This window comes from Microcebus murinus, chromosome 3 (genome assembly GCF_040939455.1).
Source record: "Microcebus murinus isolate Inina chromosome 3, M.murinus_Inina_mat1.0, whole genome shotgun sequence".
Classification (NCBI taxonomy): domain Eukaryota; kingdom Metazoa; phylum Chordata; class Mammalia; order Primates; family Cheirogaleidae; genus Microcebus; species Microcebus murinus.
Genome location: NC_134106.1, coordinates 104,998,847 through 105,143,025, shown reverse-complemented (window position 1 = coordinate 105,143,025; position 144,179 = coordinate 104,998,847).

The following is a 144,179-nucleotide window of genomic DNA, read 5'->3' as shown; positions in this document are numbered from 1 at the left end:
TTTAACTAGTTTGTACAAAGACTTCATTCTGAGCACACTTGTGACCATGCTTCCCACACCCACCAGTCATGATGGGCTAGGTTATGCTACAGTAATAAACATCAATCCTTAGTACAGCAAAAAATTAAAGGTTTTTTATTTCCAATGTTACACGTCCATTGAGGCCATTGCAGATCTTCTGCACATTAATTATCTTTATTTCCTATTTAAAATCTATTTTCTGCATGGTAAAATGATTTGGTTATGGAGAATTGCACCCAGGTACTTAATCTTGCTCATATTATCTTGCTCATATTCTCTTTTAACTATCTTCCTCTGTCTTCTGCACAGCCCATAGGTTTTCCCTAAAGAGTCTAATTTATAGCTATAGACATTACCATCCTCAGCACAATCAGAGCCATGCTTACTGCATACCTACTATGTGTATTAAATACTGTGTTTAGAACTCTAAGTCAAACAGTCTAAGTAGGAGATATGAATTTGACTCAATGGGTGTAAAATTACATTGGAAAATATTGTAAATTTTTGCTGAAGAGGCTGTTTTTCCCTATTAGTTTGAGCCACACTATCGACATTTCAGTCAAGGCTTGTACTGACGGTTTTGTCCCACCCTTGAAGTATCTCTATTATGTTTATAGGATAGTTGGAAACTGTTTACCTTATGTCCTCAATTTTTTGTATGTCATATCTAAGAAATTCTGCCAAATCCTAGTTCATAAAGTTTTTCTCTGATGTTTTCTAAAAGTTCTATGGTTTAGATTTTTGTTTATGACTATCCATTCTGGGTTAATATTTATTTATGTTACAATATATTAATCAAGGTTCTTTTCCTTTTTTGTGTGTATATGAATATCTAATTGTTCGAGCATCACTTGTAGAAAAGACTATCATTTTTCCACTGAATTACCTTTTGCAACTTTGTCAAAAAGCAGTTGTTTGTATACATTTGGGTCTATTTCTGAACTCCATTCTGTTTTTATTAGGCTATCTTTATGCCCAAATCTCAGTTTTATAGATTATAGTTTTATGACAAATATTGAAATCAAGTAATGTTAGGCCTCCAAATTTTTCTTGTTTTTAAAAGATTTTGGGGTCTTTTGGGGACTTTACATTTCCTTGTGAATATTGGAATCAACTTGTCAATTTCTGCAAAAAATTCTGTAATGATTTTGATTGGAATTACATGGGGGAAAATTGATGTTTTTTTAAAAATTTTATTTTAATATTAACTCTTGTGTATTGCATTTTTTTCATTTATCTGGGTCTAATGTTTTATTACATTCAGTTTACTGGTTTTGCTTATCCTTTGCCAGATTTATGCCTAAGTACTTCACAGTTTTTGATTCTAATGTAAGTGACACTTTCAACATGGCCTGTATCAGGAAATCCCAAAACAACAAATGCTGGCAAGGATGTGGAGGAACACTTTTACACTGCTAGTGGGACTGCAAATTAGTGCAACCTTTGTGGAAAAGAATTTGGAGATACCTCAAACAGTTAGAAATAGAAATACCATTCAACCCAGCAATAGATGTTGGGCATCTACCCAAAAGAGCATAAGACATTCTATTACAAAGACATCTGCACCCGAATGTTTATGGTGGCACAATTCACTATTGCAAGGACATAGAAACAACCCAAGTGCCCATCAATTCATGAGTGGATAATCAAAATGTGGTATATGCTCACAACGGAATATTACTCAATTCTAAGAAACGACAGTGAACTAGCACCGTTTATACTATCCTGGATTAAGCTTAAGCCCGTTATCCAAAGTGAGGCGACACAGGATCAAGAAAATGGGCTCCACATGTACTTGCCATCAAATTGGTACTGAATGATTAAAACTATGGTGCTCAAATGGTGGTAGTGCTCACCAGGGATTCGGAGGTGGGGAGCACCACAAGAGATATGGCGAGCACTTGTGGAGGAGGAGGACTTACCTCTAACCTTTCTAAGCGAGAGGCAAGGATATAAAATGCAACCAAAATGTCAAAAAAACATAACAAAACAAAACAACAACAACAAAAACGTTTATCAAAGATATAAAATGCAACCAAAATGTCAAAACAACAACAACAACAAAAAGTTTATCTGGTGGTGGGCAGGTGGGAGGGGGAGGAGGGGATGGGATACTTATGTGATGAGTGCAATGCACCACCTGAGGGATGGACACACTTGAAGCTCTGACTGGTGGGGGAGGGATGGCAAGGGCAATATATGTAACCTTAACAATATTCATACCCCCATAATATGATGAAATAAAAAGAAAATAAAAAACAGCAAAATCCAAACAAACTCTCACTTCTCTGGTACAGTACGCGGTTTTCAGCCAATGAACGCAATTTCAACTTACCTACAGAACTAGAAAAGAATAAATTTGCTTTGTTTTAAGCTACAAAGTTTGTAGTAATTTATTAAAGCAGAAATAGGAAGGAAATACATTTCCCGTTTCATGGATCATTGTCTTTTGTTGGCTAACGTTTAAAAACCATTGTTTTATGTGTTGTGTTTGTTTGCTTTTGGCTATTCCAGTTTGGAGAATAAGTCTGTTATTGCATCTGGACTGAAAGTAAAAGTCCAATTTTTAAAGTTTTATTTCTAGATAATTAAAAAGGAACAATTCTTCAATTTCTTAAAGACCCATACATGGAGTTGCTTGTTTTAGGGATAAGTGTTAGTATTCTGCAGGGTACGAATTTTATGCAGCTGATGACTTGATGGTAGGGAAAGTGAGTGGCATAACGATGGTGACTTCTATTAGTAGAAAAAGAAAGAGAAGAATTCACGCTGGTGTAGTGGAAGTAGCATATATGTTATAAAGAAAAAGCGCTTTGGAGTGAGATCTCAGTTTATTTCCTGATTTTACTTCCTTCTATTTTGTGATTGAGGCAAAGTATTAACTACTCTGAATCTTGATTCTGTTATCTATTTTACAAGATAGGAATAATGTTCTGATGATTGCTGCAAATAAATGTAAGCTTCCTAATTCATAACTCTTCTAATGAAATAGAGAGAACAGGGGATTCTAGAACCAGGCTATCATTTCCTTTTGAAAAATGATTAGGGTCAGGGAAGAAGTGTTTAGAGGCCCTAGTTAGTAGCCAAGGGATCTTGGATGAAAACAGGAATGTTAAGGGAGTAATTGTTAATTTCTAAATGGTAAGTGGTATTTTTTATAGTTAAAGCTGAAACTTGAACTGCCTGTAAGAGTTTTTCAAATTGAGATTATCCTTTCATCTCAAGGGAGAACTAAAATTGAGCCAAAATCGAGAGCCAAAAATGTTTTCCTCCAAATAAAGTACTTAGAATTATTTTGTTAATTAATTTCAAAGTAAATCCCAAACCATTTGGCCTGATTCAGCCCCCTGATGGAGGTACCTTCTCCCTAGTGAGCTCTGGGGCTCACATAAGAGGAAAACAGCACTTACGAATGTCTAGCATGTATTATTTTAGCTCTTGAACCACATGACTTCAGCTTTCATCATGGGTTTCCTTCTCCCACCCTTTGACTCAGCTCTACCTATTTGACGAAGCTCCACTAATTTTTATCTTCCGTTTGTTTCTGTCCTTCCAAACATGTTGTTTCTGTTGAAAACTTCCTGTCTATATCTGGTTCAGAGAGTTCTCCTGTCCTTTAGAACCTTCCCCTTGAACTAAATGGATAAATTACAGAATGAGATAAAATTGAAATTTCATGTAATATCATTTTTGCTAGGGTTTAAAAATTCTTTATGTTATATTTTATATTATGCTGACTTGGAGGTAGGCTCTCTACTTTGAATCCTTGCCCATCTTTTCCTAGCTGTGTCACTTTGGGAAAACTACGTAATTTTTCTTAGCCCTAGCCCTCTTATATGTAAAACAGAGACAATAATGGCACCTTATTCACCTATAAGAATTAAATGACTAATATATATAAAAGTGCTAACAGCTGTGTCTGGTACATGACAAGTGATAAATTTATAATTATCAATATTTCAAAATGTATGCAAATATATTATGATAATAAGTAACCAATTCACTTTTTTGAGTAAAAGTTTATATTTAAAATAGTTATTTAAAATGCACAAAAACCTAAATTTAGGTTTATTTCTTTACTGCTAGCAAAGTCTAGATATTTTACTTATATAATTCCATTTGTTGATACAGCCATCAGAGGCATCAGAATGACAAAGTTAGTGATTTTTATAGAACTGCTTTTGTAAACTCAATATCTTGTATTACAAACAGGTAAGGAATCAGACAACTCAGAGCCTTTGAGGTGTTGTTTTGTATTGTTTAATTTATTAAGACAGAAGTAAGTGGGAAAGGGGAAATGAGGAGTTACTATTCAACAAATATAAACTTTCAGTTATGCAAGATGAATAAGTTCTAGAAATCTGCTGTACAATGATATGCCTACTGTTAATGTCACTATATTATCGTACACTTAAAAATTTGTCAAGAGAGTAGATCTCATGTTAAATGTTCTTACCACAATTAACAAAAAACACAGGAGTAAGTGCACATGGGAATAGCCTATGTGAAAACTATAGGTTACCAATTTGTAAATGAATATTTCAGAGAAGCTCTAGACCTTTTTGTAATTTAATATGTTGGTAAATCATTTAGGGAACTTGTGAAAATGCAGATTCTGAATCCAAAAGTCTTAAAGGAGCCTGAACAATTACAGCAAGGCCCTAGGTGATGCATCTATGCTCCTTATTTTTCATTCACACAGGTAGGAGCAAGGCTGTATGATCTGAGGGATTGCAGCAAGGACAGGCTAAAAACTGAAATTTGTTAGCTATTTTGAAGTCTGCTATTGGTCCCCAAATACATTTTTTGCACAAATTTGAGATGAAACTATTCTGTGCTTTTGACTAAATTGTATTTGTAAAATATGACTCCTAGATAACATTTACTAAGGGAATACATGGGTGATTTCATCCCATTGGCCATTTATTTAACTTCTATGGTGCATTCCATGCTAGAACTTTGCTACCATTATACCTGCTTCCATTGGGAAGTAAGGATAAAGTTAGCAATCTTCTGCTGATTTATGTGTGATCATAACATATACATAGTAAGTTGAAAATTGGATCATTTAAATGATCATTAAAATAATCCCCTATAAAACACCCATAGCTTGTGCCCTACCTCCTGCAGTCCCCCCCAAAAGTTATAATCAACAGATCTATTCACATGAATATTAACATGTTCATATATATATATTACCTAAAAACAACAAAAACAAGATCAAATTTTGCCTAAGGGAATATCTGAATCTAAGACAAATCTCTGAAAACTGAAATTCAATAGCAATGACTAGAGAAGAGCAAATCACTAATATTGGAACCTATGTATTATAAGGCACAAGATTCTGGGAAAGATGAATAATTTTCAATTTAATGTTTCTTTTTTTAATTGAAAAATATGAAAGTATCAAAATAGTCTACAGAAGAAAATAAAATAAATGTTCCTTAGCATTCTAATTCCAAGAATAATTATTTTTGAAAAGTTGAATTCTCTCATCTCTTTAAAGAATAATTTATTATTTACATCATGTGGGCAAGCATTCTGCTTTTAAGAGACCTTGTTTTTATCCTGCTCACATTAGTCTAGGTATCTACTGCTCTTCAGAGTCTATATTATGCTTGAAGGTTAAGATATTGTGTCCTAATGAAACCCTGCCTAAGGTTTGCAGTGCCATGCACTAATAGAAATTTATTTTCAATAGAGGACTTGAACCAAAATAAAATAGTATTAGATAGGTTTGCCTCTTCAAAAAAGCACTTTGCTTTTCCAACAATCTCCTTTAACTTCTTTGTTATTTCTAATTACTAGAGAATTTTACATTTGGGTCCAACTACCTTATCATGCTGTTATCTCTTGAAGTGCTTATGACAAGGTTGGATGTTACCATGGAAATCATTGTGCTTTCCACACATTTTCATTCTGATCTTGATGTAATATTAAGATGATTATGGATTATATTTGTTCAAAATTTAAAAGATTTAATAATAATAAGATGACAAGGAATAAAAGTTTAAACACTTAAAGGTCAATATTAATAGATTTATGTTACAATGTGAACATATCCAGTGTTCTTTTCTCTGTTATGAATATATTCATTAGGGGGAATAATACAGTTTAATAACCTTTAAATATATGAAGTTATTATTTTATTACCAATTAAGTAAAAAATGATTCCTTCAGTGAGAGAAGATTTGTTTTATTATCATTATAAATGGAATTAATTAGGTTCAATAAGTATAAAGTCACTTGCCATCTTATAAAATCCATATTCTTCATTGTACCAAACCAGTGACTTTCCAGATACCTCTAATTCATTTAATGTGAATTCATTTAGCTTCTAACAAGTGCCTGGAGGATGCAAGTGAATACAATGATTTTCTTCATATTTTAATTATTTGAAGGACAGAGATCTGATTACCATGATACAAAGTGGGGGTTGACCTTTGCTTTGCTTAATTTATTTCACTAAAATGATGTATCTTGGCTTCAAAAAGAAAGATACTATTAATATCAGAATAGCAAAATCTCTAGTGAGCTAGGAAAATGCTAGCTCTTGGATAGTAGATTACTTTCCTATATGTTATTTTTGGTGTAATGAGGAGATCTTTAAATATCTTCTTATCGAACTATCATTTTGACTGGCTTCATCATTTCATTTATTATAGCTCTCTGCTAAAATCACATCCTAAGAGAACATCTCCCAAACACCCTATGTAAAATAGTAGTTCCCAATTCTCTGTACTTATTCGACTTTATTTTTACCTCCTACCACCATTTATCACTTGAGATTGTGTATCTTTTTTTAAAAAACTAGGATATAGTTGCAATATTCTAACATACCCACTAGAATGTAATTTCCATTAGAGGAGAGGGCTAATCTACTTTACTTATTGCTGACCCTAGCATCAGGAGCAATACCTGGTATAGTATGTACTCAATAAATATGTGTTCTTTAGTGAATAAATGACTTCACTACCTAGTGTGGACATTACCACAGGGCAAAGCATGCAGATTACATATTTGACACCACCCTTACACCTACTCAGACTGGTCAGTTGTTTTTGAAAAGAACTCAAAATAGGGAAGGGGCAGGTCAAGTGCATGAAATAGTGCATGGGCTCACCTTACCTTGCGGAGGGGTGGGGTCTGTCTTTATATTTTATTTCTCAATTTCTAAGTTTTCCTTGATTTACATATTTTTCTTCCCACACTACTATTTTCTTGGCAATTCAAAATGGATTGATAAATATTTTAATGGATAAAACCAAAATAAATGAATCTTTATTATACAGCTGATAAGGTTTTCACAAATGGGTAAAAGCAAGAAGTGAGAGAAACAGATATAACAACTTGGGCAGGGTGGTTCTGAAAACCTTAAATTTTTATTTCTTTATACAATATGTACTATTTGGGGAACATATTTAGTGGGCTCTCTTCCTGTTTATATTGAAATCATTGTTTGCCACAAGCAGATGAACTCTTCACAGAGTGCTATAGTTTTTCATTAAAAACATTTAGTTTTAAAATATTATTTAATATTTCTTGAAAGAGTTTTTAAATACAATATCCTTGCTGTGCAGATGAAAATGCATAACAATTCTTTTGGGACAAAGGGTAAGTTCTAAAGTAAAAACAAATTTAAGTGGAAAACGATCTTCTTAGATTTGTTTTTCTTTATTTATGCTTCCATCCATACACCATGTCATTGCTCATATGCCTCTGGGCACTGTTAGAAATGATCAAGACAATATTAACAATTGATCTTCCACATCTAGTTCAGGATAAAAGGCAAACTAAATCAATAATTTCACCATTGTACAACACTTTGCTGTAATTTACTTCTAGGGTAATTTATTGTGTATGTGCATGAATGATTGAGAATTTTATCCCCAAGAGCGTCTTCAACTCAGACTTTAAGGCACTGTTGCAAAAATGTCATTCTACTCACTTTTATATTTTATCTGCCCTGGACAGCTATAATTTTGGACCTACTAATGACAATTAATTTCTACACACTTCAGAGAAGAGTATGTGGTTCCACAGGTGTCATTTATATTCTTACACTAACTCATAAGGTTTACAGAGAACTCAGCATGAGAAAATCACTTTAAAATCAGTGGGAGATTCCCAGAGGGTAGATTATCTCCTGGGAATAAATGTGTAGCTGTGTGAGAGAGATAGGACCAGGGCTGAACATTAAGTTGCCCATTTCACTACACCTCAGCTAAATGACTAAGAGGTGTAGTTACATGATGGGCTCATCTGTGCCCTGGAGTTCTGACCTGAATTGGCTATTTGAGGACAGATTTTAATTTTTCTTAGTTATTAGAGTAATAGCAATGGAACTTGATCTCCACCAAACAAAAATAAAAATATAACATTAAAACAAATAATATGAAAACTTTCCAAATCCTAATTTACTACCTAAAAGTAAAGTTTTTATAGAATAAACCCAAATTGTAAAGGTGCATAAGAAATGTAAGTGTTGTTTATGGCTAGGTACAAAGTGGGTTGTCAGAGGCAAGGACCCTCAAAGACCCTCAACTCCCCTATGACTCGTCGTCCTACACACGGACTTCGCCCTGGAAAATTCCAGCTATAGCTCCGAGAAGAATGCAGTCCATGACGTGCTGACCACGGGATGCTCCAGGGTGTGCTGACTGCAATTGTTCCCGACCACCTGCCAGGTTGGAGATGAGTAACCAGTCAAAAACAGGATACTGATAAGACGCTGATTGGGGCTGATTAACCCAGACCCAAGCCTCATCGTCAACACTCTATTTTTTTGCTTCTACTTCCTTGTTTTTGTATGCTTATAAAACCTACTAAGAATCTAAGTAAAGTAGACCTTGACAATCATTCGCTTGGTCTCGTTTCTTTCTCTCGCTCATCTCTTTCAGGCACGGTCCCCTTCGCCCCCGCGAGTAACAGAAGGTCGGGACAGTGGGTGGGGCAGGGGACTGTTAGCCATGAATGGTTATGATTCTGCCTCAGGCTAATTAAGTGACAGTAAGCAAATTCTTTGACCTTCCAGCGTTTCCAGAATTTCCTCATGTATAAAATGAAAATGTTTCCTATCCCAAAACATTGTTAAAGTGCTAAAGTGCTAAAATGAGATTGTGGATACAAATGGACTTAGAAAGGCTATGCCAGCGCTTTGCAAATAAAACCATGAATAAAAATGTCTTTTAATATAGATATATACGTGTATATGTGTATACATGGATTCTCTACATTATTTTCCAGTCTATTAAGAAACTAGGGAATAATGTTAAGATTTGAATAAGTATTTATGATAGATGGAGCATAAAAGAAATGCAGCTAGAAAACGGGTTGATCATAGAATTACTGTTAACCAAGTCAGTTTGGTCATTCACGATTATTGGATGATTTTTGGCGAATACAGATAAATCTCCTATAATTATAGGTGAGTGGAAGCTTAGATTCTTCCCCCACAAACTTACTACTGTTAACTTAAAAAAAAATGAACAAGGTTTACACTTTGGAAAAAAGTTAATTTTATTTCTCATGAAGGACATTCCAACAGACTGGGAAGCAGAGCCCCGGCCAGAAGCCAGTCACACATGCTCCAAAGAAGAGCCGGAAGGAAACAGGACATTATATGAGTGGGGCAGTCAAATATACAAATTCAGCAAGCTGTAGGAGGAGTCATGAATATTTATGAAGGGAAATCATACGCATGTAATTGTGCTTTATGTTTCCCATCCCATTATGGCAGTGAACTCAGTTTTAAGGTGATTCTGGGGTCCCTTGGTGGAGAGGGGTCCATTCAGTTAGCTGAGGTTTAGGATGTTATTTTTAGTTCATGCTACCAAGTAGTAATGAAAGCAAATCTCAAATTCATTATACCGTATACAACACATAATTAGAACACACACACACACACACTTTTATGAAGCCTCAGTTTTCTAGTCTTTTAGGAATTTTTGATAATATCTTTCTTTAAAGCTTCATCAAGGTACATGCAACAATATTCTAGCTAAATTTCATGTATGAATGGGGTCAAAAAATCTACCAGTAATGTGTCTAGACAGAGGATCTATCAGTCCCCTAAACTTTAAATACATACCTTCTTCATACAAGTAAGGAAATACTTATATAATATTTCTTACTACTTCACAGGCTTGATTCTACTCATTTTACAAGGGAAGATAATCTCTATTACCTGGTATGTCAACTGACAAAGTGTCTCTTGGGAGCTTGGTCAGAGACAAAGGTAATTGAAGGAGTAACCATGTCTGAATGTGAATATAGTATTTCAAATGAAACCAATCACCCCTGAAGAGCTATTCCTGACAGATTCTTCAGATTAGTAATTACCAATAGGGTGTAGATGAAAACAAATTTACACAAACTCATCTCTTTACTATGCGGATCAGAGCTATATGTGCAGATTTGTCAGGATATTTCTCTACTTTTCAGTTCTCATCAGAGTATGGCTCAGTCAGACAATTTTAATATGGTCAATTTTAATATGGTCAGTTCTTCTATAATGCTCATTTTGAAAGTGCAAGCTTATTCAACGTGATTAATATTTTAGGGAACAATGTAAGTGTAACATTATTTTTGCACTTATTTATGGACAATTTCATCCATGAGAAACACTAAGTGCATGCAGTAAACTCTCTTCAGATGAACTGAGCCTCGTAGGACACACAAACTACACACAGGCAGCACACACCTTTATACACAGCATGTGTTATGAACCATACTCAGCCACATGTAGAATCATAACTTTCTGTCTGATTTCAGATAACTCTTTTTCTACCACTTTGTGATAAGCAAAATTTCTTTTCAAATAAAATTCCATATTAATTGTAGTGTTTATACATTTCTTAACTATATAATGTGTAAAATTTTGCTACTTTTTTGCAGAAGGAGTTCTTTTTTTTTTTTTTTTTTAAATGTGTCACTGTTGAGGTTTTGACTGTTGTGTCATAACCAAATTTTCCATGGCTGATTTTTCATGGCTTGATTTTGTTAAGCATGGTATTCCTAAGAACATATAGGAGGTTTCATTGCAGACCTGACTATATTTACAATGCAACTACTACGTGGTTGTTTCATGTAGTAGTTTGGAGTCCACTGTAGTAGCATGTCTGCAGTACTGGCCGGAAGCATAAATAGCACATAGACTACCTTAAGCACAGTCTATATAACTCTATAACTTCTCTTCCTTGATCTGTGTAAGGAGTGATCAGTGGGCTAGGTACATCTGGGTTAAAGTGTGCTGCTAGTGCTTAAAGAGATATGAGTGTGCTTCTAGTTAAACTGTGGGGTTATCTGGGAGAAAAAGCAAAAAGCAAGATGAGTTTTCTTTTTAAAATTTTACTTGGAATTTTCCTTGATTGTTGAGTTTATTTTCCCTAAGCCCTCATGTCATAGGGTCTTATATATTATAAACCCTCGATATTAATTGAGTAAATATACAAACATATGAACTGTACAGATACCCTCAAAGAAACCACTGGAAATTATCTCCAATATGCATCAGGGATAGAGCCAGCTTTGTCTAATGAGCAATAATAAACCTGATATGAACCAACCAAAGCCATGACATTCTTTGTTCAATCCGCAGAGGGTTTGATTGGATGGTTTGGCTACTCCTTTGTTGAAAACAAAGATTCACTTTTTAGTCTCATTAAATACCATGTGCTGACCAATAGATATAGCAACAATTTTGTCATCAGGTTATTTAAAATGAAGAAAAATATTTTAAAATAATTTTCTCTTTCTTTCTTGCATATATAGTTACAGAACAAGAAAAGATAATCTGAACCAGTGTAGAACAAATGTGCAGAATATGCTGATTTGTAGCAAGTTTTGATTTACCAAATAACAGCAATATGGCTACAGTTAACTCCCAAATTCAAGAGAACATCCCACATTCACTGGTTTTTGGCACAACAGTTAGACCCAAGTGGAAAAAACAGGGAACTTTGAAAATTTGTTAATCAATTATATTGTTTCAATATATTTTCTTTCGACTATGGATCATTGCTTTAAAGTTTCTATCAATAACCATGGAGCTTTTGTAATGTTCAAAATGAAGTTTATAGTGATATTCATTTCTAGGTAAAGCAGAATCCTGCTAAACAGAATCCACACAATTAGAAAGCTTTGTCAGAATTTTCCTACACATGTGTATGCACCTTAATTATTTCTGTTTAAAAATGAACTCAAGGTTCTATAAAATTCTAAATTGCCTATTGAATTATCAGTATAAATTTGAAGTAATCAGTATATTCATATTCTACTGAATGCAAATAATTTGAAAATATGTGCCACATGGATTATTTACATCAATGCTGAAACAGATCATTCAGTGAAGCAGAGCTCGTTGGAATAGAAACCTTCACTGCTTTGAGTCATTCAGATCTCAGTTATAATACAATCTTGAGTTTGCCACTAGCTATGATTTCTGTCATGTTATTTTACTGCTATAAGCCTCAGGTTATTCATATATATAAAATGGTATCATCATGTCTACATGGTGGCTATAAAAATTAAATGATATAACATTATATCAAATACCTGGCATATCAATTCTCAGTGCAAAATATTGGTTCCCCATCTCTTATTCTTTCAATTCATTCTCTGATGATTAAGTTTTAAGTGGTAATTTATGGCATATGTAATTCAATAATTGATTTCTAAAAGTATTATTTTGTTAGATTTTTGAAAGAATTGATGCTTTTTCTTTTTTTATTTAATTTTAAGGAGCAATTACACATTAACTAGCATATGTGAAAGATATATCAGGAACAAATTTTAGATGCCTCATTTTCCTACAATTGGACATAATGAACCATTATAGTCTCTTTGATTACCTATACAGATTAGATAATTTTACCTTAAAAATGACATGAAGCCAGCTGTCAGAATCCAATGTCTTTGATCTTCAACTTGTTACCTAATGTCTGTATATTTAAAATACTTTACTTGGAGGCATTGCAGAATATGAAATGTGTACCATACTGTAGAGAATTTAAAACATTTCTTGAAAGAATCAAGGTATATCATCTTACATAGTTTCAAATTGATTTTTCAGTCCTGAGATATTCAGAAAATTTCTTTCAGTTTACTTGAAAAATTCAAAGGACTTCATGGACTCACAATTTAGATTCCAGAGATTTCCAAGAAGGGTGGGGTTGGTGAACTACCTAGTCTTTGAATGGAGATTTTCAAAAGGCTAAAACTTTTGTAGTAAAGGAAAACTGGAAATATATGGACTCTCACAGGGATAAACTCAAGTTTGAAACAAATTTCAAATTGACTGGATTAAGGTGTTCTGAGATTGCTGGTGCCCTTAGCACTAGATATGAGTCCTCTTTTAAAATATTTTTTGTGTTTATTGATTTAGGGGGTACAAGTGCAGTTTTGTTATAAAGATATATTGTGTAGTGGTGAAGTCTAGACTTTTAGTGAACCCATCACTTGAATAGTGTACATTGTACCTAATAGGTAATTTTACATCCCTCCCTTCTTTCCCACCCTCCTACATTTTGGAGTCTCCAATATCTATTATTCAACTCTGTATGCCTAAGCAGACTCATTGTTTAGCTCTCACTTATAAGTGACAATATGCAGTATTTGATTTTCCATTCCTGAGTTACTTCATTAGAATAATGGTCTCCAGTTTCATTCAACTTGTTGCAAGAGACATGATTTCATTGTTTGTTTTTTTTATGGACAAATAACATTCCATGGTGTGTGTGTGTGTGTGTGTGTGTGTGTGTGTGTATCATATTTTCTTTATTTAATCATCCATTGATGGACATGTAGGTTGATTCCATATTTTTGTTATTGTGAATAGTGCTGCAAGTGCAGGTATCCTTTGGATATAATGACTTTTTTTCCCTTGGGTAGATACCCAATAGTGGGATTTCAGGATTGAATGATAGATCTATTTTTATTTCTTTGAGAAATCTCCATACTGTTTTCCATATAGGTTGCACTAATTTACATTCACACCGGCAATGTATAAGCATTCCTTTTTCTCCACATCCTTGCCAAGATCTATTGATTTTTGACTTTTCAATAATGGCCATTCTGACTAGAATAAGATTGTATCTAATTATGGTTTTAATTTGCATTTCTCTAGTGATTTTTAAGTATTTTTTTCACATGCTTGTTGGCTATTTGTATATTTTATTTTGTAAATATCTTCTCATATCATTTGCCCACTTTTCAATGGTGTTGTTTTTTTCTTGTTGAATTCTTTGAGTTCCTTATAGACTTTGGATATTTGTTCTCTGTTGGATATGTAATTTGCAAATATTTTCTCCCATTCTGTAGATTGTGTGTTGCTGATTATTTCTTTTTCTGTGCAGAAGCTTTTTAGTTTAATTAATTCATATTTGTTTATTTTTGTTTTTGTTGCATTTCCTTTTGTGGTCTTATAGTCCATAAATTCATTGCCTTGGCCATTGTCCAAAAGAGGTTTACCTAGGTTTTCTTCTAGAAATTTTACAGTTTCTGCTCTTAGATTTAAGCTTTTAATCCATCTTGGGTTAATTTTTATATATGGTGAACGATAGAGATTCAGTATCACTCTTCTGCATATGACTTTCCAATTTTCTTAGTACCATTTGTTGAATAGGGTGTCCTTTCTCTAGTGTGTATTTTTTTCTGCTTTGCCAAAGATCATTTGGTTATAGATACATTGTTTTATTTTGGGGTTCTCTATTCTGTTCCACTAATCTATGTCCATTTTTATACTAATATCATGCCATTTGGGTTATTATATCTTTATAGTACAGTTTGATATCAGGTAATGTGATATCTTGAAATTTGTCCTTTTTGGTTAGGATTGCTTTGGCTATGCAGGCACTATTTTGGTTCCAAACAAATGTTTGGATTGTTTTTTCTAATTCTGTGAAAAATGACATTGGTATTTTGATAGAAATTGCACTGAATCTATAGATTGCTTTGGGTAGTATGGTCATTTTAATAATACTGATTCTTCCAATCCATGTGTGTGTGATATTTTTCCATTTGTTTGTGTCATATATGATTTCTTTCATCAGTGTTCTGTAGCTCTCTTTGCAGAAATCTTTTATCTTCTTGGTTCAATATATTCTAGGATTTTTTTTGTAGTTATTTTACATAAGATTGAGTTGTTTTGTTTTGTTTTTCTTTTTTTTTGAGACAGAGTCTCACTCTGTTGCCTGGGCTAGAGTGCCATGGCATCAGCCTAGCTCAAAGCAACCTCAAACTCCTGTGCTCAAGCAATCCTAATGCTTCAGCCTCCCGAGTAGCTGGGACTTTAGGCATGCACCACCATGCCTAATTAATTTTTTTTCTATATATTTTTAGTTGTCCAGCTAATTTATTTCTATTTTTTTTTTTTTTTTAGCAGAAATAGGGTCTCACTCTTGCTCAGGCTGGTCTTGAACTCTTGAGCTCAAACGATCTGCCCGCCTTGGCATCCCAGAGTGCTAGGATTACAGGCGTGAACCACCGCCCCTGGCCAAGATTGAGTTCTTGATTTGGTGCTCAGCTTGGTCATTGTTAGGGTATAGGAGTGATACTGATTTTTGTACATTGATTTTATAACTTGAGACTTTAATGAATTCATTTATCAAATCTAGGAATCTTTTGGAGGAGTCTTTAGGATTTTCTAGGTGTAAGATCCTATCATCATCAAACAGATGATTTGACTTCCTTTCTTTGAGTTTAGACATCCTTTATTTCTTTCTCATTCTTGATTGGTCTGGCTAGAACTTGCAGTACTATGTTTAATACAGGTGGTGAAAATGGGCATCTTTGTCTTATTCAAGTTCTTAGGGGGAATGTTGTCAATATTTACCCAGTATGACATTGGCCATGAGTTTGTCATATATGACTTTTGTTATTTGGGTGTATGTTTCTTCTATGGCTAGTTTGTTGAGGGCTTTTATCATAAAGGAAAGCTGAATTTTATCAAATGCTTTTTCTGTATCGATTGAAATGCTCTTGTGGTTTTTGTTTTTAATTCTGTTTATATGGTGAATCATATTTGTTGATTTGCATATGTTGAAATAAGTCTTCTTTTACAAAAGAAAACATATTTTAGTGTCTTAAATTATTCTTCTAATTTAGGTACAATGACTAATGTTCAACTAAAAATGACAAAACATCCAGACATTCCAGAGGACAAATCACTGAAAATCAAGAGAAACAATAGACAAAGAGACATATAGTGCATTCCAGTTGGAAATATCCAGAAAAAAATAGTAGAAATGATTACTGACATTAAGATAGAACTGGAAAATACTTTAAGAAATAAAAAGAAATTCTTGATGAATAGAGATAAAAACACTCTAACTTATTTTAAAAACTCAATTTATGTGTTTAACAGTAATTCAAAGAGAGAAAGTTGGTGAACAGGGAAATAAGTCTAAGGAAAGCATCAAGACTAATGTCTGAAGACTTCGAAAGATAGAAAGATAGAAAACACAAAATGTTAACATAAACATGTGGGTAAGATGATAATATATAGGCATATGTCACTTAATGAGAGGAATATACTCTGAGAAATATGTCATTATGAGATTTCATCATTGTGTGAACATCATAGAGTATACTTACACATAACTAGATGGTATAAACTACTACACATCTAGGCTATATGATATAGCCTTTAGCTCATAGGCTATAAAGCTGTACAGAATGTTATTGTACTAAATATTATGAAACTATAATACATAAAATTATAATACTATATATAACTATAATATATAAAATTATATATTATTTTTATATAACTATAATATATAAAATTATAATACTATATATTATAGTATATAGTATTTCGTATATATATACTAAATAGTATTTAGTATACATATACTAATTTACATTCACACCATATATACTATATATAGTATGAGTAAATTAGTATATATATACTAATTTACATTCACACCATATATACTACATATATAGTATTATAATTTTATATATATATACTATATATATAAAATTATAATACTATATACTGTAATATATAGTATTATAATTTTATGGAACCAGTATCATATATGTGATCGGTTGTTGACTAATATGTCATTATGTGGCATAAATTATTTCTAAATTATTATTTTATTTTGAGAGTAAAACTTGGTCACCAAATTAGTCAACAGACATTAATCAACCTCCATAGATATAAATTGGACTAATTGGTGAATTCAAGTATGATGGTCACTGTATATGCAGGGTACAGTTAAAAGGCAAAATATAAATAAAGTATATTTCAAGTCATAGAAAGAGAAAATGAAGAAAATTTATTTATGTTTGCAGAGATAACAGTATAGCATTTTCCAAGATTAACGAAAGACATCAAGTCAAAATTTCAACAAGCCCTATGAAGTCCTTCAAAACCAATCCAAACTTAATTCCACTTTTGGTGTGAAAGATCAAACTTCTAACAAATAAATCATCCAGATATGTAAATATTTTCTCTAAAATACTAAAACAACTATACAAGCGAACAAAAGCAGGCAGATTTTGTTAAAAGTGGCCATCATGGTGTGAGTTTCACATTTTTTCATGACTAAACTCTGAAAGAAGACCTATCATCTTTTAGACTAAAGGAATCAAAGGAAGGGGCCTCGTGCACGGTGCTACAGGGCTGGGCAAAGGGAGCCTTCAGAAAGGAGAAAGCCAGAGAGAGTACATGAAAAGTTAGTGTATGATACTGCTGTTCTTTCTACCTGACTTATGAACTGCTCATATTCAGGGTAGACAAAAAGCATTCTAAACTGAGATCCTAACTGCTGCACACTTCAGACCTAGCAGAGTTTACAGTTTGAGCTTCACTAAGTTAATTGCCAGCCAAAACAAAAATACCCTTTCAAGCTATATAACAGAACAATAAGAGTATTCTGCTCAAGGTCATGAAGAGTGAGTGGCAGCCAGATGGTGATAGAGCTACCCTCTCAAGACACGCCTAGACTGCTGCAATGGTGACACGACTGTGCCTGCCACCTCTACCTGTGCTTCAGGTTCCCAATGACAAAAGGGATGGTCGTGCATTAAAAATATTCACAATGTCTAGGAAAAAATTTCATGTTGTTCAACATTAAAAGAGCCATATTAAAGATAAAAGTAAAAGAAGCTATGATCATTTCCATAGAGGCAGAAAAAGCATTTGAAAGATACTTTTATCCATTAAGAAATTCAACACAATTCATGATTTAAAAAATCAGCAAATGAGGAAGAATAGAATTTCATTAATCTAATAAATGGCATATGTAGAAAAACCTTCAGGTAACATCATAAGCTAAAATTTTAAAAAATCCGAAATGCTTTCTAAGATTGAGGAAAAGGCAAAAGGCAAAAATGCATTTCTCCACAATTCTTAACCAGTATTGTACTGAAAGTGATAACTATTGCAATTGCACAACTTAAATGGGTGCACTTTATTTAAATAAATGATACTCACATAGGAAAATTTAGAAATCTACCCATATGTAATAGTCACCAAAGTCTGCAAGAAATTACAAAAGAACACTGGCTCATTGAACAAACTAGGTAAGTCAGCAAATTTGCTATAAAACGAAGACAAAAAGGAAATGTTAGTTGCAGACTGAGGAAAATATGAAAGCAATGTTTTATTATTATTATTATGCCTGCATTGTTCAACACATGGTATTATTAGACTTGAGTAAGTCAAGAATCTGTGTTGTAATCTCTCAAAGAATCACTATTAAGAATATTGCAAGATTGTATAGGAAAAAGTCAATTGAGGTAAAAATATGGGATGAAAAGAATAATTAATTAAAAATGTCAAGTAATGAAAAACAGGGGCATAGATTAAGTGAACCAAATTAAATGTTAATAGTAAAATGGCATCTTAAAACTCCAATGTATTAGCTCTTACACTGAATATCATAATTAAATGGAAAAGACCATGACAGTAGATTAAAAACAACTCTATGCTGCTTAAAAGAAATAAAAATTAGAATAATGAAAAAATATATGCTATGCAAATGCAAAATAAAAGAAAGTTAATAAAAAGGTTTACATATCAGATAAGCTAAAACATTTGGCTAGCTAATAAATAGCATTTTAAAATAATAAAAATTTTGGTATACCAGGAATTATAGCAATTCTAAATTGTAAAAACCCATTAAAATAACTTTAAGTATATACAACAAAATTGAAAAGAGTAGCAAGGATAAATAGATTCACAATTATGTTTGGGATTTTTCTGTTAATTTTTTGTGAAATAAATTCACAATTATGTGTGGGATTTTTCAAATAATTCTTTCAGTAGCACAACAAGTAGACTGAAAATTAGGAATATACAGAAGAGTTTAACAAAAATTAAGTCAACAAACATGTTCTAATTATCATTTAAACAACATTGCACTCACCGAATGAAGAATAAAGATCTCTTTAAATTACTAAAAGATAATTTACTGAAATTGAGGATATGCTGCTATACAAAGCAAGTATCAACAATTTCAAATGAATGAAATCATAGAAAATATGTTTCAGACCTAGTAAAATTAAGATGGAAATCAGTAACAAATAATTTGAAATTATAAGACACATATTTTATAACTTTTAGATTTAAAGCAAACATCAAAATAGGTATGAATAAATACAGTACATCAGAAGTTGAGGCATGCAGCTGTATCTCACTAAAAGGAAATGAAGGCTCATAATTGCATATGTTAAAAAGCAGAAAAACTGAAATTAAATGATCCAAGACCATACTGAAGGATGTTAGAAAATTAATAGCAAATTATATCCAAAGATAGTAAAAGGTAGAAAGCAATATGGAAACAGGTAGAGAGTTAGGGTAGAAAATAAAGCTAGCAGAAGTGATCAACTAATTGAGATGTTAATTCTTTGCAAAGACCAATACAATTAAAAAATGCCTGAAACATCTAGCAAGATTAATCAAGGAAAAGTAACTATTAAGTAATAAATATCATAATTGGGAAAATATATTACTAAGAATATGTCTAATTTTAGAGAAAAAATCCATAGGTGTTATGAACAAGCTGAGTAAATAATTTAGAACATTTAAATTAAATGTACAAGGTCTAGAAAATTTAACTTATTAAACCCATACAAGAAAAAACAAAGCATTAGAATTTTTGTTATATATTTAACACTAATCATTATTAATTAATTAATTAATTTATTTATTTCAGCATATTACAGGGGTACAATGTTCAGGTTACATATACTGCCTTTGCCTCACCCGAGTCAGAGCTTTAAGCTTGTCCATCCCCCAGATGGTGTGCACCCATCCCTCCACCCCTCCCACCTGCCCGACACACAATGAATCTTACTACTTAAGTGAAGAATCTTGCACTTAAGTGTTGATCGATTAATAACAATTTGATGATGAGCACATGCAGTGCTTGTTTTTCCATCCTTGTGATACTTCACTTAGTAGAACAGGCTACAGCTCTATCCAGGATAACACAAGATGTGCTAGATCACTATTGTTTTTTGTGGCTGAGTAGAACTCTACGGTATACATACACCACATTTTATTAATCCACTCATATATTGATGGGGACTTGGATTATTTCCACACCTTTGCAATTGTGAATTGTGCTGCTATAAACATTCTAGTGCAGATGTCTTTTTTATAGAATGTCTTTTGTTCCTTTGGGTAGATGCTTAGTAATGGGATTGCTGGATTAAATGGTAGTTCTATTTGTAGCTCTTTGAGGTATCTCCATATTGCTTTCTACAGAAGTTGTAGTAGCTTGCAGTCCCACCAGCAGTGTATGAGTATTCCTATCTCTCCATATCCACACCAACATTTATTGTTTTGGGACTTTTTGATAAAGGCCATTCCCCCTGTAGTTAAGTTATATCTCATTGTGGTTTTTATTTTCATTTTCCTGACGATTCGAGATGTTGAGCATTTTTTTCATATATCTATTGGCCAATAGTCTATCTTCTTTTGAAAAGTTTCTGTTCATGTTCTTTTCCCACTTTTTGATAGGGTTGTTTGATTTTTTTCCTGCTGATTTTCCTAAGTTCTATAGAGATTCTAGTTATCAGCCCTTTCTTGGATGTGTAGCGTGTGAATATTTTCTCCTATTCTGTAGATTGTCTGTTTGGTCTTGTGATAGTTTCCTAGCTGTGCAAAAGCTTTTTAATTTAATCAGGTCCCAATTGTTATAGACATTGGCCTAGGAAAAGAATTTATGAAGAAGCCCCCAAAGGCAATCATAATAATCATCTTTTATAACTGTAGAGTCACATTGCTTCTCTAATTCTGCCACATATGTATAAATGAAATTACATCTCTCTTATATAAACTATAACAGTAAATAAGAAGAAAAGAAATATTTCTCAATCCTTTTTATGAAACCAGACTCACCTTGATACTGAATATTGGCAAAGTTATGATAATAAAGAAAGTATACGCCAATCTCATTCCTGAATTCAGAAGCAAAAATCCTAAACAATTATAAACCTACAAACTGCAGTGATATAAAGATACTATTATGCTAGCAGCCAAGCAGGCCATCAGGAATTTCAGAATGGCTTGCTATTCAAAAAATCTGTTTATATAGTTCAATGTGTTAACAGAATAATAATAATAATAATAATAAAATCATATAATTATCTCAAAATATTCATGAAAAATCATTTAGTTCACAATCTATTAACAAGAAATTTTTAGAAACTAGGAGAGAACAGTAATTTATTATTAAGATTATAAAGATACAAAAAGAAGAATTCACAATATATCACAAATGTACATGAATTAAAAAACAACGACAACAACTCTAACTATTCTACATCTCCTTGAGAAGTTTTAAATTCCCTTAGGTTGGGGACCATATAGTGCAATCAGTTTTCTATTTCTCTTTGTCACTGTACTGAGAAAATAATACACACTGAGCTAACTACAAACTAAAGGATTTTATATCCAATTTTATCTCTGCTTGGAATTCTGTTGATCCATAACTTTATATGGCTAGCTTCTTCTCATGATGTTTATCAACTCAAAAACTACCTTTGTAGAGAAAGCTTTGCCAACCATTCTAGCCAAAATGATCTTAGGTGTCTCTGAACCTGTATTCAGCTATGTTACCAGTCAGCTGATGGCATTATGTGTTCATGGATGAATGCCACAATATTTTTGAGTACCTTCTAAGTGTCAAGAGTTCTTCCATATAGCAGAGATAGAATAGTGATGAAAATGTTATTCCTTATCTGTTTCTCTGTGAGAGGAGAGAGACAAAGTAGCAAGTATTAAAATTTCAGAAAATGATAAATACTTATGATGATAAATCACAGTAGCAGATATGAAATAAATTGTTGCCACACTTTTCATCCTTGGGTTCCTCCTGTCATTGCTAACACTTAAGATTGATAATATATGTTCATAATTTAACAAAAATACATTGCAATAATCACTTCTTACTTAACAATATGTGCTTCAAAAAAGTAGTGAAAGGAGATTATTGTTATGATCTTTACAGGAAGATTAAAAACAAAATCTATGTATTTTGATCAACATTTAGAAACAATGTTTTTAGTACCACATATTGGGGACTTTAAAGAATATTTTTCAAAGCAATTTTGATGGATTATTCAGTAGGAGTTATGCATTAATAATGTGACTTTTCCTTTCCTGTAAACTCCAGAATTTATCCTCCAACTTGTGGAGCATATACTTCTTTTTAATAAAGCTCTTGTCATTCTGTAGTGGTGCATTACTAATTAGACAATTATTTCCATACTTGTAAAACATCACTTGAAGTATTTATTATAGCTCTTGGACTGTTAAAGAGTTACCCAGTTATAAATTGCTTACATTACGTCAGGTATCATTTGCCACACACACAGTTCAAAATTGCTTGTCCTTTATCAAAGCAAGTGTTGCATAATTGCTGTAACTGCAATTATAAACCTCTAACTCTCAAGAATGACATTTATTGACTTAATTGAAGTAAATTAGAAATGAAACTTTTATCTACAAACACAAAATTAATAAATATTGCCCTTTATAGAGGACCTCAATTACATAAATTTTATAATCTATACATTGTGTATTCATTTTATTCTTCCATTCAACAAATATTTTAGAGTACCTGGTATATGAAAAGAAATATGCACATGAATATCAAGGGAATCAACAATATAATGTAATGGATGTTAATGAATTCATGCTGAATTCATGTCAATGTGAGTTACCCAGTGGGTTTGACTGCTTAGGCAGAAACTAGTATATGCATGGTGGTTAAACCAAGAGAGGTAACATTTCCATGATAATCCATGTTGATCAGATAACCTATGACATTATACTTCATTTCAATACCACAATTTAGAAGGATATTGCCAAATAAGACTATGTATAGAAGAAAACATTCAGGAAAATGGGATTGGAAACCTTCATATAAGGAAAAGTTGAAGGAATTGGGACTAGCTAGCACTGGCATAAAAAAACAAACAACAACAAAACACTACCACACACACACACAAGAAGATGGAGGGGCCTTAAAGAAAGTGTAATTTGTGCTTAAATTCCTGAAGTGGGAGTACAATATAAGGCTCTAACTTTGATGAAATCATTTATCATATAATGTTGCATCAATAATTAATAAAAACTTTTTTAAGGAGAGACAGAAACACAAGAGTTAAGGAGACAAAAAAGCTAGAGAAGATGCAGATAACATAATTAATTAATAAATCCAATAGACATGTATTAAACTCACATCCTGAAATAAAGAGTGTAATTTTTCAAAAGGGTGAATGGAACTTTAAAAAATTTTAATAAAACAGAAACTTCAGTAACTAAAACTGAAACGGAAAATTACTAAAAACATGGAAAACAAGTACCTCAGAAATCTGAACATGAAAAAACACAAACTGCCCCAAATGATTCTTTCATGTCAAAGAATAAAATCAATTCTAAATTGCCATATACTTTATATATAATAATGATTAATCACTTCATAGCTAAACTTTTGGAAGTTAGCTAAAACAGCAATCAGTGAGATATCCATAGCTTAAATATTTACATTACTGAACAGGAAATAATTCGGATAATTCTACTCATCTAAAAGAGCTAGAAAAATGATCAACCAAACAAACCAAAAGGAATCCGAAGAAAGGGTATAGTAAAGATAAAACACTTTGTAATAAATGAAAAAAAAACATTTTAAAAATTATTGCTTCTTTGAAAATAAAAAACAGATAAGCCTATCAAGAAAAAATGAGAAATGACATCATATTATATATAAAAAGATAATAAGGTAATGTATTACTAAACTTTGTAAAAAATCCAGAGTAAATGAAATATTCTACACAAAACATAAATTGCCTAACAGACTCCAAAATTGCTGGAAAACCAATGACCAAATACATGGAAGAAAATTAGAACACAAAGTGCACCAAGCTCTAGTTCCCCATGTCAATCTTTCCAACTTTCAGAAATACAAAATCTCATTGCTACTTAAACTTATAAAGCTGTAGAGTTGAGAAGGGGGAGAAATTACAAAGTATAATACTCTACCAAATTCCATAATAACATGCAAATGAAAAATACTATATACTAACCTCACTTTTGAAACTTAATGCTTTAAAATATTAGCAAATAGAAATATGCAACACACTGAAAGTAAAAACCAGCATATGAGATAGTTTCCAGTAATAAAATATAAAGCTCACTATTAGAAATCTATTTTGATTTATTGACAAAATTGATCAAATGTGACATAACATTAAAAAATCTCTATAGTTGCTAAAAGGTAGTTAATAAAATTAATATTCATTTCTTTTCTTTTTTTTTATTTCAGCATATTATGGGATTACAAATTTTAAGGTTTCAAATAATGCCCTTTCCTCCTCTCCCCCCACAAGTCTGAGCTTCCAGCGTGACCATCCCCCAGACGGTGCACATCTCACTCATTATGTATGTATATACCCGCCCTCCTTCCCCCTGCCCAATACCCAATTACTGTAGTTCCTATGTGTCCACTTAGGTGCTGCTCAGTTAACACCAGTTTGCTGGTGAGTATATGTGGTGCTTGTTTTTCCATTCTTGGGATATTTCACTCAGTAGTATGGGTTCCAGCTCTAACCAGGAAAATACAAGGTGTGCTATGTCACCATTGCTTCTTAGAGCTGAATAGTACTCCATGGTATACATATACCACATTTTATTAATCCACTTATGGATTGATGGGCACTTGGGTTGTTTCCACAGCTTTGCAATTATGAATTGTGCTGCTATAAACATTGGAGTGCAGGTGTCTTTTTTGTAGAGTGTCATTGGATCTTTGGGTAGATGCCCAGTAATGGGATTTCTGGATCAAATGGTAGATTCACTTGTATGGCTTTAAGGTATCTCCATATTGCTTTCCAAAGAGGTTGAACTAGTTTGCAGTCCCACCAGGAGTGTAGGAGTGTTCCTATCTCTCGGCATCTATGCCAGCATTTATTGCTTGAGGACTTTTTGATAAAGGCCATTCTCACTGGAGTTAAGTGATATTCATTGTGCTTTTGATTTGCATTTCCCTGATGATTAGAGATATTGAGCATATTTTCATATGTTTGTTGGCCATTCTTCTGTCTTCTTTAGAAAAGTTTCTGTTCATGTCCTTTGCCCACTTCTTGATAGGGTTGTTTGATTTTTTTCTTGCTGCTTTTCGTGAGTTCTAAGTAGATTCTAGTTATCAGCCCCTTATCAGATGTGTAGGATGTGAAAATTTTCTCTCATTCTGTAGGTTGTCTGTTTATTTTCATGACTATTTCTTTGGCTGTGCAGAAGCTTTTTAGTTTGATCATGTCCCATTTATTTATTTTTGTTGCTGCTGTGATTGCCTTTGGGGTTTTCTTCATAAATTCTTTGCCTAGGCCAATGTCTAGGAGAGTGCTTCCAACATTTTCCTCTAGAATTCTGATAGTTTTATACCTTAGGTTTAAGTCTATTATCCAGCATGAGTTGATTTTTGTGAGAGGTGAAAGGTTTGGATCCTGCTCTAGCTTTCTACAGGTGGCTATCCAATTTTCCCAGCACCATTTATTGAAAAGGGATTCTTTTCTCCAGTTTATGTTTTTGTCTGCTTTGTCAAAGATTAGATGGCTATATGAGGATGGTTTTATATCAGGATTCTCACATCTGTTCCACTGGTCAATATTCCTATTTTTGTGCCAATACCGGATTGATTTAATTACTACAGCTTTGTAGTATAGTTTTATATCAGGCATATTAATAACTCCCATTTTGTTTTTATTGCCTAGAATTGCTTTTGATATGCAGAGTCTTCTCTGGTTCCAAATGAAGTGTAAAATTATTTTTTCTATCTGTGAAGAATGATGATGGCATTTTAATAGGTATTGCATTGAATCTGTAGATCAATTTGGGTAGTATAGACATTTTAATGATGTTGAGTCTGCCTATCCACGAGCATGGTATGGATCTCCATCTGTTTACATCCTCTGCTATTTCCTTCCTCAGTGTTTCATAGTTCTCCCTGTAGAGGCTTTTTACCTCCTTGGTTAAGTATATTCCTAGGTACTTTATTTTCTTCGTTGCTATTGTGAAGGGAATTTAGCCTTTGATTTGGTTCTCAGTTTGATTGTTGTTGGCATATATGTATGCCTATGATTTCTGTGTATTGATTTTGTATCCTGAGACTTTACCAAATTTATTTATCAGTTCCAGGAGTCTCTTGGTTGAATCTTTGGGTTTTTCTAAATATAATACCATATCATCAGCAAACAGTGAAAGTTTGATCTCTTCTGCCCCTATTTGGATACCTTTAATTCCACTTTCCTGTCTGATTGCTATAGCCAGGACTTCCAGCACTATGTTGAATATAAGTGGAGATAGTGGGCAGCCTTGTCTGGTTCCAGTTCTAAGTGGGAATGCTTTCAATTTTTCCTCATTCAGTATGATGTTGGCTATGGGTCTGTCATATATGGCTTGTATCATTTTTAGGTATGTCCCTTCTATGCCTATTTTCTTAAGTGTTCATATCATCAAAGTGTGCAGAATTTGGTCAAAAGCTTTTTCTGCATCTATTGAAAGAATCATGTGGTCTTTGTTTTTGCTTCTATTTATGTGGTGAATTACATTTATAGACTTATGTATGTTGAACCATCCCTGCATCCCTGGGATGAAGCCCACTTGGTCCTGGTGGATTATTTTTTTGATAAGCATCTGGATTCGGTTAGCTAGGATTTTGTTGAAAATTTTTGCATCTATATTCATAAGGGATATTAGTCTGTAGTTTTCTTTTTTTGTTGCATCCTTTCCTGGTTTTGATATCAGAGTAATATTAGCTTCATAGAAGGTATTGATGAGGTTTCCATTCTTCTCCATGTTGTGGAATAATTTCTGCAAGATAGGGACCAGTTCTTCTTTGTAAGTGTGATAAAATTCAGGTGTGAAACCATCTGGACTGAGACTTTTCTTTTTAGGGATATTTTTAATTGCTGTTTCTATTTTGTCTCTTGATATTGGTCTGTTCTGAGTTCTCTTTCTTCCTGGTTGAGCCTAGGAAGGCTGCATGTTTCTAGAAATTTGCCCAGTTTCCTCTACATTTTCCAGTTTGTGTGCATAAAGGTTTTTGTAGCATTCATAAATTATATCTTGTATCTCCTTGGGACCAGTTGTGATATCTCCCTTTTTGTTCCTGGTGGAGCTTAATAGAGATTTCTCTTTTCTGCTTTTTGTTAGCCTAGCCAAAGGCGTGTCAATTTTGTTTTTATTTTTAAAAAACCAACTTTTTATTTTATTAATCTCCTGTATAGCTTCCCTGTTGTAAATTTCATTTAGTTCTAATTTGATCTTGTTAATTTCACTTCTTCTTCTGGGTTTGTGGTTGGTCTGTTCTTCTTTCTCCAGCTCTTTGAGTCATTTCATTACATTGTCTATTTGTGATCTTTTTGACTTTTGGTTATAGGCATTTATGGAAATAAACTTTCCTCTCAGTACTGCTTTAGCTGTGTCCCAGAGGATTTGATAACTTGTCTCTCTATTGTCATTTTGTTCAAAGAATATTTTTATTTCAATCTTGATTTCTTCATTTATGAAGTAATCATTTAGTAGGAAGTTGTTTAATTTCCACATTTTTGTGTAGAAATGTGAGTTTCTGTTAGGGTTGATTTCTACTTTTATTCCACTGTGATCTGAGAAGATATATGGTATGATTTCTATTCTTTTATATTTCTTCAGGCTTACTTTGTGTCCTAGGATATGTTCAATCTTAGAGAATATCCCATGAGCTGATGAGAAGAACATATAATCAGTGGATTTTGGGTAGAATGTCCTGTAAAATGTCAGTCAGACCCTAGAGTTCTAGAGTTTTGTTTAAGTCCATTATTTCTTTATTTAGTTTCTGATTGGAGTATCTGTCTCGTGCCATCAGTGGGGTGTTGAAATCTCCAGTGATTGTGGAGTTGCTATTAATCCATTTGCTTAGATCCAGTAAGGTTTGCTTTATGAATCTGTGTGCACCTAAGTTGGGTGCATATATATTTAAAATTGTTATCTCTTCTTGTTGAACTGTGCCATTTACCATTATATAATGATAATCTTTGTCTTTCATTACTTTTGTTGGTTTAAAAACTAAATCATCTGAGATTAGAACTGCCACGCCAGCTTCTTTTGGCTTCCACTTGCTTGGAATACTGATCTCCACCCCTTTACTTTTAGTCTATATGCATCCTTGCAAATTAGATGTGTTTCCTGAAGACAGTAGATACTTGGCCTATATCTTCTTATCCATTCAGCCAGCCTATGTCTCTTGAGTGGGGAGTTTAAGCCATTCACATTTATTGGGAGAACTGATAGGTCAGGCAGATTACTGTTCATTCTGTTGGGTTGGATGTTGTTGCTTTGATTTCTCTCTTGAGCCATTGTAATATCTGGCCTTTAATCTTTAGATTTTGGTTGTTTTTATATTCATGAGTTTTTATTATTCTGTTCCATGTGTAACATTGTTATCAGTACTTCTTGTAGGGCTGATCTTTTCTTGGTGAATTCCCTGAGACTTTGCTTATCTGAGAATGTCTTAATTTCTCCTTCATATATAACGCTTAGTTTTGTAGGGTACAGGATTCTAGGCTGGGCTTTATTTTGTTTCAAAAGAGTGAGAATGGGGCCAGTCTCTCCTTGCTTGTATTGTTTCAGTTGAGAAATCTGGCGTTATTCAGATCGGTTTTTCATTGTATGTAACTTGCTTCTGTCACCTTACAGCTTGTAAGAGGATCTCTTTTATTGATATTTTGGTCAGTTTCATTACTACATGCTGTGGTGTTTTCTTGTTTGTGTTGTATCTCCCAGGAGTCCTTTTGGCCTCTTGTACTTCTAATTCTAAGTTACCGGTTAGACCTGGGAAATGTTCCTCAATTATTTCTTCAAATAGTTTATCTAACCCCTTGGGTTTTTTCTTCCTCCTTCTCCGGAATCCAGTGGACCCACAGGTTATTTTTCTTTGTGTAATTCCACAATTCTTATAAGCTTTGCTCATGTCTCTTATTTATCTGCTGTAACTCTGTGATTAACTTATTTGATTTGAAAGTGTTGTCTTCAATCCCTGAGATTCTTTCTTCTGTTTGGTCCACCCTATTTTTGAGGCTTTCCACTCTGTTTTGTATTTCCCTGAATAGATTCTTCATTTCTAGGATATTGGATTTATTCTTCTTCAAGATCTCGATTTCCTTAGTGAATATTTGTGCCAATTCCTGTATTTTCTTTGTAGTTTCCTTGTGTTGTTATCCATTTTTTCTTGCATATCATTGAGCTTTCTTACAATCCAATTTTAGAACTCTTCTTCTGTAATTTTAGTGTTTGGGGTTTGTTCTGTCTCCATTTCTTGAGAGCTGGTGTGTCTCCTAGGGGGAGTGTTTTTGGTTTGACTTTCTGTATTTCCAGAAATTTTATGCTGGGGCCTCCCCATCTGGATTAATTGACGGTGCTCAGGCTTCCTCTCTTCTGTAGTTTCTTGACGAGCCACTGGGTGGTGCTCTTCCACCACACTTGGAAGTTTCCCCTGATGGGAGGAGTTGTTTGTGTAGCCTACCCCTGACCGGGGAGGAGATCCAGTCCCAGTTTTTTGTTCAACTGGGTGACCTAACCTGTTCTGGGAAGCCAAGTCATTTATACTGTGTGCTTACACACTACACAGGCCTAGCGGGTTCTCCCTAGGTCTGGGAGAGAATGTGTTTTCTTGTCTCAGCCCACTTCCAGGGGTGGAGCCTACCACTTTCGGCAGGAGAGATGCAGGCTGGGGGGAGGAAGTAGCTCCCCAGTATTCCCTGCATCCCGGCACCCTAGTGGCTGTGGCTCCTGTTGTTGGCGCTAGTTCTCTCAGCAGTTCTTTGATTGAGCCAGACCTAGAGAGCTTCACAGATTGCGTAGGGGCAGAATTTTCCAGGAGAGTCTCTAGGCTGGGCGGGGGAGGGGGACTTGCCCACCGCAATATATGGGCTGTGGACCCCTTCAATGGTGACCATTTGCCCACTCACAGGGCACCAGCATTGGGGGTGACTATTTAGGGTGTGGCAAGTGCCGGGTTGGGAGATGGGTCATCAGGACGCCCTGTAGGCTCCTGTATGCTGCCTTCCCGAACGCCTTTTCAGCCATAGCTCTGGCTCTTACTGACCCGCCCTGTGCAGTCTTATTCAACCGAGGCAGTTACAGCTTAGAGTCCTGGAATTAGTGAACAGCTCTGTAGGGGGCTGGCCCCGCTGGTTATCAGAGGCAAGATATCTAACTGCTTCCCCTATCAGCTCAGTTCAGTTTCCTCCTGTCTTGGAGCCATCCTAGCATGGGGCTCATGGGAGTTCACCATGCTTTCTTTCCCCCAATGATGGCATTCTCCAGCATCCTCTTCTGCCACGATTTCACACCAATTTCAGACAGGTCCCTGGCTGGTTGGGTGTGGAGATCAATGGGGAAGCAAGGAATTCTCCTGTGGGTCAGATCCCACTTCATCCCCTGGCCCAGCGGACTGGCACCCTCTCATGTGCCCTATTGTTTGTTTTGCACTCTCCAGAGAACATGATCTTATCTCTTGGTCACCTTGTTTTTCCTTTTTTTTAGAGTCCCGCGCTGCACCTCTGTGGATTCTCGATGCTGTCCTTATAGTGGGGAGATCTAGTCGTGTTTAGGAGACCAAGATCTATGTCTCCTTCTCTGGGAGCAGGAGTCCAGGGGTTACCTTTACTCTGCCATTTTCCTGCCTCCAATATTCATTTCTGATACAAACTTTTTGAAATATATATGAGAACACACACATAACCAAAGCCACAATTATGCTTAAATGTGAAATACTAGGTTGTTTCCATTAAAGTCAACAATGTCCAATATTGCCACTATTTTTAAGCACTTTCTGGGAATACTTGACAATGCAAGAATGTAATGGAAAGACATAATTAGTATAAACATTAGAAGGAAAGAATCTAATTTATTATTATATGCTGATGATATAGTATTATACCTGGAAAACATGAAAAGGTCTGTTGAAAAACTCCTAGAAACAACAGAATAATTCAATTAAAAAGCTGCTGCTTATAAGATTAAAATATAGAAAGCAACTGCTTTTTAATAGACCCATTATAAACATTTAGAAAATACTGGTGAAATCTCTGCAATTGGAAGTGTTCAAGCAGAGACAAGGCAACCATCTGTCAGTGATATTGTGGAAGGACTGCCTAAATGGTAAGACAATTATTCTGGATGAATTCTAAACTTCTGCCCATGCTATCATTTTACAATTTGTGAAATTGGAGTCAATGAAAACCATTTTGATACTAATGGCATAATTCTTCCAATTCAGTTGGCTTCAAGTCCTGTAGCTATTCTGATATGTGAAAAACCCTTTTGTTACCTTCCATCATCCTATATTTTGGTCTTGGTGCTTTAGTATCTTCCTGGACATTAAACATTGGCCATTGCTCTCACCTGTTGTATTCACAGATAATATTTTAGTTCCTGTCTCTTTCCTCTTATCGATTTGAGCTTGCCTTGTGCCTTCAAAATAAACCATACTGAACTATGAGTTTTTTGATAGCATTGTCTTCCTATTAGATCTTCAGAATGTACCCAAAAGGTCTGGCATATAATGGACATTAAATAAATACTTATGAGATGCTCCTGAATGAGAGATTTTCTCCATGACTCAGGGAAATCAGTGTGGGCTCCAACAAATGCTGGACCGGCAAGTCCTTACAACACAGTGACTGCTTATTCTGAATGAGTTAATTCTATTCTGATCTATAAGTATTACATAATTCTTGGTAAAACATGTCTTTGGATCATGCAGTGATGTATTACGTAGTGAGAAAAATACAAAGTTAATTTTTGGTAGTTGTGATACCCTAATTTCCAACTTACAAAAAAAAGTGCAATCAAGAGAGAACTGTTTCTTCAAATACATTTTAGGAAAGGGGTAAAAAAATGAGTTTTATTGTATATTACATTAGAGTGTCATCTGTCCTGTAAATGTTTATAAATTAATTATGTTAAAAATATTTAAACCCATTTGTGTTAGAGCATGATTTTCCAATTTAATTTTCAAAAATGCTTAAAGCTAATCTTAGTTTTTAAACTACTTCAATTAAATAATCATTTACAAGTGTCTGGGATATTACAGTAATCTGTGATGGGATGAACTAAAGCTCTATGGAATTTGGTTTTGCTCCATATCAGAGAGGCCATCATATCATTGATGAATACAAAAAATGTACTCTTTTATATCTCTTCCCTTCCTGTTTCCCAGACATTCTCTTTACTCTGTTCCCTTCCATCCCTTGTTTCAATTCTTCTTCATGTGTTCTCTCTTACCCCAACTTCTTCTTCTCATGCAACTCATCTCATACTTCATCAACATTTAAAGTGTCTTTCATTAAAAATAAAAAAATTGGTAGCAATTGTGGAAGTTTATATATGGAGAGAGTAATAAACAATGATATGAAATCATTATTTAAATCACTAGATGTAGTAATGCTATCGTGGTTATGTAAGAAAATATTTTTACTCTTACAGATACAAACAGAAGTACTATGAAGAAAAAGCCACAATTTGTTATTGACTTTAAACACTGCAGAAGAAAAAATAAGGAAATTACTTTATATTATTGTAAATGTATTATTGTTATGTCTAGATGACAGTTGCATGTATTTTCTCTATAACTCTGTATGTTTGAAATTTTTCATAATAAAATTTAAAAAATATGCTACTGGAAAGGTTCAGAAGTAGATATTACCCTTTGTGTCTCAGTAAAAAGCATTCTTATATTGAGTGTCCCTGTATTTGACCCATCATCCAGGCTTTCTGTTCTCCTTTATTGCCTATAATTTAGTTTCTAAATTTCTTTAGGACAAGAATGCAGTATTTTCTAAACTTTAAGAATGAACCTTGCCTTCAGTATATTTAAATTCCTTTTTAAAAAAATATTTGTGTCATATATTAATTGTTAAATGGTATACTGGTACTAACACTGGCTTAAACAATATGTCGTTATCTTCCCAGTCTTCATCCTGGGGTTACTTTATCCTTGACCTTGCCTTATAGACCAAAATGACTGATGGGAACCCCAACTAATGGGGAATAGGGGTGAGACAAAAGATCAGAAAAAAACAACAACATGTGTTTTTTACCTTGAAGAGCCAAGATAACTTTTGGTACTACCCAAACACTTCTCCATAAATCTCATTGGCCATGCCTTGAAAAGAGAAGTTGGGAATTTAGTGTTTTAGTTGGGCAGTTGCTACCTTAGATAAAATTTATTTTGTGTTCCTAAGAAAGAAGAGGAGAATGGAATTGTGAACTTGTATTGTCTTTACAACTGTGGTTGACGATACATTATAAGTTTTTATAGGAGTTATGTTATAGGAATTAACTGAATGATTTTTATTCTATTAATTAAAGAATCTTCAGTGACAAAAGAAGACTGACAAAGTTTTACATTGTTTTTATATTTTTATACTTCCAACTGTGTTATCAAAGCTAATTGTTTATTCCCTCTCTTTGTCACTCTCTCCTTATCTTCGTTCCTCTTCTCTCTGTCTCTGTCTTTCTCATCATCATTGAAAAGATTGCTTTTTTCTTGTGATTCATCTGTGACCAAAGACCTTGGAACCTGAGTTTTACATATTGAACAAGACAGGAAAGAAAGGAGAAATGAGAAGAAGAAAGAAGAAGTTCATTATTATTAGGGGAGTGAGGTTGATACTGTAGGTGCTCAACGTATCTATGGCAAGTTAATGAATAAATGAAAAGCTAAATTTAAGACAGAAAGACACAGATGCTTGCCATACTGAAGCAGAAAAATAGGTATTAATCCATGCATGCTTTTTGTAAAGCATCCCTCCCACTATCCTCCAGGCAAGTGGTTCTCAAACTGGCTACACATTGTAATTATCTGGTGAAGCTTTGAAAAAAAAATGTAATATTCTGATACCTGAATGCTATCTCTAAAGATTCTGATTTAATTGGTCTGATATGTAGTCCTGGTCTCCCTAGATGAAAGCATTTCTAGATTGTTGATTTAATTGAATACAGATTAATAAACTTTAATGTTTAAGCATTGTTATCTAATTTAATCTTATACTCCGAGCTACATATCTATTACACTGGTAGTTATTTCAGCTGCTCTTGAAAGAATCTTAATTTCATAAACAATGAGAATGATTATATTAGGTGTGGGAATTCTAGCTTTGATTGTTGACAGCAGACTAATTTGTGGGGATTAGAATTAGAAACATGTTGCCAATCTTTGAAACTGGTCCTTGATATCCTAGATCAACAAAATTTCCAGTTAACTTTACATCCTGACATTTACTTTTCCAGAACTTAATTATGTCCCTGTTTTCCTTCTTAACATTAGCTTTAACAAATAACAGAACTTAAATAAGAAATTATGAGTTCAGAGCGTTTTCAAAAATTCTAAAATGAACCATTCACCAATATTCCAGAGTAGTCGCTTAGGAATGAGGCCTGTAAATGTAGTTTCTTCTTTTTGGGTTGTTTGTGTGGAGACTTGGGGTTGGGATAGAAATTTTACGAATGTATAAAATAATCCAGGCCTAGGGTACTCAATTTATAGAATTATGAAATAAATTTACTTGTATCTGTAAGCCAAGTGTATCAATGATGGTAAAGCAGAAAAGGAAGTAGTAGAAACCTAGCCTTATTATTTATTTATTTTTTGCTCAGATTGACAGTGTAAATTGTCCTGAAATCACTGGGTAATTAGGCAACCTTCTGCATGGCCCTGAAGCAGCAGTCTTGCTACTACATAATTAATAATGTTCTCTTCAAAGTATAAGTGATAATCCCTTGATTGAATGATCCAGTTTCATTACATTACTAAATAAAATGAAACAATAATTAGAACAATGTGCAAGGTAAGGGAGGTCTGTATCATCATGTGTTTGTATGTAGAGAAGCAGAAGAATTAATCAAATGAAATGTAAAATTATTATGGGTAATTGCAGGCATATGGAGATGATCAGCTTGCTTATAATCAGAATTTTGTAAAGGGACAATACACGTGCTTATCTTTTTTTGATGAAGCCATGCAAAATGTGGCTTGTAACTGAACTATAACATCTAGAATTACAGCAAAATCTTTATTCTTTTTTAGAGGTTTTTGCAAGGTGCCTATTAAAAAATGGAACATTTCCTTTTAGTTAAACCTCATTCTCAATTCCCCTTGTGAAAATTAATTTTCATTTTCTCTGCACTCTCATAATACCTTCTTTATAGAATTCCAGACACACTATTTTAATATAGCCTTCTTTCATCCTTATTCCGTATTCTTCCATTCCCAGGAATACCTTCCACTGCCTTATATTTTATTTTCTGGGGTCTCTCCCCAACACCTAGTAATATATGTGCATGTAGTGGGTCTTCAATAAGATCTTGATGAATGTATGAATTCCATAAAATGAAAGACATCATAAAAAATTAAAAAATAACAAAAATAAAACTATGAGTCCTAGGTCCTAAGGTTAATAATTCAAAATGAAGCAAATCCCTTGCATAACATAAAATTTTAAAAATACTTCTATTAACCCATTTATAAGTACTCATGGATTATGTGAAGGACACTAGCAGAAATTTCAATACACACTGAATGAAGAGATAAGACTTGTGACTTCAGACTAGAAAGTCTTCTCACTAATCACTTATCAGAGCTGTATTTCAAATTCTCAATTGGTGGAATATCTCAGTAAGTTAGGGGAAAGAATGCTTATTTGCTAAACATTTAATGTTTGTGTGGAACTATGCTGTATATCATGGGAATGTAAAGGATAAGGGAGTCTCCACCAACGCCCATGTAAATTGTGCATTGCCTAATTGTCAGAAGGGAAATAGGGATTTCTTTACATATAGAATTACAGGAATAGCATTCCATGGAAAGTACCTCAAAGGACACACACATATGAGCATTTCTACTTTTCTGTCATCATGTGTGTCAACATACCAAAGGGACATTTCCTGTTGTCTTGGAAATTCAGTAGAGGCTCCAAAGTTCAGAAGACTAAGAGAGAAATATTTTTTTAAAAAGAGCTGGTAGAGATAGGTTTCAGCATGATTTAATAAAAATAGGCCAAACCAGGGCTGGGGGAACATTTTCATGTTGGAAGGCTGCATTAATTTAGCTGTCATCAAATAAGGCCACATTCTAGAAACTTCAATTAGATATACTTAACAATGTACATTATTTTTTAAAAAATCTAACTACTATGTAATTAATAATTCAAAAAATGAAAAGTATTTGTCAATTTTAAAGTTAAGTAACTGTTTAATGACTTTGTTGTGTCTGCTTTTTGTTGGGAAGCTTGTGGATATTTGGTTGCAGCATGGAGGTCCACAGTTTCAGTTGATCTTTTAGATGGGTATCAATTGTTTGTGACCTTAAGGGCTTCTTGATTTGGGTCAGGCAGGAGAAGGTATATTCATAGCAATAAGTGGCTGACAAGGAAGAAAGCGTTTTTCATGTATATTGCCAAAGGCACAAGTATTCTACTACATTTTTCCATATTTCAAATGGATCTTTCTTAGAATCAAACAATGACTTTAAAACGCCATCTACTGAGAGCTCAGTCAATTCTATCTCTAGTTCTTTAGGTGCTTGCTGATACCAATGAGGTGAGGCTAATTTGAATGTGATGTCATGACTCTCAAAGTCAGTGAACCTTTCATTGTATTCTCCAATTAACAGGTCTATAAAAGCTGTGTATCTTTCAAATTATTCACATGTATCATCCTACTCTTGAATGACCTTTGCTAACTGTGGAAAATGTTCATCTGAAATTTCCTTCTGAAGAGAAGTGTTTTGAAAAAAATATAGCTTTTTATGAAATGCTTGGATTTTTGGCCAGATATAACATATATAGACTTAGTTTTACCTCGCAAAGAAATATTCAAGTCATTTTGATTTGACATAATATCATACAGAAATGATGCGTTCCTATAGACATCTTCTTGCAATAATTCACATTACTGATTCTATTCTTTATAAAATTTAACCATCTGTTCTCTCATAGATAAAATTTTGGCTAACTGTCCCTGTGATAGCCAATGCACTTTAGAATTATATGGCAAATCCACACTGAATACCTCATTGTTCCACTTTAGCATGATATGAAACTGATGATGTAGAGTTGCATTTGCGCAAATGTAGTTAACAATACTTATAAGTTGTTGTAAAGTGTCCCATAAAACAATAGCTTTAGCACAGAGATTTTGCCGACACAAGATAGAATGAAAATAAATTAGAGCATCTGGATCTGTTAATACTTCTTTTATCTGAACAACAAACCCTTCATATTTTCCTGTCATGGAAGGTGCACCATCTGTACATACATTCACTAAATTTACCAAATTCGGTCCAATTTCTTGACAATTTATATTGAAAGTTGTTAAAGATATCTATTCCTTGTATTCTGCCCATACAATTACCCAAAATGAGTAACTCCTCTTAGCAAAGAAAATCTTCTGTTATGACCTGAATGAAGTATAAAACCTGTACCAAGTTAGTAGTATCAGTTAATTCATCCAGAGTAATTGATTAATATACATTTTCCTTTTGAAGTGTTTCATGAAGTTGTTCTGTTAAGTTGAAGGCTAGTTCATACTGTCAATCAGTTATGGTTCTCCTTCAAAGAGGCAGTTATTTGTACTTTGAAACATTTCCAGGGTCTAAGCATCCTACAACTTTGACAATGCATTCTTTCACAATTTCTATATCACTGAATTTCTTCCCTTTTTTTCTGAGTATATAAGTTACTTTATAAGTTGCTTCAGTGGCATTATTTCCAGGTCTTATTGCTACTTGAAAAAGTCTTTGCTTTTCTTTTCAACTTTTAATTTCTGCAATAAAATCTTTCATGCCTCTCCCTATAATTTAAAATGTTTAGAAGTCAGAGGTAGAATGTAAAAAAAAAATAAATAAATAAAATGTTTGTGGTGGTCTTTATGAGTGTTATAATACTGATGAACATTGAATTTCATTAGTCTTGATATTGCAATATCATAAAGCAAGCAAATCATCTTATCTTTAGCTGAAACAAAATAATATTGCAATTCCCAATCTTCATTAAAAAAATCTGTTTTCTTCCTTCAGTGTTCTCTTGGTCTTCCTTGACATGATGGGCTGTTAAGCAAACAGAACTAAAAAATACTGTTGAGTCATGTAGCTAATCACAAATTCTGCCTTAAATAGAAACACAGCGTACTGTTGTCAAAAGCTGATAATAGACCAATATACCTGATGCCCATAAACTCTCTCCAGCTAGCCTCATGTGGTAGTGGCACCAGTCAGGCAGGAGAAGTTAGAACTAAATCATGAGTGCAGCAGCCATCAATTTAGCCCTTATTGTTTACTAATGTTCTAATTGTGTCAGTTAACATGGGAGGATTATTTCATTGAAACTTATTTTATTCTTTGGTATTTTAAATATGTTCATTTAAAATATAAACTAAAAATATAAAAAGTAAAAAATTATATTAATGAAAATGGAAGAATTTGTTCTGTAAAATTTGAATTCAATCAAAAGGCCATAATTAAGGACCTACAAAGCCACATGTGGCCTTAATGCTGAAGGTTCCTTACCCCTGGGCCAAACCAAGCCCACTATCTCTACTCTCCCCATCCCCCATCCCTACTACACACAGCATTTATGCATAGATGTCTAGGGTTTGGTGAGAGAGAAATGTTAGCCTTATGTAAGTATAGTGACATTTTCTCTTCTTACCTCTGAGTGAGAAGGAATCCAAGGCACTGCTTGGAGAGACTTGATGGTGCCTGCCAAAAAAGGAAAATAATATGTGCCTTAATGAGATGTTTGCTGAACTGAAGGTATCCTAAGACCTAGCATGGTGTACCATAATAATAATTGCTTAAAAAGCTTTTTGCAGTTTGGGGTGTCTCCAACACTGAAAGAATTTTAAATTTGGGAGTTTCTTATAGCAAGACGAGATGAAAGAGCAAATTTGTAGAAATGTCTAGGTGGCCAAGTAAATGCTGCAAAATGTAACTGGCTTAAGTAATCTTGACATTCACCAAAGGGGAATACCTTTTAGGGAGAGAGAGCCAGGTAGTAAGAAGAGCCTATAGGATAAACTACTTGGGGGTAGAAACTGGGGAAGAGGCACGTGGAAAGAGTTCCCATAGAAAATGAATTGCACATTTAAAAAAACTATGTTAGATGGAAGTGCATATAGTGTGCCTCCAAAACCCATGTATGTTAGTTTCCCAGGGCTGCTGTAATTAATTCCCACAACCTTGGTGGCTTAAAACAAGATTCCATGCTTTTTATAGTTTCTGGTGGCTCTCATCATTTCCAGGCTCATAGCAGCATCGCTCCCATCTCTGCCTCTGTGTTTCAAAATGTTGCCTCTTCTTTTTTCTGTCCAATCTCCCCAAATAAGAGAATGGAGAATATACTCAGGATATTCACTGTTATGCTATAGTAACAAACAGTCCTAAAATACAAGTAGATCAAAACTATGTAGCTTTATTTCTTGCTCACACAGCATGTCCATTTAAGGCACATAAGGGGTTCTGTTCCATATCATACTTGTTATAGGAACACAAATTATTTTTGGAGCTTTCAGTCTATGGCAGAATGAAAGACTATAGGGAATTGCATTCTGTCTCTTAAAGAATTTCAACTTGTAGTGCCATGCATTTTATTGGGCAAAGCAATTTAGATGGCCACAACCAACTGGAGGAAGAAGTGAAAGTGTAAAACTACTATATGCCAACTATGTAACTGGAAGGAGTAAACTAGTAATCCTGGTGAATAGTGCTAATAAATACAACACCATGATTGATTTGAATTATCATGGAAGCTTTCACATTGTATTTGAATATTTAAAGGGTAGCTAGAATTTGGGCAAGAGGATAGATATAGGAATACTAGAGAGAAATATGGAGGGCCAAGTAACATATGGGAATAGATAAGTTCAAATTAACTGTACAAATTTATGTCCTACCTAACTATAGATGCCTATATTATTACCTTTCCCCAACTTCAACCCAAGAATCCCAGGTTTGAAAATCTGGAGTTATTTGTGAAACAAACGCCTTCATTTAGGCTGCATTTATTCGTTTTTTGTGTTGCTTCAATGGCTTCTTAAGTGATCTCCTTGTATCTAACATTACCCTTTCCCAATACATTCACAAATAATTTTGTTTTTCTAAAATTGTTTTTGGTTACTTTCATGCATTAGAATAATAATTCTTGGTTGTCTTTTTGGGTCAATTGCTTAGTCTATATCCCAGAGACTCAGTATATTGATTATTTAAACTGTCTAAATTTATTTATGCTCTTTGTTTTATATACCCCTAGGAATTGGTTTCCATATTTTAGCAACTGAAACATAGCACAACATGTTCTTTAACAGCACTTTTATAATGTTCTCCACTTGGAATACCCATTTTTCCTCTTCACTAGTCCATGGAGTGATCCTATCTATACCCCCCTTTTTCCATGAACTAATTTCCATAAATAATTTCCACATAAACAGTTACATTTGCATTTGATAAAGGAGGAAACTAATCTTAGAATCTGAGAAAATATGCCCAAATTACAGAGTTCATATGGCATATAGTTAGGATTTAATTACAGGCCCATGTAGTATCCAGACTCGTTTAAACATCATAACATCTCCAAAATTTTTTTAAATATGTAAAAGTATAGTATATCATTTTACCCAAATATGAATTCTTATTTTCCTCTAAATAATTTCTATATGCATGTTTTCTCTTCCAGTAGATAATAAGAATTCCAAAACCAGGGACATATTTATGTTTTATTCTGGTGTGTGCCCACCTCTGAACACTGTGGAATAAATGTAAAACAACCAAATGAGAAAAGCAAGTGTTTTTCTATAATGCTATAGCAAGGGAGTCAATCACTCTCATTTGCATTGTGTGTTAGGGACAAAAAAGCAAGTGAGAAGTAATGGAAATCAGAAAAACATATAGAAGAAAACATTTATAGAAAAACAATGAGGAGGAAATGGTTGCAGAAAAATAAAAAGAGAAAATGGGACTTCTGTCTTAATAAATAGGATAATTAGACCATGGATCACTGATCACTAGTCAGAGAATGGAAATGGAACTTTTCTCACAGTACATATAACATATAAGTGATGTTCAAACATAGAAAAGAATTCAGTCTCCAAAACAGTGATGTATAGCTATGAATAGTTATAACTAACATTTACATAAACTACTAACATATAAAAAGAAAAACATAGAAGTAGGCAGGGTCTTCTCCACTCTGGGAGACAGATCCATTTCCCCTTAGGAAATGTATTTTTGCTTTGCACCCTTAAAGTTTACTTACAATAAATTCTTCATGTATACTTGCTGAGTGTCTGTCATCTCTCTCCTTTGCATAGGCCAAAGCCTATGCTTTGTGATTCTTCCAAGTCCAGAGCCCAAGAACTGGGGCAACACTTCAAAGTCCAGCTGTGAAAAGGACTGTAACATTTTGGACACTTAGGTTGCTTTCATATCTTAGTTGTGAATAATGCTGAAATAAACATGAGAGTGTAGATATCTCTTCCACATACTGATTTTAATTCTTTTGCATATATACTCAGACGTGTGTTTGTTGGATCATACATTAATTCTATATTTAGTTTTTTGGGAAACCTCCATATTGTTTTTCAAAATGACCATATTAATTTACAATCCTACCAACAGCGTATGAGGATTCCCTTTTCCTCACACCCTTGCCAACATTCGTTATCTTTCATCTTTTTGATAAAAGCTATTCTAACAAATATGAAGTGATACTCCATTTTGGTTTTAATTTGCATTTCCCTGATGATTAGTGATGTTGAGCATTTTTCATATACCTGTTGGCCAGTTGTATGTCTTCTTTTGAGAAATGTCTGTTCAGATTCTTTACCCATTTTTTATTCAGGTTATTTGTTTTCTTGGTATTGAGTTGTTTGAGTTTCTCATAACTTTTGCATGTTATCAGATGTATGGGTTGTAATTATTTTCTTCCAATTATGGATTGTCTCTTCATTCTGTTAATTGTTTCCTTTGCTGCTTAAGCTCATGTTTAGAGTTCTTATAATGAATTCCTTAGCTGATATATATTAAAATATATCTCACATAAAAAACAGTTAGAAATAAATAGCTCTTAACATTATGATAATGATTAATTTTATTATTTTTTGAGGTGTTATGTAAATTTATAGTGATGAACAATGAATATGTTTCCAAATGTGATGGGAAGAAATATATCCATTGCATTTAAAAGGAGTTTTATTTTTCAAAGTTTTCCAGAAAAACTTATGTTAAGAGATAAAATAAAGTTATTGTTAAAATTGTAAAAGTGGTAGAAAAATTACTTTTTAAAAATCTAAACCTTTTAGAGGCAGCAAAGAATAGAAAAGAACTTATGACATTCTTAAGGGTCAAGTCTACCTTGAACCTCATTTTTAAAAAATGTAAATTTATTTTTTTCTTTTACCTTGAAGACCTGAACATCTTAGCAAAATATGCAAGGGTTATTTCATAAATGTAGAATAATAAGGCATAACAATGATGTGCAAAATGACTAAAATGCACATTACTCTGCATAAGAAGGAATTAACTGCAGGACAAATGGGAAAGTTATAATTTTAGAATAGCCAAATGCATGTACTTTTAAAGTAATTTATTTCAAGAAGAAATTTACTTTGCTATAATATCTTCTCAAAAATAGGTTTTAATTCAAGTTTTTAAGACAAATATATGGTGTATTTTCTTTTTGTGCTTTCCTCCTTATTTTCATCAAAGCTTTTTTAAATTTAACATTCCTGTTTAAATTAATATATTCTCTTTTATTTTAATGTGTATTTTCATTAATGTTTATACTAATTATTTTATTCAATCATTCATTGATTTGTGGATAAATAATATTGACCATATAATACAGTCTAGTGACTGAGCTAAGCACTTGAACTACAATGTTAAATATGATTGTCATGATCCCTTTCCTTCAGGATAATAGTTTAATCAGGAAGTTAGAATGTAACATGAGTGAGGCTGTGATAGAGGAAATCCCATGTGCTATAATACCACATAAGAGAGAATTCTTGAATATATGTGTGTGAAGATAAGAAGAAAGAAAAAGGGAAGAGGTGAAATGTTTCCTGCAATTACATCTCAAGTGAGCTCTAAAACAATGGGGATATCTGATCTCTGGTTGAATAACATTTCATATTCAAGGAGAAAAAAAGCCTAAAGGCAAGTGGGAGCAAAAAGGTAAATGGTAAGGAGAATGAAATGTAGAAGTTTATTAAGAATCAATTTCACAGGGCTCTGTGGGACAGTAAATGGGCTTTGGACTGTGTTCTGAACTTTTAGAATGTTTTTATTAAAGTCTTTCAATGAAGTGTTAAATTTATTGTTAAACATTTTATACTTATAAATTTTTTCAAGTTTTTGAAGGTAGTTATAAAGATTAGGTGGTTCTTTTGTTTTGTTTTTTATAGGTATTTAAAATAGTTAAAAATTTATGGCTTATAAATACGTTTAAAATAGTGAAGTTTAGATTAAATAATTTCAAAAAGATTTTCTTCCATTTTCTTATTTTGAGCCTTTTTAAGTTTAGGTCTTTGGGGATTGAAAGAGTGAATTTAAAAATATATATTTTTAATTATTATGGGTTCCTAACACAAAGAGTGAATTTGCTGTAAATGTTAAAAATTACTAGGATATTTGAGGTCAAATGTCAAATTACAGATATGTACTTCATAATACTAGGTGCTAGATATTGATACAAATTCTGATGGTATAGTTTCAAAAGTAACAGGTGAACTTAGCTCAATATTTCATACTGTCTACTTCATACTTCATCAGTATGGAAGAAAAGGCTAGCCCTGGGGAGGATAGAGTAATCTATTACTTATCTGGTTTGATCTGGGGGCTACAGAACTTACAGATGAGTCATCCTACTGTGCAATATAACATATGAACTTATTCCTCTTAACCTAATTGTAACTTTGTACTTGTTGACCAACATATCCCATTCTTACCTCTCTACTTTTCTCCCCAGTCTCTGTTCTACTCTTTGCTTCTTGGATAATAACTTTTTGCATTTGGTTTTTAGATTCTACATATGAGGGAGATCATGCCTTATTTGTCTTTCTGTGTCTGGCTTATTTCACTTAACATGATGTCTTGCAGGTTCATCCATGTTGTTGCAAATGACAGAATTTCATTCTTCTTCATAATTGAATAGTATTCCATTGTGTATATATGCACCACATTTTCTTTATCCATCCATCCATTTTTGGACACTTAGATTGGTTTCATATCTTGGCTATTAAAAATTGTGCTGCAATAAACATAGGAGTGCATATATGCCTTTGACATTCTGATTTAATTTCCTGTGGATATATATATAGCAGTGTGAATGCTGGATCATATGGTAGTTCTATTTTTAATTATTTGAGGAAGCTCCATACCATTTTCCATAATGGCTGTGCCAGTGCCATACATTCCCATCAACAGTGTGTAAATGGTTTCTTTCCTCCACATTCTTGCCAATACTTGTTTTCTTTTATGTTTTTTATATTAACCACTTTAACTGGATTGAGGTGTACCTTATTGTGGTTTTGTTTGCATTTCCTTGATGATTAGTGATACTGAATATTTTTTTTCATATATGCGTTGGCTATTTGATAAATGTCTAGTAAAGTGGGGTTTTTTTTGCCAATTTTTAAATTGGATTATTTGGGTTTCTTTGCTGTTAACTTAAGTTCCATATATATCTGGATATTGACCATTTTTCAAATGTATAGTTTGCAATTATTCTCTTCCATTTTGTAGGTTGTCTCTTCACTCTGTTAATAGTTTCTTTTCTGTGCAAAAGCTTTTTAGTTTGATTTAATACTATTTGATTTTGTTGCCTGGGCTTTTGAGGTCTTATTTCAAAACTTGTTGCCCAGCCCAATGTTCTAAACTATTTCCTCTCTGTTTTCTTCTAGTAGTTACAGTTTTGGATTTTAAATTTAAATCTTTAATTCATTTTGCGTTGATTTTTGTATATGATGAGAGGTAGGCATCTAGTCTCATTCTTCTGCATGCAGATATACATTTTTCCCAATACCATTCATTGAAGAAACTGTCCCCAGTTTGCGTGTGTTCTTAGCAACTTTGAAAAAAAATCAGTTGACTGTAGGTGTATAAATTTCTTTCTGAGCTCTCTATTCTGTTCCATTGGTTTATGTGTCTTTTTTTTTTATTCCATTACCATGCTGTTTTGGTTAATAGCTTTGTTTAATATTTTGAAGTCAGGTGGTATGATGCCTCCATCTTTGTTCTTTCTACTCAGTACTATTTTGGCTAGTTGGGATCTCTTATAGTTTCATGTGAATTTTAGGACTTTTTAGATATTTTTGTGAAGAACGCCATGGTATTTTGAAAAGGATTGCCTTAAATCTGTGTATCACTTTGGATAGTGTGATCATTTTGACAACATTAATTTTTTTAACCATGAACATAGGCTGTCATTCTATTTATTTGTGTGCTGTTAAATTTCTTACATCAATATTTTGTGGTTTTCCTTGTAGAGGTCTTTCACTTCCTTGGTTAAGTTCATTCCTAGGTGTTCTTTTTTTGTTTGTTTTTGTCATTTTGCATGGAGTTATTTTCTCAATTTTTTTGAGGGGATAGTTCACTATTCATATTGAGAAATGCTACTAATTTTTGTATATTGATTTTGTATCCTGCAACTTTACTTAATTAGTTTCTTAGCTCTAACATTTTTTTGGTGAAGTCTTTAGGGTTTCTTATATATAAGATCACATCATCTGCCAACAAGAATAATTTGTCTACTTCTGTTACAATTTTGATGCCTTTTATTTTTTTCTTTTGCCTAATTGTTCTGGCTAGGAATTTCAGTGCTATGTTGAATAGAACTGGTGAAAGTGGGCATCCGTGTCTTGTTCCTGATCTTAGAGGAAAAGCTCATTCAATATGACGGCAGTTGTGAATTCATCATATGTGGGTTTTATTGTATTGAGGTACATACCTTCTCTTATACTTAATTTCTTAAAAGTTTTAATCATGGAGGAATGTTGAATTTTTTCAAATGCTTTTTCTGCATATATTGAGATGATCAAATGGTCTTTGTCTTTTTTCTGTTGATGTGGTGTATCATACTTTTTGATTTACTGATGTTGAACCATCCTTGCAAACCTGTGATGAAACCCACTTGATTATAGTGAATGATCTCTTTAATGTGCTGTTGGATTCAGTTTGCCAGTATCTTACTGAGGATTTTTGCATCTGTGAACATCATGGATACTGGCCTGTAGTTTTCTTATTTTGTTTGTGTCCTTGTCTAGTTTTGGAATCAGGGTAATTTTGAACTTGTAAAATGAGTTTGGAGGTATTCTCTTCTCTTCATTTTCCCTGATATTTTGAGAAAAATTGGCATTAGTTGTTCTTTAATTGTTTGGTATAATTCAGCAATGAAGTCATGAAGTCCTGTCCTTTTCTGAAAGTCAATTTTAAATACTATTATACATTTATGTTAAAAATCTGTGTGAGATAATTCAACAAGAAAAATGCAAATAAATAAAGGATAATGAGAAATAATAATAAGTAGTAATAAATAAATAAATAATAATGAATAATTCAGGGTACATTATGGAAAGACTAGATTTTAAGTTATATTTTAGGAACTACCTCTTCAGATGTTATTTTGAAATTAAAAAGTTCTGGGGAAAAATACCATAAATCAGTAATATTGCAGGGGATTTAGGAGGAAGGAAGAACATTATCCCTGAGCATTTTGATATCTGTTGATTAAAAGAAAAGATTCAAGGGGAGAGAAAGATAGAGAGACAGAGAGATAAGATTGATTTTGCTTCAACCCATCTCCCTTTTTTCTAAAAGCTCTATATCTAAGCATAAAATCAAATGGGATTATCAGATTATTTATTAGTGAATATGAATATTCTCTATATATGTTCTATAATTATTTAGCAAATTTTCCTTCAGGTTAAGCCTATTATCATTAATGAGTTCATACAATTTTCAGTTTTTTAATTTTTTTAGGAAAATATATCTATATCTCAGTCTTTATAGCCATATCAGCAGTTGCCTGTATTCAAAATATTATAACAATAAGAACATCGTTTTTAAAACCTAATTGATGCTGCTTCTCTTCAACCTTGTTTTGAATCAGTAAAACCACTGTGATAAAATCAAATTATAAAGAACTTGCTTAAAATTAGAATTTTAGAAATTAGAATGCCTGTTTCTACTTCTCACTAGTTTAACAATATAGTAAATTTCCATGCTGCCAATGGTGGGGAAAAATTGAAACTTTCTATAAATGCCTTATTAAATGCCTATTAAGTACACGTGTGGCCTGAAGGGGTTTGGGCTATCTCCAATGCACTTCCCTTGAGACTAGTTTATCCCAGTAGCTAGACCATTAAGTCAAGAATGAGGTGTAGATTCTCTTAGATTGGTGAGAGAGGGCCAAAAATAGTATTTGATTTATGGGTACAGTTTAGAGAGTAAGTCTCAAAACAGAACTGTGACAAGGAGAGACAATTATTAATGAAGACATTACCTATGGAATAGGCTGAAAACAGGGGAATGGCACTAAGGCAAACTTCACCTACAGAGGATAACCCTACTATAATTTTTCTTTCTTCTTAGAAGTATTTATTTACTCATGAATAACTGTCTAATATTTCTCTTTAGGTAATCTGAATTAATACCATCAGTCTTTCCCAATTTGCTTTCCATTACATATTTCTCTTCTTTTTTATTCTTCCACATGTTCATTCATTTCATCATTTTTCAATTGGTAAGCATCCATGAAGGACATGTTGCAGAAGTAATGCACACATAAATGGAAATCAGTATTTCATAAAACAAATCTGAACTCCACAGTTTTGCCAAGTAATTCTGCAGGGTGCAGTGTTATTATTTATTTGAGATATTGAGCTTGAAATAGTTCTGTGGTATAGTTACAAATAAGCAAACATAGATTGGATTCCAAGCTCCTGGATATGGTCTAAGGATGGCATTCCATTATATTTAGACAATGACTTTTAATTAAGAGACAATTTGTAGCATTTTAAAAATGCCTGTTTAAATTTGTTCACAAGGTTTCAGAGTTAATAGCCAATGTACAAAGTTCATGTAAATGATCTTAATTGATTATGATAATAAAAGATTAATTGATCAATCATGTTTGTTAGTACTTACTAATAATACTACTTATAAGCTTATATCCTTAACTAAAACACTTTAATTAAAATTAAATTTTAATTCTAATTAAAGAGATTCAATCACCTTATAGACCAGTTATATACAATCAACAATGCATGCTTTCTTTGTGGCTAAATTAAGGTACTTTTCAGTCTTGATCTACTGTAATCCTCTGCTTCATTTGAAACTGGCGACCCCTTTCCACAGGGATACTTCTTTTCATTGGCTCCCACAGAACAGCATATGATTTTGGTCTATTCCTTCTACATTCCTTTCTTGGTCTCCTTTTTGTCCATTTGTGCCATAAAATTCAGTGGTTTCCAAGCTTCTGTTCTGAGCCATATTCTAATACATTTCTATGCATTCTCTTTATGGAGCTAACCTACTCCAGCTGCTTTTCTTCAGATGACATGTATGTGCAGATGATGACTCATGTATTTTCACGCTGAACTTGGCTCCTGTATGTGTGTATACAGTTTATTATTAATATTAAACATCTCTACTAATATACCTTACAATCACCTCAAATCCAATGTATTAAAAAAACCAAACCCATCTTCTCCCTATCTTTCATCCCATCTTCCTCCATTATTCTCTGTCATTATGTCATTACTGTCACCCCAAATCCTGAAAGTCTCTTTTGATTTCTTAATTTTCCACTCCCACTTGCTGTCAACCATATTTATTTATTAAGAGTTCTCAAATATGTTCTCTTCTTTCCTTCTTTAGCTATTCAAAATCATGGTTTAGGCCACATATTCTCTCCTGGATTTTTACATTCACTTCTTCAGTGGATTGTAGTTTTGTCCTTCCAGTTTATTTCTCCCAATACATATTATGTAAATTTTTCTAAAATTTAATTTGACTATTTTCCTTGCTTTAAACATGTCATAAGCTCTTTATTTTTTATCTCTAGTATGGCATTGGGGGGGGGGTTCGGTGTTTGACCTTGGCTTATAACAGCTTCATCTTCTGCCCCTCCATCTCCCTTAAAGTCCACTTAAAGTGGAAACTTTGCAGTCTCATGCACAAGCATGTCCTTTCTGGCTTCTTGGATGTTGGATATAATTTCTTTCTTTAATTGAAACTTCCACTATTCCATTTCTTCACATGGCTAATTCTTTGCTCAATCTTGAGCTCTTGGTTTAAAGAGTAATTCCACTAGGAACTTAGATTACCTCTCTTGGTGCCTCCTAAGAGTTCTAGAAAGTGCTCCAGAACCTTGTTCTTAGCCCTGTATTAGCAATTATTATGCCATCTGGAAATTGCTTCCTTTTCCCTTGTTTCCACTGTAAACTGTCGGAGGGTAAGCACTCTGTCTTCTTCGTGGTGGTAATCTCAGCTCCAAAATATCCTCTAACATACTGCAGGTATAATAAGTATTTGTTAAACAAATGTAGTTACTATGATCCATTATGACATACTAAACCCAGCAATTTCTGCTAACACAGATGAAACTTATATGAATATGAGAAAAAAAAGAACTTCTTTCCTTAGGGGCTATGTAATAATGCACCAGGGAGCATAGAGTGATGAGCAAAGTATGCACTCGGTTTGAATTTCTATTTCCTACCTCTCCCAAACAGTCAGGGAACAATTGGCACAACCAACCACACATTTCAGCCCTGCTAGTTTTGTCTAGAGGTAGTTAAAGTCATGGGGATATCAGTGCACAGCTGGAACAAAATACACATCAAATGGGATGACAAAGCAATTAAGATAGCTGAAGGATCAGCCCAATTTTGAAACTGACATTGAGCAGATTCATTATTAATTTTCCTTAGTGATCTGAGTTACTTTCATTATTATTTCAGGTTACTTTTGATGTTCCTTCTATCAGATCCTACTAATAAAATAATTTGAGACTCAACTCTACTAAGACCAATTATATGACCGATAATCTCAAACTTATTTTAAAATTCTACTTCTCCATCAACACTTCTGTTGATGGTACATATCTACAATTATTCAGTGTTAGAAGTCTTGTGAATGAGAAGGTATTAAAACAACAACAAAAACAATCTTTACAACATGTTTGGAACAATGCCATTGTATTAGTTTTAACACCGTACCACAAACTGGGTGGTTTTTAAAACAACAGATATTCATTTTCTCACAGTTTGGAGACCAGAAATACAACATCAAGTGTCAGCAGTCGTGTTTTCCCTGAGGGAGGAACATTCCTTGCTTCTTCCAGCTTCCCATGGTTGCGATGGTTGCTGGCAACTCTTGGCTTGCAGACTGCATCACTCTAATCTCTGCCACACGTTACCTCTTTCCTCTGTCTGAGACTATGTTTTCACATGGTCTTTTCATAAGGACACCAGTCACTGGATTTAGAGTCCTCCTTAATCCAATATGATGTCCTCTTAACTTGATTACTTCTGCAAAGACTATTTCTGAATAAGTTCACATTCAAGGTTTAGGGCTCGAACATTGGAAGGCACAATTCGAACCACAGCAACCACATATACTATAGCCTACTCTATCAGTTTCTGAGATTCACTCCAAAATCATATTCCTCCTTCTGTAAATGAAATATTTGTCTTGGAAGACAATGAGTCTAGAACAATATGATTCTTCTACTTTACAGTGTTCTTTACTTTTTTTCCTCAGCTAACTTCCCCACATACGATATTACTAATCCACAAGAAAGAATGTCTTTTCTCTCCCCAGAGTAACCTCTCCTCACTCCTCTTTCCAGCTTCACACCACAGATCTTCTCACACTCATAATTTCCAGGCTAGAACTACATATTAAATATGTAGTTGTTTAAGCTCAATGTTCTTATTCTTTCTTAAACCAACTTTCATCAGAGTTTTACCCCACACAACTATAATGAGTGAGCTTGCCTCAAGGCTGCTGATGAAGTGAATCTTGTTGTTTCCAGTGGTCAATTCTCTGTCCCTTATCGATTATCACTTCAGATCATTTGTCATAATTAATCACACACTCTTGTTTTACTTCCTACCTCAATGATCACTTTTTAAAATCTACTTTGCTGTCTTTTCTCCTGCCTCTTAAAGTCAGGAGGCTTAGACACTGGCCTTTTTTTCCCTCTCTAATTCACTCACATGGTGATTTTTTTCCAGACTCATGGCTTTAAATGCAAATTAGATGCTAATGACTCACGAATGTGTATAACTAATTCAGATATCTCTCCTGAACTTCAGACTTGTTTATTCATCTGCCTACTTGATATTTTCACTTGGACATGTGTTAAATATCTTAAACAATATTTCTGAACTCTCAGATTGGCCCCTTTCTTCTCCCTTACTCCTCCCCCCGCCCCCACTTCCCCCCCAAATGAATCCACAAATTGGCCTGATTTCAATGAATTTATCCTCGGTCTAGTTTATGGCAACTCCTCACAATTACTCAGGTCAAAGAATTTGGAGCACACAGAGACTCTTCTATTTCTCTCACAACCCGCTGACTATCCGCTAGGAAATCCTGTTGAATTCGCACTCAAAGCGTATTGCAAATCTGACCCTATCTCTGCCTTTCTTGCTATCACCCTGCTTGGGCCATCTAAGTCTCTCTCCTAGAACTTCAATAGCCTTGTGACTGTCTTCTCTACCCTCTTGCCTCTTAGTTTGTTCACAATACAGCATCTAGAATGATCAGTTTGTAATCAAGTTATTCCTCTGCTCAAAACCCTGAAATTGCCACTCCCTTTCACTCCCTACCCCCATTTCACTAAAAACAAAAACAAAAACAACCTGAAATTGTTCTCTGTTTTACTTAGAGTAAAATCCAAAAGCTCTGCAATGACATACAAGGTGATAGCCTATCTTGGTCCCCTTACTTTCCTGTTTTCATCTCTACTTTTCTCTGCTTTGTTAGTTCAACTCTAGCTACGCTTGCCTCTTTGATACATTAGGGTCTTTACCAGCTACTCCTAGTACATGTGGCTCAGGCTCATACCTCCTTCAAGCCTTTGCTCAAAATTCAACTTCTCAAAGAAATTTTCACCTTATTTAAAATATGCACCATTCCCTATTCCCAGTCTGCTGCACGCTGATCTTTTTCTATTTTTTTATATCATTTCTCTCCTCCCAATATGCTATATCACTTATTTATTTGTGGGGTTTATTTAATATTATCTGGTGGAAGTTTAGCTCCATGAGAAAGAAATCTATGTCTGTTTTATTTACTTGGGTATCCCAAGTATCTAAATTAATGTCTAGCAGATAATAGGCACTCAAGTTCCTTTTATAATGAATAAGTATAGTTTAGTAGTGCTTTCACACTACTAGAATAATATTTGTTCATTACACATTTACTAGTGAATAAGATTACCGAGAACAAGGGTCATCACAATAATCAGCATCATCATCATTGATAGAGTTATCTTATGTGCTGAGGATGCTTTCACGTAATTCAATTTGATACTCTTCTATGTCAAAGGTGTCTATAAATAAGACAACTGAGGTTTTGCAGGATTAAGTAACTTGATCAGACCTAAACAGCTTGTAGAGAGTGGTTGAGCCCAGAGTCAACAACAGGTCTGTGTAGACTGAAATTCCACTTTAACTATTCTGTGATATTTCCAATTTTATAAACATTCAAGGAGCAGGAAGGAAGTTTCTTTCGTTCATCAGACACATATGCTCTCTCATATGTAGCTGAGTGGCATTTATATGAGCAGAGGCAGCTGCTACTCATCCAGCCCCGAATTTGTTGGTGTAGATTTGTTAAAACTACCACTGATATTGTTTTTTTTTTCTGTTGTCATCGGCTTCTTTTTTTAAGCAATCTGTGACACACTGAGAGATGCTTCTAGGGTATAGCTTTGCAACTCGAGAGTGACACTCCAGAACTAAGGAAATTAATAGTTCACAGAGGAATGTACTGAATGTATCAGTTTTCTCAGGGCTTTGGTTAGACTCACAGAAATGACAATGTGCTACTCTATAAAAGGTCTTAAGCTTCCTTCACAATGGATTCTTTATGCAAGGGGGGTCAGAAATCATTATAATATTCATCTTAAAGAGGATTCACTACCTGTCTTATTTATTTGTTGCCTTTTTAAAAAAGGATTTCTTGTGCTGCTGTTACTTGACACTGGATTTCTGAAATAATTAATAATTTTCTTTTCTATATGTTGGTATGATACTACTTTCTGAAATAAATCATTTCCTTTTCTGTAACAAGTTATAGTCATACTTCTTATGAATTTGGAGTCCAATTCAAGTCCATTTTCTATTAAAATACATTTTCAGATGTGCCTACATGACTTAAAATTTATGAATTGTAAAGAAAAACCTAGCATTAATCTGATATAATGCCATTTACTAAACATAAGAAAAAATATGTGGAAAATATCTGAACTGATACCAGAAGTAATAGGAAAGATTGAGAAAATGATAATGTCGCCATGATTTAATTTCAAACTTTTACATCCTAAAGTCCTCAAATATATAAAAAAATCACTATTACAAGATGACATATGCTAATTATAGCCTTCAAAACTATAAAGGAAATGATAGCTCAGGTAGTGCACTGACCTCTTTAGAGGATATTTGCTTAAAGAAAGCAGATTGAATAAATACACAATACTTTTCATAGTAGAACTACTTACCAATGGTCCATTATGACAGGGTAATTGAGAAATCCTTACATCAAGTTTAATTATTCAAATTCAAATCTAAATTTATATGCCAGTGTGGAATGAAAGGTGAAAGCTGAGGTTGAAGACTCAGATAGTTGGCATTTTTTTCTCAAGAGAACCAAAAGTTCAGGATAGTTGTTAAAATATTTTGATTAACTCAAGGCTCATGTATCAAGAGCTGTGACTTTTTATGAATAAAATATTACTACTTTTAAAATTTATAGTGAAAGTTTGCATAGTGCCCAGGAATCTTGAGTCTATTACACATACATTATGTGGACTCTGAAATCTGAGGACATTGGAGATAAAGTTAATTTATCCCTACAGATAAATTAATTCTTTAATTAAGGATTCTGTTAAGTTGTGCAGTTAATGAATACCTCTGTCTATTGACCCACACCCTATTCACAACAAAATAAGAAATCAAACACTAAAATTATGCATATTTCTAAAACAATTACAGAATTGAATATCCGTACTCACTTGTTATTTTCCTCACCCAGAACAATTTTCCCACATAAACAAGCAGACTTCAGTGAATATTAACATTGTATTTTCTAGGATTTTCCAATTATATATCATATCAATAAAAATAGGCATTACTGAATTTGGAAGCATTTGATTGTTTTGTCTAACATATACACACCTTTATTCCTGGAAGTCAGCAAATGAATTAGTCTTACTGCTGTCATCTAGTTACCCTGTAGTCAAAAATGATTAAAGGAACCTTTCTGGAAGGCTTAAATCCAAAGGTCAATGTAAAAACATAGGGTGGTTTTGAACAGGAACTTTGTTTAGGCATAAACAAAGTTACTAACTGGATGAAAAGTAGTTTAAAAAGTTGGATTGTGATCATTTCTAAAAAAAGAAAGAGGGTAGGTAAGCTGGTATAATGTTTTTGTAAACATCTTGTTAAGTGAACCTCAGACAATAATTGACAAATGAGGCTTGTTAGGATAATACTTAGCTCTGGAATACTTTTGTCAGGATGTTCCTAGTTTGTTTATGGTAAATAAACTTTTAAGAATTAATAAGACACGACTTCCTAGAAAATATCATCTGAGCCATATAAAATGGAGATGTTTTATAAACTAAACTCTTCCCATTGTTTGAGGTGTTCTGTAAACCTTATAGGAAACCTTGTATATTACTCTGGACCAAGCGAGGACATGTTGACAAAAAAGATGACTTTACTGGTGCAACGGCTAACATTAGCTAATTAATCCTCAGCACCCATTTCTTCATTGAGTATTACTATCCCACATTTTCTGTAGCAGATATATGATATTTTTAAATGCAAAGTTAAACTTATAATGATTCCATAAAAAATCATCTAATACAAGTTTTCAATAAACCTAATGTTCTTTGTTCTTACTACAAATTGAGGAAGCCAATGCATCATAATTAATTTAAAAAAAGTGTCTTAAGTAGAAATTAGATACTTTAAAAAGGGTTTTAGGTCCCACATAAAATTAGGTTATAATTTAGTTGATCATTTAATATTTAATAATATTATAGTGAGTCAAATAAGCTAAAGGTCTAAGAAACACATTTCTTTAATAAAAAGTAGCTTATTCTTTATATACTTTAATTTTTACCTGCATAATCTCTTCTCTTCAAAGCATCTAAAAAGGATCAAATCCCCTCAAATTCAATTTCTAACTCATTAACCATTTTGGTACATTCTCTGCTAGTTTATTTGTTGGGGACTAGGCTAACCAGAAGCATATAAAGCACCTAAGTGACAAACAAAAAGTGACAATCTTTGAATTATTTTTCAAAATTTCAGGGAAGTCTACAACCCACAGAATAGACAGAAAGAATCAAGAAATGATTTCAGTTACCACCAAAACAGGAAACATTTAACTAAAGGCTTCATATACCAACCATGAAATTACTGGGAAAAATTTTTGATTAGTATGGATAGTAAGAAACAGAAGATATGGAGAGACATTAAAGAGGATTATTCTTATAGCTCAAATTCTAATGAATCTGGTCCTTATAATCCATAATATGTCTCATTGAACTCTGTTGATTGGAAGACAAAACTAATGACAAGTCCAAGGTCTAGGATCTGAGAATTTTGACTCATAACCATAATCTAACTCTTTCACATTGGTAAGATGTTCTCTACAACTGCTAGAAAACTCATCTGGTGGTAACTAATATAGCCTCTATGATAATTACACACACTATTTTATTGTTTTTATACTAATAAACACTGTTATAAGATACAGACCAGCTCCTAGTTGATATAAAATCACATTAATTAGATATATGATTTATTTTACCAAACTGACCTTATTGTATTTCAATTGGTAGAGGGATTTCTAGAGAAAATACCTCACATGAGAATTTTAAAACTGAATGAAACCTTAGACTTGTGTTTTATAAAGATGGGAGGAGGACACAAGATTTGGAAAAGATAAGTGTAAATTAACTTTAAAGACCTTGGGAGAACAAGTAGATATATTTTAGGTATTATAAAATATCAACATGATGACTATGCTATGGTTTGAATGCCTGTGTCATGCTAAATTCATACTGAAATTTAATCCCCAATGCAACAATATTAAGAGGTAGAACCTATAGGAGGTGATTAGGCCATGAGGGCTCTGCCCTCCTGGATGGGATTAGTGAGCTTATAATAAGTCTAGAGGTAATGAGCTAGATCTTTTTGCCCTTCAACCTCCTTTACCCTTTTACCTCTTCTGCCATGTGAGGACATAAGATTTGTCCCCTCCAGAGAACACAATATTCAAGGCACCATCTTGAAAATAGAGAATAGACCCTCACAGACAGCAGACTTAGTAGCACCTTGATCTTGGACTTCTTAGTCTCCATAACCATGAGCAATAAATTTATGCTGCTTATAAATTACCCAGTCTCAGGTATTTTGTTACAGCAACATTAATGGCAACCAGGCACTAAAGAGATCTAGACAAATATTCATAAATGTACTAAATAATTGCATCAGTAGTTATAGATTATAAAAATAAAAATCCAATTATTTAAAAAATTTAAAAAATTCTATGCCACAAAAATAAAAAAAATACGTACAAGAAGTTTAATAGTAATAAATATTCTGGACTCTGTCTATGAGAAGAAAACAACAAAGTTTTATCTGAGATGTAAATGAATACTTGTTAGAGAAACATAAGCTCCTGGATGGAAATTTTGAATGTTATAAAGGAGCACTTATGCTACTAAATATCAAAATATATTTATAAAGTTACAATAACTTAAAAATATAATAAAAACTAAGAATCAAGCAAAAAATAAATGGAATGAAATAAAAATCAATGTCTCAGACACACACACATCCACACATATATTTTCATTGAGTATGTGATAAAAGTGGCCATTAAATAAACGGAGAAAGAGGAATTAGTTGGTAATTGACACATGATTTATGATAAATATTTGAAAAAATCATATTAGATACATATCTCATGCCACGGTAAATATAACTGTGGAAGCACTGACATTTAAATGTAAAATTTGGAGACATGGAAGTTCTAATCTAAAAAGTTAATGATTCTTTTGTCATTATGCTTTTCCAAGCATAAAGCAGTGAAAGAAAGTTCCAAGAACAACAACCAATCACAACAAAAGAAGTAGGTCTGACTTAAAAGTAAAATTAATTTCATCAATATACATGATAAATAAGATAGAGGGTCAAACAAAGAAATCAAGGAAAATATCTGCCCAAATAAGTTGAACCAAGGGTTAAAATTCTTCATAAATAAAATATGATTGTATTTCAGTAAGAAAAATATAACAATCCCAGTAAAAAAAGTGATGAAAATATACACAATATTCATAGAAAGAAAAATGCTAACTTCTATTTATGGAAAAAATGGCAAATATATACAAACTGTAAAACATAAATTTTTGTGTTTTAAATTTGTGTAATGAGAAAGAATCAAAATTATCAGTGTAAAGAATTTGAATTATGAAATGAAATACAAAATGTTAATTTTGAATTATTTCAATTTGACTCAGTAAAATAGTTTCTTACTCCTATTTAAGGTATTCATATTATTATACTTTGTACCTAAAGCTAATAAACCAATAAAATACAATTGGCATGCTTTTCCAACCAGCAGTATGTTTCACTTTAGAAAACAAACATATTCTTTATAGATATAATAAACTTTAAAAATTTGCAAAATAGCACTTTAAAACATTTGACAGAAATTTTTATCTCAATCAGCACAATTTGCTTCATCTTTGACTTGATTACAGCAGTATATCTAAGTCATCCTGCATATTTATTTATTATGCTTTAGCACTTCAAATGTACGTAAAATTTATAATGCTAATTAGTTACAAATACTTGTCATAGAGGCAAGTATTAATCTGGCTCTTTTTAGGACACCACATTTATATTCTGGCTTCTTTTTAGGACAACACATTAATATTCTTTCTTTTCTTCATTACTTTGGGGCAGGTAAAAGTTTCTCTTTTCTTATTTCAATATATTTAAGAAGTAAAAGTGATTTTTGTTACATGGATAAATTGTATCCTGGTGAAGTTGGGGCTTTTAGTGTTTACCTGTCATCGGAATAGCATATATTGTACACAATAGGTAACTTTTATCTCGCACCTCCTCCCACCGTCCCACCTTCTTACTTGTACAATGTCCATTACACAATTTTATGACCATATATATTTATACTTAGAAGTAACTCCCACTTCTAAGCGAGAACATGTGGTATTTGTCTTTCCATTCCTGAGATACTTCACTTAGGATAATGACCTCCAGTTCCATACAAGTTGTTGCAAAAGACATTATTTTATTTCCTTTCATGGATGAGTACTACACCCTGGTACACATACAAGGTCTGTCTGGAAAGTATCCGGCCATTGTTAATATAATTAGAATGGTTTGAGTGATCTCGATGTAACCTGTGAGTCAAGGAGAGTGGACTGGAATGTGCATGTGTGAACAATGATGACTTTGCTGTACTAGTCAGTGGGGTGCAAGATGCCATTGAATGAGCATGTGTACTGTGTGGGCATGGCATTCAAAATGATTGAGCAAGTAGAGCAATGAATCTGCATCAAATTTTGCCTTAAGCTTGAACATTCCTCCATGGAAATTATTTGGATAATTCAGAAAGCTTTCAGGGATGATGCAATGAGTACAGCATTAATGAAAGTGTGGCACAAATGCTTCAAAGATGGTTGAGAATCTATTGCAAGTGGACATGCTTGAAGCTCTGACTTGGGTGGGGCAAAAGCAATATATGTAACCTAATAATTTGTATCCCTGTAATATGATGAAACAAAAAAAAAAAAAGGAAAAAATGATCCACATTCTGGAGGGCCTGCAACAAGCAGAACACCTGACAATGTGGAAAACATATGGGTTTAGATTAAGAGACACTGGGAGAACAGTGGTGAGGTCCCAAGATGCCTACTTTGAAGGGGATTGAGGCATCATTGTCCTATGTACAATGTTTTGGTATTTTGCATCTTCTTCAATAAATGTCTCTATTTTTCATATTAGATGGCTGGATACTTTCTGGACAGACCCTCATATACTACATTTTTCTATCTACTCATCAGTTCGGGAACACTTAGGTTTATTCCATATCTTTGCAATTGTGAATTGCAATTGTGCCACAGTAAACTTTCCTTTTTTAAAAAATAATTTTTCCTTTTATTTCCTCATATTATGGGGGTACAAATATTGTTAGGGTTACATATATTGCCCCTGCCGCCCCTCCCTCACCCTGCCATGCCAGAGCTTCTAGCATGTACAACCCCCAGGTGGTGCACACCACACACATTATGTAAGTATGTACCCTTTCCCACCTCCTCCCTCCCACCTGCCCACCTCCCTATAACAATTTTTTTAGACATTTTGGTTACATTGTATATCTTTGCCTCTCCCTACAAAGGGTTAGAGGTAATCCCTTCCCCCCCACAATGCTCGCCACATCCCTAAGATGTGGGTCTCCCCCCCCAGAATCCCTGGTGAATACTACCACTATTTGAGCACCATAGTTTTAATCAGTCAGTACCAATCTGATGGTGAGTAGATGTGTAGCCCATTTTCCAGATCTTGTGTCGCCTCGCTTTGTATAATAGGCTTAAGCTTAATCCAGGATAGAATAAATGGTGCTAGCTCACTGTCATTTCTTAGAATTGAGTAATATTCCATTGTGAACATATACCAAATTTTAGTTATCCACTCATGAATTGAGGGGCACTTGGGTTGTTTCCATGACTGTGCAATACTGAATTGTATTGCCATAAACATTCGGGTGCAGAGGTCTTTATAATAGAATGTCTTATGTTCTTTCGGGTAGATGCCAAACAACGCTATTGTTGGGTCGAATGGTTAGGTGTGATATCTCATTGTGGTTTTGATTTGCATTTCTTTGATGATTAAAGTTGTTGAGCTTTTATTTTATGTGTTTGAAGGCCATAATTCTGTCTTCTTTGGAGAAGTTTCTGTTCATTTACATTGCCCATTTCTTGATGGAGTTGTTTGATATTTTCTTGTTTATTCTTTTAAGTTGTAGATAGATTCTTGTTATCAGACCTTTATCAGAAATGTAGAGAGTGAATATTTTCTCCCACTCTGTGGGTTGTCTATTTTTCTAATGATAGTTTCCTTGGCTGTGCAGAAACTTTTTAATTTGATTAGATCCCATTTGTTTATTTTTGATGCAATAGTGATTGCCTTGGGGGTCTTCCTAAAAAATTATTTGCCTAGACCAATATCTGATAGGGTTTTTCCAACATCTTCTGGAATTCTTAAGGTTTCATGCTTTAGGTTTAAGTCTGTTATCTATCTTGAATGAATTTTTGAGAGAGGTGAGAGGTTGGGATCCTGATTCACTCTTCTGCATCTTGCTAACAATTTTTCCCAGCACCATTTATTGAAGAGAGAATCTTTTCTCCATTGTATATTTTTGTTTGCTTTCTCAAAGATTAGGTTAAATAAATGCTTACATCCAAAAACCAAAAAGATTAGATACTGACAACCTAATGAATAGACTCAAGGAATAGGAAAAAGAAGAGCAAACCAATTCCAATCCTAGCAGAAGAAAAGAAATATCTAAGATCAAAGCTCTACTAAATGAAATGGAGAACAAGAGAATTATATAGAAGATCAACAAAACCAGAAGCTGGTTTTTCCAAAAGATCAACAAAATTGGCGGTCTTCTGGCTAGGCTGACAAGAACTCAAAGGGAAAGGACTCTAATAAACTCAATAAGAAATGGAAAAGGAGAGATCACCACAGACTCCACAGAAATACAAAACATTATGTTTGAATACTATAGAAATCTATATGCCCAAAAACTATAGAATGAAGATGAAATTGACAGATTCCTGGACTTATACAACCTAAGTTAACCCAGGAGGTAACAGAATTCTTGAACAGACCCATCTCAAGCTCAGAAATCGAAGCAGTAATTAAAATCCTCCCCAAACGGAAAAGTCCCGGGCCAGATGGCTACACTTCAGAGTTCTACCAAACATACAAAGATGAACTCATACCTATACTACAGAAACTATTCCACACCATTGAGAAGGATGGTATCCTTCCTAACTCATTCTACAAAGCCAATATCACCTTGATACCAAAGCCAGGAAAGGACGCAACAAAAAAAGAAAATTACAGACCAATATCCCTGATGAATATAGAAGCAAAAAATCCTAAATAAAATTTTAGCAAATAGAATTCAGCAGCACATCAAAAAAATAATTCACCATGACCAAGTGGGCTTTATTCCAGGGGTGCAAGGCTGGTTCAACATACGCAAGTTTATAAATGCAATTCACTTCATAAATAAAACCAAGAACAAAGACCATGTAATTCTGTCAATAGATGCAGAAAAAGCATTTGACAAACTGCAACATACCTTTTGATAAAAACTCTTAACAAAATAGGCATAGATGGTTCATACCTTAAATTTATCAAATCCATTTATGACAAACTCACTGCTAATGTCATACTAAATGGGGAAAAATTAAAATCATTCCATCTTCGATCCGGAACTAGACAAGGATGCCCACTATCTCCTCTCCTATTCCACATAGTGCTCAAAGTCCTACCTATAGCAATCAGGCAAGATAGGGTATTAAGGGCATCCAAGTGGGGGCAGATGAGATCAAACTCTCACTCTTCACAGATGATATCATATTATACCTAGAAAACCCCATGGATTCATCCAAGAGATTCCTAGATTTGATAAATGAATTTGGTAAAGTTTCAGGTTATAAAATCAATATACACAAATCAGAAGCATTCATATATACCAAGAACCATCAAGCAGAAACTCAAATGAAAAACGCAATACCCTTTACTATTGCTCCAAAGAAAATTAAATATCTTATAAATTAAATATACTTAATGAGAGATACAAAAGATTTATACAAGGAGAACTATGAAACACTAAGAAAAGAAATTGCAGATGATTTAAACAGATGGAAAAATCTACCTTTTTCATGGATCGGTAGAATCAGCATTGTTAAAATGTCAATATTACCTAAGGTGATCTACAGAATCAATGCAACCCCCATCAAAATACAACCAGCATTCTTTACAGATCTAGAAAAAATAATTCTTCACTTCGTATGGAACCAGAGAAAACTACGTATAGCAAAAGCAATCTTAAGTAAAAAGAACAAACTGGGAGGCATCAGTTTTCCTGACTTCAAGCTATACTATAAAGCAATAATAGTTAAATCATTCTGAGACTGGCACAAGAACAGAAGCATCAATATCTGGAATAGATTTGAGATACCAGAGATGAAACTATCAGTACAGAGTAAACTTTCAAGCATAAATGTCTTTTTGATAAAGTTACCTTTTTTCCTTTGAGTAGACACTCAATGTTGGTATTTCTGGATTGAATGGTAGGTCTATTTTTAGTTCTTTGAGGAATCTCCATATGGATTTCCATAGAGTTCATAGTAATTTACAGTCTCACCAATAGTGTATAAGTGTTCCCTTTTCACCTCAGCCATGCCAACATCTATTGTTTTTTGGCTTATTAATAATGGCCATCCTAACATGGGTAAGGTGGTATCTCATTGTGGCTTTAATTTGCATTTCCCTGATAATTAGTGATGTCGAGCATTTTTTCATGTTTATAGGTCATTTGTATGTCTTCTTTTGGAACAAATATCTTTATGCCTTTTGTCCACTTTTTGATAGGGTTACATGTTTTTTTTCTTGCTGATTTGTTTGAGTTCTTTGTAGAATCTAGATATTAGACCTTTGTGGGATGTATAATTTGCAAATACTTTCACCTACTTTCTAGGTTGTCTATTTACTCCTTTGATTATTTCCTTTTCTGTGTAGACAATTTTACTTTAGTTAAGTTTCACTTATTTATTTTTCTTACTGCTGTATTTGCTTGCAGAGTCTTAGTCATAAATGCTAACTCAGGATATATTAATATTCTTAACTTTTTTGCAGGGTGAGAACAACTGTATGTGTTTGGTGTTTGAATGTGTCTGAGTCCATTCATGCTGCTATTAACAAAATACCCTTAACTGTGTAGCTTATAAACAAAAGAAATTTATTTCTCACTCTTCTAGAAGCTGAGGAGTCCAAGATCAAGGCACTGGCTGATTTGGCATCTTCTAGGGTCCTGTTTCCTCAAAGATTATGACTTCTAGCTGTGTCTTCACATAATGGAAGGAGCAAGGAGTCTCTCTTGGGCCTCTTTTATAAGGGCACTAATCCCATTCAGGATGGCTCCACCCCCACACACTGATCACCACCCAAAGGCCCCACTTCCTAACACCATCAGGAATTAAGACTTCAGCATATGAATTTTTGGTAAAAAAAAAAAACCATTCAAGCCAAAACAGAGTCTTTAGCCAATTTTCAATAAAAGTCTTTGGCTAGTAATTTTATCACTCAATGCCAGACTTGACAGCAAGAAACTTAGAAAGACTGAATATTATTGAACTATAAATTGGTCTAACTTTTTCCACAGTTTGAGTGTGCTAATGTACTAATAAACAACATTGTCATCAAGGTTCTTCTGGGGACACACAAGAGCTTTTCCATAGGTATTTATCTATCTGTGAAAGGAAGTATTTCTTACATCAATTTATACCTTTAAGGAACATTTTTTGTATATCTACTATTAGGCTGGCATGTTTTAGGCACAAAAGATAGTGATAAATTATTCTCTATATTCATAGATGTTAAATATTATCACTCAAGTCAGGCTTTAAACAAAGAGTAGCATACAGAATATTAATGTAATTATTGTAATGATATGGAGGAGAAATAAAAGATGTTATGAGAATATGTAAAGGAGGGACTAGGTTAATTTTACATTAAAACCTGAAGGTTGATTGGATATAAGCTAGAAACTGAGGTTTAGGGCTGGGGATGGTGGGTGAGAGAAGGGAAGAATATTCCAGCCTAAGGAAACATATATGAAACCCAAGGTAAGATGGGAAACAGTGATTTCAAAATGCCAAGAGGTCAGTGTGGTTCGGATTAAAGAACAAAGAAAAATTTATGACAAAATAATGCAAGAGTTGTAGTCAAGGGCAGTGCCATTTCACTAATTATACCCTTGGACATGGGCAGAAATAAAGTTTTGAATAAAATTCAACTACTTGCTCAATGTGAGGGTTAGACGAAATTATTCCATGACCTGGCAGGGCACAAAGTTGACAATTACCACAAAAGGATTCTAAATTCCTACCAACTTCTTCAGGGGACATCTAGTTCTAAATCAGATAGGACACGCAAGAAACAAGGTCTCTGCCACAGACAACAAGGAAGTGAATATACTAGATGTCCCACTCTCGCTCCATTGCATATAACCTAGAACTTTGGCAGTGGTCCAAGACTTTGGGTATTCTTATAGATTAGTGTCAATCTTAAATTACCTGGAGGTCATAAAAAAATCTATATTTTATTTATGTGCCTGGTATGTATTTCAAATATTAGCTAATCCTTCCAATTCTCTTTCTTACACCCTGGCTATTACCTCACTTGTTAGGTTATGAATTCTTTCCCCCACATTTTAATTTAAGACTGAAAAAAAAGGACTGGAATCTCATTGTGGTGGTAAATTTGAAGGGTTCTGTTCATTAACTCTAAATTACCTGTGGTACATTGGCCATGCACCAGAATTTCACCCTGTCATATAGATGCTTTCTCTTGGACATGCAACTCCCCAGATACTCACCATGGATCACAAAGGTGAAACGTGTATTATTAGAAAGGAGAATGGCAGTGAGAAATGTTTGTCAGCTTTTTTAAGCTGTGAGAAATAGTGGTTGCTATTTCCCCCACTTGACTCTTTGTGTCATCTGGGAAGGATGAGGTGACAAACCTTAAAGAGATGTTACCTTGTAGCTTTTATTGTCACTTCATTCCTCAGCTCCCTGGGGTCTTCATCATGTAACACACAAGACCAATAGTTTCCAAGTCATTTAATATTTTAAAGGAAATTAATATTTTAGTTAGTGATGGAGCAAACTACTAAATTGAATCTTGGCTTGTAGACTGATGGATTGATTTCAGTTCGGATGAACAGTAACCCAAGTTCCTGCTCTCATGAAACACACACGGACACACACACATACACTCAGGCAAAAGCTGCTATGTAAGTTGAGTCTCTGGTTATGATCTCAGTAAAAAGGGCAGTTAGCATTTCAATGGCACTTTCTAACAATAGTTCTCTTTTTTAGATGGATCATTTATAACCATTCCTTTCTATAATAGTATTTTTATTTAGAAGAGGAATACATTTCTTTTTATGATTAGCTTTTTGTGCTAATCAGGGACATATGTGAGATGGTGTTAACTCCGTACTCAAGACCAGTTCTATTTCCAGAGACATTTTTAAAAAAAATATATCTTATATCTTAATTACTATTTTTCTTTATCCAACTTCAGGCTATAAGACAGTTAGTAAATCTAGAGTCAACAATAATAACAGCAATAACATCAATAATAATAACTAGTGTTTTCCAGAAAATTGAATCAACTTCCTTGTCAGGTTCTCATATATTTCTCCAGTAACTACCATGAAATTTTTTTCAAAGAAAGTGAGTTCCGACTGCTTCATTTGATCACTAATTTATCCATTTATGGTTGTATTTTACTGTGTTTACATATTGCCCTTTTTGACATTTTCTTCTCACTGTATTCTACAACCTTGCTTATTATTTGCATTGATCATTAGTTTCAGCCTGTTTAGTTATTGGTGATTAAAAAAATTAATATTTAATTAATACTCCTAATATTTAATTATGATTATAACAGTGACTCTACGAAATTTTTCTCAGTTTTGGTCGCTCTCCTATTCACTTTATCTCCAACTACTTTCTGTATAGGGTGTCATATGTGTCTGTTTGCCTGGAACAAGCTTGATTATGCCTGTATCACTCCAAAACATCCTAGTTTGGAAAAGTAGGAAGCTCAGCAAAAATCCAAAAGTTCTAGGCTTTCAAACTTGGCTGTGAGGGCTACAGCCTATATTAACAACTAAGACAATGTAGCAAAAACCCCACAGCCACCCAAACTGGGTAAATCTACTGTTCCTAATTTTCTGAAGCTGGAAACCAGATGCTCTTGCTGGAACCTGCTCTAGCCATTAAACACAGGATGTCCTACTAAGCACCCTTTCCAGGATGGTTTTTCTGCCACACCTGCTTCGTCATGCTTCCAATCCAAGTGTCACATGATTGCTTCTGATTGATAGAGACAAGAGATAAAGATGGCTGGGCAATTGAGTTTTAACTTCTATTCTTGGGAGAGTCATGAAGATATAATAGAGAATATTTCACAAACGTGAAATATGTTTAGAGCTGTGGGTTCAACAATCAAAAACAAACAAACAAAACAAGCAAAACAAACAAACAAAAACAATGAAAAACTCAGTAAATCTATAAAATGAACAAAGTGGTGAATTTGAATACCCATAAATCTCTGCCTCTTAACAAATAATCCATATTTAAAGATGCAGACTTGAATTTTATATTATAAGGACTTATTCTATTTTTTTATAAAAATTCAGAGGAAACCACAATCTCTTTAACAGACTTTCTTCAAGTAATTGATTATGTCATATACATGAAGATTTCTGAAATTGCCCTTGCAAATTGGCCCATGGAAAGAAGGTGCCCTTTGGGAATAATATTCTGATGATGTTAAAACAGACTCTCCCCTTCATTATAGTTGACAAATTTTATTGGCTTTTCCAAACATTTCTCCAAGTTCGATGGCAGGTGACATTTTTTTCTTTTGGAAATTTTGTTGTGAAACATGAAGATAATAAATCAAACATTAATCATATTAGATAGTGGTCATTAAGGCAGACACTGCTAGATGCCTACCCCAATATCCATTTAATCTTCTTTTCATTAACAGAGACTAATTATTGTTTGGGATAGCTATGTACACAGCTTGGAAAAAATCTATGTCCCTAAATCCCTTCTAATTAACTGGTCATGTGACATAGTCTTGACTTATGGGAATTAAGTGGAAGAGGACTTTTATCCTTCAGGCCTTCCAGGTAGTAAAGCAGAGAAGCTTTGGCTTCTTGTTTCAAAGTTAAATAATTTCCTCACTACAAGATCTGGAAATCAAAAAGAAGCTGATGAGTAAGTGAAGAAGTATTAAATAAATACACAGACATAAACTCTATAAAGTCAAGTAGAATCCTATACTATCCACATAGAAGGAACTAATGTTAAATGAGTAGCATTTAGGAATTATAAGTGTTTGTCTATGCTATTTACATTAGTTAAATCTTATTTAAAGGATGAAAAATTACCTATCAGGTACAATGTACACTATTTGGGTGATGGGTACACTGAAAGACGTGACTTCACCACACTTCAATTCATCCATGTAACAAAACTCTTTAGGGGGTACATTTCTACCCCCTAAATCTATTGAAATTAACTTTTTTAGAAAGCTCAAGCTATAAGCTAGTATACTTTTCTCAGTTAAGAACATGAATCTCACATTTCAAACATTTGTCCAAAGAACGGATATTGAAAAATGAAGCTATCACTGAACTGTGAGTTTCTGCATCTCCTTTACAACAAATATTGGCAACAACCATTGGAGATCTGCAAACAGTAATGGCTTGGGGAATTTGCCAGCAGTTCTCAATATCAATTGTAGCTTTAATCTGGCTTAAACCATGAATTATTTTTCAGGTTTCAGCAACCTCTAAATTATTGCTCCATTAAGGTTGTAAAGTTAATCCCACAGACACACTTTTACAACCAATAAATGTGCTGCCCTGCTCATCATTTAGGACATTACCAGAAGCATTTTTTATTGATACAGTAGCAGAGAAAATATTTCATCAATATAAAGCAATATCTCCGTAACATCTTTGGAAAATGTTTCAAAACAAAGAGAATATGTTGTGCATTGCTGGAATGCACTGCCTCATAGTGCTGTATAAATTGTTTCTCTCTGAACACAGTCAATATTTTTACAGAGTAAAAATTGTTCTTCTCTTAACTAAATTTGTATAACTCTAGTGCCATGGCATATACTTTGCTCCTCTTATTTTTACATGATGCTGTTGAGCTGTGTTAGAATTTTATTTGTTTTTATAAAAAATATATTTTGATGGTGACAAATTCATCAAAATCTAGATGAACTATGAAATTTTAATATCTGCATACTCTTTCTCTATATTAATGTTCCATTTATGCTTATAAATATGCTGTTAAATTTATATACAGTTCTTAAACAGTGCATTTTTATTGCTTCTTAAGAATTAAGAAACATAAAATAGTGACTGCTGACAATTTGTACATTATGGCTAAGGTACAACAGACCTATATTTTGTAATTTTAGGAATTGAATACAGAAGCAAGGCTTTGAAGAATATTTAAAACCATAATGGAGCTCATTTTCTATTATTATATTTTTGGAAACAAATTCTCTACATATTTATTAGGTTAAGCTTGTTAACTTAGTCCTTCAAATTTTTCCTACTTTGTTTGTTTAATTGATATATCAGCCTTTGAGAGAGATATGTCAAAAATCTACTGTGAATGCAAATGTGTTAATTTCTCCTTGTAGTGCTGTTAATATTTGTTTTATACATTTTGCTGTTTAATTATTAGGTTCATATAATTTTAAAATTGTTACATTTTCCAAATGAATTGAACCTTTTTATCTGTATTACTATGTTCTTCTTTAATTCTAAATTACTGGCTGATACTAATATAGTTTTTCCAGCTTCTTTGTAGTCTTATGCCTGAGTACTGTTTTAAATTACTTTATTTAGTAGACATTCCTGTGAGTATACTTTTTCAGGTTTTTTGTTGTTGTTATTGTTGTTAGTGATAGCTAGTTTTATCAAAGGTTACTCAAGAGCAAATACAAAAATATGAATATATTTAATATCTATATCTGAAGCCACATATATGAGGGCTGTCTGGAAAGTATCCAACCATTTGTTAACATGTAATTTTCATGTGAGATGGCTGGATACTTTCTGGACAGCCCTTGTAGATTTGAAATTGCTTACAAAATTTTCTTACAAAGAAAACTCCAGGCCATCCTGGTTATACAGATAGATTCTATCAAAAAGTTTACGGGACTAATAATATTAATTTTACAAAAAGTTTTTCAGAAAATTTAGGAGAAAGGAACTTTTTCCCATTTATCTTATAAGGCCCACATAATGATACCAAAACCTGATGACATTACAAACCAGTACTCCTCAACAACATAGATGCTGTATGCTTGAACAAAATAATTTTATACAAGAATCAATATGTCGCAAGCCAGTGAGCTTTCATCTCCAAAATGCAAAGTTCATTCAATATTTATAAATCAAATCATGTCATTTACCATTTCACTGTAATTTCATCTCAATATATGCAGACAAATTATTTGACAAAATTCAACACCCTTTCATGATAAAATATCTCAGCAAAATAAAATTGATGGGATCTTTCTGAATGTATTAAAGGGCATCTGTTATGGAATGAGTTGTAGCTCCTGCAAATTCACATGTCGAAACCCTAACCACCAATGTGACTGTATTTTGGAGACAAACCTCTTAAAGAGATAATAAAAGTTAAACTAGACTGTAAGTGTTGGACCTGAATCCAATAAGATTGGTGTCCTTCTAAGAAGAGCAGACACCAGAGATCTCTCTCTGTGCACATATAGGGGAAAGGCCATGTGAGAATACAGAAAGCAAGTGGCTATTCATAAGCCAGCAAGAGAGACCTCACCAGAAACCCATCCTGATGGCCCCTTGACCTTGGACTTCAAAACTCTAGAACTATGAGAAAATAAATGCCTGTTATTTAAGCCACCCAGTCTATGTTATTTTGTTAAGGCAGCCTAAGTCAATTAATATAACATCTATGAAACTCTACAAATAAACTTACATTAAAGGGTGGTGGTTTGGATATAGTACTACTAAAATCAGATAAAGAAGTAAAATATTCATTCTTACCACTTTTGTTTAACATCAGATAGGAGGACCCAGTCAGTACAATAAAAAAAGAATAAAGAATTAAAGGGTGTGTTTATTTGAAGTTGATATAAGAGTCTCCATAGAAAATTCTAAATAATCCTCTCTATTACTAGAACTAAATTGCCAGAACTAATAAGTGAATTTGGCAGGACCTCAGTGTGCAAAGGCAATATATAAAATTCAATTGCATTTTTATGATGGCAGCAAACAATTGGAAAAATAAATTTAAATAAATAGTACAATTTGCAATTGCATCAAAAACTTCCACACTACAAAAACAAGCTATTACCAAAATTAAAGAAGGCCTATAAAAGTGGACAGAGACACTGTATGGAGCAGAAGACACATTATTGTCAGATATCAATTCTTCTCACATTGATCTTTAGAGTAAAAAATGCAATCAAAATCCCAGAATTTTTTTATTTGTAGAAGTGAACAAATTCATTCTAAAATACATAAGGAAATGCAAAGTCTTATAATAGCCTAAACATTTCTAATAGAAAGAATAAAATTTGAGGATTTATACTACTTGACTTTAAGACTTAGAATAAAGGTAATCAAGACAATGTGTTATTTGTGTAAAGATAGACAAACAGGTCATTAAATCTGAATAGAGTCCAGATATAGACCCACATATATCCAACTCAGTTGAGTTTTGAAAATCTCTGAGGTTTAAAGATGAAAGCATAATCTTTTCAACAGATGATGCTTGATAAATTGGATAAACACATGAAATGAGATTAATTTCAAGCCATAGTTCACACTAAACATAATAGTTAATATCAACAGGACCATAGACTTACATATACAATAAACCTATAACATTTATGGATTAAACATAAGAGAAAACCCTTACAATTTTGGGATACACTAAGATTTCTTAGGATTAAAAAAATAAAAGCACTAACCTAGTCATAACAATACAAATGTACAGATGGACTTTCTGTTTATAGAAGCCTGAGTCCTGCCAGCTATTTTCCTGCATTGCGCATGCCTGAAATATTTACCTGCTCAATTCTGGACCCATATCCAGTAATCCAGCACCTTCACTCCCAGCTTATTCCTCTGTATTTATATTCCACTCCAGAGCCCTAGAAATGCTCTCTTATTTTTGAGCAGTGCTAATTATTTTTATTTTCAGATATCTTAGTGTTTGAAGGAGAGGAGGAATAATAAAAGTATGAGATCATAAAACCATCTTGACTGGAAGTCGCAGCAGTATTTTTAGACAAATTACATGACAAAATCCTGAATGAAACAAAGAAGGCACATTCTTTTCTCTGGATAAAAGCACAAAAGTTATTTTGTGTCATAATGGTGTGGGTCTTGGGGGAGCCACAGAAGCAGAGACTTGAGGGCTGCTGTCCCTGGGCTGCTTGGAAATTGCTAGATTGAGGAACATAAGGAGGAGCACAACAGATTTGTCAATTTCATAACTTACCCCTGGGCTGTCTTTGACCTTTTGGTCATTTAAGTCACTTTGCATGTCTCAGAAGGTTGGACCATATCCCCATCAGCTGTCACAACTTTGAATGTAGAATGACAACACAAATTTTAAATGAAAACAAGCAATAACGACTTACCAAAATTACTTAATTCTAAAGAAGCGCTTTGTACTAAACCATTTATTCATCACTAAAAAATGTATCCTCTTAATTTTAAAATGTTTGACTTCGGCCCAAAGGTAGAATTTCTTTTCTGCCATTGAAATGCAATCACTTGAATAATTTAAAAAATATATTTATATAAAGAATACAGTCTTCCCCACTTCAACAAGTCAGCATGCAGTTTCTGCACTCTGTCAGCCCAAAACCAGTGGAAAGAAAAAAATAACTCTAAGCTTTCCATGATCATAGGTTTTGGAGAAGAATGCTTCTAAACAACCACATTTCTGAAGTAGGCTAAAAATATTTCTACTTACTTACAATGAAATTTACATATCTTGGTGGAGAAAAATGTTACCAAATCACAAACTCACGCCTTTGTGTTTTTAAAAAAGCAGGTAATGAACCACATTTATACTTGACAGGACTGGGAATAAATTACACTCATTTGCTACTCTTATCATTTTTATTCAAGCTAAAAATAATGATTAAAATGAGTGACTAAGGCAAACTTGAAGGGGAAGGAATAGAAAGGAATAGAGCTTTGCTGCTGCTGTTGGTGGTGTTCTAGAGGGTTCATATGTACCTCCCAGGAGCGAAACTTTTGCTGTGCTTCAATACCACTTACAGAATACCTTTGTATAAATCATGTATGAGTATTGGAAGCCCTGAAGATAATAGGTTTAAAAATTTGTATTTAATCATCAAAGAAAACTTGATTTTAATATCCTTGTATGTGCATATTTTTATGAGTAATGTTATAGTGATAATTATCCTTTTACTTTAAATTTTATATGGAGGGGTATATTAGTTTCCTATTACTGTGTGAACAAATTATTAACCACTTAATGGCTAAAACCCCACAAATTTATTATCATATATTTGCGGATGTCAGAAGTCTAGAAAGAGTCGGCAGGGCTGCATTCCTTCTGGGAGCTCTAGGAGAAAATCAATTTCTTTGTCTTTTCAAGCTTCTAGGAACGACCCACAGACCCACATTCCTTGGCTCTTGGGCCCCCATCTCTTTAACCTCTGCTTCTGTTTTCACACCTCCTTCTTTGATTCTGACTCTGAAGTCTCCCACTTATAGGGAATCTTGTGAGTATATTGAACCCACCCAGATAATCCCAGATAATCTCCCTGTCTCAAAATTCCTAACTTAATCATGTCTGCAGCATCCTTTTTGGCATGTAACATAACATCTTCACAGTTCCAGGCATTTGACCACAGACATCTTTGAGGGATCATTATGCTATCTGCCAATTAGAGGATTCATTATTTGTAACTTCATTTTTTAAAAATAGGAACATTTTTATTTTATATTTTAAGGAAACCAATGAAGTATAGATATATGTCAATAAAAATGAAGGAAATTCCAAAATATCCTCAATTTCTACCACCTGCAAATAACCACCATTAATGTATTTTGGGTGGATACATGTCCACAATTATCTAATTTATAAAAATTAAAAGAAGCACGATGTACTTTATTATAACTGACTTCTTGACCTAATATTGGTAATATCTATCTCTTAATAAGTATTTGCCTGTAGGATTATTTTTACCAACCACACAATATCACTTTGTATGTCTCCATACTTATTAATCCAGGAGCTTAATGCTAACCTTTTGAATTTGGCACATATTTATATCACTGTTTTAGGTTAAATATGTAAACATAGAATTAGTGCCACAAAGGTCTCTGACATTTTATTTAAAAGATTATCTTTAGATATGCATGGCCAAATAATTATCCACTAACAGTATTTAAAGTACCTATTTTTCCCAAAACCTTTTTGCATATTGGTAATACACCACCTCACTGTGATTATAACCTGGTCAAGACATGACAGCAATTTCTGCTCTGTTGCCCAGGTGGAAATGCAGTGGCAAGATGACAGCTTACTGCAACCTTGAACTCCTGGGCTCAAGGGATCATTCCATCTTAGCCTCCCAAGTAGCTAAAACTAGAGGCATAAGCCACTGCACCTAGCTGAGACCAACTTTTAACAAGTCAAAATTAGCAGAAAGCCTGTAACAGTGACTTGGATTTACATTTTCTAATTCCCTATAATAGAAGAGACAATATAAAAAAAATTTCATCTGTTCATTCTTTCATTTGTGTCTTCATTCATTCATTTTCTTTTTTTCTTTTTTTTTTTTTATTTCAGGCATTACAGATTCCACAGTACTGTTATGAGGCAGGAGATATGGCAATGAGAAAGACAGTGAAGGTCACTATTCTCATTCTTGTACTTTTTAATTTATGTGTGTGTTTGTGTGAAGGAAGGTCATAGACAATAAACAAGTAAATATCCGAATGAAAGATAATTTCATAGAGTGAAATGTGCTATGAAAATGACAGAGCAGGATGATGTGGAATACACTGTATTTGAAATGGGAATAGATTGAATAGGAAGGAGCCAGATGTGTGGCGATCAGGAACCTGAACTTTGGGAAGGAGGATCACTCTGAGTTAGGAAAGAGGAGACTGAAATGAGGTCGGTATGGCTGGAGTGTGTTGCCTTGAGCAGGTTAACACTGAAGGTCAGCATGGCTTGATGTGGGAACCTTGCAGACCATTGTTTATAAAAATGGATTCTTTTCTAACTGCAAAGAGAAGCCACTGTAGGATTTTAAGTAAGAAGGTATATGGTCAAATTATGGTCAAAACAGCTTACTTTGGTTGATGTGTAGAAAATGATGTACTTGTTTCAGGAGAGGAATCAGGAAGACCAGTTATGAGGCTATGTCAAAGGGCTACTGGATTGGTTTGTGGTGGCAGCAGTGCAGATGGAAAAAACTAAATGATTTGGATATATTTTGAACATACATATTACTGTATTGATACTCCCTTCTAGACCATGAGTCCTACACTGAGGAACAGAAATAAGATTCTGTTGTTTTTTTCTACACCCTCCATATTCTAAATGAGTCAGGACCAAATAACTCTGTCCTATAAAATATTTATAACAAAATGCTTGTCTATGTCCATTTTTGTGCTATTAGAATACCTGAGACTGGGTAATTAATAAAAACAGAGATTTATTTCTTACAGTCACGAAGGCAGGGAAGTTTAAGCTCAAAGGGCAGGCAACTGGCAAGGGCCTTCGAGAGACAGAGAGACAGAGAGAGAGAGAGTGAGAGAGAGAGAGAGTGTAAGAGAGAGAGAGAGAGAGAGCGCACATGAGAGTGCAAGAGATCAAAGTCACAGCCTCAATACCTTTTATTACTTGCATTAATCCATTTATGAGGGTGAAGTCATCATGACCGAAACACAGTCCATAATTAGGCCTTCACCTAACAACACTGTTGCATTGGGGATTAAGTTTCCAATTCATGCTTTTTTGGGGGGAACCCACTGAAATCATAGCAACACACTTCATAAATAGCTTTTTTTTTTTTTTTTTTTTTTTTTTTGTATTTTGGCTTTGGGTGTCTAAAATAACCACCAGTCTCTTTTATATTGAGGCTTTGTCTCCAGAATGCCATTGTAGAAATAAAACCAACTTACCTGGTAGTAATATGCCATTAACAGTCTCCAACAATTTAGCACAAATTAGATGATAAAGATGGCTAAATTTAAAACTGAAAGGACCCTTGAAGGATCTCCCAATATTGATGGTTGATGGTTTAGGCTTATTTTCCAAAAGCAGATCTAAGATAAGAATTTATGTAAAAGAGGTTATTTAGGAAGTTTCCCCAGGAAAAAGCTGGTCGGGGATTGGGGGAGTGAATGGGAAGAAAACCATCAAGGATGCAATATCAAGCCAAGTCATACAGAGTCAATATTGCAGAAAAGTTCACAACCGTAGTTGTTCCATGTAGGGGCAAAAAAGCTGTAGTATTTACATGCCTTTTTCTCACAGGTGTCAATTATTGATTAAGGATTGAGACAGGGAGACATAAATTCCCAGTGTCTGCAACTAGAGTGAGCTATCTGTATTGACCTAAAGGGAGCCCACTGAAGAAGATCCACAGATACAGGTCGTTGTGAAAGAAAGCACACCAGACACAACCTGTGTGTGCTAAAATGCCCACAGGGTGTTGAGCACTGACAGTATTTAGGTAGTAGAGCGGGTAATATTTTAACTGCCTGAAGGTCACAGAGCTGATTGACTGTGGCAGACACATTCCCAGATGACCCCAAATGAGTCATGCTATGTATGATCCTTCCTCTTGAATGTGGACAAGACCTGTATATGATGGATTAGATTGTGTATACAGCCAAAGTTGGGGATTTTTCAGATGTCATCAAGGTCCCCAACCAACTGACTTTAATTTAATAAGAAAGGATGTAATCCGAGGTGGTCTTGACCAAATCAGACAAGCCCCTGAAGTCACAGCAGAAGGTATCCTGTGGACATGAAGAACAAAATTGCCATATTGTGGAGAGTGCCAAAGAGCAGGGAACTGTGGACAACCTCTAGTAGCTAAGGATTCACTTCTATAGCTGAAAGGACTTGAATTCTACCAACAATCAGTGAGCTTAAAAAAAGACTCAGGGCCTCAAATGAGATTGCAGCCGTCTCAACAGTGCTATGAGACCCTGAGTCCAGGGCCCTCTTGTGCTATATGCAGACTCCTGGCCCAAGGAAAATGTGAGATAATAAATGTATAATGTATTAAGCTGCTAAATTTATGGTAACTTATTAAACAGCATAAAAATCTAATACATAAAACAGCAGATAATTCAATTAAAAATTAATAAAGATCTGAGCAGATAGCTCACCAAAGATGATATAAAGATGACAAATAAGTGTTTGAGAAGATGCTCATATCATATGTCATTAGGGAAATGCAAATTGAAACAGCGATGAGATACCACCACCAACCAATTGCAATGACTAAAATCCAAAGCATTGACAACACCAAATACTAGTAAAAATGTAGAGCTACACAAACTCTCATTCATTTCTGGCAGGAATGCAATGGTACAGCCACTTTGCAATAGAGTTTGGTAGTTTATCACAAAACTAAACATATTCTTACCATACAATTCAGCAATTGTACTTCTTGGCCTTTACCTAAATGAACTGAAAATTTATGTCCACACAAAAGTCTGCACATGTATGTTTATAGCTGCTTTATTCATAATTGCCAAAACTTGAAAGCAACTAATAGTTCTATCAATAGGTGACTGGATAAACAACTTGTGGTACATTCATATAATGGAATATTATCCAGTAATAAAAGAAATGAGCTATTAAGCCATGAAAAGACATGGAGAAAACGTAAATGTATATTTCTAAGTAAAAGATGCCGATCTGAAAAGGCTATATACTGTATGATTCCAACTATATAGTTTGCTTGATAAAGCAAAACAATAGAGATAGTAAAAAGATTTTCAGTTACCAGGGTTCAGGATGGGGGTGTGGGAGAGGAAGGGATGAATAGGTGGAGTACGGGGGGTTTTTACAGCAGTGAAACTATTCCTTATGATACTGTAATGGTGGACACATGTCAGTACACATGTATCAAAACCCACAGAATGTACAACACAAAGTGAATTCCAAACTTCAGACTCTAGTTAACAAGAATGTACCAATATTGGCTCATCAATTATAACAATTGTACCACACTTATGTAAATCTTGATTAATAGGTGCAACTAATTCGGCAAACAGGAGATGAGGCACATATGGGAACTCCATACTCTCCACTCAATTTTTATGTACACCAAAAACTGCTGGAAAAATCTATTCTATTAATTACTAAAGAAAAAAACAACAATAAAGAAACAACAACAAAAAAAGATTAGTACTCAGGTAATCTTATTCCCTTACCAGATTTTATTGAGATCCAATTTGTCTCTATAGCCTAATACATGAATTCATTTTAAATAAGTTTTATTATCATATTCTTCCTTTGCATATATATATATATACATACATATACATAATATATTCTCAATCTTAGTAGTTATATAAATTTTATCCTTTCTAATATTTATTATGTTTGGCCATTTTTCTTCCCTGGATTGAGTGAATTGAGGCAAAATTTGCAATTTTGTTACCTTAAGATTCTGTTTGTGCTTCTTAATGATTTGGCTTGAGTATTTTGATGCTATATGGCTTGTATACATAACATAAAAGTATTATATGATTATATTTGAACTTGAAAGAAGGCTAACTCCACTGGCTTGAAAAGCTTGCTGCCTTTCCCTTGTACCCCTTTGTGTCCTTTCCCCCATTTTTGTAGCGTAGGGGAGTTGTTATGGGTTGGCTTACTGTAGGTGCACTCTCACACCATCTGCTATGTTCCAGAAGCTCCCTGTTTTTAACAAGGCCATTCCTGGGCCGGAAATCTCCCATTATTGCATATTTCCCTATAAATGTGTAGTGTCTTAGAATGAGAAACCTGTCCTGGAGCCTTAGAGACTACATTAGTTTATGTTTCCAACCTAAAGTTTGAGTCTCTTTTCTTTCTCATTTAGAATTATTTTAGATATATTTTCATTGTGTCATCTTATTATATGTGAAGTATATGTATATCCATATATATAATATATGAATGCTTCTATTTTATGTGATACATATTTATATGTTATTTTAGTATATTAATACCTATGCTACACCTGTGTATATGAGTGTAGGGAAGATATATATTTATATATGTTTAAATGGATATATAAAATCTGATAATCTGTAAGTTTTAAAACCTGGCTTTGATTAGGATAATTATTTTTATAACACTAAACAGTATCATTAAGCCATTTCTCAAGTTATTAACTTCAATATCCAAATAGTATGCTGTGAAAACGGTCTCCAATTTGAGTGCTTTCCACTTCTCTGCTTTTTGCTATCCACTTTTGATTCTCATATATAAAAGAGCAGGGTGAATCAGGCCATTTTTAGTTTCTTCCTCTTTCCTCTCTCCATTCTATTCTAACAGCACATCTAGGCACTGCTTAGATCGTTGCTTTGGTGTGTAGGCTGGGAGGCTGCACACTTCTCATTTATGAGCCTTCAGTTAATCCTTTGTTTCAGCAGAACCAGAAGGGTAAATCAGACTGCAGCTCCCCTAAACTCTGTTGAATCACACTCTTTTCCCAAAGACGGAGGAGGTTAAAGATGGTCCAGGAATGCATATACTTCCCCTCACTTTTAGCTGAGTATATCACCCAGCAGGAGTCTGGGTCACTGTAAAGATTCTTGGATCAAAGGGCTCTTTGTCTGATAGATCATCCTTTATGTCTTTTGTCTTGTACTTGGTCAGCTGCTTTATGTCAAGTTCTCAGAGCAATGATTCCTGCCTCTGATCTAACTTTATTTTCCCTGCACAGTTAAGAAATAGTTGAGAAATAAAATCCACATATTTCACTCCATCCATCAATGTTGTAGAAACAGTCCCCAAATTGGGTGCTTTTCCCATCTCCTCTTCTCCCCCACCTTTTTGTTTCCCTTTTTTGTCCTTCTGTGTTTTGCTCTACCCCTTTCTCTCTCTAAGTTAACAGCTGTTTGTGTGGCCTTCAGAAGGATTCCCTTTCTCAGAGTTTACTGTTTCTAACAGTGGAGAGGCTTACAGGACCATGCATACCTCTTGGTTGAGTTCTAAAATTCATTGTTTCTGTCACTTGTATTTTAGGGCTTATTTTATTACTTTGCTCTTTTAAAAACATAGTATATGTTTATTTCTTCATTTTGGATTCTTCTTGTTTATTTTTGTTGGTCTCATACAGGTGAGAAGGATAACTATCTGTTCATCATTCTAACTTCGGTGAGTAGCTCATTCAGGAGATGCAATGGAAACCTCTGGGCAACAGAAGTCAGCATGAGGGCAACAGCCAGCCCGAGCAGCAGAAGTGGGGAAGGGTTAGAAATTACTCAATTATACATGGGGACTCAGATCCCAAGATACATTTTACCACAACGTTTTTATTCCTTTTTGTATGAACAAATGACAAAAGATTGGAATACCTTCTGAATACTCCCCAGTCCTCTCCAAAAAAGAGACAGAGAAAAGTTGGATCTCTTTAAACACTCTTGTACTAGTGCTAATGGAGCTAATATTATTTGAACACATACTTTGCATCATACACTATGCTAGGTATTTTGCTTCTGTAATGGGAATTTTAACATCAAGTAATCTTTTTTGTTAAGCACGATTATGCATTCCATGAGGGATCACATACGTGGTGCAAAATGACCTAATTTGAGTGCTAGGGAAGATGAGGTCTAGCTTTGGCTCTGGACTAATAAATTGCAATGCAAAGCACATTAGAGGTGACATGATATTCAGAGAGGATAAAATCACTCTATCTCCAACTGGTAAGTAATGGCCCCTTGTTAAAAGGCATGAAATTCTTATGATGGGTCTGACAATTTGTATATTTATTTTATTAATGATTATTGTTTTACCTCTCAACCCAACAGAGTGTAAGTTTAGTGATGACATACAGTGCATAGCACATAGGATTATACTTAAAATAAACTAAGAAATGTCTGTTGTATAATTAAAAGAACAATCTTGTACCAAGATATTTGCAGATGAAACATAAAATGTATTCTTACATACAAATATTACATAAAAAATTTTATTGATATATAATAATTTTACGTATTTTGGGGTACATGTGATATTTTGAAACATGTATATAATGTATAATGACCAAATCAGGTTAATTGAGACATCCATCAAAATATAGATTTTTATTGAGCTTTTAAGGAGTGACAGGAATTACAGAAAATACTGGGGGTTCAGCAGTGAACAAAAATTGGCATTTAAATTAATAAATTTAAATAAAAATCAAAGCAAATTTGAAATTAAAACTGTGAGGATTGTTAAGAAGGGGTGCTTTTCCTCTTCAGAAATTTTTCTGAATAATGCATACATATGTGTTTGTTTGTGATCTAGTCCCTATTGTGTCCCTCAACCATGTAAAAAGAGGTTTGGTCTAGTTTGTGTATGCTAGACATATTCCAACACATAGAACAGGTTCTGGCACATGGTAGGTTTCAATAATATTTGTTCCATGAATAAGTGAGCATCGATTAAAGATTGATTTGAAGTATTCAAGGCTGACTGACTTGAGCTTTGCTTCTTGACCCTGGGATAGCCAAGCTAAATTGGGTTCTAAAGAATAAGTAGGCATTATGCAGATGCAAAGATAATGAACGAGTGTCAGGGAAAGGGAAATGCTGTGTAGAAGTCCTACATTAGAGTAAACACAGTGAAGGGAAAGGACTGAAGAAGGCCAGTGCAGACAGGAAGGGAAGAGAGCAAGCACACTGCTGGAAGAAAGGTAGGAATAGATCTTCAAGGCCTTTGCAGACGGTGCTAATCAACTTTTCTTTTCTTCTTGGAGCATTGAAAATCACTGAACAAATGTAAGCAGTGGGGTGAGATAATCAGATTTGTGCTTTAAAAAGACATTTCTGTTAGTAATTATTCACAACCAAAGTAGCAGGAACAGTCATAGAGCAACTATAGTTTAAAAAGAGAATACCTAGGATAAAGCTTAATTTTATCATTTGTGTCTGTTAAAGGAACATGAGATATTAAAGAAGTCAGAAAGTGCAACTAGTGAGATAGGAGAAAAATGACAGTGTGGTAGTATAATGGAAAATAGGCAAAGAAAGTATTTTAAGGAAGGGAGAGCCCACTGTATTCAATGCTGCAGAAAGGTAAGTTGAATTGTAGAATTAATCAAATTTGACTGGGTATAAAGACATAGACTTTATTTTTGATTTTAGCAAGAGGATGTTAAAATATTAAGTGTTATACACACACACACACACACACACACATGTAAATCCTGAAGTTATTGTTAAGAACCATAAGCCTTCTTTCAAAAATATATCACTGAACCTAGAGTAAAGTAAGACTATTGACAGGAGCCAAACTTAAGAGAGACCTGAAAACTTTAAAACCGAAGTGGTCAACATGACCTAATGATGGCTGCTATGCTGTGACCAAATCTTTTCTTTTGATGAGTTTAAACCTTTGGGTTTTAGCAGCTGTGCTGGATCCAGAAAACAAAGCTTTGGGTCTATGCAAAATGCAGAGTTGGAACTGAGATCCTTCTATAAAAGCTAGGCCATGCCCACTGAGAAAGAAGAAACAAAAACAAACAAACAAAAACTCCTACTCTATAGAAGAGAGACAACAAGGTGCATTGCTCTGCTCTTGCTGAGAAATAAATTCTACACCGAAAACAAGAAACCAGAGTTCTGCTAAGAAGTTTGAATATTCACTCCTTTTGGAGCCAAGGAAACCCCCAGCCATGAAGTTCTATTTAATGTGATTACATCACTTCAGGACAATAGACGACATCAATGCAAATCCCTTTTGGGGAAACACAATCAAAGTTCTCAGATTTCTCACAAATTTTGTTCATCAAATATGAGCATAATTCCAAATTACATCACATATGAGGAAACAAGCCACCATGAATAAGAGCAAAACAGCAAATGGCAATATTAAACCCTCAAGGGCAAAAGGTATTGGAATGGTTAGAGACTATAAAATAATTATATAAAATGTTTAATGAACTCAAAGAAGGAGATAAAAACGTAAGAAAGCAACATTAGACCAGCAAAATTGAATAGGCATCTTTGGAAAAGTTCTAGAAATGCAAAATAGAATTATTTTAAGTAAAAAGTCAATGGATATCTTACATAGTATAGCTCAAGAGAAAATGGTCTAAAATATATTATTAATATATATAAATTTACAAAAATAGAAAACATGAAAGAGAAATAATCATAGATATGTAATTAAAACAAGAAAGTGTAAGATACATTTAAGGAATACTAGAAAAAGAAATTCAGAAAGTTTGGGAAAAGCAATATTTAAAGTAATAATTTATCAGAATTTTCCAGGAGAGAGAGATGACATAAATACTCAAATTGAGGAAGCACAGCAAAACACAAACATGATAAACAAATATGAATCCACATTTAAACAAATTTTAGTAAAGTTTTAAATTTCTGAAGAGCAAGAAAAGATCTTAAAAAGCATTCAAAGTGAAACAAAAAAAGTACCTATAAATAAAAGCAATAATACCAACAATGGACTTCTCCTGAGAACCAATGGAATTTAAAAAATTGTGCAAATGTAATAAAAAAGATAATTTTAATAATTGTGTATATTTCTTATGTAGTTAAGCCATCATTCAAGAAAAATGGCAGAATGAAGTTATTTTTTAGACAAATTTTAGAAAGTTTATCAGCAGTGTCCTCTTATTAGCAGAACTTCTAAGGGGTGTATTTTAGAAAAAAATAAATTAAATACAGAAAAAAAGACTTCAATCTAGAAATGAATGGCAAAATAAAATGTTAAATAAATGCAGAAACAAAACAAAACAAAAATGTTAAAACATAAAACAGCAACTTCATAAGATTCTTTTGAAGATTCAAAAGATAATAGTTTTAAAGAATTTAAAATTGTGATTTGTACATGGTATTTTACAATTGTTTGTTAAATAAGTAAAAAAAATGAGGCGTTAAAACATTAACATAGAACTGAAATATTTGACAAAGAAAATATTAATATTTAGCATTGTTGGATTCTTTATGATCATGGTTAAAATACTCTAGAGTTCTGTATTGTTTGGGGGAATGTATAGATATTCACTTATTTTAGAATTTTAAAAATATATTTAAATATAAATGTAACTATTGAATGAGTAAATAAATCATTTGATATAAAAAAGATATGAGTAAATGGAAAATTATCAATTAATTTAAAAGATGGCATATTTTATACATGGGGAAAAAAATCAGTAGTAATAGGAAGCAGAGAATGAGTTGAAATAAACACCTGTAGGGATCATCAGATTCATTTTTTAAGAAATCTATCCACATGTAATTCACAAGAGATTCATATAAAACTTAAAGACCCAAGGAGGTTAAAAGAAAAAGCACAAAATCACCAACCAAGGCAAAGCCAAAGTTATTTTAATATAAGACAAAATAGAATTTGAGGCTAAAGCCATTATTTGAGATAAAAACTTCCAATTACATATGAGGAATATAGAGCAATTCTACATGCTTTGTACCTAATAATATATTCAAAGATGTATTAAAAAATTAACATATAGTAGGCAGAATTTAATAAATCCACCACCATATAGGCAGATTTCATTCTATCAAGAGATCCAAAACCAAACTTAGTAAAGTTATGGAAAATTTGAAAAATACAGTTAATAAATTTGCTCATATGAACTTATATTGAACCCTGAATCCTAAAATTAGAAAGCAGGTCATTTTTTTTCAAGCATATATAGGATATTTATAAAAATTGACCTTGAAATAAACTGTAAATTTGATCACACTTTAAATAATTGATAATGTAGCAAATTATATAAATTACTACAATGTTATCAAATTAGAAATAAAATATAATAAAAAAGATAATTTTAAAATATCATGTATATTCAGAAATTAAATATTATGCTTCCAAATAACTAATGGGTCAAAAAACAATGTAACAAAAATTTAAGCATGAACCAAACAATAATGAAAGTACTCCATATCAAGAATGAACTAAATCCTTATATATGAAAAAAGCTAAAAAGCAATGAAGTAAGTATTCATTATAAAAAGCTAGAAAAAATAACAAAATAAACTCAAAGAAACCAAGACTAGCCGGGCGAGGTGGCTCACGCCTGTAATCCTAGCACTCTGGGAGGCTGAGGCGGGCGGATTGCTCGAGGTCAGGAGTTGAAACCAGCCTGAGCAAGAGTGAGACCCCCGTCTCTACTATAAATAGAAAGAAATTAATTGGCCAACTAATATATATATAAAATTAGCCAGGCATGGTGGCACATGCCTGTAGTCCCAGCTACTCGGGAGGCTGAGGCAGTAGGATTGCTTGAGCCCAGGAGTCTGAGGTTGCTGTGAGCTAGGCTGACGCCGCCACAGCACTCACTCTAGCCTGGGCAACAAGCGAGACTCTGTCTCAAAAAAAAAAAAAAAAAAAAAAAGAAACCAAGACTAATGAAAACTAAAGAGATTAAGTAATAACCAAACATTAAATAAAAAGGATCAACAAAGAAGGCGATATTTAAAAATAATAATAAAATAAATAAACCTCCTACAAGATTCCTTAAGACAGAAAAAGAAAAGGGCACTCAAATATAAATATGAAAAGATAAAACTGTCATCATACGGGAAAAGGAATTTAAAAATTATATCAAATCACTCTAGTCACAATTTTACATCGGAAAACTTGTGAAATTACTTACAAAAAATATAGCCTAAAAAAACTGCATAGGGAAAAATTGTAGTTTAATAACCATTAACAATTTTGAGTCTGCTCAAAATTGGAACACCAAATCTGAATAGTTTTAGGAGAAAATTATTCAAAATATATGAAACAGATCATTGCAATTCTGTGCAAAATGTTCAACAAAATTATAGAAACAAATTTAGCAGGAATGTGTTTTAAAAAATAGGCAGGAAGTCATATTGAAATGGCTTGAAGAATAAATGGAAAATGTGGAAATGGAAGGAATAAACGCTAACAAAACTTTGTGAAACTTTAAGCAGGAGGTGGAAGAGAGAAATGGTGGTAGCTTGAGGTAGTTTGAAAGACATTTTCTCTTATAGTAGAAGAGATTTGAATATATTGAGAAGACATAGGAAAAACCCAGTTAAGGGGGACTTTTTTACACAAAAAAAGAAAAAAAATTCTCCTTATCTCTGTTGCTAGATATTATAAAATTAGATAACTGAGAATAGAATGGTATTTAAAACATAGTTGGAGAAATTATCCACAAAATGAATAAGTGCAGTTCTATTTTAACTACATTGTTGAAAAATAGAACGATGTAGATCTGGGAAGGTTTATATGTTTTTGTATTAGTAAAATGAGGTATTTCCTATTTGAATGGTTTCTATTTTCTCCAAACACTAGAATTTGAGATCATATTTTAGAATGATTGGAAGGAGAAATAGTGGAGGGTTGCAAGTTTCCAGATAGAGAGTTTGAATGTTTACGAGACCGATGGCACAATGAGAGCTTCCCAGATTTGGAAGAGGGACCCTGAGGAGCACTCAGTGCACGTTTGAAGCAGGTGATGGCGATTAACAGTGAATCGGCTCGCCTTGTTTCATGACGTTCGGGTTGGACATCTTGACATCAAAATATATGAAACAGATCTTGGTTCCAGATGGGGAGAAAATTAAGCTTTGGAGTCATGATTGTAATTAATAAAATATAAATTTAAAAAGCTTTACAAAGTAGCACGTTGTATTTAGACATTTTTTAAGGCAATGAATTCTGAGAGGATAAAGATTATCTTGTGAGATTCTGAGAACATTTCATAATAATGAAAGGGTCCTCATGCTCCTATTGGAAACTATGACATTGTGTCTTCCATATATTTTGAAATGACAGTCTTCCTTCACTTCTCTAATGACATGGAAATCTGATGAAAAGACCCTTCAAATTGAGAGCAGAACAATGACAGAACTGCAAATGTCTGGCTACTTGTGAGTTACCAGCCTTTTTATTTAATAGCTACTAGAGTTCAGTTTTTGTGTACATTAGAAGCAGAAACTTTATTCTGGGATAGATCTTTTAGTTAAACAAATGTAAGGTAGATTCTGAACCATTATTTTTGAAGATTTGTCCAAGGATGAGTATCTGAACATCAGATGAGGATGTTGAATACAGTGTTTATTTTTAATAATAATTGTCATGGTATTTTAATATCTATTGAGCATTATTTTCTAGGCATACTTAAATAATTATCGCTTAATTCTCATAGCCACTCTATGAGAAAGGAACTATTATTAACCCCATTTTACTGATAAATCGACACAGAAAGTTTGAATAATTTCCTAAATGTCACTGAGATGGTAAATGTAAGAGGTAAAATGGAAACCTAGAAAATCTGGCTTCTGCACCTGCACTGTTCACCATCAAACACTATTCTGAACAAGATTCACTCTCTGGTCTGAAGGGAGTGATTCTAAACTAATTTTAACTCTTGTTAGCTGGACATAAAGACAAATAGGATAGGAGCAGTGATGTAAGAGAAAGAAGAGTAAAGTTGCTTTCTTCTGAAAAGATGGGGCATTTTAGCAACATACATGTCTGTTGTCGCTAAGAAGAAAAATATGCAGTAGTGAGTATATTCATATTCATTTCTAGATCACAGGGATCTAGAAACAAGAGAACCTGATAGCCACCAGTTCCATGTTTGTGTTTACTATTTTGTATTTCCCTCTTCTGCTTTCAGGACTTTGGGAAAGAGTTAAAAAGTATGTGGCCTTGTATTAGCTTTGCTTAGGGAATTAAGGGGAAGAATTTCTCTATATCTTGGACTATCAACTACTGGGGTGAGCCTGTCATGTATAGCAAAGTAATTATAAGGTGGCCCAAGGTGGTCAGCACAGATGTCATGTGCAACAGTCCAAAGCAGAGATGATAGGACACAACCAGTGTGGATTCACAGAATAGGAATTGCTCCCAGGGATTAGTCTTTCAAGAATCTCTTCAAATGCAGCATGTCTCTAGCAAAATAAAGCTCCTATCCTTTTATGAGCACGTTCCCATATTCTGTTAAACCACTTTTGGGGTTGTTATTTCATGTATCTCTATATGTATATATTAATAGGTATGTATCTATCCACCTATATAATCTATCATCTCCTGTTAGAATTTATAATTCCTAGAAGTCAGTGCTATACTAGATTCCACTTATCTTTATTTCCTCAATAACTTTTAGCATACCAAACAGACAGTAGGTTGTTGACAAGTATTTGTTTAATGCCTGATAATCCCACAAACTCTACAGGATAACAATTTTATGGAGCCCCAATTTCTTTTTCCCTGAAACAATTCCACTTAAGCCCTTTATCAGTTGGACTTTTCACAGTGGCAGTGACACTTTTGCCTGGATTCCATTTTCTTAAGCCCCCTGCTCTTTTTGCCTGACTGAAATGATACCCACCTGACTTCCCTGAATCAGTCCACTATCTTACTATACCTTTACCTTGCCTAGCTGTATGAGATAGTACAGTGAATGCTAGAAACCAAGATGCAACCCATTGTTGAATTCTTTATTTTTTAATGCCAAATGTCCGTGTTCTTATCTGTTTAATTGGTAATATCTTCAAGTCTATTTATGTATTTATTTGTTTAGTTTTGCAATTTTTCTTTTTCTTTACTTTTCCTGGTACACCTATATATTATAGTGGTGAAGTCAGGGCTTTTGTACCTATCATGTAAATCGTATATGTGGTAACACAGAGGCTATTTTTCATCCCTCATTCTCAGTCACCATCCCCATTTTTGAGTCTCCAATGTCCATTTTACCACTCTGTGTTTCTTTGCATCACCATAATTAGCTCCCACTAATAAGTGAGAATATGCAGCATTTATTTTTCTGTTCCTAAGTTACTTCTCTTAGGATAATGGCCTCCAGTTTCATCCAAATTTCTGCAAAAGACATTATTTCATTCATTCTTATGGCTGAGAAGTACTCCATGGTTTTATGCACAACACACACACACAGACACAGACACACACACACACGCACATTTTCTTTATTCACTATTGGGTTGATGAGCACACTCAGGTTGATTGCATATCTTTGCAATTGTGCCACAATAAACATATTAGTGCAGGTATATTTTTGATGTAATGATTTCTTTTCCTTTGAGTAGCTATCCAGTAATGTGATGGCAGAATCGAATAGATCTACTTTTTTTTTTTTTGAGACAGAGTCTCACTTGTTGCCCAGGCTATAGTGAGTGCCGTGGAGTCAGCCTAGCTCACAGCAACCTCAAACTCCTGGGCTCAAGGGATCCTCCTGCCTCAGCCTCCCAAGTAGCTGGGACTACAGGCATGTGCCACCATGCCCGGCTAGTTTTTTCTACATATATTAGTTAGCCAATTAATTTCTTTCTATTTATAGTAGAGACGGGGGTCTCACTCTTGCTCAGGCTGGTCTCGAACTCCTGACCTTGAGCAATCCGCCCGCCTCGGCCTCCCAGAGTGCTAGGATTACAGGCGTGAGCCACCGCGCCTGGCCTAGATCTACTTTTGGTCTTTGAGAAATCTCCAGACTGATCTCCATAGATATTATACTAATTTACATTCCCATCAACAATTTATAAGTGTTCCTTTTTCATCACATCCTTACCAACACCTATTGTTTTTGAGGTTTTAATCATGGCCATTCTGACTGGGTAAGATGATATCTCATTGTGGTTTTAATTTGCATTTCTCTGATGCTGAGCATTTTTTTTTTTTATGTTTTTTGAGATTTGTATATCTTCTTTCGAAAAATGCCTGTTAATGTCACTTGCTCACTTTATAATGTGGTTATTTTTTTCTTGCTGATTTGTTTGAGTTTCTATAGATTCTGGAATTAGTCCTTTGTCAGATACATAATTTGCAAATACTTTCTCCCATTCTGTAGGTTGTCTATTTACTCTTTTGATTATTTCTTTTGTTGTGCAGAAGCCTTTTAGTTTAATTAAGTCCTGTTTGTCTATTTTTGTTTTTGTTACATTTGCTTTGGGGTCTTAGTAATAAATTCTTTGCCTAGGCCAATGTCCACAAGAGGTTTTCCTAGGTTTTCTTCTAGAATTGCTATGGTTTTAGGTCTTACTTTTAAGTCTTTAATTCATCTTGAGTCAGTTTTTGCACATGGTGGAAGACAGGGATCCAATTTTATTCTTCTGCATATAGTTATCCAATTTTCCTAGCACCATTTGTTGAAGAGGGTGCCCATTCTCTAGTGTATGTTTTTGTCTATTTTGTTGAAAATAAGTTTCTTGTAGCCATATGGTGTTATTACTGAGTTCTCTATTCTGTTCCATTTATCTATGCATTTACTTTTATGCCAATATCATGCTGTTTTGGTGACTATAGGCTTATAGTATAATTCGAAGTCAGATAATGTGATGATTCCACTTTTGTTCATTTTATTTAGGATAATTTCATCTATTCAGGCTCTTTTTAGTTCCATGTGAATTTTAGAATTGTTTTTTATAATTCTTTGAAAAGTGACATTGGTATTTTGATAGCAATTGCATTGAGTATGTAGATTGCTTTGGGCAGTACGGACATTTTAAAAATATTGATTCTTCTGATTTATTAGAAGTCTATTTAGTGGTAAAAACATGATCTGATCTTCTCTCTAGGACCTGAGGAATGTATATTATTTTCCTTTTCAAACTTGTTTTTAATTATTATATATCCTTTAAGAATTCATTTAAATCTCATATAGTCTATGTAATATTTCATGTTTACTTTGATCTGCTGTCATCAATTTTTTCTCATAATTCCCTTTGCTCACTTAAACTATCACTTTAAAAAGTTATTGTACATGCTTTACATCATTAGATGATTTTCACGTGTAAAGGAGTCTTATCTTCCCCAAATTACTAGAATTTGCTTTAGGGTACAATCGTTAGCATAATGTCTTGAATAAACTACTTAATTTTGCTTAGCAGAATTCAGTAATTGTTGAAGTTATAGCAATTCTTTCACTAAAAATATTAATGATAAGATTATATAAAACATGCTAATCTGATATAAAATTAAACAGATAATCTATATATAGTCATTCACTGCACTTTCAAAGTTTGCAATTTTATTTAAATTGTTTACTTCCTAAGGAAACACACAACCATTTTGTGTCTAGTCAGGCACTTAACAAAAAAGACTGTGGAAAATTTTCATGATGATAATGCAATTATGGTGAAATAATAAACATGTATATTTAGCTCCCTGACTGACAGTATCGATTAAACAGTAAATGGAATGCCCATATTGTGTTTCAGATATGGACTTCCTATTATATATTATAAGCCCAAATGTGCATGTAGAGGATGTTCTGCATTGGAAGAATGGGCAATGAGCCAACTAACCCCACACTTATCAACCTGTGATAGGGAAAGTATGTCTCTCTGGCTGAGGAGAAAGAGAGAATTCTCAGCTATAATGCTCCTTCTTTAGTATGAAATGTGCACTAATAGGCTGCATAGAGCTACTGACAGTTTCAATGAAGAGTCTCTATCCTTTCAAATGCAAATATTTCAAAATCAGTCAGGTTCCCAGCACATGGATTTTAAAACCAAGTTATTCTTCACTGTAGGCTAACATAATTGCACACTTGGGACATTATATATTTATACAGATAATGGGTACAATTCAAGCAGCTGCCTACTGAAGTTAATGGAAGGTCTATCTTTTGAGAAGGGAATTTGAATATATATATGGATATATATGATTTTTCTTCCTTTTTTCAACTCAGTCTCTCACTGGCTTTATTCTATAATATTTTATAATTTGAGTTTGAACTTCATACTATCACTCTTTTGATTTATATATATTTTTAAAAATTATTCTTTTTTGGAGAAGAGAGAATTTGAAAATTATACATATGTATCTAAAACTTTAAATCTCATCTTTCCAACGAGGGTGGAAGTTTTGCAGAGTTGTAAGAGTTGTATATATCCCATTAATAAAAACAGATTTTGGAATCCAACCTCTTATACTTCAAGCCTGATTTCACTGCCTACTATATATGTATCTTTAGGTTACTTTACTCCTCTGAGACTCAGTTTTCTCATCTATGAAATGACATTTTTCTTGCTAAGGACTTTTCACAAGTTAGGTACTCAAAAAGTTAGTTTGATTCCTTTACTTTTGTTTTCGCATGGTATGTTATCTGAGAATATTAAAAATGTAATGCCTGATAAATAATTAATAATGAGTTTTTCTATACGTTCAATGTAGTATTATCTACAGAGAATCACCTGCCAGTCATTTGCCCTTTATAATTTCACAAAGACATGTTCACTCTTGGCTATAGAAGCAGCTCTGAGTGTATGGTGTCTCCTAAATGCAACCCATCAAGTTTAAATAGATTTAATTAGGACAATTGAATCTTTTTTCCCCTTTATTATTTTCTTTTGATAAGGTTGGTATCAAAGGACAATGAATCTTTAAGCTGATCAGAAACTCTTTTGGCCTCCTTGGGAGATGTAGGCTGCAGAGGGGACCTCTTATAAGTACTGTATCTCTTCCCCACTAAGGATCTGAGCAATTTCAAAACTACAACAAAAGAGTTATAAGGAGTTCTAAACATCATCTTTACCACTGATAAAGTTAGGTAAGGGGACGTGACTTAGTGTAAGAGATAGATGGGACTACTCTAAGAATTCCAGATCTAGGCAGATTTACTTACGCAATTCTAGGCTATGCTGAGCTGGGACAGATTCTTGCTGTGAGAAGTGGGGTAGTGATGATGAAAGAACGTTTGCCCTAGACAACACTCTACATAGACTGGCATAACTAAGAGGAGATACTCACATTCTGGGAAAAATCAAATATGTGTTCTGACTTGATTTTAAAATGCTTATTACCAGGTATCTAGTTAACTATATTTCATGCTCCTTATGTTGGAATCTCAGAATACATATTGTAAATTCATGAATTCTGAATGCCAAATTCAGTGCCTGTCATAATATAGATGCTAAGCTACTTGAAAAATTACTTTCTTAAAAGTATTTGATGTGTTATAACAAAGATTTTTCTTGCCTTGTTATTATTGGAGAATTGAACTTATTCCTTAAAATTCAAAACATTTATTAACTATGAATTAGCACTTTTTAACTGGAACAGAACCATAATTTCAAAGCCAGTTGCTTTCAGAAGGATAGCTGCAGACTAGATTTACAAAGCATAGAAAACATTGTAAAGTTAAAAGAAAGGCATGTTACAGATTTCTAATACAACTCAGGTCAGTCCCAAGGAGAAATTCTGAAAACTGAAGAGTCTTTCCCTTAAAAACATATTTGTTTTAAATTGTGTGACCAATATTGATATTTTAAGTAAAAATTAGTTTGACCAACTAATATCTTCAAGTCCATCAGCTTTAATTGAATATAAGCAAAATAAAAAAGTAGAAAATTATGCATTTTTCTTTCTTTCCTGAAGGAAACTTTGTTTCCTAATAAACTGGTCATTCATAGATGCTAATATTTATGCTATCATGTTCCCTTGATTCACATTCTAATTTTTCCATCCTCTTTAAGTTGAAAATAATAACTGGATCCTCACATATTCTGAAGAATTTCAAGAAGAAAGAAAACTTTCTGGAGTAATACTATTCAAAGAGCAGAAATAGGAAGCAAACATAGGCCTGGTATTTTCTAGATATCACCTGGCAACCAAAAATTGTATTTTACAAGAGTTATCAATAGCATAAGAAAAGGTAAGTCTGATAAACAATTGTTTAAGTATAAACTTTTATATATCCTAATGTTGCATAGAGCCTCTATGTATTTGATATGTGATATGTAATATGTGGATGTTTTGAGAAGTTATGTTCTGGTAATTTTAATATTGAAAATGAGCCTTGTGGGTGACCCAAGATCAAGGTGCATAATTATGAATTGAAAGCTGTAGTGGAAGTGAATCCATCTGATCTTATATGTGAATTAGCAGCGAGGTTGGCATTACTATTCCAACAATATTGGACCATTTGAAACAAATCTGCAAAGTAGAGATGCCGTGTAGCTGGGTACCGCATGAAATAAATGAGCATTAGTATAGAAATTGTCTTGAAGCTTGCCTTTCTTTGTTATCACGACATAAATGCAAACCATTTCTATACTATATTACGTGTGATGAAGAATGGATTCTTTTTGACAATTTCAAGCATTTGAAACAATGGTTGGATAAAGATGAAGTGCCAAAACACAGTCCAAAACCGAATATTTATCTGAAAAAGCTAATGGTGTCTGGTAGTACAATGCTGGTGTTATCCACTACAGCTTAATGCAACCTGGTCAATCGATTGCAAAGGATGTCTACTGGAACCATTTGAATGAAATGATGAAGATGATTGCTATGAAGCAGCTGAATATGATCAATAGAGACAGACTAATCCTCTTTCAAGACAATCCTCACCCATATGTCACAAAAACAACGTTACTTCAAACTACAGAAGCTGGGCTAGGAAACTCTCATCCACCATATTCACCAGACCTTGCACCAACTAACTGCCACTTCTTTCAGGCTTTGGATCACTTCTTACAAGGAATTCAATTCTCAAGAAGCTGTGAAAAACGTATTTTAGTATTCACTCTCCAGGCTTCTTCACTGCTGACGTAAACAAGCTACCATTAAGATGGCAGAATTGTGTGGATAACTTAGGCGCATACTTTGATCAACTGTACTCCATCTTATTTGATATATAATAAACTAAACCTTTTATTTGAAATTGGACATTTCATATTTAATGACCTAATATATACCTTATGAAGCAACTTTGTGGGGCACTTTTTCATTTTAAAACAAAGGAAACAGACATAGAACAGTTAACCAACTTCCCTAAGAAAATATTAGGTGTAACATTGGGTTGTAAGCAGTCTGTTCTAGAGCCCATGCTTTTAATGTCACACTGAGTTCCCACTCAGATGTGGAGAAGACACAATAGTGACATTTTCATAAATCAATAAACAATGAATTGGCAATCAGCAATAAACAAGCTCACCGAGGCTTAATATTTAGTGATATTTTGTAATAATCATCGTATTTACATGTATATTATCTAACTGGATGAAACAAACTTATGAGATAGATTGGTAATATTATGAACATATAAAAGAAAGGAAGGAAAGAAAGTGTATATTATCTGCTCCAGTTCAGTCAATTGATAACAAAGTAGGACCTGTAATAAAAGTCACCTGGTCTGAGCGTGGTCCTCTCCTGGCTGCTACAGAAAGCCACTGCCTACTGCCATGTAGAAGTCCTATGTAGACAGGACATATTTCGTGTGACTGAAATATCTTTTCAACTTCTATTGGCTTAGCTAAAAATATGTGAAAACATAAGAAGTGTTTTGGTAAGTTGAAAGACAATAGAGTATTAAAAAAATCCTAAGTGTACATCTCTAATCATTTGAGTTCAATATCAAGGAGGAAACTGCTATTGTCTCCCAAAATATTTGCTATTGTCTCTGTTGAAAACAGATATCTTGTTAGAATGTGTATAGGTGGCCTCCAAATAACGTGTGCCTTCACTTTGAGCAATTTCTATCTATATTGCAATTTCAGCATTTTCTTTTGTTTTGGTTCTCATAATTTTATCTGAATGCATTTTTTCTCTATGTGATATAGTTTATCATGTCTCTTAAACTGCCCTGGTTTGGAGGTAAAGGGAAAAAAGGCTTCATTGAGGATGATTGCTATCATTCTTGCTTCTTCTTTTCTCCTTAAGAAACAGCAAGGAGTGGGAGAGGTCTGATTCATTGTTGTTAACAGAGAGAGGAGGTCCAGATGGAACATAAGAGAAGAGCTATGGGCTTAAAAAGGCATGGATAAAGCCACTGGCTGCTATTTGTTTACCTTTTCAAAGTCATGGGCTGCCTTTGTGGGCATTCTTCCATTACCATGGCTAGTTTAAATTGAGGATTCAGAAGGAATGATAAAAGATTGCTGCAGTTAAGGCACAAAACTCAATACCAGGATGTCTCTTGGATCATTCATGTTTAGTTGTTTCTACTTTTATATTCATTCATTCATTCATTCATTCATTCATTCATTCATTCACTTAACACATTGCTAAGTAAATAGAGTCTGTGATCCTTTCCTAAGTTCCAAGTTGTGATAAGAGGTTGGAAGAAACAGGTTGACACAGTTTCTTCTTTCACTGAAGCAGAGGTCTAGTGGAATTATAGTAAATATCAAATATATTCAGCACTTACTATCTATCAGGTACTAGACTTACTATAGTTTAAATATACTCCTTAGAGCTCTACAAAGTAGTAGTTAGGAGATCTATATTATGATTTCAGATACAATATACACATCTAATTTATTTGTCCTAGAACTTCACTACAACTAAATTAAAAATATATATTTTTTAAGAAATACAACATTCAAGAATCAAGAATGTGAGGAGACAAAAGCAATACAACTTTTCAATCTTGAAGCACATGGATGAGCACCACTGAATTAGCAGATCAGTTGGAGCCTAATTCTTATTCTACAATAGCAGTCCCAAGGAAATCAACAAGTGGGAATTAAGTCAGGGTGGGGAGTTAAGGAAGTAAAATAACACAGATGAAAAGCAAGATCTCTAGGCACCCTCTCTTCTCCACACATCTGGATGCTGCCTCTCACTTGCTAGAGCAGAAGTCTGAAGGTTTATTTTTAGAAAGAGTATTCACCCTGAAGCATGGTTTGTTTATTTTTTTTTTTATTTCAGCATGTTATGGGAGTACAAATATTTAGGTTACATATATTCCCTTTACCCCACCCACGTCAGAGCATCAAGCATGTCCATCCCTCAGATGGTGTACCACATCCATTAGGTGTGAATATGCCCATCCTCTCCTTCCCCCCAAACCTGCCCAATACCCATTGAATGTTACTACTAAAGGTGCACATAAGTGTTGATCATTTAATACCAATTTTATGGTGAGTACATATGGTGCTTGTTTTTCCATTCTTGTGATACTTTGCTTAGTAGAATGCATTCCAGCTCTATCCGAGATGATACAAGAGGTGCTATATAATCACTGGTTTTTTTTGTGTGTGTGTGTGTGGCTGAGTAGAACTCTGTGGTATAGAAATATTACATTTTATCGATCCACTCATGTATTGATGGGCACCTGGGTTGTTTCCACATCTTTGCAATTGTGAATTGTGCTGCTATAAACATTCTAGTGTGGATGTCTTTTCTATAGAATGTCTTGTTCCTTTGGGCAGATGCCCAGTAATGGGATTGCTGGATCAAATGGGAGTTCTACTTGTGTCTTTTTGAGGTATTTCCACATTACTTTCCACAGCTGTTGTACTAGATTGCAGTCCCACCAGCAGTGTATGAGTGTTCCTATCTCTCCACATCCACACCAATCTTTTTTGTTTTGAGACTTTTTGATAAAAGCCATTCTCACTGGAGTTAAGTGATAGCTCGTTGTGGTTTTGATTTGCATTTTCCTGATGATTAGAGATATTGAGCTTTTTTTCATGTTTTTTGGCCATTAGTCTGTCTTCTTTTGAAAAGTTTATGTTCATGTCCTTTGTCCACTTTTTAATGGGGTTGTATGCCTTTGTCTTGCTGATTTACTGAGTTTTAGATTTTACTTATCAACCCTTTTTTTGATGTGTACCATGCGAATATTTTCTCCCATTCTGTAAGTTGTCTGTTTGCACTCATGATAGTTTCCTTGGCAGTGCAGAAGCTTTAATTAATTTATACACACTGATGCTAAATGACATACTGTCTTCTCTCTTTTCACATTTGTTTCCAAATTTGACATCTTGACTCCTCCATGCAAGAAACCAGAATGTTTCTTTTATCAGAATCCTGACCAGAGCAAGGAAAAATACCAAAGATTTTTCTATGTAGTGTACCCCAGTAACATATCTTCCAGAATCATGCTATACTGGAAGCTCAAATTTGAGAAATTCCATTTGCTCAAAACTTCAAAATTACAGTTAATTCCACTATTTGAATCATGAGCAACAAGTAGGAATTGCCAGATAAGAAATCAAAACATAATATGGAAGTGTGAGTACAAAAGAAGCCATTAGGAGAAAACAACTTAGAGGAAAAAAGAGAGGAAAATCAAAGGAAAAATATGATTATTAATACTGTCAGAGATAAATTGAAGTTGCAGGACATTCCTCTGTACCCCAGGAGAGCAGCATTTGAATAAGACCCATAGAAAAGAGAAATGGAAAAGAAGAATTCATTAATTAAATAATTTAAGAAAATTTCTCAGTTTGCAGTTCAAAAGATACCATCAGATACCCTGTCAGTGAGATGAAAATCACCCTATTAAATTTCAGAACATCAAGTATAAAGAGAATACCCTAAAATCTTCTAAGGTAAGAGAAAAGAAAAGAAAAACAAGACATAATATGCACAAATTATATTGGAGCAGAATCAGGTGGCTTCATATTTGTTAACATAAATTCTGGATACTAAAAGACAATGTAGCCACACCTTCCAAATTCTGACAAAAACTATTTCTCTCTTAAAATGTTATACCAAGTTACAGTGTCATTCAAACCGGAAGACAAACAAATCCACATTTCTTAGACAAGCAAAATCTACAAAAAGTTGCCTCCCACACAATCTTTTTCAGAAAGGACACAAAAGACAATGAAAGAATTTAGATTGTTACACAGAATGTTGGCGCTGACAACAGAACATGGTCTTGTATTCAGAGCCATTCATTACCTTCAGCATCCAGCTGGTAGAAGGGAGAAGGAGAAGGTGGAGAAAGGGATTCCTACTTGTTAAAGTGCTGCCCTGGAGTTACTCTCACATTATATTGGTGAGAACTAATCACGTGAGCACCAGATTCAAGAACATCTTGGGCATATAGTCTCAGGTTGAGCATTTACCTACCTCCACGTAATAAATCAATATTATCGATGGAAAAAAACATATATCTGGATAGGCACACAGCTCTCTGCCATATATCAAAGCTTAAAACAATCTACATGTTTATATGTAATCATATAAATAAATTGTTTAACTATATACAATAAAATATCATGTAGCCATTAAAAAGAGAAGTGTATTATAAACTGACATGACCTGATTACAAAGCTAAATTTATTGAAAAAATGCAAAGTGTAAAATAGTTGTCATAATGCAACAATTCATGTAAAAAAAAAGGAAAATATATGTACTTTTTATATACATAAAATATCTCTGAGAACACAAAGAAAAGACTCTACTCCATCTATATGTTTAAATTAATCCAAGTGTTGATGTTCATTGTTGTTATTGTTAAGTTTCCATTTACTTTTCAAGTTTTCTTTTTTCACTCAGATGTAATTGGGAGCCTGACTGTTCCATTATTTGTTCTCTGCTTGAAAATTAGTAGCATGTGATGAAATAAGGAAAAAATGTGTGTGTATATGTGTGTGTGTGAGAGAGAGAGAGAGAAGCAGACAGACAGACAGAAAGCAATTACATATTTTTTTTAGACTCCAGCAAATTTTTCAAACAGAATAGTGGTGGTTAAAGAGGATACTATATGCTTAATGGATCATGAAACACATTAAAAAATGTCCCTTACCACTTTTAATATGTTCCCCAGGGATGGCAGCTGTGTCCCAATATGTCTCCCTCGTACTTTATTTTCTACCCAAAAGATCTATTTCTTGCAGCCTACATATGGTCTCTTTTTTTTCTTACCCATGTCATATATGTCAGGGTTCTCCAGAGACATAGCACACACACACACACACAAATACACACACACACACCCCTCATCACTATTGGTTCATGTGATTAATCAGAGGCTGAGAAGTCCCACCATGTGGCATTTTCAAGCTAGAGACCCAAGAAGGCCAGTGGTATAGTTCTAATGCCTAAGAGACATAGGGTTGCTAATCTGAGATTCCAGTCTGAGTCTGACTGCCAAGGGCAGATCAATGTTCTGGCTTAAGCAGTTAGGCTGAAGGAGGATGAATCCAAACTTCTTCTATCTTTTTGTTCCATTCAAGTCCTTAACAAATTGGATGATATCCACCTACATTGGGAGGTCCATCTGCTTTACTTGCTCCATACTCATTATCCAAAGGCTAAGCTCTCTGGAAACACCCTCAAGACACACTAAGAAATAATGTTTACTCAGAAATCTAGGCACATTGTGGCCTAGTCAAGTTGACACATAAACTTAAACATCCCAAGTTCACTCCTTGTCAACTTGACACTCCTTAAACCATACTTAATCTCCAAATAGTGACAATAACAAGGTCATAATTCCACCTAACATGATAAAACAATCCTTCATACAACCAAAATTCTCTAATCCTTTTGCCTGAAGAGGAGGCAAAGTCCTTGAGTGATGTTTACTCTTCTCCTTAATATCCTATAACCTACTGTTACACTAGAATCCTATTAATTTTACTATAAAATTAACAATACTAAAAAATACTACAATATAAAGTTAAAACATTTTATTTTACATAATATGGGGATAAGAGGGATAATAAGGACAGGACAGGGAAGAAAACAAAGATATTTCATACACACACAGAGGTATTCATTATAAACTAAGGGAGACATGCTCATGACAATTATAGTCATTGCTTTTTTAACTGATAGTGTGGTCATGGCTAAAATTTATAATTATCTTATTCCATCACCCATTCTGTATTCCATTTGTCATCAACAAGCACGTCAGCCAGTTTTGGTCCATTACCTTTTGGCATAACCCAAACCTTCATTCCTGGAGATCTGGGTTCTTAGTATTCCCACCTGTATTGGTCCTGTGATTTCCTCTTGTCCTTAATTGCTGGGCATGATATCTCTAAGAGATGAGCTAATGGATCGCCTATATTCCAAAGATACTCTTTCTTACTTCCCTTGTGGAGAAGGAGTCCAATTTCCCTTTGGCAGTCGGAATAAATCACCCCAGCCAGAGCAATAACTCCCTTTTGTTTGACTGCTGATTCAGAGGTATGAGGAGCCCAAAGTGGCCTGGCTGCAGTCTTAGCTTCGAGTTAAATGAAATCATTGTCCTGTCTCCTGGTAGAAGTATTCCTCTCTTTGGAACTAAGACCTCTGGTCTAGCAGAAAATAAAGTTGTGGGAATTGGAAGCAAAACTATTGCTAGTGAGTCAGTAGGGAAAACAGTGAGTGGTAACACTTCCATTACCACTCAGATTCCTAGAACTATGAATCTTGGCTATGGGAGAAACAGTATCACGTACTGGATGCTAATTCAGAAAACACCGCCTTCTGAAGAAGTTAACCCCAACCCTGCAAGGTTTTGTCACCTGGCTAGAACCATAAATGAGTCTTCAAGAGATTGTTCCACATTTTATCAAGCCAGCTGCTTCATGATGGTGAAGAACATGGTAAGATCAAAGAATTCCATGGGCCTAGGTCCATTGCTGCACTTCTTTCACACTAATTTGAGTTCCTTGATCACAAGCAATTATGCATGGAATATTAACTTAGTGTATTAGGCATCCTGTAAGTCTGTGGATGTAAATTTTGGTAGAGCACTGCATGCCATGATGCAATGTAATCAACCTGCCACCAAGTAACTAGCTGATTATCCCAGGGAATGATGCCATACTGGGGGCTAATTGTTGGTCTCTGCTGATGGAAGATTGAGCACTCAGTAATGGCCATAGCTAAATAGGCCTTGGTGAGTGGAAGGCTATGTTGCTGAGCCCATGTTTAATCTCCATCCCTGCCATGGTGGGCTCTTTGTTCATAAGCCTATTGGACAATGACAGAGGTAGTTTGGGAAAGTCTTACTGGTATCCACAAAATGGGTCATCCTATCCACTTGATTATTAAAATGATCATCTGCTGAGGTTACTTTGATGTGCATTCATTCACATGGGTAATACAGACATTCATTTATTTTTTTTTTTTACTTATTCAGAGAGTTCTGTCTATACCTCAGTCAGAACCTCTTCTCAGAGTACCTCTCCTTCAAATTTCTCCATCATCCATTTTTCAATAATGTTTCTTTCATATCCCTGACCAACCTGCCAAACCTTTGGCTACAGCCCATAAATCATTATGCAATCACATGTATGGTCATTTCTCCTTCCAAGGAAAGTGAACAACTAGGTGAACTACTCAAAATTTTGCTCACTAGCAGAATTTTCATTTGCAAGTGTCCTTCAGGGATGTCCAAGAAAGGAACTATAGTGCAGCAGCAGTCCACTTTAAGGTGACACTTATATATTATGCAGGGACATCTGTAAACCAGGCTTGAGTCTTCTCTTCCTCTGTCAGCTGATCATGTGAAACTTCCCATGAGGTCATAGGTTCAGACTGGGAGAGAGAAGGCAGTGTGGCAAGAGTGAGTACCATGGGAATTTGGGTCTTATATGTAACTTACCTGTGTCTTAATGGGCTGCTCAGGTCTAATCACATATATACTACTTCCATTTTCTGAGAGAGTGTCGCTATGCACAGCCAACTTTATAGTTTAGTGAGTCAGATAACAACCCAGTTCATGATCACCAGCTCAGGTTGCACGGTTACTTGGTGGCCTGTGGTTGATCATTCAGTCTCTACTATGACTCAGTAGAAAGCCAAACAGCCCTATCCTAGCTTATAGGATCCCATTCTCTTTCAGTCAATGCCCTCATTTTAACAGCAGACACTCTGGGAGGCTGGGAGTTCAATTTGCATTGTAATTCAGCTAGTTATAGGATGAGGTCCTGGATTTTGATTTTCAGGAGTTTCAGCCCTGCAGCTATAGGAAACAAAGTTCTTCTTCAGGGCATACGTGAGACTCACTCTTCCATCATTTAAGAGGCTTTTGAGCTGGGTATTTGAATCCCTGAGCTCATCTTTTTCCTTTGCCACTTCTCCTAGGGACATTACGAACAGCTAACTATTATATTAGTTATTATTCCAAAAATGTTTGAAAGCCTATACAAAATTATCTAGCTCCTTGCTTCTTACATTAATAAGTCATTCTTATGGGTGGTTTATAAGTGGTTGATTAAGAGTATCCAATGCAGATATTTAGTATATCTCCATAAACAGTTCATGTCATGAGCTATCAATGCTCTCTTACCAGTAGAAAGAGTCCTTAGTGTCTTTAAATCTAATCAGATTACAGAACCAATTCCAGAAGCCTAAGAACCAGTTCAGAAAACTTATTCTTAATTTTTTTTTCCTTTGGAGCCACTCCTGCTACCAAAATCTGTATTAGTAAGAGTTCTCCAGAGAAACAGAACCAGCAAATAGCCTCAATATATATGACAAAATGCCTCATGGATTATGGAGGCTGAGAAGTCCCACAGTCTGCAGTTTCCAAGCTGTTAGAGACTCAGGAAAGCAAATGATGCCATTCAGTACTGAGCGCTAGGGGAGCAAGGGTTGTCAATCCCAGTCTGAGGGGGGAAGAGGATGAGATGTCTTGTCTCCAGCTCATGCAGTGAAGCAGGACAAAAAAGGGGCAAATTTATCTTTTTTGTGCTATTTTTTCTATTCAGGCCCTCAACAGATTGCATGATGCCCAACCACATTGGGGAGGACCATCTACTTTATTGGGTTTATTGATTGATGCTAATCTCATCTGAAAACACCATCTCACCATCTGAGATATACTCAGAAACAATTTTTAATCTGGGTACTCTGTAGCACTCCGTGGCCCACTCAAACTGACACATAAAATTAACCATCACACTCAGCAAACAAAGATGGCACAGACAAAATATTTATTGAAGGTCAAGAATAGAAAAGGGAACTGAGTAGACAGAAACAGAAATCAAACAAAAATACATTAGGAGTGTGAGGAAAGCAGACTGAGACAATTAACCTTTTACCTTAGTATCTTTTGTTCATGATTTACTTGGTATATTGTATTAATCTCAATTAGGCATAGTCCATTTTCCAACTCTTTGTATATCTGGCTATTTTGAAAAAAAATTGCTGTGAGCTGTTTTGAGTAAACTTTTATGTCTTATAACCTGTTGAATACATAATAGGAAAAAAACCCCTAGATTTTGTCAAGTAGCCATGAGTCATAGAATTAACTGGAATTTTATTAGCCATATATTGTTGGAAAATTAGTGTAAGGAGTAAATATTAATATCTCTTTTAAGAACTTGTAAAAATGTGATATAATGTAAGTAAATCACCTAACACATAATAAACATTCAATAAATGGAAGCCAGTATTTAGCAGACGCTGTGATCCACTTCTCATCCCTTTTCAATGACTGAAGAATTTTCCCCCCACCTTGATGTACTGCCAAATGACAAGTTTGTCAATGTCGCTTGTCAGTCATCTCCAGAAACTGCTCCTGGCTGGAGAATCACCATATCTAAAGTCATATTCCTTCTCAGAGGCATACTGCATCAAATTCCTCAGCCATGCAAGGGTATATAAGCCCAGCTCTGTCACTCCAACTTGTAGCAATTCTACAGGGTCATTCCAGCGTCTCCTGCAGAGACTGCAGGGTCCTCACTGTGACTATACTGCAACACAGCCATTCCATCTGCCCAGTCCTGCTTGTACTCTCTGCCCCAAATATCAATCCTGGCATCAATCCTGAATACAACTTGTGTCTCAGAATCTGCTTCCAAGGCAAACAGAAATGCAACACTATACAACTCACATGCTTCAACAAATATTGAGATATACCAACTTGTGTTTCTTGTTTTCAAAATTAGCACTCTGTGCTAATTTTTAGAATTGACTTTGTGGTAGGTATTTTGCTAGGTAATAAAATTTAGAAAACTCTGATATAAACTCTTAAAATAATTGTTTACTCTAAAATATCATTTGTTAGCCTACAAATAAAGATACAATTCAGTCTCCTTTAGGACCCTTGTATGTTTTTCATTGGCCACCAAGGCACATTTTCCCTTCTCAGTGATGGATTCAGGCACCCTTCCTACCTGTATGATTTTTCTGGTTTCCTGATATCACAATTACCAGTCCTATTTTATATTTCTTGTTAATGTCACATTGATGTTTTTTTAATTTAGTTTAGTTTTTAAATTTTTGGTTTGTTCTTATTCTCAGGTTATGGAGAGGCACAGTCATTAGAAGTGAAGTAAAAGACAGTCCCGAGTCTGGAAGTCAGAAATTATGGAATGGGATTCTTCATTTACTAGTTATATGGCTTTGGAAAAATCACTTTAATATATGAAATGACAATTATGTGAAACACATGGCTGTGAGAAATGAGATGTGAAATCTTTCTGTTAAATAGGCATGTACAAAGTGGAAATCATGGTGGGAAAGAAGATGGTGAGTATATTAGCTTCAGAATTCCTAGGGCTTAAAGCATGGCCATGTAGACTCCTGAGGATTCTATTTGTAACAGGTTCTGATGAGCAGTAGCGTAGGGGAGTAGAGACTACATCTGTGAAGAGAGCCTGGATGGATTCAACCTCAGCCACTCACATAGCCAAGAAACCTAGTGCCAAGAGGAGCAGCAGCCAATGCAATGAGGAGGAAAGACGCCATCAGCCAAGTTGTAGCTGGAACATGTGCATTGTTGCCACAGCAGGCAGAGGAGACACCCAGGGACCTAGTAAGTCAGGGCTCTGTTATCGATACCTTTACCCCCGTGCCATGAAAACTTAGGTGACCAAATAATTATATAAATTTATTAATTATTCAATAACATTTTATTGAGATCCTACAGTGCACAGGCACTGAGCTAGGTGGAGGTTGTACAGTGATGGCAGAAACAAACATGAACTTGTTTTCATGAGATTTTCCCTCCCAAAGGGGGAATTGTACTTATTTTTCTGTTCTTTACCTTCCTCGTATTGGATGGGACTATTTATCCAAACGGTGGTGATGGGGAATCTCTCTGCAGAGGGCTGGCGACATTCTGACAGACTTGAAAGAAAAACAGGTTTTATGCCATGATTTTTTTCCTTTTCCCTTTTCTAAAATGTCTCTATTTTTCCAGAGCTAACAAGGTTAATGGAAAATGGGCTATATTTAGCATGTGAAAGCAGCAACATTCATTCAATAATCCTTATCTCAGCTGAGATTCCAACTTTCACTAGTTTTCCTTTCATGTTTTACTAAGGGTCAATTGAACTTATATAGAATATCATGCATATATATTTTACTCAAATTTATTTAGGAAATAATTAATATGGCATTCACCATATTTTGATGATTCTGGATTCTATTCTCTTTCTTCACATGACTATAATGTGTGGGTTGAATATTTTTGAAAAGAGAGATGAGAATCTTTTAATCTCATTCTCCCTGAACTATCAGTTCTCTTTTTAGCTGTTTTTGTTACTTTCTCTCTAATTATTTGAACTTTCATTCTCTGCCTTCTGTAAATTGATGAGATTTTCTGTCTGTGCAATGGACTATCTAACCTACTCTTGATTCAAGAATATTCTCCCTTAAAATTTCTTCAGTAACAGTTTAGGAAGGAGACTATTATTATTTTGATACCAACCATAGCAATACTATTTTCCTTTTTTTCCCTCTCCATTATCTTGTCCTACCAGAAAAACAAAATAAAACAAAAAAAAAAACAAAAAATACAAAACCCTACTGCCCACTGAATATTCTAGGAACCTTTAGAATAGATGATTTACTTCTATAGTACATCACTCTATGACAGGATTCACATTTATGCTGGGAGCTCAATTGTAAACAGCTCCAGAGAAAAATTACTCAAAAGTACTTGTTAGTAGTATTACTCATTGTTGAGTTAGTTGGAAGGTATATTCCTATATATGTGGGTGCCTAACTATATCATAGAGCAACCTAAAAGGTTGTTTTAACTGTAATTATATATATGTATATATTCAAATATATGTATTTATATTTTATACGTGCACACACACACACACATGCATTGAATATTCATGTCTCCAAAAATTCAGTTCTAACTGTATGGCTGTACTTGGAGATGGGGTCTTTAAGGAAGTGATTAGGATTAAATGAGGTCATAGGGTGTAGTCGTGATCTAATAGGATTAGTGCCCTTATAAGAAGAGGCAACAGAGGGTCATTCTCCTAACTCCCCTGTGCACAAAGAAGTAGCCATGTGAGCACACAGGGAGATTGGCAGCCATTTAGGAGGCCAGAAAGAGGCCTCTGAATAAAACCAACCTTGCCAAAACATTGATCTTGGATTTCCCTGCCTCTAGAAGTATAAGAAATAAATTTTTGTGTGTAAGTCACCCAGACTGTGGTATTTTGTTATGGCAGCCTGCTATAAAATGAATGTTGGTATCTATTCAAAATTCATGTCTTGAAGCTTAAATCCCCAATGTGATAGTATTTGCAGATGGGGACTACTTTGAGAGGTAATTAATACGTGAGGATGGAACCCCCATTAATGGGATTAGTGCCCTTAGAAGAAGAGATGTGCCCTTAGAGGAGAGGGGCCCTCTCTCTGCTCTTCCCAACATGAGGATACAATGAGAAGATAATCATCTGCAAATCAGGAAGTCAGCCTTCACCAGACAACAGATTTGCTGGCACCTCAATCTTGGACTTCTCAGTTCCAGAACTCTGAGAAATGAACATTTGCTATTGAAGCCATCCAATTTATGGCATATGTGTTATAGCAGCCCAAACTGACTAATACACAGCCCAAATAGACTAATAGAATATACATATATACACACACATATACATACACAAAATCATATACAGATATATACACATATATATCCAGAATTTTCAAATGCTCAAAATGCTATATTTCAAAGTATAACAACAAAAAGCTAATTCACCTTTCCTACATTTGCCCACCCTGTTTCTTTATCTAGAGACAATGACCAATCTCATAAGTCTTTTGCATTCTGAGGTATATTTTTGCTTTTTTTATTGTTTATACTATAAAATTAAGTGATATCAATCAATATTTTCAGAGGAATACTAAATTCCAAGGAAGAGATTCAATAGAAATTTCCTTAGAGTAACATGGATGAAAGTGACCAATTTATTTACACAGTAAAATAAAGGTCACAAAAGTCAGTGTTTTATATGCACACTGTTGTATGCACAGAGGAATTATGAACCTATTATTCAATTGAGTTCATTGTCATATATATTTTGAATCAGTTTCAGAGAAATTTCACAGAAGTTAATAAGTACCAAATTTGTTTGGAGTGAAGATCCTGAACATCTTTTCCAAGTTTAGGACCAGTAAACACTTGGTTATCTTTAGAAGATATGTGGAATGTATATTACATAGTAAAAGGACAGTAAAATCATCTATGTTTAGTTCTAGAATATAACTAGAGACCAACCAAGAGTGTTCAAGTTTTTATACACAAAAGTATTCCATTGTGCTTTGGTCCAGAAATCTATTCTTCTCAGGAAGCATCTGGCAAGATTAACATAATTAGTTGACAAACAGCCTTATGTTTCTCAGAGTAAATCCTCAATAATATAGGTTAATTATACTATTCCCTTCCCCCTATTAACAAATCCTCTAAAATAAAATGTAAGAGGTTGAAGAGAGGTGAAATAGAAGAAGCCTGGGAATAGAAAGTGATGTTAAGGAAATTCTGGTCATCTCCGGCTATGAACTTCAGTTTATTTAATGTCAAGTAGTACTATGTCAGCTGCTGCACAAAGAAGAGTCAGTTCTTGTCAGTCCATTTAGCAGAAGGGACATTATTAAACAGATTACAATTTATTAATTATAATTACAATAAATTGATGTGGAGAAGGAAGCAGAACAGGGACATTTTGAACCCTAAGGCCAGGGGTCTAGGCCAGGTTTAGGAAAATGCTCCTCTCCTGTTACGGAAACACTCTCTCTGTTTGCCTGAAAGCTGGCGTGAGGCTGGAACTGGGACACAGCCACTCTGGACCTGGCTGTCTGACCAGAGCAATGGTACGGGGATTCATGAGTAAAGAAGACAAACTTTCCCTATTTACATTTAAATAGATAAACGGACCTGGGAGTTCAGTAGTCATTTTCCTGTGAATACAAAAATGAATAAAGTAGAGGTCTTAATTTTACAGACACTTCACTTAATAATTTAATTGAAATCATACATGAGTGTGCCAAATTGTTTATGGCACTTACTGACAAAAATTAAAAATGTGAGTATAATGTAACTAAATAAAAGGCAGGTCAAACAAATGAACAAACCCCAGGGTAAGATCTCATTCACTCTGGGTCCCAGTCATGGCAGCACTAACTTGAACAGCTGTGGATCCCTGAACAAGGTCTTTAATCCTTCTGCGTCTGAATTCCTCCATCTGTGAGAGTGGCGTGCTCCCACCTGTCCGTGGCTAATTTGATAATCTTAAGTGGCTCCTACAGTCTGACCCAGTCAACTCCCTCAGCCTAGGAAGTGGTGCATGAAGTTGTTGGCTTTGGTATTCTAAGGCTTAACAGTTTGAATATTTTAGCGCCTAAATCTTAAAAGTTTAAACATGTATTCTGCTTGTTCTCAATGCGCTAAAAATAAGTATTAAAAATTAAATCACTAAATTTATCAATTTGGGACTATCTCTTCTTCGTTTGTACCCAACCTCTCATCTTTCAGGATAGAATCTATAAACTCATAGATTTTTACAGATCAATCAGATACTTCAAGAAGCAAAACCATTCACTAAAATAGACAATTATATTTGCACAGCATTTAAAGCTCAATTAAGTTAAGGAATATATCTACATACCTTAATTTTGATGAATGTGTCTGTCTATGTATAAATTTGTATGTATTTATATTGAAATATATATTAACATTGATGAATACTTACACACGTGTATTTACATATATAGTTTTTAATTACACAAAATTTTATAAGAATAATGAATACTTCCAGATTAATTTAAAATACATCTGAACTATCATAATATCATATATCATAATAGCTGCTTGCTAAAAGCAAAAGAATCCCTACTTTATCTCAGACATCCTAGTCTAAGAATTGACCTGTTACACATAGGAAATAAATAGCTGTGTGGTGATTGCTATCTAGGAAAAATATAAGAATGATACTTGCCTAACAGAAGTTACAAAATCAATTATCCTGAATATTATTAAATTAAAATCCCAAATTTATGGAACTCCATATTTTTTCAGAGGAACTGACAAAATCCCTGAAATGAAAAAAAAAGGTGTATTATTTTCTTTTGAAGAAAACTATGACAGAACAATGAATTAAGTCAGTGTGGGTCATAGTGTGATTTGATTTTCATGCTTTATTACTGGACAATCTTCTTGGAATCTAGCAAATCATTATTACGTATGATGTTGCAGACTTTAAGATGCCCTGCACTTAGGAAAGCTTTGCTTTAGAAGAAAAAGAAAAAACTATATACATATATCATACCTCAGAAACTCTTGCATATTTATCAGTGGCAAATTTAAAATTGCAGACTGAAGTTTTCTTTAACCTAACATCTGCATAGCACATAAAAGTACTTTGGAAAAGCATGCAAATTATGATTTGTCCTAAGAAAAGCATATTTCAGAATGTAAATATTCATAGAAGAGATAGAGTCATTTATCTTTATTACTCTCCAAAAAAGTAGTAGAGTAGAACATATTCAAATGTTATATTATGGACTCTCTTCAGTGGTCTTAAACACAGAAAACATAAGGAAAATAAGAATAAAATCAATATTTTTGTTTCTTTAGTGATAAGAAGAAAAGATTGCTTTAAACAAAAATTTTCAAGATTTCTGTATACATATTTTTTCTTGTAATGAAAATTGTTAAACAACAGAATTATATACTAAAGGAAATTTCAGATACATTCTTCAAAGACTCTTTCATTTATTCAACATATATACAAGGACCTGGGCGTAATATATTGATCAAAGAAGATCAGGTATCTATTTTCTCCTAGGATTTTAGCACTTTCTATCTAATAAGATATGAAAACCAACTGGTGAAGATAAAAAGATCATATAGACACACCTATTAGAATGGCTAAAATTCAAAACATTGACAACACCAAATACTGGAGAGAATATGGAACAACACAAACTCTTATTTATTGCTAGTGGAAATGTAAAATGGTGCACTTAGTTTGAAAGACAATTTGATGGTTTCTTACAACCTTAAACATACACTTACACAAGACGCAGCAATTGTACTGTCTGGTGTTTTACCCAAGTGAGTGAGAACTTACACCTACACAAAAATTTGTACATGGATGTTTATAGCAGCTTTATTTAAATTGCCAATATTGGAAACAACCAAGATGGCATCACTGAGTGACTGGATAAACAATCTGTGGTATATCCAGGAATATTATTAAGCCATAAAAATGAGTTTTTAAGCCAGAAAAAGAAGTGGAAGTGCCATAAATACATATTGCTGTATGAAAGAAGCCAGTCTGAAAAGGCTACAGAGTATATGATTCCAACTATATTACATTCTAGAAAAGGCAAAACTCTGAAGACAGTAAAAATACGAATAGGTGCCAGAGTTCTAGGGAGAAGGTGAGAAGGGTGACTAGGTGATGCATAGGTGATTTTTAAGGCAGAGAAACTATTCAGTATGATATTGCAATAATGGATGTCATTATGCATTTGTCAAAAGCTATGGAATATACAACACAAAAAGTAAACCCTAGTGTAAATTATGGATTTTAGCTAATAATAATGTATCAATATTGGCTTATCAGTTGTAACAAATGAACCACACTAATGCAAGATGTTATTAATGGTAGAACTTCTGGAGAAGCCTGCTATGGGAACCTTCATTCCGCTCAATGTTTCCCTAAACTTAAAACTGCTCAAAAAATAGTCTATTAATTGAGAAGTATAATAAATCTTATATTATTATCTCCACTTTCATGTATGGTTGAACATTTCTACAATAAAAATTTTTAAACATATAACGAAATAGAACAAAACAAATAGAACTGCTGCATGACCTGAGATTGGTTTTTCTCCTCTCACCTGCTAGTGACACACACCAAAGTATTCCTGCTGCTGTCCCTGAAGGAGTAAGGTCTAACTCTAAGGTCTTGCTTTTCTTGTTGGTTTTGAAGAAGCGAATCAATCCTACAGCCATAAGAAAATGAATTTTGCCAACATGAGTGAGCTTGGAAGGGGGCCTTTCTCCAGTTGAGACTCCAAAAGTAAGTAAATGGAGTCCTGGCTGACGCTTCATTTAAACAAGCAGTGAAAGGACTCCTGACACGCTGAAACTGTGGGAAAATAAACGTGTGCTCTTCTAAGCTGCTAAAAAAAGAAGATCATATGGAAGAAAAGGGGATCAAAAATCAAGGGCCTCATGGTGGAATTCATTCATCCTACAAAATTGACACAGTTGTCAAAGGCTAGGAGCGTTATTCTTCGCTGTGCACATATGGGTCTTTGCTAGTCATCTTAATTAGAAAAACTTCATTTTATTTTGTTGTAGCTACAAATCAGCCTATCAGTTTACCAACTTCCTCTCATTTTCATAGCTCAAAAGGAACAAACCCTGTGGACGCCTTGATCTTAGACTTCTAACTTCCAAACTGTAACACAATAAACGTCAGTTGTTTAAGCCACTCAGTTTGCAGTTTTTTGATTACAGCAGCTCTAGGAAACCAAAATACTCAGTGGTGTGACAATTTTATCCAACAACAATAACACTAACATGCATCAAACACTCGAAACACTCCAGATTCTGCGTGGGTGGGTGTTGGGGATGTTATCTTATTAAATTTCTCTTATCAAAAAAAGAGGTAATGTTTTCTCCTCGTTTTAGAGATTGAGGAAACTGAGCACCCAGAAGTTACTTGCCCAGGGGCTCACAGCTAGTATGCTTTCTCCAGGATCCCAGCGTCTGAACTATTTTTTTAACAGCTTTATTGAGATATAACTCATATACACTCATTTAAAATGTACATTTTAATATGTTTAATATATTCGTAGATTTGGGCAACCATCTAACAATAAAATTTTAGAACTTTTTTGTTTCCACACACACAAAACCACACCCATTAAAAGTCACTTCTCATTTCCTTCCTCACTCTCAACCCTTCCCTGGCAACCACTTATGTACTTTCTGTCTCTACATATTTGACTATTCTGAACATTTCAGATAGTGGGAACTTATAATATGAGAACACATGGCCTTTTGTGTCTGGATTTACTCATTTAATATAATCCTTTCATGATACATCCATGCTGTAGCATACATCAGTACTTCATCCCTTTTCATTGCTGAACAATATTCCATGGTAAAGATATATCTGATTTTACTTATCTATTCATCAGTGGATGGATGTTTGGATTTTTATATGTATGGATGTTTTGATTTTTTTGGCCATTAAGAACAATTTATGTATATTTGTATACAAATTTTTTGAACATATTAATATTTCTTCATTTCACGTAGGTATATACTGAGAGTAGAATTGCTGTGTCATATGGAATATTTGTTTAGATTTTTGAGGAACTGCCAAAATGTTTTCCCACTAGCAGTGTGTGAAGGTTCCAATTTCTGTACATACTATCCAAAACTTGTTATTGTCTCCTAAAATAAAATTAACTATCTGCTTGGGTGTAAAGTAGTAGTACCTCATTGTGGTTTTAATTTTCATTTCCCTAATGATTAATGACATTGAGAATATGTTCATGTGCTTACTGGCCATTTGTATATCTTCATTGAATGAATTTATTCAGACCCTTTGCCGATTTTTTAAAATTCAGTTATTGTCATTTTATTATTGGATCAAAAAAGTCTTTTATGTATTTTTTCAGACGTATGATTTTCAAATGTTTTCTCTCATTTAGTATGTTGTCTTTTTGTCCCATGATTGTATCATTGGCAGTAAAAAAAGTGTTTTTTTTAATTTTGATAGACCTTAATATATGTATTTCCCTCTTTTGTTGCTTATATTTTTGATTGCATAACAGAGAAAGATGGCTGGGCATGGTGGCTCATGCCTATAATCCTAGCATTCTTGGAGGCTTAGGCAGGAGGATCACTTGAGCTCAGAAGTTCCATATCAGCCTGAGCAAGAGTGAGACCCCATTCCTACTAAAAATAGAAAAAAATAGCCAAGCATCGTGGTGCATGCCTATAGTCCCAGCTACTCTGGAGGCCGAGGCAGAAGGATTGCTTGAGCCCAGGTGTTGGAGTTTGCAGTGAGTTATGATGATGCCATTGCACTCTACTCAGGGTGACAGATTGAGACATCTCAATTAAAAAAATAAATAAATAACTGAGAAGACTTTCCTTACTCCAAGGTCAGGAAGATTTACTCCTGTGTTTTCTTCTAAGATTTTTACATATTTAGCTCTTCGTTTTAGGTCTGTCATTAATTTTTAGTTAACTTTTGTGTATAGTAAAAGGAAGGGATCCAACTTTTTTTTTCTTTTTGCATGTATATATTCACTTGTAGAAAAGAGTATTTTTCCCTTTTGAATTTCTATTCCATTGATCTATATGTCTACCTATAATAGATGTCTAGAAATGTCTTGATTACTGTCTCTTTGTGATAAGGATCGAGTACTCCAATTTTGTTGTTGTTGTTGTTCTTTTATTTTTTTTTTACAGGATTAATTTTACCTATTCTGCATCTCTTGTCTTCCCATAGAAGTTTTAGTATCATATTCTCAATTTATGTGAAAGTGGAAGCTGGACTATTTATAGGTATTGCATTGAATCTGTAGGACACTACAGTTGATAATGTCATCTTAACAATATTAAGTCTCCTGATCCATCAGCATAAAAGTGTATTTCATCTATTATATTTAGGGCTTTACTTTCTTTCAACAATGTTTTTGGAGTACAGATATGTACTTCTTTTGTTAATATTATTCCTAAATATCAGATTCATTTTTATGTTATTATAAGTGGAATTTATTTCTTAAATTTATGTTTAGATTGTTCATGTTGGGTTATTGAAAAAGTTAAATTTTGTATATGATCTTGTACCCTTGAATAGTACTAAATTTATTTATTAGTTCTAATAGGTTTTTAGTGAATTCCTTATTCTACATTCCATATGCAAATAGGGATAATTTTACCTCTGTTTCAATGTGAATTGACTTTTTTTATTTTTGCTTAGTTGTTCTTGCTTAAACTTTCCATAAAATATTAAATAGAAATGATAATAACAGGCATCCTTGTTTTGTTCCTTATATTAAAGAGAATACATTTAGCCTTTCATCATTAAGTATCTTAGTTATAGGTTTTTCAGGAACGTCTTTTACCAGGTTGATGAAATTACATTCTATTCCTACTTAGTTAAGTGTTTTTATCATGAAAGTGTATTGGATTTTGTAAAATGTTTTTCTATACCTATAAGGATGATAATGTGATTTTACTGTTATTCTATTAATATAATATGTTAACATTAATTGATTTTCAAATGCTAAATCAAACTTGCATTCTTGGGATGAATCTCACTAGGTTACTATGCATAATTCTTTTTCTATCTTGCTGGATTCAGTGTGGCAGTATATTATTCAGGATTTTTGAATCCATAATCATAAAGGATATTGGTCTACAATTTTCTTTTATTGTAATATCTTTGGTTTTGCTTTCAGCATACAAGTGGCCTCAGAACTAGATACACTGTCTTCCTTCCTCTTTCAAATTTTGGAAGAGTTTAAGAATTGGTATTAATTATTTCATGAATGTTTGGTAGAATTCACCAATGAAGCCATCTGGTTCTGGGGTTTTTTAATTTTATCTTTTGTAGGAAGGTTTTTTCTTTTTTCTTTTTGTCTTACTAATTCAATCAGTTTACTTTTGTTAGAGATTTAAGATTTTTATTTATTCTTGAGTCAATTTTGGTAATTTGTGTTTTTCTAGAAATTTGTCCATTTCATCTAAGTTATCTCCCTAGATGGCATACATGCATTCATAATATTCTCTTATATTTCTTTTAATTCCTACATGGTCATTAATAATATTCTCTTTTCTTCCTGACTTTTTTAATTTGAATTTTTTTTTATAGTCAGTGTAGCTGACAAGTGTTGGAAAGGATGTTGAGAAAAGGGAACCTTTGTACACTCCTGGTGGGAATATAAATAGATACAACCATTAGAGACAACTATATGGAAGTTCCGCAAAAACTCAAAATAGAATTACCACCACATGATCCAGCATTCCCACTTGTGAGTATTCACCCAAAAGATTTGAAATCTGTATGGCAAAGAGACATTTGCACTACCATGTTCATTGCAGCACTATTGATAATAGCCAAGTTATGGAATCAACCTGAGTCTCCATCACTGCAGGAATAAAGAAAAAATTATATATATATATATATATATATCACAATAGAATACTATTCAGCATTAAAAAGAGAAATTCTGTTATTTTCAACAACATGGATGGGATTGGAGACCATTATGCTAAGTGAAATAAGCCAGGCACAGAAGGACAAATACAACACGATCTCACTTATATCCAGAATGGAAAACAATCAAACTTACAGAAGCAGAGAGTGAAATGGTGGTTACAGAGGCTTGGGAAGGGTAAGCAGGATGAGAAGATGGTGGTGAAAGATCCAGCTAAACAGGAAGAGTAAGAGTTTTGTTTTGTTTTGTTTTTTTCGAGATCTTTTGCACAGCATGGTGAATATAGTTAATAATAGTGTAATGTATATTTCAAAATTTCTAAGAGTAGATTTCAAATCGCCTCACCACAAAAATGGTAAGTATTTGAGGTGAAGGATATATTAATTCATTTCATTTAATTATTCTGCATTTTATTCATAAGTCATAACATTACTTTGTATCCCACAAATATATACGGTTATAATCAATTTACGATAAATGATGAAAGAAAATGCATAAAACATCTCTCCCAGGTCAATCAAGACATGTACAGAGGCTGATTTTTTAATAGAGGAGGCAGAAAAGTAAACAGGTGAAATCCATTTAATATATCATATATAGCATAAAAAACATGTTCAAAGATGTATGATAACAGAATAGAGGGAGTATGACATATTTAGGGTGGAGAAAAACTGTTTATCTGTAATTTAAACAGATTTGACTTCAGTATTTTTAGAAAAATTCTTACAGTGAAGAACATGGAAAACTTGGAGTAGATTGAATATTATGTATGCTCTTTTGAATTTCCTTTATATGGCAAAAGACTTGATTTAGTTTTGCTCTTCGTATTAGAAATATGCTGTTTTTATGAGGTATAAAAAACTCGTTGGTGAATCTGAAAAGACAAAAAGTCAAGGGTTCAAATACTTGCCAGTGATAATCAAATGTTTTACTGCTGATTTGTTCTTATCTCTATTATGTCTGTCACTTTTTGTTATTCTTTTAATAGGCACTGAATGGTATAAGGTTATCTTGTGGAAATAATCATGAAATACAAAATGGATTGTGGCTTGAAAGCCAAAGTGAGGCATTTCCACAAATGATAAAATTTATTCATAACAATGACTGTTCAGTTTGTCAAAAATATCCAAATTTGTGCATAGAAGTTACAGAAAAATGTTTAACACCGAATATTAGAAGTTACAGTCTACATTATCATTTTTATGCACTGAAATTATTATTTTAATTACCCTATTTTGGATAAACATGAGATCATGATCCTTACTGAAACATTTACAGATTCTTCTCACCCACTGTATAGATAAGACACATTTACATAAGGAAAATATCTTAAGTTGAAGGTTTGTACCAAAAAAAAAAAAAAGTCCAGAGAATACCATAAGTCATAGTGCTTTTGAGAAATGTGTTTTCAGAAAAACTAAAAGAGTAGAATTGGAATGTTCCTAACACAAAGAAATGATACATGCCTGAGGTGATGGATACCCCAATTACCCTGATTTGATTAATTCACATTGTATCAAAACATCACATGTACCCTATAAATACATATAACTATTATGTACCCATAATAATTAAAAATTGAAAACTAAAAAAAAATTAAGTAAGGCACTTGTAGACCTTTTCTCCCTTACGAAAGCCTGCTTATGGTGGAATGTTTCAGAAATGTGTGTTGTGTTCACTAATGATTCCAATTTGTTATTAAAATATTACTTAAATTTAAGCTTTTCAGCTATAAGCAATGAATGATCTTTGTTTTAAATAACTTGGTTAGGGTGCTTCAATAGGCGTGGATGTTTTATGATTTTTTATGCTTGTGTGTTGGATGGCACCTCTTGCTGTTCCAAGTGGAAGAGTGGCATTTAGCTTAAATAAAACTGTTTCACTGGCTTCATCACATATAAATACAGTTTGCAGCATCAGATAATTGAAAGTATCCCAAGTGCTGAGATGTGAAGCACTTCTAAATTACTGGGCACCCTTTCTTAGAACTATTACAGGAGTATTTTCCTTTATTTACCTCAAATAAACAGTAAGAGTCAGCACCATCAATATATGCAAGTGTAGGTTTCTAATCTACAAGTGATTATCTTTGCCACGGCACCCTACAGCTGCTTTGTGAGTAGGTCACACAAGTGAACGGTTTTATATGTCAAAGCTGTTGAATTTACAGAGCTCAGCTACCTACCTGTCACTGTTAATGGGCACATGCTCACACATGCCTTTTTATTGTGTTTGTGTCTTCTCACCCAGGTCCAAGCCAGCAAAGTGCTGCTCATTTACATGAGGCATGAACACATTAACCTAGCATCTTTGTTTTGAAATATGACACTAATTTCTGGCACAAATAGCACATTTAATCTATAAGTAGCAATTGATTGCAGTTGAGGTATAGTGTATTTGGGAGGCAAAGGCTACAGATCAGTATGAAAAACCCTTTAAACTATGTGCACCAAGAACACCCTCAGGACAAGCTCTGTTCTGGGGCATGTGGCACAACTGCTGACTGTTTCTTTCTTATCTTGTGAAGCATTAGCTCATCTTGAGGTAAGAAAACCCTGAGGTTTGATGAATATAGAAACTCTTGAATACGAAACAGAACTCTTCAGAATACTTATTTACCACAACGGGAGAAGGAAAGATAGAGGAGGAATATAAGCACGTAGGCTTTTGAGCCAGTTATCTTGGACTTGAATCCTGGTTCCATTACATTCTAGTTTTGTGACCTTTGGTAAGTTATTTAGCCTCCCACCTGCCCATGCCTATTTTTCCATCTTACAAATAGGTATAAAATAGCTGTAACTTAAAGAGTTGTCATGGCCGGGCGCAGTGGCTCACACCTGTAATCCTAGCACTCTGGGGGGCCGAGATGGGCAGATTGCTCAAGTTCAGGAGTTCAAAACCAGCCTGAGCAAGAGTGAGACCCCATCTCTACTATAAATAGAAAGAAATTAATTGGCCAACTAATATATATAGAAAAAATTAGCCGGACATGGTGGCGCATGCCTGTAGTCCCAGCTACTCGGGAGGCTGAGGCAGGAGGATTGCTTGAGCCCAGGAGTGTGAGGTTGCTGTGAGCTAGGCTGACGCCATGGCACTCACTCTAGCCTGGGCAACAAAGCAAGACTCTGTCTCAAAAAAAAAAAAAAAAAAGAGTTGTCATGAGTATAGATCATCAACATCTCTAGAATCCAAAAAGCTTTCAAAATTAAAATATATACATATATATTTTTAACTTATATGGTGACAAAAACTGAATTTATTTATTTAAAGTAGTGTGACTATTAATATGTTTCCTTATAGAAGTATCAGTACGTTTGATTACTAGATTTTACTCCCTTCCTGTGCCTTAAGCTAGGAATTATAGTTCACACGGACACACACTATTCTTTTTAAAATCTAAAATTTCTAAATTGTAAAGAAAGCCCTTTAAAGTTTGGAGTAAATATATATAGCCCATAGCAGTTTGAAATAAATTGTTGTGGATTTACAATAATCAAATTAATGATCCTAGATTAATTTAGACTGGAAGATACTAATTCTGACTAACATTTGCCAGACACATACTCTAAGTCAGTCTCCTCCCATGGCAATTCAGCCCATGAGATCACAGTTCCCATATATAATCTGAATAGATGTGAAAGGGAAGACCAGAAAAATGCCACTTTAGATAATAAACGGAGAGAAGAATCCAACATTAATTTATTTATATCTAAATTCCAAAGCTCTTTAAGCCAGATATGGTAAAGGGAACACAGTCTCTTAAATTTTAGGAATCAAAATGTATAAGTTTCATACTGGCAAAATGAAAATGCTCGGGTTGGTGAGATCTATTTTATTTTATTTTTTACTTAATGATATATGCATATTGATTTACCTGCTTTCCCACAATATATGATTTTCTTGGGTCTATTACAGTAGTGGAAATTGTATAGAAAATCTCTTTCCCTCAAAACAATTTTATTATAGTCAGACTCTAGGAATTTTAGAAAGGGAGCACAATTAGAAATTTGGAGATTTTATTAACTTTTTTAATCAACTTAAAGTATATCACTGTTTCCATTAGCTTCACCTGATTGCAGCTATAACTCCATTTTTGTAACTTCTTGCTATAGTATGCATAATTACCTCAATAATTTCACTATTATTTAAACCATAATTCTCTTTAGTACACCTATCATTTCATGTTATACTTTAAGACTATGTTTTGATAAAATTCAATTTTTTCTTTTAGTAAAGGGTAGGAAAAGTATATTTCCTTACTTAGGCTCAAACTTGGAATATTATAGAAGACACAACATTTTCATTAACCACTATATTATACTTGTTAAATATTTCAGACTGGATGCCAGATGTGTTAGTAGTAGCTAACAGCATATACCTCTCATGTAGCAATGTTCTATTCTGCAAAAGAAGTCACCTTTCTGTAATGCGGTAAAAGACTGTTTGTTGTATCTAATTGAAGGACACAGAATTCAAGCTGTGTGTAGGTGATACATGAATTTTTCAACTCCTGCTGACAAGCACACTGACTACTGTGTAATTCTTTAAATTGATTCAATCAAACCCATGCTGTTTATGCTTTTAATTGATTGAATTAAAACAGCATTTTAAAACTTCTAATCATTCCATTAGACAGGGGTCCCCTTGCTTGTTCATGTCCAAGCCAACCCAGATGAGCTATGGCTTTTTTTAGCTTGTAAATTCCCACCAAGTTCTAGGTGACACTTCAACTTATTTGGCAGCAAGGATAGGCAGTACCATCATCACAAATCAAAAGGACACTTCTATTTTGGGGTGTACATTGCAACTGTCCTGATGGCGATGAATGGAGGCATTCACTTTTCCTGTGTCTTTCCAAATGTACAGATCATCTGATGTCACAATCCCCTGAAGCAGGAAGATTCTTATTGGAGTCACGGATAGAAATTATTGCTGGTCAAAAACTTCCACAATAGACATATTGTTCAACTCAGAGAAAATATAAACACAAACAAAATACTGTGGCCTGGAATTGGAGCCTTAGATAGTGATCTCAAACACGGCTGTGGAAAAGGCATGGCAGGGGGTATGGATTACAAGGGTTGGCAACATGTAGATGCATTGTCTGGAATTCCTAAAGTACAACGAAACTCTCTGAAAGTTGTCTTGCTTTTTATTATCTCCATGCACCAGCAATTCTAAATAATATCAGTGATAATTTTCTTCTAAAAAATATTTTCTTGGTCTGAGAGCTAAACAATTTCTGTTGTTATTATGGATGTTGATATACATGTAAAGATCAAATTAGCCTCTGTTTTATTATTCTTCAATCAGCATGGGCAATCCATGAAAGTTAATTCAGAGAAACTCCAGTTATATGGCTCCTGACACACTTGAGTCCAGATACACACATTTATTTGAAAACTATGTAAAATTGGAATGGCTCGTGCTTGCTTTTGGTACAGTTCTTGTCTTCAGTCCTAGTGCTACTGCATAGACCTGTGATTAAACAGCAGCTTCAAAATTAACAGTGATATCACAGTGAATGTAATGACAAAGGAACAAGATCACTTCCTTTATCCAATGACCACTTGGAGTTTTTATTTGTGTTTCAATTTTACCTCAGAGAAACAGTACAAAATGTAAGGTGCAGTATTTTTGTTTGATAATTCAAATTTAGTTCATTCATAAAATATTTTATAAAATTTGAATAATATATTTAAAACAGGGACTTATTTTTTAAATTATTAATTGTTTACTAATGAATGAATTAAGATAATAAGTATTGATCTTGATTAGTATATTAATTAGTGAAAATCATTTTATCATATGGAAGAAGGGGATTTTATAAACTGATTTTCTCTGTGTTTGAAATATACTATGTACACTATACTGTCCCAAGGCTGTAAATAAATTGAAAAAGATGTTGAGAAAAATACCACTTTATAATAGAATCTCAGTGTCAAGTAAATGCAAAAATATTATATTACATTTTTAATCGCTACATAATATCTCACACAAAGGTAGAAACTAGAATGAATTAAACACAATTTTTTTTTTTTTTTTTTTGAGACAGAGTCTCGCTTTGTTGTCCAGGCTAGAGTGAGTGCCGTGGCATCAGCCTAGCTCACAGCAACCTCAAACTCCTGGGCTTGAGTGATCCTTCTGCCTCAGCCTCCCGAGTAGCTGGGACTACAGGCATGCGCCACCATGCCCGGCTAATTTTTTATATACATATCAGTTGGCCAATTAATTTCTTTCTATTTATAGTAGAGACGGGGTCTCGCTCTTGCTAAGACTGGTTTCGAACTCCTGACCTCGAGCAATCCGCCCGCCTCGGCCTCCCAGAGAGCTAGGATTACAGGCGTGAGCCACCGCGCCCGGCCTATACTTCAAAATTTTGTGTTTAGGCCGGGCGCGGTGGCTCACACCTGTAATCCTAGCTCTCTGGGAGGCCGAGGTGGGCGGATTGCTCGAGGTCAGGAGTTCGAAACCAGCCTGAGCAAGAGCGAGACCCCGTCTCTACTATAAAATAGAAGGAAATTAATTGGCCAACTAATATATATACAAAAAATTAGCCGGGCATGGTGGCGAATGCCTGTAGTCCCAGCTACTTGGGAGGCTGAGGCAGGAGGATTGCTTGAGCCCAGGAGTTTGAGGTTGCTGTGAGCTAGGCTGACGCCACGGCACTCACTCTAGCCTGGGCAACAAAGCGAGACTCTGTCTCAAAAAAAAAAAATTTTGAAGTATAAAATGCACAGTTAATAAAAGAAATGTTACAGAGTATCTTTGTGATGTAGGTGTGGAAATATTTTTAAAATTCACCATCAGAAACCATAAAGCAAAAAAATAAGATTTAAATTCTATTTCATATAATTATTTTTGCCAAGTAAAGGATGCAGTAGACTGGTAACAGGTAGATTACAGAATGGGAAAAGATATTTGCAATGTTTCAAGCCAAGAAATGATTAATATCTAGAATCTATAGTTTATTCCTTTAAATAAAATGTAAAAACACATCAGTCTTCATACACAAATAGAAAAGGTTATGAATAGGCAATTTGCAAAAGAGGAAATATAAAAAGCCTACAAGTATGTTAAGATATGGTTCAAATAATTTGTAATCATAGAAATAAAAATTTAAAAAAGCAATGTTACTTAATTCCTATTATATTAGCAAAATTAGAAAGGTTCATAGTGCCAAATATCCATGAAGTTGACGGAATATAGCAACTCTTCATATGGGAAAGCACTTTCGCATTTCTTCAATTATGATATTATGTATATATAGACATATATATGATATATGCAAACATATCCATTTTAAAACAATGCATAGAAATGAAGGACACATACTGAACACAGAAGAATCATTGCCTTATGAGGGTGGAGAATGAGAATGGAATATTTGTATAAGTTATTCAGTTTGTGTTTATTATATACAAACTTATAGATTTTGGGTTAGTGTATCAAGGCAGAAAAATTAAACTCATCCATCTGTTTATGTATTTTTCTTGTAATTTTTTCAGATTACGTAGAAATTGAAATTAATCATCGTAATTTTATCACTATATGGTATGTAATTTTTTTCCTACGTAAGTATTAAGTAATTAGCGGTGGGGTATGTAGAGTGATTAAGAGAGAGCAGGGATTTCACATCTCTGTGAAATGACCAGGAGATTCTGAATACATGTTCCTGGGAAGGAGGTGCATAGAGAAGAGATCTGGAAACTGTCCTTTATTTGTTAGTTCATAGCAACATGTTTCCAAGTGACAACTGTTATGTGATATATAACATCTAAATTTTTCTTCAACCTAAGCAGGAAGTAAGTGGTGGTTAGAGTAGATGTATGAACCCTAAACAATAATGTGTTTTGGAAACATACATTTGAGAAATTCTATTGATTAAATATCTAATATAAAAAGAGATTTACATTGCATGTAAGTGTATTATTATTATTTTTTTTTCTTTTCAATAGGATCAGCTTTGCTTTTAGAAATAAACCAGAAGTTCTCTGGTGCTGCCAGAGGCAATAGAATTCTGCTAGGGCTGCATTGACCTGAGCAAAATCCGATGGTAATTTCTGTGTGTATAATGTTGCATTTATAGAGCCCACTTGTTGCTTATTCACAAAGAAGTATCCTGGTTCAATGAAATACCAGCATTCGAATGATCTGGGCTACGAATTAATGCCTGAAAAAGAGGCAGCAGCTATTTAGGAGTACAAGGAATTAATAGTAATGTACGGTAAGATGTTCACATCAGGGGAAGCTGGGACAAGGGCATAGGGGAACTTTCTGTGCTACCTTTGAAACCTTCTATAAATCTTAAAATGTTCCAAAATCAAAGTTTATTTTTTAAAAAAGTATGGAAAATAATAGGGGTGAATACACTGAAGGGAAGTGAGAAAAGATGGACAAAGTTCTCTGGTAGAAAAAAAGGATTAATAACAGGAGATAATAAAAAACAAGAACAATAGATAATCATTCATTACTGTTTGCTATATACCCACCTTAACAACAGTAACTTATTAAAATGGTGCCCTTTAAGTGCATTGATCAAAGAATATTATTACTTGCTCTGATTAACAAAAATGTAAGTGTATTAAAATCTTAATTATCTTTACATATTGGAATCTGTAAAGGCTTGTTTGCCATTGCATTTCTCAGATGTTCATTTGTAGAACAACAGTCTCCCTTCTTGTTTTATTTTACTTGAAAATAGCATTGATATCCTGAGAAACAAGGGTTTAAGTAAACATACCTCCAGGTTTTTGACCTTAGTGGTTCCCTGTCTCAGTGAATTGAGCTAGACTAACTCAGTTGCAAGGATTCCATTTACCTTTACCAAGATATTCCATTCCATTTACCAAAGAGTCAGGCTTCTTGACTCCATCACCTTGGCAACAATTTACAGATAATATTTTAAATTATTATGCTTATTCTTTTTCTTATTTCTCTGTCAGTGACCATTCCCTGAGTCAGATAGAGGCATACTTCTTGAAGAATGAGGATACTTCCATAATAGGCGCTTGAATTCCTCTACAGACACAGACATTTGAAATCCAAATAATTGGTTTGTAGCATTTAGACTTGGAGTTAACAAAAAAGAGGCCCGAAAAGTACAAAGGCAAAGCCCCGAAAGAAGTAGAGAATGAAATTCATGCCACAACAAACTCCTGAATTCATGTAGAGAAAGATCCAGACTAGCATAACCCCAGGGAAGACTAGAGAGCATAACTTTGCCTGGGGAAGTAAAGAAAAAGAGTTTAATAGAGAGTAGTTGTCGGAGCCCCAAATGAGTTAATTGCATGCACCCAACATGGAGAATTTAGACTTAGGGGACCACACTGAGAGGACAGGAGACAGCTCTGCACTGTGGACTGAGCCTATTGCAGTTTATTTCACTGCCAGGAAACGCTCTGGAACGAAATCGAGCCAATGCCTAGGACCCTCTGTTAGCATGTGAGCGAGCACTGCAAATCAGTTGTCCACCTTTGACATTGTCATTCAGTGATTTTCTAACAAATGTGATGTCTAGTCCATGCCCCAAAACTTTGCTGAGTCCCAATAAAACATCTAGACGTGCACTTCTCTTTTCAATACTTAAATTGTACTTCCCTGCAAAAACTAGGGGGCTATAGAAGAGGAAGGGAATCTGCACCTGTATGAAATGCACCCGTTATCCACCCTGTTACACTTACAAAATATGTAGAAAGACAAATCTTTGGAAAGAGCGTCGTGGGAAAAGCCCTTCTTTAGAAGGCATAGAAGATTTATACTTATTTATCTACTTTACATCTTTTTATCTCCAAGAACTTACCTTGTTCGTCATGGTCCTATCAGGGATGAGGGAGACTCAAGATTAAAAGATACAGTGTTTCAGGAGAGAAAACAAGTGAAATGCTAGCTAAAGAAAATGCCAAGAGTCCAGAGAAAAAGAAATCAAAAAATGTATTTTAACTTTGTTTTAACCTCTTGCAAGAAAATTTTCACTTTAGATCAGTGGTCCCCAACCTTTTGGCACCAGGGACCAGTTTCATGGAAGACAATTTTTCCAGAGACCAGGGGGACGGGGATGGTTTTGAAATGATTCAAGCACATTGCATTTATTCTGCAGTCAAACCTCTCTGCTAATGAGAATCTCTATTTGCAGTCTCTCCCCAGCGCTAGCATCACCGCCTCAGCTCCACCTCAGACCACCAGGCATTAGATTCTCACAAGGGGCGTGCAACTTAGATCTCTCAAATGCGCAGTTTACAGTAAGGGTTTGCACTCCTGTGACAATCTAATGTCGCTGCTGATCTGACAGGAGGCGGAGCTTATGCAGTGATGCCATCTATGGGGAGTAGCTATAAATACTGATGAAGCTTCCCTTGCTTGGTGGCCACTCATTTCTTGCTGTGTTCCTACCAGGCCACCAACCAGTACCCGTCCATGGCCCAGGGGATGGGGACTGCAGCTTTAGAGCATTGAGTTATGTCTTCAGTTTTGGACCTCATATATCAAAGTGGTGTAATGAGTCAGAGGTATTGGATGGGACTAAGATTTCCCTAGAGAGAATACAGTGTGCAACTAACAGATAGCTATTATTTCAGGATTAAGAATAAAAAATCCCAAAAAGACCTAATATATTGTAATGCAGGCAAAACTGGAAAAAATTAAAAGAGGAAAAAATAAGAGGAGAACAAAAATTTCAGAAAAGCAAACAATCAAATTCTTTTTACTGGAATGTGGCTGCAAAAAAACCCAGGAGTTGACTATTAAACTTCTTTAGCTGCTCAAAGATATTTTATCATTTCTGTTGTTGTTGCCTGTGTTTCCAAAGCAGCTTTTCAGGTTCAGATAGATATTAAAGATAATGGTTGCAAAATCTGTGAGGCAATAATACAATCAACACCATCCTCATGTTTGCTGATACCTATCTACTGCCAGAGAAAACTACCGGAGACAGCTTTGCACATCCGAAATTTTATTTTTGTGATAAATAGAATACATAGAAAGAGGACAACAATATTTTACAAATCTTAAGTCAGGAGGAAGAATGGAAATATTGGGCACCAATACTTGGTTTTAAAATAGTAGTTGCTATGACTACTTAAATCATTTCTTGAGGTGATATCCTTTTCTTTCATGAATTTTTTAGAAGTTTAGTTGCCCTAACAACAGTACTTACACTGAAGTAGCGAGTTTAATGAATTTGTTTTTGTATACCAGGACCTTCTGTTTCTAACTTTCTACATGTTCTTGCAGCCATGAATAAACTGATAGGAAATATATGAGTTAAAAAGGATTTGAAATACTGTCTATATTTTAGATCAAACAGCAACAAACTTATGATGGATACATTAACCTCCTTTTTCCTTGTGGAAAAACAAATGGATTTTTTTTAATTGGAGCTACTGAAAGACAAATCACACAGTTATTGAATGTAATTTGATAGAAAAAAAACAAGAAAATAATTCTGACTTTGGAATTCATATATTTCTACTTAATTTTTAAAATTTCAGATCAATAGTATGGCATGAGTTTTTGAAAGCAAAACACTTCTTTTTTTATATAACTTCATGTACCTTATGCATTTTATTCTATTGCCTAATGTAGATTTTATACTTCCAGCCAAGAAAGAAAAAAATTTTACCCATTAAATATTGTGCTAGAAGATTTTATAACTCATATAGAAACTCTTTCATATAAGTAGTCACCCAGTGTATGTACCTATATCTACCTATGCCTCTAAGTATTTATCCATAAATACTTAACCAGTCAGACACAAGAACAATCAAGAACCTGCAGCTAGAACTATAAATTGGTATAATTAAGAGAACAATTTAGCAATATGCATATAATGATTTCAAAAGCAATTTTATAATTAGGACTTGCCCCCAAGGAAAGTATTTATCACAGTGTTATTGAAAAGTGGGACACCTCCAAAAATGAAATAGTTGCCTATCAATTGAAGATTGGTTAAATAAATTACATAATTATTTAATAAATGGTATATTAGAAATATTATAATTGAATATTATATAACAAACCTTTATTTTTATTATTGATATTTCATTATTAATGAAAATATATCAATTATATACTGTTTAATGAACAAATCATCTTAATCAAAAAGTGTTCAGGCCGGGCGCTGTGGCTCACGCCTGTAATCCTAGCTCTTGGGAGGCCGAGGCGGGCGGATTGCTCGAGGTCAGGAGTTCAAAACCAACCTGAGCAAGAGCGAGACCCCGTCTCTACTATAAATAGAAAGAAATTAATTGGCCAACTGATATATATATAAAAAAAATTAGCCGGGCATGGTGGCGCATGCCTGTAGTCCCAGCTACTCGGGAGGCTGAGGCAGAAGGATCACTCAAGCCCAGGAGTTTGAGGTTGCTGTGAGCTAGCCTGACGCCACGGCACTCACTCTAGCCTGGACAACAAAGTGAGACTCTGTCTCAAAAAAAAAAAAAAAAAAAAAAAAAAAAATCCATAAAAAAGTGTTCAGAGTATGTTCACATTTATATTTAAAAGGGAGCATATAGGTATATTTATGAACTTTCTTGAATTAAAAATGCAAATAGGCCAATAATTTAGTTTTATGATGGTGAGGTTATGGATTTAAATTTATATTATGTTTAAGTTTCTCTATTATTTTTATTTAGAAAATTTTATCTTATGGTCAGAATAAAAGTAAAATTACTTATTTTTAAAAACATACCCAGATATTTTAATTACTAAAACTTTGGCAAACATATAAATCACAATGTTTTTTTCACCATATTCATAATTCAAAAAGAAAATAATAAAGAAAAACAATAATTATAGTTTTATATATTACAAGATTATCAAAGTTTATGTAATGAACCTATTTACCGTAAATACTATGCTAAATAATAGAGATGAATATTTCACTTGATTAGGAGAGTTTATTAAAGGGGTAAATTGTTTTAAATAGCCATAAAATCAAATCTAATAGGACAACAAATATGTTATCAATAGAATACTAATATTACTTCAAACTACCCTATAAGAGAGGTTCAGAAAGCACTTTTACGGATTCAGTCTGAACTCTTTTTGAGAGTATTGTTTTTTCTTATTGGTGTTTATTTATGCCCCACTTTATTTTTCATTGAGCATTTTCAATTAGAAAAAAATGTTAACTCCCTTGGGGATTGAAGATGGGAAACATATAAGCTAACGTCATCAAACAAAAGAGTTTTTTACCCATTTTCCCGTCTAGTGAATTCTAAGTCTCTCAATGTCAAGAACCACTTTACAGCCGGCCCGGTGGCTGACGCCTGTAATGCTAGCACTCTGGGAGGCCAAGGCTGGCGGGTTGCTCGAGGTCAGGAGTTTGAAACCAACCTGAGTGAGACCCCCATCTCTACTAAAAATAGAAAGAAATTAATTGACCAATTAAAAATATATATACAAAAAATTAGCCGGGCATGGTGGCACATGCTTGTAGTCACCAGCTACTCGGGAGGCTGAGGCAGCAGGATTGCTTGAGCCCGGAGATTGAGGTTACTGTGAGCCAGGCTGATGCCATGGCACTCACTCTAGCCTGGGCAACAAAGTGAGACTCTGTCTCAAAATAAAAAAAAATTTAAAAAAAAAGAACCACTTCAGTTACTTCTTTGTGACCCCAGAAGTAAGACAGTGCTAGATATACAGGAAGTTTTTTCTATCTGCTCTGAGTAATGTGTAAGTGGATAAATACATACAAAAATAAAGATTCTTTGAATATCAAAACTGTGGAGCTGGAAACACTGTGGCAGAAATGACAGATGGAGATGAGGATATTTGTAGTTTAGAGAAGCTTTTATCTTTCAATAATTAAATCAAATTTGCTTCTTGAAACCATCCTTTGATTCTCTGCATCAAGGGCATTCTTTTTCATTGTTCAGCATCCAGTCTGGGACACAACCAATAATGATAACTGGAAAGGACTTGGAAAGGAATCAAAGGAATGGCATGAAATTAATTAAATGCACTTATATAATAGGAATTGGAGAAAAGGATAGAAGTAAGAGGAATTATAGATTTTGAAAGAGAGAAGGCTGTAGGGTAGTTAATTAGTGGTCTTTATGGGTTCGAACACTAGAATTAGGAAAATAGTTCTTTGTGTTGAGTAGAAAAATAATGTTAGTAATGTTAATTAAAATGACATTTTGAAAGGTATGAAAATTTAGCATTCTATAAATAAAAGATGGTGGTGAAATTGAGGATTTATAAAACAAAGATATTCAAGGACATTATTAATATCTACTTTGTTTTTTCCCCCTTCTACCTTGTGTTCCACAGTTTTCATAAATAGCTGCCAATTCTTGGTTTCTGAATTGGGGAATAAAAAAATTTAGTCCTAATTCAGCATCTTTCTATACCCAGGATTGTGTTAGCTGACAAAGTAATCAAAAATGGATTTTTAATATTGTAATTCTGTGATTAATTCATCAGGCATTATTTTAATATAACAAAGTCAATGCTAATAGCTACTGATCATTGAGTTCTTTTAAAATATTTAATTGACAAATAAATATTCTATATATTCAAGGTATACAATGTGATGATTTTATATACATACAAATTGTGTAATGACTACCACAATCAAATTAATTAACACATCTATCACCACCTATGCTGCATGTTAAATTCAGAGAACTTACTTATCTATCTTATAACTGAAAGTTTATTAATCATTGTTAATGAATACTACAGTATTTTTTGTCATTGTAAATAACATGGCAACAAAATTCTGTGATTATTAATATATCATCATAGAATAATATTATCACTTTTGCTCAGATCTATTTGGTCAAAATTTTTTAACCAGAATTTTACTCCTGTAGCATGTTTGTAATCCAAAGGAATTGATTTAGGTTTATGTTGCTTTTCTTCACCACAGAGTCTATGAAGGAGAACTCTACACTAAGGACATAGTCAGGAAAAACCGGACTATGAGCACATATTGTAAAGACTGTTATATGTTGCTGAAGGGCTATTACAAAGGAAGAAGACCATTTTATTATTTTATTTAGATTTTCTTAATGTTGATACATTATCTATGATACAAAGCAAAATAAGGTATACATAGAAATGCTCGAATAATTTTTTTAAAGAATAAAGACCATAAAATATATAAATGCCTGAACTACATGAGCTATAGAAATTCCATCAATACCCTGAGGAACACTTGTTCCCTCAGGTGGCTGCAGTATGGCATGGTAAGTGTGTACTTTGAATCAAAAGTTAAATTTCTCTGGGTTTCTGTTTTCATATGAAACTAAAATGAAGGAATAATGCTAGCGCCAACAACCATATCTGAAATATATTACCCCTTTGATAAACATTTGTTTATTAATGAATATATAAGATGAAATAAGATGATCTGTTCAAAGAGTCAGAAATCCCCAAACCAGATACTTATAAATACTTATAAATTATTAGTTATTACTATATGTGATGGCTATTTTTGTATGTCAACTTGACTGGCTTAAGGAATGCCCAGATAGGTGGTAAAGCATTATTTCTGGGTGTGTCTCTAAGGACATTTCTAGAAGAGATTAGTATTTGAATCAGTAGACTGTGTGGAGCACATCGTGCTCACAGGTGGGCATTATCCAATCCATCCACTGCCTGAATAGAACCAAAGGTAGAGGAAGGGTAAATGTGCTCTCTGCTTTGGTTGGGACCATCTTATCCTGTCCTGGGCATTGGTGATCCTGATTCTTGGACCTCCAGACTTGGACTAGGCCTTACACTATTGACTTACTTTATTCTCATGTCTTTGGGCTAGGGCTGGAATTACACCACCAACTTTCTTGAGCCTCCACCTTGCAAGTGTCAGATTGTGGGGCGTATCAGCCTCTGTAATCTTGTGAGCTAATCCCTCATAATAACCATCTTTCTATATATTTATATATTTTCTATTGATTCTGTTTCTTTGAAGAGCACTAATACACTATAATAGCATATTATCATAAATTGGCTCATTTTAGTACTGGTAGCAGTATGGCTAGTAGCAGTAATTAGGGCCCATCTACTATTTAGCTATAATAACAATATATTAATAGATGTAATTCAGGATTTCCAGCAATTAAGATTTTTATTTAAATGCATTTTTAATACTTAGTTGAAATGCAAAATATAAAAAAATATCTTCTAAATATTGGCACTATGCCTTAAACAATAGATAAATGAACAAAGTAAAACATATGGTCTTTGCTTCAAATCTCTTATTCTTACTGCACTGTTGCTATATAGTGTTTCCACTCCCTCAATTTTTGACTTCGTGAGAACCCTGTAGTTCACTTGTCTTCATTTGCTTCTTTTTGCAACTTGGATTCTGTGGTTCATTATTGTTATTCATTCTTTTTCCTAACACTATCCCCTCACTATCCTATTTTTTTCTGTATCATCCACACTTGGAAAAACTCAGCCTTCATTTAAACTAATCATCTCCTTCTCCATTCCTAAAGGGAATCATCAGAAAACTGGTATATGTATACCATGGTATATGTATACCATGGAGTTCTACTCAGCCACAAAAAACAATGGTGTTCTAGCACCTCTTATATTATCCTGGATAGAACTGGAGCCCATCTACCAAGTGAAGTATCATAAGAATGGAAAAGCAAGCACCACGTATACTCACCATCAAATTGGTATTAACTGATCAACACTTATGTGCACATATAGTAATAACATTCATCAGGTTTCAGGCAAGTGGTGGGGAGGGATGGGTGTATACACAGCTAATGGATATGATGTGCACCATCTGAGAGATGGACACAATTGAAGCTCTGACTCGGGCAGGGCAAAGGCAACACACGTAACCTAAATATATATGTACTTCAGTAATATGCTGAAATAAAAGGAAAAAGAAAAGAAAAACTGATGCAGCAAATCAAACAATTGAGGCTGACTGACTGTAGTGAAAATTAGTGACCAACTGCAAATGGAATCTTACTCTATCTAGACAATATACTATTTCTTATCTACTAACTTTCTGACTCGCCTCAATCTTAAATCTACCCTCTCTACTTTGTCTTCTCACAAGTAGTTTTGCAAAGCATACATTGACAAATTTGAAGACAAATACCACAACTGAAAATTCTCCATCTTCTCTTCATCAAATCTGTGGTCTAGATTTTATCTGTACCCATCTTTTCCCTCTTCCTTCATCTCATAATTTCCCTCTTCTTGTGAAAGATCAATGCCTTTATTTGAGCTTTAAAGTCTTGCTAGTACTCAAAGTGTGCTCCAAGAACCAGCAGCAATGACATCACCAGAGTGATAATTCTATCTGGAAAACTGGTTCATGTCAGTCTTACATCAACGTAATTAGTCTACTTTGAGCTGCTATGGACTGCTGTCGAGATTTTGCAGAATTAAGATGATAAGTCCACAGCCCCAAAAGTTGCCATGTTTTCAGAAAAATAACATTTAAAACAAATGGAGTAGAAAAATCACTCAATTAGTGGTTGGTGGCCTGGTTTTTTATATTTTAAATTAAGTGATTGTATTAGATAATTTCTAATATCATGGCCTTTAGATTTTCCTGATCTGAAGCCCTAGCACCACCCAGAATAGCATCTTATGCATATTTGAGCAAATGAAACTCTGTAGGAACAAGATTCAATGAAAAACAATCTTTGAATTGTATTAATACTTTTAGATTTAGAGAAAAGAGTATTGTTGGGGTGAACCATTCTCTTTCTCCACTGATATCTCTTCTTTAATGAAGTAAGAAGAAAAATTTTTCCAATATTTTGACCCACTTATATTTTCCTAAGACACAAAGGGAAAAGTAATGATTTTTTTTTCTAATTGCTGGAAAACTGACATATCCTTGGCAATCTTTCTACACTCAGAATATAAGGACAGATCAATATTCATTGATTGACAAGATGTATTGACTAGCTCTTTACCATTTTATCTCTGTTTTTGACTGGATGGCCTGAGCCCACGCACTGGGAATGCTTGCAATTGTTGTTTTCCTGTGAAAAGCACTCAAGGCAGGAATTATCTCAGCAGGAGGGACTTCGTTTTTTTTTTTTTTTTTTTTGCTTTACCTGGGTGGGGAAAATGAGATTGACTCTCGGTTCCTGGATGTATTCAGCATTAGATGAGAGATAGGAGGCTAAACTGTGTTTTCCTATTCAGAGGTTGCTACTAATTCAGCTAATATCTTGGTTATGTTGGTCTGTATTGGAACTTTCCAATTGTTAGATACTGGAAGAGAGGACACTCAAAACTTCCAACTGGTTTTCTTATTGCTGAGGCCTCATTTTGAAACCATAGCCATGAGACCAATTTGCTATATTTCTACAGATAGTCTATGGGGAGAAGTCAAAGTTGCTATAGTGAATTCTCTTTCTGCCTTAAAAATATAAAGATTTCTTCTCTTTTGATTAAAAAAGAGGACTATTTGAAGGGCATTACTTTAAAGAATATTTTTCTCTTACATTCTTCTATTGTATTGCCTCTTCTCTGAAGACATGTAGCAAGGAAAGCTTTATGATCATTTATGGCATCAGCATGGAAAAATAACATTATGCAACCAATATCTATTCTTAAGCTACATCTCTGTACTCTGATTTCATTGACTTTCCTGATAGGTTTTAACATTAGGTAGACTTTTAAAATAAAGAAATTAAATGCCAGGAATAAAAATATATTAAACAAAAATAAAATCTTAGACTAGGGTCTTTTTATTCTACAACATGGAGATGTTGTAGAACATCTACATGGTAGATCCAATGATCTGGAAATAGTATTATTAAGGAAATATTGATAGGCACATGAATATTCTCCAGTTCAAATGTGATTTTGAAGAGACATCATCCCCCTGATGTTAACATTACAACAAAGATATTCCTCTTTAATGATAGAAGAATCAAAAGGATCCTTTATAATGGGTATAATATGAAAAACAAATACCATTCAGTAAGCATGTAATTTTAAAGTGATAGAATTATGGGCACTTAGCCAAGTTCAAATGACAAGCATCCCAGTATTTCCACATACAATTATGTCATCAAACAAGGCTGATTTATATGCCATAATCTCATGCAGCAGAGAAAAATATGGTTACATGAGAAAGTGAAGGTCAATGATGTAAATCAAAGTAATATTTTTAATATCATCTGTATGTTAAGAACAATCCCAGAAACATACACTTAAAAATATGGATATATGAAGAGCTCCAACAGAATAAATAATACAAATAGCTAGAAACAGTTTCAAAGATTATCAACGACTCAGTGCCTTTCATAAACAAACCATCTAATTTCAAGTTTGTGACAATTGGTGTAGGTCCTGTAGTCCAACAGGCATTCGAGCTGTGCAGGATGACAGGATTTAAAACAAGCAAGGGAATTGTTATAATAAAGCCTCATCAGCTGGTGTACAGTAAAAGTAAACATGAAGAAACTTCCTTAGAAATTCTATACTCCCAATCTGTCCATAGCAGACAGCAAAAGCTCGATCTAGGAATAGACAACTTGTTCCTGCTGTGGATCCAATGGGAAACCTAAAAAATTAATAATGAAAACAGCAACGGTGGCAACGGCAGAAAAAATAATGTGATAAGTTGGATAAAAATAGACATGGAAACAAAAACACACATGTTGCATGTGTTTAGTAAGACAACGGTAGAAGAGAAAGTTATGTGAGCATCAGCAAAATAATATGGTTTATATGGTGTTGCTTATAATGTTACAAATAAAAATACATCCCATACTGATATTCCATTCTATACCTGTATCTGTGATCATTTTCATTAAGATCCTACTGCCTTTGGGATACTGAAAAGTTTGACAAAAAACATAGGCTGAAGCAAATAGGAACTGAAATTTTTAAGAAGAGAGCACCAAGAAAAAGAGACTAAAGCTGACAGACACAAAAACAATCGCCCACAAATTTGTGCTCCCAGCTTGCAGGCATTATTTCTTGGCTTGCTGTGTGGCATGACAGTAAAGACAAGCTTTGTCATATTGGACAGTCTGGATATTATGCTCTAGTTTTTCTCAATGATAGTAGTAATACGCATGGGCTTTCAGTTTCTGAAAGGATAGCTGCCAGTAAGTGAGGAAAATGAAGTTTCATGAGGAAATAAATTAGTTCACCAAGGTATTACTTAGCTGAAGAAGTTAATTCTCACTCTCCAAGCGGAGCGTGCATGAGTTATTTTGTGCACAGCACCCATTCGAACAACTCCTCCTCCCTTCTCCCCACCTTTTTTTTTTTCTTTTTCTTTTTTACCTTGGTTGCAATTTGCAACTTTTTGGGAGAAGTTACTTCTTTGCCAATGTATGTGCTATTGGTCAGGCTGTGAATCAGATACCTATGATGTACCCTTAATCAATGTATGGAAACCTGCTGTAATCTCAGACATAGAATCTTAGTCTACATCGTAGCTTTCCTGAATTAAAAACTACAGTTTTTTAACAAGATCCCTAGGTGATTCTTAGGCACATTAGCATTGAGAGGCACTGGTTTAGAGTACTCTAGTATATCGTATTTCCTAAATTCTATAACAAATGCTGTAAAGTTCAGACAGGGATGTCCTTATAATCTTTAAAGGGGTGTGGATTTGCTTCAACATTAGTCTCTGTCATCTATCTATCTGCCTTCCTGTCTGTATATCTGTTGTGACCATCCTTCAAAAGCAGGATGGACCCTTAATCACAGTTTTGCTCAGATTTTGAGACTGATGATGACACACACACTCACACTAAGAGGGTATGAAAATATTTTTTGTCACATAGTGAAACTTTCTAGGGAGAGCAGAGCAGCTCCAAAGCAGGACTTAAAATAGCTGGAGAGAGCAGGGAAAGGAGATTAATAAACAGGAGTATTCATTAACATTTTGGTCAGGAGGTGGGGCCGGGCTGAGAGATCCTATGCAAGGGAAGAGGCTTGTGTGGTTTGAACCTCACAGTGGGATCAAAGGAGGGAGCATCAGGGCTTCCTTGTCAGCTTTCCCAGATATGGGGCAGAAGGGAAGGGGAGAAGGGTGAGACTTAACAGCTCTCAACAAACAAATGTCAGAAAATAGAGTCACTCTTTATTATAATTTGCTTCTAATGTTTGATGACTTAAATTTACCATTTTTCATTTAATTGAATGTGAAGTTGTTTAAGTAAGCTATTACAGTGCTTTGCAAGGGTAACAACCTGAGACTAGTAAGAAGGTGAAAATTCTGTTGACTACTTTGCACAAGAGGCCCAGTATTGTGTATTCTGAGATATGATATAGTTGCCTTAGTTACTATCAATAATATCTAGGATTCAGAATTAAGTATGTAATGTCTTGATGAGGCTTTGTATTAAGGCTTTAGTAGGAATAGAGGCATGCGTGACCCTGGTTAATATTTTGAGTACCCGTGAAGTCAGAGATTCTCAGAGTGCTTTTTTTTCTTTAAGACATGGAGTCTTGCTCTGTTGTTCAGGCTGGAGTGCAGTGGCAATCCTAGCTCACTACAACCCCAAACTCCTGGGCTCAAGTGATCCTCCTGCCTCAGCCTTCCAACATGCTGGGATTGTAGACATGAGCCACCATGCCCAGCAGCCCAGAGTTCTTATCACAAAGAGACAGCCCTGGATAACTCACTGCTGCTATCACTGGTTGAATCTGATAGCCAGATCATTTCACATGGCCCAAGAGTCTGTAAAAATGCACAGCGAGGGAAGATTGTCAGTCAGGGCATCCAGTGCTAAGATGGCTGCCTGAAGTTCAGCGAGTCCTGGATAAAGGATGGAAAGTAAGCAACATTCTACTAGCTCCAGCAAATGTGATGGGAACAATTATGTGAAATGTATGCACTCTCATCATTGTTCACAGTGATGATTGTCTGGGACTTTCCAGAAACCAAGGAGGCAGAGGTGGGCTGATTCCTCTAGTAGTGTGACATCTGACATGGGACAGAGGCAGCCCTCTCATTCAGGTGGGTGTACCAGAGAACTCAGGGTTGGCTCTATCTTCTAGCAAAGAGGCCTGAGTAGCTGCTGACCTCACAGGAGGCTGCTTCCCCCTGAGATCTAAGGCATGGTGGATACAGGGCCTCACAGCCCCAGGGCCTGTGAGAGCCTCTGTTCTCAGGAGAGCAAATATCCCACAAGCCATTTTTACTCTAATATAACAGGGGGTTGAGAAGGGCAGCTGTATGCATCAAAATCCTAAGAATAATGTTTGGCCATCATGGATGTTCTGAAAATTCATAGGAGGCATGAAAGGAGGTTGTTAAAACCCCCACAATGAAGAATTTGGCGCTCTTGGAGGCACCAAAGAGAGTACTTGTTGTAATGGAATTTGACCAGATTCTAGAGCCTTTTGAATGGGAAAGGGTCCCATTCAATGTGAGCCAATTTGCATGTAACATAATAAATGGGCTTAAGTAAAATTTGTAGATTAGGAATATAGTGCCTCCAGAAACCAAAGGGCCTAAAAGAAGTTGTGGATAGGGCTTTAACATATGAATTTTGGTGGAGCATGATTTAGTCCAGAGCACACTGTGTCTGAGATTCTTTTTCTTCCTCCCTTCCTATCTTCACTTTCTTCTTTCCATTCTCTTTCCCTTCCCTCTCCTCCCCTCCCCACCCCTCTCTCCCTTTCTCCCTCCCTTCTTCCTTCCTGGAACTATTTTGGGGTGTTGCTCTCTACACTGCTCATATTTATAAATTTCTTCTTCTAGAAAGCCTCAAATCATTAACATCGGGTTGAGAGCCTCTCCCATGGCAACGGTTGAATCAACCCCTTGGCTTAGGGACAACGGTGCTGTAGTGTTTTTCCTTATAACACTGAAGATCAGGATTTTTCTTGATGACAGAGGCATAGGCAGTAGTGACAGCAACAGTGATATTTTGTAGGTCCTTAATTAGCCAACTGTCATAGTCTACAATGACAGTTTTTTTTTTCCTCTCTTATAACTGCTCATTCACTCTTTTATGACTAGTCACCTACTGGGCCCATACCTTGCAAGAGTTTAAGTTTTTCACCTGCTTGCTTTATGAAGCAGTGGCCAATGCCTATTTGAGACGTACAACCAATCAGTCACAGAATAAGAATCATTCTCCTAAACTAGCACCAGTCAGCTTATGCCAGAACAAAGAAAACATTAATCTTAACCACACACACAGACAGGTTCTGGACAAGACACACGACCCAAGGCCCCTTTAAGAAAGACCTTAATCTCCCACCTCTGTCCCTAAATGCCAATTATTAGAACTTACAACTTAAGTCAGTTACATCTAAAAGTGTGGCTTAGTAGAACTCAGCAAATGCAGCTCAAAGCCACTTAGTTCAAAGCACAAGTTAACTCACACAGTGGAGTCAGCAAGCAAAAGCAAGAGAAGAATGAGCCTTTCTGGTAGTGGTTATGCTCTAGGGATCCTGCTCAGTGTCAATTGCTGGGACTACTCTGCTGAGCAGGATGGATCCCTACCTCAAATTTGACTTGGAGGTCAAGACTGATGGTAACTCACACAGACACCAATGGGGCATGAAAAGATTTATTATTCCCATAATGATACTTTCTGGGGACAGCAAAGAAGCTACTCAGTAGGTCTGAGAAATGGCGTGACAGAGCACAAAATGGAGCCTTTGCATGCATTGTTATTGGGGTTAAGCTGTGGAGCAAGGATGAAAGTTCTTGCATTTGGGAAGGGACTTGTGTGATTTGAACCTACCAAAGGCGGCAGCACCTGGGCTTTCTTATCAGTTTGCCTGGATGCGGGACAGAAGGGATGAAAGAGGATGAGAATTAAAAGTTTTCAGCAATAAAATGTCAAAAAATGGAGCCATACTCTATGACTTTATCTACCTATCATCTATTTGATTTATTTTACAAGTTCAGATTCCATTTAAAAATTGCATAGGTGGAAGCTGTAATAAATAACCTCGAAAGATATTTTTGTTCTCGGAAGAATCACTTGATTGAATCCTTCTGGTCATGCATGAAATATATACAAATAGTCACCCATTTTCTTGAAAGAATAACAGATTTATCGTTGGTGGTCTAGTGGAGAATTCCATTTATAATAACACTTGAAATATGTGCTTGCCCTCAGCAGAAGGCATGGGACATTGGGCGCCAAGAAGTTTCCTGGGAGCAAGTTCAATTTGAACTGGATGGCCCGTTTCTCTTGGAGCTTCTGTAGGATCAGCACCATCTGGACAGATTGAAATAGCTCCAAATAAGGGATGCTGGCATAAAAGAATGCATGCTTCTGGGAAGTTTGTAAACATGTAAGTGTTTAGAAATACAACATATAAAAGCATATAGGAATATAACATATGAGAGCACATAGGATATTATTTTGACTGAAGGAGTAAGATAATTCTCACAAGTAATAATAATAGGTGACTGTACTATCACCAGGGATTAAATAGTTGTAACTGATGGAACTCTTGAAGGTGACAACAACTGAGAATAACAGTGGATCGTTGCCTGTCTTCATTATATTCAAAGAATATATTGTAATTCCAGCAGTAGGGTCATCATTCCATGAAATGGGAATTACCTACTTGCAACTTAAAAACCATGTGAGAATGCCAGATAAAACATGCAGGAATGGAAGCCACCTAGTGAAGCGAGCAGATTCCCCATGTTTCTTTCTGAGAGGACTGGAAAGCAAGAATGGTCATCTTAGATTGAGTAATCCTTGTATGTTTTTGGATAATTTATTTGGGGAACAGGAAAAATGAGTAGGAAACCAAAAAAGAGATATATTTCTGCTACTCTAGACATGTAAGGACATGTATGTACAACATGTAACTGCATATCCATACTCCAAATTTGAGGTGCAGGTGATAGAGTATATAATTGTGTACCTTGTCCTGATTTCTAGAGTGTGATTACTACAAAGAAGACTAGAATATCACCAGAGTCCCATAACTGATATTTAAAAACACTTGTCAAAAAAGTAACATTGTAAAAGCTAATTGAAAATGCTTTAGGAAGTGAGTTCCAAGTTTGCTTTTTGTCATTATCATTTGGATCTTGCAAATCTCATATTCCTGTATTTAGAAAATCAAATATATCTATATCTAAAGTATAATAAATAAAAATACTATGCCATTTTTGTTGCTCTCTATGCGGATTTATAAAACTTTTCATAAGCCCCATCCTCATGATGGTGGATAACAATCACTCAAGAATTCTTCTGTTCACATGCAAACTTCACTCTCTCTTTTGTATGTTATCTTCTCTTCTCTATCTTTACTATATAAGTTAGAATCATTGTGGTTGTATCTCTTTTAGGGAGCCTAGCAGGAAAGTGAGAAACACTTTGTAAATAGGTGCTCTGCTGAATAGAAGTCTGTTTTGGCTAAGAAGTTTTACACTATATGTATTGTTACCTTCTCAATTTTAGTTGTGAGGTGAAATATAAAATATTATATTGTATAAAATATAAACTATTATAGTTTATAAGATATAAACTATAATAGTTTATAAAATATAAACCATTTCATGTAAAATATTCTCTTATAATATATATTTAGGTTCACCTAGACTTCAGAAGACATTTCGAATATACCAAATTCACCCTAGCATCTTTGCACTGACTTTTAGCTTCCCTGAGAAAGTCTTGGTTCACAGGCATAATATACTTCATCTTTGAATTTATTCTTGTCTATACCAATATTGACCTTATTTGTCCCATTGTCAAAGGAGAGAAAAATGTCCATTTCATTTTTCAAGGACAATGACTTCACCTGTATATAGGTCATATCTTCTTTAGTTTTTTCAGCAACAATTCCCCAACAGTGTTTGTACTTTCTCACTCTTTTGGATAGATCTCCTCGGCAAATAAACGTATTCAATTACTTTTGCTTTAAAAATACAAGGAAATGATACTTTAATAATGTTAATGTTTCCAGGTATTGGCCATAGTAGCCAACAGGGCAGTTCACCAATATTAAGATTCTTCTCATTCCAGGCATGCAGTAGGATTGCCAATGAAGTATATGATACATTGTTTTTGACATTGCACTGTTATTATATAAGATGTTACTATTAGAAAAAGCTGAGTAAGGGAAGTATATGGAAACTCTCTACTATTTTTGCAATTTTTCTGTAAATCTAAAATTAATTCAAAATAAAAGGAAATCTTTAAAAAGAAATATTATATATCTAACTTTTGTGCAGAAGCCTATATGAACTAGTACAGATCATTCCATTTTTCAGGTACCTACCATGCAACAGTTAGTCCAGAAGGCAGACAGTTGTGGCCTGGGCCCCCCAATGATGATGATGTTGAACAGACATCCCTGCTGACTTGAGATGAAAACAGTGTGATGTGCCTAGGCAATAAATCCTTATTTTTAAGCTCTGCAATTTTGGATTGCTTTTTACCAAAGCATAACCTTTTTTATCCTGCTTAATATAAAAATAAATTTTTAGAATTTGGGTGCTAAAATAATAAAGCCCTAATAAACAGTATATTGTCTTATTATCCTTATGGTCAGAAAAGAGAAAGCTGTTATTAAAGGCTGAAAAGATAGGGATCCACATTTTACATGGTAAAACTTTTTGTAAAATATAGTTAGTTGTAACTTCGAAGACAGACCGTGCATCTAATAGATGTGAAGTCATAAAGGAAAAGGTTGAAAACAGAAATAAATAGAATGTATTGGTTACTCTTCACTATATTCAGCAAGGTATTGCAAGAGAAGTAAGATATCAAAATAAATTGGCAAGTTTTCAAGAACAAAGAAAAGGGAATAAACCATTTCCAGAAATCCGGAGCTTTGAAATGTTAAAAAGACAACTGTTTTTAGACCCTAAACAGTAGGGAAAATATTGAAGAAATTTTAGAGGAACAAATAAAATATACATTAAAATTAAGTCTTGCAGGTTAGAAAACATGAACTCTTTTCAACCAATTAAATTGCCTCAGGACAAAAGTCAAATTAAAAAACTGTTCACGACAGTCATACTTTAAACTTCTGCCTAGACAAGGCACATCAGGAAAAAGAGCCTGATTCTGATTATGACACCCAGTAAATATTTTCAAATGGGAAAAGCCCTGAGGAACAGAGACCCAGGCTGTGCACCTACCAAGCTTGATAAGCTCAAGGTATTTGTGACATTGAAACATGAAATGAAGCTGACTAGAATCAAACCGACAAGAATCCATCTAAGTTTTTAAGGGGAATGTACTGACAAAATCACTATCAGCTTGGACCACAAGAGACTGCTGCTGCTTTTGACTTGAAATGACTCTTGGCCTCAACTGTCTATGGATAGAAAGAAATCTGAGAACAATTTGCAGCATCTAAGGAGAGCATATTCTCTGATGTTCATTTCAATTGTGGCCATGGAAGATAGTGCAAAGAAGAACTGATTCCTGCTGCATGTTACAGTCTTCCATTTTCTAAATGGATTTATGGTTTATTGTTTACTTTGCTACCCAGGTCCTGTTCTTCCAATGTTCATTGGGTATGTTTTTGAGGGGCAGCTAACATGCCTTTCTAAATTCATAAATCTCCAAAACAAGAACAGCCACAGCCATGGTTGATCTAAACACTCTCATTTATCGTGTTAAGAGAAACATCTTTTTACCTAGAAAACTGGCACTTAGTTTGATGCCATGATTCAGTGGGACTTAGTGACTGAAGTAAGTAAGCCCTGTGTTCAGGAAAGAGAGTGAATAAACTATTTGGTGACTGGAATAAACCATAGTGTTTTTTGTAGTTTTCATAAATATACCAGTTTTTTATTTATTAATAATTCTTGGAAGAGTATAAATTGCACTTCCGCCCCCTTGGGAGCAGTCATGATAATATGACTTGCTATGGCCATGATGCATGAGCAGAAGTGTCTCCTCTGGGCAGAAGCCCTTAATATTTAGTGCACAATTTTTAGGATGTTTCTTTTATCTTCCTACCATGATAATTCCAAGTTTTCAAGGTTCCATTAGCTTCAATCTCAAGTGAAGACAACACGGATCAGAATCCTCTGCTGCCCTGAGATGGACCTGAAGCCTAAGCATGGAATAAACTTTGGTGTTTTAAGCAGTGTGATATAAAGGTTGTTTGCTATTGCAGCATAACAGTGCGTTTTCACTTCACTGCTACACTATCCTTTATCTTTCTTCCTTGCCACATTTTGAAAAATGCAATTTATACATGTTTAAAAA